Here is a 133,007-nt window from a genome sequence, read left to right on the forward strand (position 1 = left end):
CAGAATCAGTCTTCCTATTAAATGTTTTCTCCCTCAGGTCTTGACAAGGTGATGGCTTTTGGAGAATGGAGGTTCTCAATATCATGTGTGCACTGTACCAGATGCCATGGCTTCTGTCAGTCAATTGTGAGTTTGCCTTGCTTTCTGCAAACTGTAATAGATTATTATTGTCTACTTCAGAGAAACGCACTGAATGGACCTTTCTGTTCCTAAGCGTATGTCATCTTCCCGAGATAATTAGATGGTACATATCCTTTCTGACCTTTGGCTTCTGCTAGCCACCATTCTTTATTGCCACTCAGGTCAGAAAAACGAAGTATCCTAACCTTCTGGTACTCCTCAAGACTGAGTTCCTGATCATTTCTTGCTTGAAATGCATAAACAGCGTAGAAGGTCTGAAAAAGGAAAGCCACAAAAAAAAGAAAACAAAACTTGAATTCAGAAATGTAGCCACATTTTATCCTGTCATCGTGTGTTAGCATGAATTCTGGATATATAAATGTGTGAGAACGTATCTGAGCCACTACGTAACTGCATGGTCTGTAATTGCTGCACAGAGTACAAAGAACAGGGCCAAAACAAAAAGTAAAACTGAAGGATCTGAGGAATTCTGCATGGGAAGGAACAGAACAAGCTCTGAGGTATCAACAAAAGAGAGCGCTACGTCAGTAAGGTTTTCAGCTCATACCAAGTGTTTGTTGCTGTCACACCAAGCAGCCTTGGACAAGCCCAAGAATTTCCAGCAAGGTTTCCATGTAGAGAATCACCTCTCCTAAAGCTCCCGCACTTAAATGTGGCAGCTGCTAGGACGGATCCCTCAAGCCATCTTCTCAGCTGCCAGAGATCCTATCTGCAGCGATCTGATCTGGAGAGGGTAAAAACGGGGTACTTCTGTGCCTTGCTGATCAGCTTTCCCCAGCTGTCTTGTCAAAGTTAAGTGGGAAAATCCCCAAACTGATTGCAAAGGGAGAACTCTGGGACATTGTACGTGTGGTGAAGTGATGCAAAGGTGTGTCTTCTGTGAGACAGGACTGTGATTCACAGTTTATCTGTGTATCTTTTCCTACCTTGTAGCTATTGAAGAAAGCCAGAGAAGACAGGATATCAAATTCCTACATACTGAGAGATTAGTGCAAGGCTTTTCCAGTGCAAAAGGAAATTATTTAAATTATTTAAATAATTATTTAAATTATAATCAGTATAATTCTGTATTTGAAATAAGAAAAACAAGAAGACAGGCACAACAGGTATTATACTTACTTGCTGATCATCCATATCCGGAAAAGCACCAGTCCCTCTGCCATTAGTTGTCGGATTTTCACAGAAGTGAAGAGATGAGCTGCTGTCACTTTTCTTGTGCCCTGGACTTGTGCTGCTGTCAGAGGAGGGCCGTGAAGAGACAAAGAGGCTGATATTATCAAAATCATCATCCCAGAAGTTGTTCTCTGTTACATCCTTCTGCACTTTGGCTGGATTGTAAGGCCTCAGGAAGGAGGAATACACGTACCCCTTAAGGTCTACATATCAGAATAGAAAGAGAAAAAATAAGCAGCAAAATACAGTTAAATGATTTCAAAACCAACTGTTTTATGCAGCTGTCAGTATGACAGAGGCAAACAGATGGGGCCGAAAATGAAAAGAAATCAATAGCCTAAAGGGAAGCTGTTATTGGGATGTTTGTGCAAAGAACTTACTTCCTGTGTCAACAAGCCATCTGCTCGTACTTCCGAAGGGGTCCTTTTGCTCCACGACAGCCACCAATTCTCCTTCATGCAAATCAATATCGAATTCCTGCGTGGCATTGCACTTGCGCTTAGCTTGATACAGCAGTTCCGTGCTGTACGTAGACAGCAGCTTGGACCTGTCGGCTTCTGTTTGGCGTGGGGATTCGAGCTGAAAAGAAAAAAAAATTATTCACTAGGAATAATGCTGAAGCCATTTCTAGAACAGCACAGATGCATAAAAGGAACTAGTGTACACTGCATGTGGCAGCTGACTACTTTCTTACACACAGATCAAGGAGTTAGTTACACAGCTATAGGTCGCCAAATCTCCTTTGCATATGCAGCCAGGGCCTGCCCAACTGTTGTATTAATAGCTGACCAATAAAGGGCAGATTTCAAAGAAAAAAATACAGGAATATAATGAATTCTCTCTTAGCCAGTACTCCACAAGAGCCTGTGTTCTGCATGTGAACTGTAACAGCTTTAATTGTTTTTACTAACGATGATCTTTGATTTCCTATGTAAAATTACAAAAAGCATAATAAAATTAGCAGAGGTATGCTAGGGTCATATAACAACTTGCACGACAAGGCACTAGGCAAAAACTCCGTAGAAACCGAATGGTACAAAATTATTTTGCTATATAAGGGCAAGGTGCTATTAACTGCTGGAAGCATATTCGGTCGGTTTGGTTAGAGGGCAGAGATGGAAGTGCTGCACATCAATGTGACTCCAACGTACCACAGTCACAAGAGTATGTGTGCCTTACTGATGCTAAAGTGAATCCTCCCACTTCCTTGGCTTCTCCTGTAAATCTGCAGCTGACTTTATATTGTACTGTATATATATATGGCTTTATATTGTACTGTAAACTAGATGCCTGAAAGCTCTGTAAATGTCTGAGAAGGTTGAGAACCACAGGCATGCAGATTTCCTGCTGGACTTTATGTGTCTTCTGCTGTGGGGGTGTATGTGTGGGCATACATGTGTAAACACAAATATAAACAGAACTGCAGCTAAGAATCAGGAAAAGTTCTGCATTCAAAGAATAAGATTCACTGCAAAAGTGTTTAACAAGAGAAATGATCCAATTTTGCATATGCAGCCTTGGACTTACCGTGTGCTTAAAGACCTAAGGATAATCAAAGGTGATTTCAAGCAGATTTTCAAAATAACATGAAGACAGCATCAAAAATCTTGTGAAGCTACTGGTCAATAGAACAGCTCCGTTCCAATAACCCAATTCAGATTCCCAATGAAGGGAGCAAGCCCTCTAAGTGGCATAAATATGGATTTGTCTCTAAAGTGATCAAAAGCGGATGATTCATATACAATTCAGATGTATGATACTCACTGGAGAAGGGACAGGTTTCTTTTTTTCAAAGCTCAGTTTTCTTTCAATAAAGGTTGCGCTGCTGTTTTCTTTTACAAAATTCAGCTTGTGAACCTCCTCCATCAACTGATTCTGCACTTCACAGATGCTTGAGGAAGACAGCTGCAAACACAAAGGTGGGTTAGATCTCATGAACAAAATGGTAAGGAGATTTGAGACAGCAGATTTGGTTTAATGGGCTGAACACTAGGAATCACAAAACCTGACAAGTTACTGCAATTTCCTGCAGATCCTATAGTGTACTAGGCAGAAAGAAAAGAAAGATCTGTGCTTAAAAAAGTTTCAAATGATTACTATTAGAGTTACAGGACATAGAGATTTAAGTTAACCATTAAAAAATATTCTAAACAGCAACAAAAATGTAAATGAACAGCCTTGCATTTACAGTACTGAGCCACCTGCTTTCAGATGCAAATGCTCATCTCAGCAGTTATCACAGAGTGGCCAATGTGCTGTAAGGCTTGGAGTAGCTTACCCCACAGCTGTGCATTTGTGCAACTGTGTGCTGCTACCAGATTAAAGATAGAGGGGTAAACTGAAGCTCTGTGGCACTGGGTAAGTGCTTTTGGTCTATGCCTAACCCCAAATGTATTTGCTGATGTAAACAGAAAAGAAAAAAAGGTAATTTTGTAGGAAAGGCATCATAGAAAGCAACACTTGATGCAATAGTGTGTATTCCAAAGCATGAAATGGCCAAATTATAGGAATCCAATTTTTTTCCTGCAGGAAAAGCCTTCATTTTCCAATTAAACAGTGCAGCTCTATCTTTTGATCCTGACCTCGCTTTCTCAATTTTTCAGCTGCCCCTGACTATAAAGTGCTTTGTTCATCCCTGGGTGGAAAGGGATACTCCAGAAGGGCCTCAGGACAACGTGTTTCACATGTAGAGGCTTATCCAGATACAGTTACTAGGCTGCAGTTCAGGTGAGTGGGTTTGGAGGTGGGGAGGCATTGTCACAGGTGTGTTTATAAGAGGGCTCAAGTCTTCCAGTGAAAAATACAACAAAACAAACGTTGTGTAATTTTCACACAAATTAAGAATAATTTCACAATCTTAAGGTAATGCTCACACTGCACAGAAAGAGTCACGTGGGCTGGAGGAACTAACGCACTTCTGTGTAGCTCAGATAGGCATTCTTGCCTTGCTGTGGCTTTGACTCCATGAGTGAAATGATTGTAACTTTCTAAAAATGTCAGCATAGACGAAGCTATTCCTTTCTGCCTATTCCTACTGTGCAGGAGCTTCTGCAGCATATTTGGATTTAAAAGCAATTTGCTTTCATAGAAATGATTTCATCAGATCTCCTAAGCCACTTCTCTGCAGTCACCAGTGTGAGTCTGCAGATCCAATACTACCAGAAGTGTTCATGAACTTCCTTAGAATTTCTCTTGCCCTGTTTTCTGGGCTGTTCAGGGCAGAGCCCCCTAAAAAAAGCAAGGTGAAATGCTAGAGACCGCCTCCATTTTGCCTTACTGTCATGTTCTCGCCATTACCTTTGCTGCAATAGCTGGAACAGCTGCATTAGGATCATTCTCAGCAAAAAGTCCAGGCTGACAAAACGTAAGCTGCAAACTTAAAACTTTGCTGGGCTTGCAAAAAAAAAAAAAATCCCAACGCCTGACTGCTTAGCAGACCAAGTAAAATTGGTGTAGCATGTAGGTACATGTCCTACATATCTCTACCCAAATCACGCAGAAAGAGGCATATCCGCAGAGCTATGCCTATTTCTAATGTACTTACTGGAACAGGCACCACCACAGAAGAATTTGATTGAAGTGCTGCAGCCATAATATTCCTGAGGAGGGTGATGAAGCAATACAGGCAATTCAACACAATCTTTTTGGCTGCTTGGTTGAATACCTGAAGTTCCTCCACTAGCTGTGCATTTAAAGCCTCATAGTCTTTCTTTGCCAGGTCCAGCTCTTCTCCTGTTGACCTCTGAAGGTAGCTGTTGTAGTCCAACAACTTGTCGTAGCGCTTCTGGATGAGCTTCTGTGGGCCTGCAAACAAGGCTTGTAGTGCTGAGAGAGGAATCAAAACAAGCTTGTCCAGTTGAGCCATCTGGAAAGGTAATAAAACAAAACTACAGATTGTTTCATTCAAACAGTTCTTCAGACCCAGTAACAGGTTAAGCCTGACTGCAGCCTAACAAGCAATCTGTTACTGGCTCTTCACAAAGTGTTGCTGTCAGGGGCAGCTTCACACAGGGTCTAGCATGAGTTAGAAGTTCCTTCATAACATTGCAAAGGAGGGGTAACAGGTTTGCCTCTTAAAGTCTCTGATAATGGAAATGGTCCCTTGGGGCATGCAGCTGGTGATACTGCCCTTTGTGTTACCATGGAGGAAAAAATGAGGCAAGGGTCAGTGTAGGATAACCATGAATACTGAAGTTGGAGAACAGGTGAGTGTGCTTTTTAGTGCCTAGTAGTGTTACACTCCAATAAAACTGAGATTTCCAGCCCATGTAGTCTAGAGACATTGACATCTTGTTAAATGGCAGTCTTTGTTTTGAATGGTATCAAAGGTTTATTTTTTTTATTTTTTTTTATTTATTTTTTTTTTCCTAGAAATAGCCGTAACTCTATTCCTTTTTAAGCAAACACAATCACTTGATTAAGTTGTGCTATGCTTGTTGGTTTTATCTCTAGTAATCAGCAAAACTAGATAACTGGTAAAAAAATCCTTCTTAGATCTTTCCATTAGCCTCTAATTGTCTCAAAGGATTAATATCGCACTAAATAACATTTATTTTTGATAGCCATGTGTTCAAATATAGAACAGGCTTTTCTTGAGTAAACCTCATCATCATGTTAAAACCCTTGGATGTTTTTTGTGAAATAACTTGTCAGGTTGATTGTGAGAATAAAAGAGCAACCATCCCTCTTCCCCTCTGTAGCACCCCACGGTTGAGGGCACATCCATTTTAGCACCAGAAATGCTCTCCCAAGGCCAAGTTGATGTGCACTGGCTAGGTAGTTTCCATTTCATTTCCACTTGAAAAACTAGGCTGTGTATAGTGAAGCAATTTTTGTTGTGTTAAGAAAACAATTTTTCCAAACTGCTGGTCCTGATTTCTGGAAATGCAGAGGCTATTGTGGATTTCTGCCCTAAAGTTTTCCCTAAAACATGAGAGGAATATACTCATTATTGACAAATGCACAAAAGGATAGAAATGTCATACTCTGAGCCCAGTGCTGATTCAGGAAAACATGCAAATAGCTATTCATTTTTCAACATCAGTACAACAGCTTTTTGTTTGTTTGTTAGTTTGTTTTAACTATATAGAAGATAAAATATGTCTGTTTTAAATCCAAGACAGACAAACAAATAGAAAATAAATAGAAATAAACATGGTTTAAAACAATGTCCACAGTTAAATAATATTAAAATGTTGGTTTCTTTTTGTAAAGTACAAAAACCTTCAGGGCAGTTGGGTTATGAGTCAATAGGAGTTACGAAGTTTAGTTTTGAGAAAAGTTTTCTGTTCTACCTCTTGTGGAATTTCTTCTGCTTTTCTTTGATGGTTCTGTAAAGGGAGGGGTGGGGCAGAGAGGGGGAAGGAACATTTTCCGTTCTGGACACACTCATCTTTGCAATGATAGAGGTGTTCCTCTTCTTTACTTCATGCACTCATCCATTTTAAAGATATTGAAAAAAAAATCTAATTATCGCAACTAATTTTTGAGTTTCTTTTTAAATTCTGGAACTTCAAAGGAATGGAAATACACCATCTCACTTCCCTGTCATTATCTGGGAGGATGTGGTCTGTCAAAAATCCTTTTGGTTTTTGGCAGATGCTGTTTTCATTTTTTTGGAAAGGATTGAATAGCTGCATTTTAGTCAGCACAGACCTAGGAAGGCATAAGAAAACCTCCACCTCTGAATTTTTCCAGCCTGAGCTGTTTGAAGAGACATTTTAGTGGATCTTAGTACAGACAGGCATTAGAGTTCCTTTGGACCCTGAAAGCTAGAGAATATGTGAAAAATCTTACAGTTTATTAGGTGATTTGTTTTCTTTTTTAATGTTTATGGTCTATATCCAGATTGTTCAACTTTTCTCTATATGAAGCATGGTAACTTACTTGAAAAAGTAATAAAACTGAGATTTTCACGGCTCTGTGATTCTAGGAGCTAATAATAATTCATGACTATAACAAAGATTGCAAAAGTCACTGTGAAACTCTGAATATTGGTAACAAAACTGGTAAAAGCAGAGATCTGCTGCTCTTGTCTGAAGCTCAGAAGAAAGATGCAAATTTAGCACAAAGACTTTAGCTTCAACACAGGAATTTAGCTTAAGAAGTTTTCTTTAGCTCTTTCAGGGAAACACAATGTACTTGAACTGAATTTTATCTGATTTCCTACAGAAACTCAAACAAACAAACAAACAAACAAACAAACACTCATCTATCTTTCCTAACGTATTCCTGAAGGTGTTTTTTTGCTCTTTTCTGTCTTGTCTGTCTTGCATACATTTGTTCACTCACAGGCAGTTATCTGTGTGACATTGGGTGTTGCACAAACTTACAAGGTCTTCACAGAGATTTGCAGTATTGTTTAGTTTTTTCGAGTGGTTCTTGACTTCATCTTCTTTGTCTTGCAAGACTTCCTGAAGCCCAGTTATGTTCTGTGCAGCCAGGTGTATGGAATCCTAAATGAGAAGATGGTAGGAAGATGAAAAAACATTACAATTTGTTTTAATGTGCTGCATTCACTCATTCACTGCAATATTATTGATGGAATCAGAAATATTTTCCATCTTGCATACCTATTTGCTTTTTTTCTGTGCAGTTTCCCCCCATTGTGGGATTGTTTACTGTAAAAATACGTTTCTGTGTTTTGCCTATTTTCAATGCAAACTATTGAAGAATAAAGTTGTTAATATTCAACTGGAAAAAAACTGTGCTCCAATCTAATGTAAGTCCCACTGGAAGTTAACTACTTCTCGGCAAGACACCAGCTCAAGCACCATGCACCCTGAAAGGCCTATTTTGGAGGACCAAGTAGGACTACAGTGTGTTTCACTTACAGTGAATTTTAATCTTAATGAAGTGTGCATCCGTTTGGATAAGGAACTGTCAACACCATTACAGGCAACAACTTTTGTCGGCTGAGCTCACAGCCCTTCCCCTGTTTGCTGAGCCAAACAAGGTGTGTTTGCGATAAGCTCTGGCCAGCTGGCTATTGATCTTGCCTACCTCTCAAATAAACTCCAGGTCCAGCTTGGGCACACGTACACCTTGTGGCTTCTACAAAGTTGACAAGTTGCCCACGAGAGGGAAAAAGCTGGTAAGTTACCAGCAAACCCACATCTTCTGAGGGGTAGATTAAAGCAAAAACATTTACAGCACTTGAGAACTGTGTCCATCTAATGCTAGCCCTCAACACCACCTAGCAAGAGAATTAAGGAAGGAGTCCTTATGTCCAAAACACATATTTTAGGACATTTTAATTCATGTGGCTGCAACTCATTTCTGCCACTGTTTATGACAACTAGTTGGTGCTCTACTGCAGGGTTTGTATGTGGTATATATGACAGCTTTGCACAGTGATTGAAAGTAGTAACTGTGCTACCAGACAGCACTTTCTTTACTGCACTGTATCCATGGGTCTCCACAGAGCCTGGTTCCTGATTATGTGAGGAAAAAAAAGCAGAAGAATGGGCTTCATAACTTCTTTGCCCAGTAATGCAGCAGAATCAGAGCTGATTTATTTAATAGTGTAATGTAGAAAAGCCTGCTTATAAATAATTTGGTGTTGCCTAACCAGGGGCAGAAATGTCTGCTAAACTGGTTATGGACGTGGTTTGTGGCCACGGATTTCATAAAGGCATGTACCCACCTGTAGATGTTGCGAGGAGGATGAAATGTTCTTCACACACAATTTCACAGTCTTCTCTAAGCTTCGAAACAGCTTTTCTTCCCTATTAAAGGTTTGATCTTTCACCTAAAATAGATGTTTCCACTGTTATTTTGGAGTCTGGCTAATTAAAGAAGTGCCTAGGGCTCCGCTGGAAAAATCCCAAACCTTCCCTGAACTCCTCCCTTTGAAAGCAGAACAGATTGGTCCCTAATTCTCCCAAACTCCAATTTTAATCCAAGAAGAGTCAAAGACACTGGGCAATATGACAGATTTTAATTTTTGCCAAACCGAATGGAAGCAAACAGTTGCACATCTACATGCATCAGTAAAACTCTCAATTCTTTGTATATTGTTGCTCCATTTGGGGGAAGAGTGGCGATAATATAATATAGTTTTATGTCATAGCATTATTTCCCTGCATGCTCATTCGGGTGGGTAATGGAGAGATTTCTCCCAGGCAGGCTGTAGGTGGAGCTGTTAGCTCTAGAGCCACGCCAGCTCTTCAGCTTGTAACCTCTGCAGCTGGAAACGAGCTTCTCTACTTTTCTTGTGCAGCCTGAAAATACATTTATTTCTGCCTACCTTTTAGTTAAGGAAATTGAGAAATCTCCGGTCTGTTTTTCAGGAGGGTTGCTGTACGGGTCACAGCATTTTTCAGAGATGTGAATTGAAGACTTTCTTTACTTAAGCAGAAGAGAGGGCTGAATCTTTAACACGTATCTCCTTATTCTAAATTCTCCAATATTTTAAGGTTAATTAAAAAAAAAAAAAAAAAGGCATCTAAAAAAATCACACCTTCTCTTAATCAAGTTTAATTCCATAGTTTTCTTTGATTATATAGCCTTGTCAGTGTTCTACTCTGCCATGGGATTTGGTGGGAAAACCAGTGAAAATACAAAAATTTCCATTGTGCAAATAAAAAAAGCAGAAAAAATAAATGTGGGTAATTTGCGTCAGAGAAAGGGGGAAACCACTGATAAAAAACAAAACAGGAAAAAAACGGCACAAATCTTGTAAAGTCACATCTAGAAAGGCAAGTGACCTTGCCACGATCAGCTATCTCCTGTAGGGAGGTGCACCAGATACCATTTTCAAGGTCAGTTATAATTGATTTTCTTTGAGATTCAGACTGGAGCTCTTCTGAATGTGTTTATCCTGGTAGGTTTTGAAGCACAACCTTGAAATTATGAAAGAGCATTTTGGTTTTGGCCACCCAACCCCCATTGGATTTATCCCAAGGTTCTTTGCCTCTGGTAATTTTGATGGTTACAGATCCTTATGCATGTGGAGGCAAAAGCCGTGGCCTTTACTAATCAGGAGTATTGCTCATCTTCCTTGCAGGGCTCAGGACCTGAATGTTAGGTGCAGAGTAAAACGGCCAGAACTTGTTCACAAAACCAACAATAAGGATTGCCAGTTTATCCACAAAGAGCTGATCAGAGGCTGATTTTCACAAAACTACCGGTCGCTTCCTCTCTGCTAAAGATCAGAAGTTTGAGAAACTTAGATAAAAGAGGAAAAGGTAGAGAATACATTATGCTATTTTCTGTTTCAATCACAAAGAGCTTTCCTGTCTTACGTGACACTCAGAAAAGGACTTTATAAATGATGCAGGAAAAAAGCAACACCACAAACTGTATTTCCAAAATGTCTTTAAAAATGCCCAGTGCAAAAGCAGAACTGAAGCTGTCAATGCAAATCTGCAGTTGGATGAGTAAGTACCTGAGGTTCTCCCCCCGTCAGTATTTTCAGATGGCTGGTGACCCTCTTGGATTTCTTGCTAATGGAGTGAATATTCAGTCGGGAAAACTTTTCCTTAAGGGTTTCATCATCATCATTCCTCTTATACTTCAGCACTGCAGAGAGAGAATTTCATGACACTAATAGTCTGTATTCACAGGGCTTTTCACAGGGATAGGGATACAAATATGAAACCATTTGAGACCAGACACTTTGATGTCACTTGCTGTAATCTTGTGTGAAAATGATGAAAACCCTGTTATCAATGCTAGCCTTGAGAAGAGTGAAGTTAAGGCTTCAGCATGGCAAGTCTATAAGAAATAGTGCTATCACAGCGTCTTAATTATTATCAGTGCTTGCAACTGCATAACTGACGATGAACATGGATATGACATGAATTCTTTCATCATTTTCATGTTTCTGGAGTCTGCATCCTTTGTCAGATAGCATAGCTGCTGAGGACAAGTGACATTAAGGCATCTGTTACTTTCTTGAAGCCCAGTGTACTATACAAGTTAATACAAGCTTCCAAAACTGTTGTGGCAATGTAACTGGAGCTGAAACCTCTCTTGTAACTGCCAGCCCAAACCTACAGACAGAAGAATTTACTGTGCCTTTTTCTTACCTAAATCTTTCCTCCTTTTAAGTTCATTGATGTTCACATTAATGCTTTTCATAGCAAAAAGGGCCTCTTGTAGAGCCTTGTGGTCAGGGTGAGAAGCAGGAGTTGAATTCAAGAGTTCACAGAGTAACAAGGGATACTTCATCACCCGTTGTACTGGTTTGATCATCAGGGATCCCATATCCATTAGATTTGGCTTCCCTCTATAATTTATACCAAGAAAAAGTCACATAAGGAGAAACTCCTTGAAGACAAAAAAAAAAATCTTATTATTTCTGTCTAGTCATTGAAGCTGCTGCCTTTTATATCCTTCAGTTGAGCTTTCAACTACAGAAAATATCAAAACCAGAGCAATGCTTTGCACTGAGTCACAGAAGTGCAATCACCACTTAAGTCAAAAAATAAGATACATCTGTCAGGGAACATGGGCCGTTGTAAACGAAACCATCCTCTCGCCCCCTCAGTGAGAAATACACACCAGGTCTGAGTTTTCTGTATTTTCAGCAACTTGCCAGACTATTGCTTAGACATTACCTCTGAAACTGGCCCACTCAGTCTGAGGGGCGTGTATGGTACAAGTTGCACACCACAACACCCAAGAAGGGAGACGTAGGTGGAAGAGCAAATAACAGGAAGTTTGAGAAATGCATGTGACTGAAGCCATTACATCCTGCTCTGGGCCTTCGGCCTTAAAATTGCAACATCTCCATGTTGTGAGTAAAAGGGATGCCCTTTCACTGCTGCATCCCTTCTCACAACACCTCTCAACCTGCCAGTGCAAGCTCTGCCATCCTTTACCTGCTATTTTTCTGAGCTGGCTTCCAGTAGGTGACATCGCATGATGCCTGAGCCTCCACGGGGCTGGCACAGGGCACTACCAGTGCTGCCATGAAATGCCCCTGCCTCACAGACCCCCACCTTGAAACCATGAGTGAGCAGTAGGTGACAGAGTGAAGGACAGTAAAGCAGAGCAGGCTTTCCATCTGCATGCCCCAAAAAGGCTGTCTTGGAAGGAAAAAAGTTGTCTGACAGTAACTGTGCAAGAGGTAATGCCAGGGGAAGAAGGATTTCCGAATATGGGAAGAGGGAATATTACAGCATAGAAGTATAAAAAACAGGGAACATCCACTTGGTTTTGCAGGCTGACGTCTATTGTTTTGTTCAGCAGAAAGAGTAAAAGAGAAAAAAAAGCTTTCTTTCCCACTTTTATATGTATAAAAAGTAAAACAGCCAGTCCTTACTGCTGACTAATTAACGAACAATTTGAATGCCTTTGAGAAGAGACATCTGCATATTTAAACCATCTCTCTTGCACAGGCATTATCTGTGAAAAGTTCTGCATGAAAAAAATTAACAGTAGATGCCTTTTAGAGCTTCTTGATGTCCCCAAACCTTCTCATCATTTCAATCCCCCTCATTTCCCCTCTATCCTACATTAAATATATAGAGCTATTTTGCCTTCTTTCAGCTTCTGGCAGCAATAAGGAGAAAAAAAATCTTAAATTGTTATTGTTTTCTCTGAAAAGCCCCATGAATGCAATTCTATAAAAGCTGCCTCATGAATGGAAAAATCTTCAAGTGTCTTCTTTTTATACAGTTGCACTTTGGACAGCTGCCCAAGTGATAAACAGCCCTCTGTTTGCGTATCTGCATGACACAGTCTAGCAATATGGTTTGAGAGATAGTAGGTTTGTTATAAGATAATGACTCCCTGGGGCACGAACTGCCACAAAGTTCGACTCGTCTAATTCTCCCCAGCAAGATTATCTGATGATCACCTCTCTCCCTGGATGAGCCCCGTTTCCAGTGTCCCTGTTAGTATGCACCCAGCAGCCAGGCAGGACATGGCCTTGCCACACGGCTGAAACAGGCTTGTGACATCCATTGTGCAGAAAATTAAGTTGATAATTCATTTGCAATGCTGCTTCAGCCTCTCCCCCGTCTTATCGTGAATTTAGCAAGAACTCTGGGTTGTAAGTAGCTGCTCTAATCTCATCGCAAATTATCACCATAGCTCTGCAGTAAATGCAGCTGGCTTCACTGCGGCGAGCTTCGCAGCGTGCCCTGCCTCCCTCCTCACAACAAAGCAAGCACAAACACAGAAAGACTGCCACCGCTTTAAAAAATACATGGTGGCGAGCTACGCAAAGAGAGGTGATTCAGGATTTCGTTTCACGTGCTCTCAGTGTCTCGCAGGTAGGTCCAGTGGTGAACGTGATAACCAGTATGGTCACAGGGCTGAGGACAGTGTCGTGTTTGGCTTGGCAGTTCTGAATTTGTGTGCGTGCATCACGGGCCGCAGCGTGTCTTAAAGACTTGGGCTTTATGATTTACTGTGTGGGAGCTTAGCACAAAACGTGCAGGGCAAATAATGCTCTCTGCTGTAGGGCTTTCATGCAAACCCAGGGAATTCACTGAGGCTGCACAGTTGTTAATCCAAGCAGAATTCAGCCCATCTAGTTGATAGCAAAGGGCAGCATTGTCTGTTATGTATGTAATTGTTTTCTTGACCATGCTTGAATGAAAAGCAATCTGGGAGATGGTTTGGGGTGAGTTACACCGTGCTTTCCAGTTCACCATTAAGCAGATTTTCAGGTGCAGTCCTGCCCCAGGGCTGCTGTGACTCCACAACTTCTACGCTGAATCGCAGGAAGTGGCATTTCTGAGTGCCCTGCCCTTCAGAGGCAAACAGAAATGCCACCACGCCATGCGAGGTAGCCAGCATTGCTCCTCGTGAGGCTTTACAAGAGCCAGTTTCAGCTCAGCCAGTGGGTTGTAAGCTATGGTCCACTAGAAACTGTTCAAAGTAGAAAACTGGACGTTACTTTCTGATAAAGTTATTAGAGCAACCAGTCTTGTGTTATTTCGATATGCGTTGCTCTCTCACGTGAGCTTATTGTTACTCTCTGGGTATGTTGTGTTCCTCTTAAGAACCCCGCTCCTTTTGAGAAAGGATTACAGAACATCCTTCATCAAAACCAAATGGAGCAAAACTATTTCAAATCATAGAATAAATCTTGAAAACTCCAGTTTAGGATTTCAATACGCAAATCCTTCAAAGTCTATTTTACACTGACTTTACTTGTGATGTCTGACTGTCAAATTCTCTGATGTTACAGGTGTTCCTCTCCTACCTGTATAAAGCATGCCCACTCCTCTTTTCTCCCTTAACATTTTGGTCTAGGTTGCAATAATTTTCTTTAGTTTGGCTAACCCCTCCTCTGACCTCTCCCTGCAGGTAACTTCAGGAGTTGTTGCATTTCAATGATCCTGGCCTGCTGGATGTCCAAAACTGCAGAAGTGATAAATTCTACCTTAAGCTTTTCAAAGATGTCACATTAAGCATAGAAGTCCCTTAACCACGAGGTTTCAGAGGCTGGGTGAGTGTTCTGGCAAAGTGTTGCCATCGGCTTGTTCTTTTTTGATGACCCTCCAGCCACTGCCAGAGGGAAGCTCTGGAGAAAGACAGATTTCTTACATATTTAGGGCTACCAAAGGTGCCGTCACCTTAGGAATAGCTTTACCTGTGAGCCTAGTGTGTGTTGAGCAGGTCCACAGGGGCCTAATGCAGAATGATTTAAGGGTGTCTGGATTTTCATGTTTGACATTAAGTTGTTGACAAGCACTCTTGAGGACCTCGGAGCTCTCTAAGACATTTATTAGACAACAAGGTGGTAATAAAGAGCTCTGAATGAGTTGGCAACCAAATTAAGTAGCTTCATCAACCACAAGTTTTGAAAAATAGTACAAAGCTGGTGCAGTAGTAATTAGAAAACCAGACAGGCTTAGAGAAATTAAAACTGAGAGTCTTTATCACACATGTCCTGTAGAAATCTATACATTATACGGAAACAGGTTTGTTTTCTTAAAATTTCTACATGTACAGTTTTAAGCATAAGATAAATAAAAGGTATTTTCAAGATTATTTTACATAAAAAAAAAAAAGATACAGTACTTACTCTTCCTCGTACATCTTTCTGCAAAAGAAAAGAAACCAAAACATATTAGCTTCCTCTTAAAAGGATTTATACAGATCACGGGCCAGATTCTCAGATACACTCAGTGACACAGAGCAGCTGTAACTGGCCAGTTAACTTAGGTTTATGGCTGCTGTGTGTCAGCAGAACTGCACAAAACAGCCAGAGGGTACCAATGAATCTGGCCCTATATCTTTTTGAAAGGACAGCCCCAAATGAAAAAGGATTGTCAGAAACCTGACTTTAGCTGTAAAGCCTAGTCATCTTCTAAAACTGTTGGAGAAGGAAGTTTGGGTCACTGTGCTAGTAACAGTAACTATCATCAAGTCCTTAAGACAAAAAGCAAAATTAGGCATGTTATTCTTACACTTTAAATACATCCCTGTCTACTTTCTTTAAGTAAAAACATATTTCTAAATGCAAAAGAATACATTTCAGCCTTTTAGGATAGAGAATCAATGACATTATTCTATTTTTTGGGAGGCTACATATCAATCGAAACCTCTTGAGAGTAGAAAAATGTCAATATATATACTGAAAGCAGCAGGGATATATGACTGTAATTTGGAAATATGCGAATATGCACATAGAATACTTTCCTTCTGGTACGACTGAACTTCAAAAAGTTCACCCCAATGCAAGGGAACCAAAATGTCGCTTCATCTCTGCGTTAAGCTTTTCTGCTATTGAGCACTGCCATCACATCATCAGCCACTGCTTTCTGCCTGCCTGCACTCCTATCTCCTCGCCCACCGGTGGCTAACCGAGCATCTGGAAGCTGCCGCTTTCATCGCTTCTGCACCATCAGCTCTTTGAGTGCTCGTGACGTCCCTCTGCCCCTGTAATAGTTGACCAAACTACTTCAGACTGAAAGCAGAGCAGGTAGTTGCCAGCATCCTTTCATTTTTACCAGCTGCATGCATTTCTTTGGCTAAGCTAGCAAACAACATCCCCGTTTTGCATAATCGCTGCTTAAACACGGAATTCTACAGAATTTGGATTTGCACATGTCTCCAAGGCAGACACCTACATTTTGGGATGGAATTTCTCCTCTGCAGTCAACAGGAGGAGTAGGAATCTAAGCATGGCTAATTTAATCTGATTTGTCTGTACAGATGTGCACAGAGCCACTTTCAAATTACTCCTGATATAGAAGTCGTTTTTTGCATGGCAGATATTACTCAGCTGAGGCACAGAAGCCTCTAGTTTAACTTTTTAAATGTTTTAAAATGTAACAACATTCTCCCAAGGAAAAAAAATATTTAAGAAGTAAACATTTTTCAAAAATAGCAGTCACCGCCCCCCATGTATCTTATGTCTCACACCAGAAAACAGTCTGCAACTTATTTGGTAAAAATGCTGCGTAGTTTTCTTCCTAGGACAAGTGCTCTCTAATAAGAAGTAAGAAGGTTTAGGTGACCACAGCTCCACGTCCGAGCGTGTGCTTTCAGGTCTTCGTGTTTGAATTGGCAGCAGTCCCTAGCCACTGGGAGAAAAGCACAACGTAGTATACTTGCAGTTGTGTTTTTTTCATTGGTTCCTGTTTAAAGGCTACTCAGGAAAGAACAAGACAAAACAAGGCTTCATTGTGAGGAAGGTGGTGTCACTTCCTGCTACCAAAGGCTACAGTGGTTCAGCATAAAATATCCTTTCTCTTCACAAATCCCAGCTGTGATGATGGAACAGGAGCTTCTCTTACTGCCTCTGGAATTCAAGTGGCAACTTCCACCCCAGCATCTACATGGACACTATCTTTTATCTTTATTTCCTTCCATATCCTCTTGCCTCAGCAGTAGGGATGAGTGAATGACAGTAACAACTTCTCTTGATTAGCCGGAAAAGAATATTGTAGGAGTCAGCAACTAAAACACCCCCTTAGGGGATGTTACCTGGTGATCCGTTAGCCTGAAAGCCTGAGTTTATATGAAAATCTATTTCTTTCAGCTTCCAGGGTGGTTAAAGCCTCAGTACCCTGCACATACACTTTGCTATCTATTTAATAACAGGCCATGTTGCACAAAGTAAGCCTTATTTTCAGTATAAACTGTCTTCAAAGGAAACATTTCTCTTTTAATTTTGATAATGGTTTCTTCTGCCACTATTCCCAGATTTCACTCCAGCACACTTCCCATCTCCTAAGTCTTAAGGCATCTCTGCCAACTGATCATTAGCTGGGGTATAGCTGAAATATCTGTTGCTGATGTACACGCCATTAATTATTTGTGATAGCTTTACATCTCTCCTGGAAGCATGCAGCACGGGCCTTTTCTGGAGCTGGAGAGAGACCTGAGAGACCTATGATCTGAAGGACCATGGTATGCTCCCTCGTGACAGCTCTCTGCAAGATTTTTGAGAAAATGAGGGAGCAAGGGAGCTTGCGGGTGGGAAAAGCAGCGCTCCCCATGCAGAAAGTGAGCTGCTTCTCGTGACAGGGTGCAGGAGGAAGCCACACGGAAGGAAAGAGAGAGGTATTTATTGTGTTTCACCCCAAGGTCTCAAAACATTTCCCTGAGGGGCTGGTGCTGCACGAAGCAAATTCCACTGGTGGGATGACCTGACAACTTGCTTCAGCACTGACCACTATCAAATTTCCCCATCACGAGGCTCCAGATCCCTGGGGCCTTACAGCAGGGGCCCAGAAACACCTGAGTGTGTGAACAGCTCTAGCGCACGCTGCTTTAACTCGAGCAATAGAAGTGCTGAAAATGGGGGCAGTATGTTTCCTAGGAGCAGGGCAAGGTGTTCCCAGCAGCCCATTATATGATGCAGCATTTCTTCTGCCAGTATGGGGCACTGAAGCTAAGGGAAGAGAAACCTTTCTTGTGCTATTTTTGGCCATCCTAGAGAGAAAGAAATCTAATCATGGCCCCTGGCTTGTCATCTTTTCATGAAAGCAGCATAAGCCAGAGCTCCCAGCAAGCCTCATAAAACTCTGGATTTACAGGGGACCTTTCATCTACATCCATTTAAAATGTTCCCTGCCAGGCAACTGACTATGGACGGAAATCATCATTTGAAAAGATCTTACTTTAAGGACTGTACACAGTGTCTTAAATGCTGCTTTAGTTCTTCATCCTTTTCATAGGATTCCAGCATGGTGTGTGCATCATCGTGGCGATAGCAGTAGATTTTATATGTGTCTTCTAGTGGGCCTTTAATCTGCAAGAACACTTCCCCTGTTAAAGAGAAAAACAAAGCGTGTCAAGCCAGACAACGGCATCTCAGAAGGAGTTTTATTATTCCACCACATTAGCCGTGAGCTAAAAAGGCTGGCTTCCACTTTACTTCCCTTAGAAACGATCTTGCGTGTTTATGTGCATTATTTATTACATGTATTTCTCAGCTGCTCATCTTTGTCAGAGCCGGGCACCATTATATCAGTGTTAATGCACAAAAATTCCCCCTGGAAAAGGGATGAAACCTCTACACCTGCACCCTTTCATACACAACCCCCTGATTCACTGCCCCACCTCAACACCCCTTCAGTGAAAACCAAACAGGAGAGCTTCGCTGTTCAGGGGAGAGCACTGTGGTGGTGTGGGCCAGCAGGAGGAGTGCATGTAACCATGTTAATTTTCCCTTTGACTTTTTTTTTTCAACTGAATATGAACTTAAATGGGTTATAACGGGAATAATGACTCCATCTCCCATTAGCCATTTCACGTTTATCTGTTTTGCAGCATCCTGAAATGGCAGTTGTTATGGCCTAGAGTAGAGATTTTTCTTTACATGACACAGGAACAACCTCCACCCCTCCCCTAATGAAATAAAACCACTGTGGATTGCAGCCATTTCTATATAGCCCTTAGGTTTATATACAACTGAAAGGGGAAAACATTTACATTTCCAGTCCTCTACGACACCATTTTGCCCCCCAAACAGTTGGGAATTTTAGAGGCACTGAAGTAGTCCTGCACTCATTTCCCATTTAATTCTGGTGCGTAATTCTCTCAGTCTAAAGCCCCCCCTGCCCGTTTCCGTGTACCTAAGAAATATTATCCGAATGGAGAAGGCACACTTCATCTTTTCTGCTGAGATATTCATTTGGCTCCTACACTTCTGTAGCAGCACCCTGATCAGCATCCTTGGCAATACACATTATAAACAACAGTGATGGTGAACACTACTGTCTGGGGCATTTATGGAGAAATAGCATCTACATGGCAACCAGTCCGATGTTTTATAAACATTCCTGTTGAGTTATAGCGATGATTATTAAAGTTAAAAGCCGAACACCGTGTTAATTGGGAGCTCTCCGTTCATTCACAGCGAGCACAAAGCTGTCAGGCATCCTGCATGTTTCATCCTGACCGGAGTGGGCTGTTTCATAATACATTGCATTGAACTGCTCTGTCGTAAAGTGAAAAATGATTCAGTTACCACAGTAACACAGCTCTGGGTTTTTTCCCCTAGCAGTGAAGGTTAACTGGGCTGTCTAATGCATGTTGGTTTCAAGGTGCGAACAAGGGAACAACAATGACTGAGTTAAGACCACAGAAGTTCATTTTAGTTACTGTAAGGCCACCGTCAGAAAAGCAGCAGCATCCTCTACTTGGATCTTCTTCAGGTGCTGTCATCCCTATTTTCTCTGTCTCGTGTTAAATGCTGATGCTGATGGCTGGCAAGACACGTTGCCTCCTGACATTCCCGTGAACTCTCTATAGCGGCCTTTACTAGCCGGCAGTGTGAGGGGAAACCTTAACAAGCTCTCTCCTGATTCTGCACCCTCGGTGCCTGCTTTACAGAGATGCTGAGCTCTCACACTTTTCACTAACTTTAAGCAGAGCCCCAAGTGCTTAGCACAGCCTGTAGTAATGCTAAGCTCTCAAGAGAGGCCATGTTTTCTGTAGCAAAAATGCAAACTAGAGACTTACAGTTCCCTTCAGCATATATTAGAGCCTGGAAATGATCATTCTGTCTTCCAAAACAGACATGACCAAGATCTGTTCATTGACGTACTGCGCCATAACGACAGGTATTTTCGTTGATGCTAAATGATGAGAAAAAATATGATGTGCTGATTTCATGGATGGGATCTTTTAAAAGCAGCTAAGGTTCCTAAGCTTAAAGCTCTTCTTGGTGTTGAGTTGTATGGATTGAATTAGTTGATCTTTGAGCGTATCACTGTGGAAGCTTGATTTAGGGGCCAGAAATACATATTTGGGCACAGGTTTGAAAATACTGAGTTTTTTGTGCATTCTGACAGATCCAAATCTGTCATCAAAAGACATAAATATAAGCAACTGCATTGTTTAGTTTCAAACCAGTGAAACAGCAGTTCTCTTCAACCTCACTGTGACTGGGTTGCCTTCCAAAGGAGGATGTTTTGATGGAGGATCTTTAAATACCATAAACACGATAGAACATAATGGGTGTGCTAAAGAGATTCTCATCCTGTTTTTTCCACAGACTGGCTTTAACAACTTTTACACTGATTATGAGGATCCTCAAGACACAATTATCATCTGTTCTGCTTCTAAAGGATGGCAAACTTACTGACTTATTGCTTATAGTGATGCAATTATCCTCCCTGCTTTTCTCTCAGCCTTTGGAAGAAGTGCTTTCACCTTACATTCCATCTTTTTCCCTGCCATAATTAAGTCAATCCTCTGATCCAAAATCCCATATATTTTCACGTTTCTTTGTCTGATTCTGGAGAAGTACACCCTAAGAGATAGATGAAATTGTTTGTCTTTACTTCTGGATATGGCAGAGAACTAAAAGGATGATTCTCCTTGCTGTGAGAAAGCCACTTCCTGCTAGAATAGAACATTGCTTATTAAGGCTATGACTCATCATGATGCACTTTTATTGAAATCCTGCCAAACAACACAGTCTCATCAAACTACGTTAAGCTGTTGCCTTGGCAAACCAGATTGAGACATACTAGGATTAATACTTTTCCCAAGCCTCGTATGCTTTAATACCACGTTTCCCAGTCAAATGTCAACCAATAAGTTTTTACCCCATTAGTTGTGAGAAGACGGGTTCTTTCTGTAACACGTTACCTGTGGTGTGTGGTCAGTTTAGGGAAAAGAGAACCTCTGAATCATAGCTGAAAGTTTTTTAAGCTAAACTGGCTGACTTTGCACTGAAACTAATTAAGATCTCTCACCTGATCCCGTAAGCTGGATCACCTACTGCCTCTGCACTGAATAAGCAGTTACAGAAGAGCTGATGAATGGAAACTTCTTATTTTTTTCCAGCTGTGCCAGAAGGTCAAGCGAATAGATCACAGCCATAACAGTCGTGACCTGAGCTGCAGGACACATGATTGCTGTGATATATCCAAGGACAATCCATTTGCTAAAAATACCTGTGATCCCTACAAGCATGCCTACACAGATTCCCACAAGCTCTGTATCAATTACAGCTTTCTTTCTTTCACTGACCATGTCCCTGTTAATTGCACTTAATCACCTCTTATGTGAATTATATTGCCAGTAAATATACTTACAATGTGTGGGGTTTTTTATGTTTTTATTATTCCAATCAATTTTAATGCTTTTCTCAAGTGGTACCAGTATGAGCATGCAATATAAGAGTCGGTCTGAGCATGAGCAGTTAGGTAGGTAACACTAAGCTAGATGAAAATTAGGTTATCAATATATAGCATAACTCAGTGTTGTGGTATTTACTCCTGCTAAACTCACTCTCTCCAGCCTTTCTTCCCGTCAACATCTGGAAGGATGGAATGAGGGCACCATGACCAGGCCTGTTACGAGCCCAGCAGAGCCTCTGGACAGACTTCACATTTCCTTTTGCCTGCATTACCGTGGACAGCTTGTAGCAAGTTAGCCTCTGGGAGCAGTACTAGTTAGGTCTGATGAGGGTAGAGGACAGGAGAGTGTTATGTTTATTCTTTCACGTGGCTTTGTAGAACTCAAGAGGACAGTAAACATACCGATTACTTGCATGGGTGGTTCCACATCTGTCGTGGCTTCTTCCAACAGTGACAGCAGTTTGGCTGATATTTGATGGACCGATTCAATGTTGCTAAACAAGCCATCCACGTCAAAGTGAACAATCTAATGGAATACAAATATTAAGCAGCTACTAAGGAAGGATAAAGAAGGACATTGTATTTTACAGACCTTCTCTTGCTAAGCCCTGTGTGTTCAACACTCCAGGAAGCATCGCTTCTGTAAAACCTCATATAAACATCCTCCTTGTGACTTCAAGGACACATATACAGTTTTCGGATTAGTATAATTGGGTTGACGCAGTTAACAAAGGGCATTTTATCAAGTGTTTTTAACCTTATTTTGAACTATTCGTTCCTAATCTGAAAGTGTTTACCTACGAAGGAAATAAACATTATCATCTGAATAGAGGAAAGATCTTTAGCAGCCTTTAAAATGTTTGTTTATTTTCCCATTGAGAAGAAGAATAGTTGACAGTGGTTTTGATTCCCTGATTTCTAGTTGCTCGCAGAGGCTGCTACATAAACTGGGACCTTGATGCTTTGGTGCTAGCTGTCAGGTACAAAGACTTCCAAGTGGTGGCACCATTTTCATTTAGTGGTCCTATATATCTGAAGAGTGAAATCAAGATCATATCGTTTCCACTAGAACAAACACATTTACAGTTCTGGGTATTCAAATAATCAAAAATTATTCAGATAACCAAAAATACTTTCTACAGCGTCTGGGAGCACACCACTGACTTCAGTGAACTGGTTCAGATTACATCAGCAAAATATTTGGCTCCATGTTCCTATTCCTTTTAAAATAACTACAGAATTTTAGATATATATATATATTTTTTAATGAAACATAAAGAATTTTCAGGGCACATACTTTCATATAGCAGTTATTTATGCCCTCACACACCAGGGCAAGAGTTAATATTCAGGAACAATTAGAGATAGAGAGTGGTAATATGCTAACACTGAGAACAAAGACAAGACTGACTTTGACATCCACATTGATGCTCTCTGAATGTCTCTCCATTAGAAATGGAATTGCTTACTTACACAGCAGCTCACCAGATGCTGGGAGGATCAAATTGAGTGCTATTGTAACAGAATCAGCAATATACTCTCAGTACTAACATAGTTAATTTTTTTTTTATAATTGTTAGGGGATAAAGCATTTTTTATCCATTTGGAAATACGAAACAGATTCATTGCTAGGTCAATTTTCTAAATGTTATCCTTCTCTAAATGCATTACAAACTTTCAAATATGGTAGTTTATCCGAGAAGTAGCCTTAAAACCATATAACATTCTTGAAAGCCTTTCAAAAATGCAGAGGTTATTAAATTAAGACAGTTATAATTTCTAAATTACTTTTCCTGTATACATCTATCACAGGACTTCTGACCTCTGCTGCAGCGCAATGCCTGCATTGCCTTTGGAACTATGCTGTGCCTGGACACGTGGTAACACGCTGACAAGGGACAGAATCGAAATGTATGTTTCCAGTTGGCTAGCAAGAGGAATACAGCATGCTTGTTAAAAATCTCGGTGAGTTTGAGCAGACAGTGCTCTTGCTGGGTGTTGGCCAGGCCGAGGAGGGAGCCGAGTGGAGACCACTTGTAAGCAGATCAATGATTGGGAGGAGGAAGTCAAGAACTCCAAGGAGTTACACCAGCTGATGGCAGCTCTTCCAAAAATGGGTTGGAACAAACTCTGACAGTTTTAGGAAACAAAGAGATGGTCCTGCAGGAGCTTAAGCAGCACAAGTTTCAGTTGGCCACACAGTTTCCCAAAGAAGCAGCGTCAGCACTGTTTAAAGACACTTTGGCCCCTGCACCCGTATGATGTGACCAGTTTTGTAAGGACCCATACATACAAAACACAGGGTTAAGGTCTGTTTAAAACTACTTCTATGATATATTAGCAGTGCATATCATTTGTGCAGCCTCTGTGAATGCTATGTTGCAGGCCCCACGAATTTAAATCTTTCTCTGGACAAGCTCTTTTATTCCCAGCTTGAGACTGCACAATTTTTCAAAAAATTGAAATATTGTTGAGGAAAAGGTGCTCTTTGAAGTCTCAGCTGAAAAGGAAAATGGGTACTAGTGGCCTAATAAGATCTTTTTGCCTGAAAGATAGTTTATGAGCCTTCCTGCTTAAATTTAGCTTTTCTGCGTAGAATGCAAATTTCTAAAGTGCTTGCTGGGCTGTCATGCATGGTGTTTCTCCACCACAGCTGTCAGAAAGGCTGGCTGAAGTCATTTTTAAGACAGAATTTAACCTTGATGGGAAGGTTCAAGCCATTCCAGGCTGTTACCATGGAAAATACTTGTTGTCTTTTACTGCTTTTAGAGGTGCCAGTAAAGGTCTGCCAGGGCATGTACCAGGGGTTATGTGCACAGCAGTACAGAGAGGTGGAAGCTGCCATCCCAGCCCAAGCCTGGGAGCAGGGATATAGCATCTAAGCTGCCCTCTGGGCAAGCACCCTGATTCAAGCTTTATGCACATGCAGTGCCAAGTGCCAAAAGTGTATCTGACTTCCCACTCTGCTCACTGGAGTCCTGGCACATCCCCTTTCCAGAAAGCCAGCTCTGGAGCTGCTCCTGGCACCGTGCCTCTCTTCAGGCTGACATTTGTGCTTGCCTTGAGATGATCTGCAAACAGACCGTGGGTGAATTTGGACCTTGACGTCACCCCCCCCCCCCCCCCCATCCTCCGCCCCCGGTGCTTACCTGCTTGTTTCTCAGAGGCTGAATCACTTCCTTGATGCAGAGATCCAGGTCGCTGATATAGTCCCTCTCTGTCTGCATGAGCTCGGCGATGATTTTTACTCTCTTGGCCATCATACGTCTGGTAGCTTCCTCATCCTCCTGGGGCAAAGCGGCCGGGGATGAGGACCCTGACTGCGGGGCCATTTTTTCTGTTTCAAAGAGCACAGGGGGAGATTAGTGAGGAGCATGGTCTTTTCATTGCCCTTGTCATGCTTCCTCTGCTGGCTGGCACACCAAGGCCCCAAATACCCCAGGTGCTTCTCCCACTGCTCTGCTTCCCCACTGACCACAGTCCCGTGTCATCCTGGGCACGCCAAAATCCAATGATGCCCTTCTACTCCTCTGAAAACACAGTCTCAGCCTGAAGTCTAATAAGATTTGGGGAAGGAAAAGGCTCTGGTTTTACCATACGTTTCACTGGAACAGCCTTTGTTCTGTACGATCTAAAGCTGTGCTCTGCTCATGGGAGGCTGAGGGCTGTAGGTGCTGGAAGATGGACTTTCAAATGAAGACAATGTTCCTAAGGATGATGATGAAACACAGAATTCTGTTTTTAAAAAGTTCTTTGAAGGAGGCAAAGGAATTATACAGGGGAATATGGGAAAACCTTTAATGATCAATAACAGACATTTCTTGGGCCAGCAGAAATCACTGGGATCAGGAGATTCTTTCCTATTTTTCCAAATTTAAGACCAGACCATCCAATTATTTCTAAATACACGGAAATCCAAGGGAATCTTCTACAGCCAGGTTTAGTTATGTATGCTACAGGATGTGCACACAACCTGCTCATATGTAGCAATGGTCTTCCTTCTGCTGGTTCATAAGGCAACCCGCAGACATTGGTGGCAGCTGTACAAAGGACACGGAATTTTAGCTGGGTCTGTATTTTTCATTAGGAAAAACACAAGTGGAGGATTTCAGAGGGTATTCTGATGTTTTTCTGCTAGCCACAAGATGGTGCAGAGTACCAGCAAAGGCAGACGTGTCATAACTGCACTCATCTCCGCATTACCCAGGTCGTGGCTTGACAGCATGGGATTTTCTCACTCAGCAGCAGAGGACAGGGATCTCTGCTGAGGATCAGGCTGTTACGCCTTGATGTCAGCTCCTCGTAGGAAGCGTACTGTCTAACAAGGCAACAGTGAGCTGCATCTGATGCTTTGCTGGCTGATAACCAGCACTGAATATATTGCAGTTGTTTGAACTGATTGTCAAGGGCGAGGTCATGAGCGCTCGAGTGAGCACCAGGGTCCAGCTCACCTGTACAACACAGCTCAAGGCTGTAGAAGATAACCTGGAGCCGGACTGGTGAGGAAACCAAGCAGCTTTCGGGGGAGAGGACTTTGAGCTGACTTCCACTTGGAGATGTAAAATCCTACAAATGCAATGTGCCATCATCCTCAAGCCCTTCTACAGCCACACTGACTGCTGATTATAGGGAAAAACAGTTTTATTATTAATCCTTCTCCTGTCAGACCTTCTAGTCAGACTGATGTGACCACAGTTATTGCTTCAAAAAGCTTCTTTTTGGGACTGCACCTCTGCCTCCATACTGATAGTCCTGCAAAAGGAAGACAAAGAACCAGAACAAAGCTGGGGTGGGCTGTTTCTCCAGATATTTTTTTTTCCTATCTAAATGTACTTCCTTTCTCTAAAGCAACTCCTCCATTTACCTTTGAGTTTTTAGATTTAAGTCTCTGTATAACACAGGCATAAACATTTTGTCCTCATGTTTGTACACAGATAATGAAATGGAAACAAGAGCAGGATGTCTCCCCTCTCTAAGGCTGAGGCTATCGGAAGAATTTTAAGCTGAATTCTGCCCCAGCAAACCCATGCACAGGAGTTCACCTCACTTCAGCGATGAGGAGAGTGGAAGAGGTCCTAGTACCTCTTCATGGCTCCCTCTGAGCAATTTTCTGCTATGTTTGTGGAATAAGACCTCTGTGGCTTCTGCTTATGTATGTGCCTAAAATGGCAGGTACCTTTTCCTCATTCAGGTATGTGACCACACATACACATTCACGAGGAGCCACACGAAAATCCATTTCAGTTCCAGTTCTGCACCAAGCCAACATTCCTCTCAAAACTGGGCAAAATAGTTTGTGTGTGTGTGACTGTACGGGAGAGTTCAGGAGCAGGCTTCCTGGAAGAGCTCACTTAGAGATGTCGTTTTGTCTCAGACACAGCACTATTACAGTAGCAGATGGAATTTGAAGGTAAACACGAGATGCTCTGCAGAAGAACTTCCTAATCTTTTATACTGGTGGCAGGGGAAGGCATTATATGAACAAAATAAAGCCACTGTATCCCACCTCAGGCTTGAAGTCACGATCCCTAGAGAGGCTGTTCTTTCAGTTTATGTCATTAGATTGCCCTGATCAAATTTGATTCTTGAATTATGTCAGGGCTCATCTATTATCCTTATTGCATGATAGATAATAATGCCAGGAAATAAAAACTATTCTCAACAGGAAGAAATAACCACGAGAAATATCAGGTAGATGCTGTTTCCTTATAGAAAACATGTTTTTTAATAAATGTATCCTTTTGTTAAAAGTAATATAATTTTCCATTTTCACTCAATATGTTCACTTTTTCATTTTAGACATGTCTGTCTCTGTAGAATGCAAGAGCAAGGTACTGAAGAGATGATTACAGCCCAAACCTGTGAATTTATGTTCAGCTGATTGCTTTTGACCAGTTTGAGAACATTAGAAGCCTGCTGGAATCCTTGTGGAGTAAGCAAAAGTTTAATGAATGCAGAAACAGAAAGTGCACATTTAAAATATAAGCAGACTTGTTTCTACCTGGTAATGTGTACCAGCCCTGGAACAGTTTGAGAGAGAGGATTAGCAAGAAGAGACATTGCTGAGGATTAATAATTACAGTAAGAATTTGGCTCATTTGTCTTTGGAGATGCCAGGTGTAGGAAAAAAAAAAAAAAAAAAAAAAAGAGGAAGAAAGAAAAGAAAAAAATGCCTCTCAAAGGGTTTATGAGACAGGTTATGTTTTAAGACCAGTTTAAGATCAGTTTACAACAATGTAATTGGTACTTTTAGTAGACATAAAAATGTAAAGCGGAATGTAGCATTTGCAACTGTTGCTTTGCAATGCCAGATATCTGCAGGAGTTGCCTTCCTGGAGGATTTTGCTGTGGTGAGGAAGGTGATGACTTTGGTTTTTCAGCTGAGTGACTGAAGTGCACAGCTCTAGTCATACCAGATGAGAAGCTCATTGTGTGATGCCGTGGACAAAGCAGCTCCGTGTGTACCAGAAGCAGTTTCCTGCAAGTGTGAAGTCTAAAAATATCCCCCAGATGGAGACATCCAGCAACGCTGCGAGAGCCTGCAACGGGCAAGTGCAGCAGCTCTCTTCGAGGCCCATGGAAGGTGACTGGAGGAGCAGGCAAGGCAGGCTGACAAGCTGCATGCACGCAAATTTCCTGGGCTTTTTCCCTCTGTAGAGTGAGCAGCTCCCAGAGGTCTGCTCCATCTCGTTCCCCCCAAGTGAGATGCTCAGGTCGGATATTACGTTTCCCCCTGGGGCCAGGACCCAGGTTTCTCCACATCTAATGTGAAGTGAAGGTAGAAGTGAGGCACAGAAAATACCAAGAGGTACACAAATGTCAATGCATGGAGTGGGAAAGAGGCCCTTCCATCGCTGAAGCAGCTTTTGGAGGACTCCAAAGTATGTTCTGCTCCCACACTGTGCAGTGAAGGCATAAGTTATCACGGTACAGCAAACAAATTACAGCATCACTGTACTTTCACGTGTGAAACCTGAACCTCACACCACCTTAGATAAAATTATTCTTCTGTGAAAGCGAGCCCTCCGATAGCTTGTGCCCTCAGATAACCCAGAGATTGCACACAGGAATCTGCGCCAGCTTCTGTCAGCTGGATTTGCGAGGCGGTTTAGGCACAGAAACACAGAAGGATTGGGAGAGGGTTATGGAGAATGCCTTTCTGTTTGCCTCACATGCACACACACAGCAGCATTGCTCTGGAGCAGGTCTGCTGCACACAGGCAAGAAGCCCCCGAGGTGACTGAAGACGGGGGGAGAACGCTGCAGGACCACAGTGACCCCACAACTGGCTTCCTGGGCAACAGGTTTGCTCCTAAACCAGCATCAGAGACCTAGGTGCAATTAGGTCATTCTGCCTTTGATCACTTCATGTTCCGTAAGGTATAGAAAATATTTACATTCCATATGCAAGTTCTTTCTTCCATTCCTTGACAGCAGACTGCTTTAATTATATGTGTGCTGACAGGACTACAGAGGGATCCCATGTGACCGCAGTGGAAGGGAAGAAAGCTTATAATCAGGTGACAGCAGAATGCCCTTATTGTTAGCACCAATACTTACAAATAAACCTTTCCAGTGTGTCATACGCCGATAGAAATACACCGCTCCCCTGGCATCGAGCTCGTATGTTAATAACATGAGAAGTAAGGAAGGGCTGCACCTGAACTGCTTCCCCTGGGGCACATGCACCTCGAGATGGGTCGTGGATTAGCTGTACGAATCGAGAGCCCTGTAACCCACAACACAAGGTATTCCTATTAATAAATGTCAGATAATACGCTCAGAAAGGGATTCATGAGACTCCTCTTGTCTTCCCTCCCTTATCCCAGTTCCTAGTTAGGCTGTAGCAGCACCTCGGAGTCCTGAGCCATGCAGCAGGACTTCATCGTGCTAAGTGCTGTGCAAACATAGCAGCACAAAATGGATTCTGCTCTGAGAAGATGAGATCACTTCCCAGCCTGGCTGTCACTGCAGTGAGGTCAAGAAATAACTCCAGATTTATTACGGTGCAAGTTAACAGAATTAGATCCTCCGAGCTCAAATTTGCACATGAGAAAATAACGTATTTGTTAGATTGTGATTTTTCCATCTCGTGGCACCAGGGGTACATTTCCATCAAGCCACCTCCTGCACATCAGGAAATAATCCAGACTTCTACTCTGTGCTGTACTTCAGCCGCCCAGCTGCTCCAAAGATCAATACATTTTGCAACGAAATAGGATATCATCTGCATTGTAGCACGCGGAAAGTTAATCAGTAAGTGCAGGGCAAAGCAAATAAGGAACTGGGGAGGATCTTTACCACGGCCAGGAGATGCAGAGGCTGGGCAAATGTGTAGCCTGGGCGGGAAGAAGCTGCAAGCCAAGCAGGGAGGGGAGATGGATGGGGCAGAGGAAGGTTGTGATGGGGTCCACGCTGCTCATGATGGAGCAGGGAGGGGATGAGTTTCCTCCTGCTGGGCTTCAGGGTACCAAGGGGGAGCAGCTTTCCAGGCTTGTGTGCAGTTTTGCGGGATCTGCGTCATTTGTGGTGGTGGTTATTTCTCAGAGCTACAGCAGACACAGGCAAAATGCAAGATCTGGGGTTCAGATAGGAGGTCTGAGGCAACACGCTGGGGATAGCTGAGTGATTTGCATCAGGGTGGCTAGTACAGGTATGGCACGGATATACCTGAAATTAAAGCATGTGCAAATCATTTGATAGCAGGGTTGAGCCGTTCCCATCCAGAGTTAGGAGGAAGTTAATGTGTAATAGATCTGTAACACAAGGAGCATTACCAAAGCACAGACTACCTCACTGAACACTGCAGACGTTGATCTCTGGCTCTTTCTGGAAAGCCACCGTTTTCCATAGCTCATTTTTCACACCAACCACAAGTTTGGCATCCACCAAATTAAAAAAAAAAATCCAAGTCTGTCCAAAACCTGACAGAGTTTTAAATCCGTTTTAAATCCCTTTTTGGTTGATAGGGTCTATCCTCCCGATTCACCACCTCTCAGCCTGCCCTGATCTTGCAAACATTTATGTGCCAATAAGTACATCAAGCAACCTCCTCTGCTGAGATCGGTGCTGTCAGGATGGCAGCTCCAGGTTAATTCACAGATTGATCCCGACACTAATGCCATACACAGATATTGATATCATTACTTTTCCAGCTGCTACTGATGGATTTTCAGCTGTAGGAGAGACCAGCACCTACCAGCTAAAAAGCTATGATAATACTTTTGAAAACAGAGCTGCTAAATAGCATTTTGTGCCACTTACGGATAGTAGCGAGTTCCTGAGTCTGCCTGAAAGAACATACTTGCAGGAGAAAATCCTGCACTATTGAAAATGGCACAGAAATACCACGGGAGCTGGGTCTGAGCCTAAAATGGGGCTGGTGGCACTTGGCTGTCTCACGGGATGAGCTGAAGTAGGCTCACGCAGGTTTGCCAAGCTCTTGGAGAATAAAATGGTTACTTTGCACCTCGCTTGCTTTTCAAAAGAAGGAAGGCCGGGAGGTGTTGCGTGTGACTTCACACCAGATAAGGCGTTGAATGGATGCGTCTCTGGGTAATAATCAACCACGAAAATGCTTGCTTGTGCTCTTAATGAATCCTTAATTGTAAAGTGACAAAGCCTCGCAAAAGGTTTGTGCCTTTGACAATGCTATGGTTGTTCTCAGGCTTGCAGACCTACAGGGCAAGCCAGCTTCATTGCCTTGGAGAACTGGGTGGTGGGCTCCCTTTCTCAGCCTTTTTAGAAAACAGTTGGGATTCTGTATAAAAGGGCAAAATTTAAGGGAAATCCAAAGGTGGGAAGTGAATTCTCAGGATGTTTACGTCAGACAGCTTGTTCACTTGTTATTTCTTTGCTTGTTTGTGTTTTTTGGGGGGCTCCATAGGCTTTTCTTTGGGGACCCATTTTTCTAGCTGCTGGAAATGGCTGGGGTGGGGGCAACTGCCTGCCTTCTGCGCAGGGATGCCCACAAACCACAGAGAGGGCTGAAAGGGGCCTCAGGAGACGATCGTGTGCTTCTCCTTGCACAGAGGTGCTGCAGCACTGACACACGCATCGTGTGTCACACACCTGGCTCCCGTGCTCGGCCCGGGTTGCCTGTCAGCAGCGGGGTGTGCTGTGTGCCTCTGGCTCATGGGGGAAGCAAGCACAAGTTATTACCATTTGAATCATTTTGCAAAACATTTACCATTTCAGGGCGATCGGAGGTGCCGGACCTGGCGATACACAGCAGACTGTTTGCATCACCAACAGAGCTGTTTGTGTTTTCACCGAGAAAGGAGAACTGGAAAGTTTTGTGCCAACAACAGCCCCTCCCTCACCTTGGAGCAAGCTGCTTCGCGTCCCAGCACTGGTAAGAACAATGAAGAATATAAAGGAGTATAATCGTAGCACATTGGTGTTGGTAACCCGTTAGGTCTGGGACCCATGATCCATCAGATCTGGGCACATCTAGACCACCAAAAATTCCATTCAGATCAGGTGTTGGTGTGCAGCTGCATCTCTATCGATACTGGAAACACACTTCATAGGAATTTCCACCCTCTCTCTATTTTTACTCTGAGGACAGGCGCCTTCTACCCAGCACGAAGCCTGCAGGTCCCTCGTTAACCCAGCCACATTTTTCTCCAGCGAACACGAGTATCTTACCCAGTACATTGCTGGGTATCGCTGTCACAACCCGACCTGGCCTGGCAGCACGCGTGCACACGTGCCTGGGGCTCACCAGCCCGGCCGCATCGATCCCTGCTCGTGCCCCGAAACACCCCTGGCGGAGCCGTGCCTGGCTTAACCGAACATTTTTCATCTTCCCATCGATTAGCTATCACTGGGAGGGAAGAGTGTAATCAATGGGCCTCTTTGTTGTTGTCAGCGTATGCAGCCCCCATATAAATCCTATTATTTTCTGGTTTATTATTTTATTTTCTGCTTTTATTGTCTCTCTGAAGGAATACTGCTTCCTAATTAAATGCATCAAAACCATAATACAGTAACCTAAAGTATTTTCCTATTTTATTTCCCCATAAAGGATTACTGCCACAAGAGTGATTGCCACAGGCAGTTATATCAGTATTAGTAATAAATGTTTATATTGGAATAAGACTCTAACCCCGCATTTGTGATGGGATCCTGTTGTTTGAGACCCTGAAAACCCACAGAAATGCATCCGTTTGTGCTCCCAAGCTCTCCCAGAAATAGCTATGCGCATTTTCCATGCTTTTCCTCCATTTGTGGTGGTGCATTTAATTTTTGATTGACAGGCCCAACACTGACATAATTTGCCAATTTCTGGCCCAGGCACAATTCGGCTCTTTGAAAAGAAACGCTCCTCATAATGGTATAATTTGAATCAGCATACCCATCCAAGCACCTATTTGGACGTATTTCGGTTCAGGCTCGCGCACTCCAAGCAGCAGACAAGCACATTAGAGACCCTGATAATCTCAACTGGAAGAAACAACTGCCCTTGGTGCTTGGAATTACTTAGTGCGTGCCCCGCTTCGTGCAAAAGGAAAAGGCAGAGAGGCATCATCTTTTCACACCACCACCTGCAGACGCGTTTTGCTGGAGAGCAGGAGAAGGATCCCATTTTGCAGAGCACGCCCAAACCCCGCTCGTGGCCTCGACCGCGTTTCATCTGCTGTGCCGCACGCACGGTGGGCTTTAAAAAATTTGGAGGGGAAAGGGGATGAGTGCTGGGTCCTGCTGCGGGCACAGAGGGCTGTGCCCTTGCCCAGGGCCAGGCTAGAGCCAGCCTGGAGCACGGCCAGCAGCACCCAGCTCGGCTCCCCGGGGGTACCTTGCAGTTTCTGGCTGTACTCGCTCCGGTCGGACTGACTCCTTCGCAGGGCGCCGTGCTCCCCGGCCGCGCTGCTCTCCACCACGGGCTCCGTCCTCCTCCTCTCCCCCATGTACAGCTTGTGCCGCAGCAGGGCCAGATTCCTCCTCCGGCCCCCTGCGCCCTCTGTGCTCGCCATGGCTTGGGGCAGGAGGGCGAGGGGGGGATTTGGGGGAGGCGGGCTGCCTGCCCAGGGCAAGGCAGGTGCTGTGGGGTCCTGAGCAGGGCTCCCCAAGCGCTGTGGGACCCGGGCTCGGCCCTGCCACCTGTGCCGGTGCGGCTCCACCTCCGGGAAGCTGACGCCCCGGGCGGTGTTTGCATTCAGCGGGTGTATGTGCGAGCCTTGTGGGGCCGGTTTGAGAGCCAGCCCCATGCCACAGGCACTGCCAGGCCCCTTTCCCCTGCTCCAGGGGACACTCCTCGGGTACCGGCACCCCAACACAGAGCTGTGCCTTTGGCACGGCATGGCCACATCTGGCCACAGAGAGGTCACAACCCCTGAGGCCACCTCTGCCCCAAGCCAAGCTGCGGAGCTCGTGGCTCTCTGTGGTGTGGGCACAGCAGGGATGCTGCTTCGGGCCCTGGGGCAGAGCGGGGACGTTCCTGCACACACTCGGGGGACACCGAAGCACGTGCAAGCCCCGCAGGGGCTGTCGTGGCAAATTGCTGCGCTCTGATGGCAGCGAAACAGCTGCTCGCACTCACTCCCCCTGGCTCAGCCCCCGGGAGAGCCCTTATTATCCTATTTGCTAGCAGTGGCCCCTGGCACTCAGGCGCTGCCTGGGGATGCCGCGTCGTGCCGGTCTAATCAAGCTCGTGTCAAAACAGCAGGAGCTGCTGGCATCTCAGCTCGGGCTGCCTTTATCCTGGCAAGAGCCCCAGCAGCCGTCAGCAGCCATCGCGGTGATGCCAGGCCCCGCAGCCCCCTCTGCTCTCAGCAGCGGGCTCCCCACGGCACAGCTGCCCTGCTGCGGGGCTGCCACGCGCTCGCCGCCACGCGATGATGCTCACGGACACCTGGCAGCCCCGGCCGAGCGTGTCACTGCCACACGGCATCCCCCCAAGGGCCACGTGGGAGAACGTGGAGCAAGGATGCAATGCGGCGCCGTGAACTCATCTCCAGGGTGTGTTTTTGGGGAAGGGGCTCGCTGGGATGCTGCCTCCTGATCAAAGCCCTTTGTTTCTATGAGATGAGGAAGCTGTTGTGCAATTTACTGTGTCCAGCTGCAGCGCCGTGCCAGTGCTGCACAAAGTGTCCGCTCCGAACACAACCTGGCAGAGGACTAAAGCAGCGACGGGGATACCAGGAAGAGCTCGTGCAGAAAAGTCACGAGCTGCGTAGGCGGTCCCCACGTTGCGTCCCCTCTCCTCTTTGCTACTCCCCGAGAAACCCTTCGGTTTTGCAAGACGCAGCACAAAAGCTCCCCGAGAGGCACAGCAGTGGTGGGGAGAGGAGCGCCCGGGGAGCACCCCGTGACAAGCGTCACGTCTCTGGCAGCGAGTAAACAGATGAAGGTGGGAGCTGAGGGGAATCAGCTGCCCCGTTTCCTTACAGGGGGACTTCCTGAGCTGGTTTGTTTTTCCTTCCCCAAGCCATGGGGGTGGTAAAACTGGTTTAAACAGTCACCACCCTGCCTGCCCCCCTCCCCGGGGGAATCTTGTTCCCATTATTCATGGCAGGGAGCATCTGAAGCTGGATGGAGGAGCTGGTCGGGCTGAAAGCCCCCTCCCTTCCCCCTGGGCTATTTTCCATCTGGATCCGCTCTCCTGCTTTAGTTCCTCACGCAGCAATGCCAGCAGCTGCGGCAGGGGTACATGTGAGCAGCGTGCCCGAAAAACCCTTTCCCCCTGCTAGGATCTTGTGTCTTTGGCACGGCATGGCCACATCATTTGGAGAAGCCCGTGTTGTGCTTCTCCGCAGACACAGATCCCAGCATTTCTATGAGACTTTATTATGTTTATTTAAATTAAGACTGCTTTGGGGGAAAAGTGGGGAACATGCTTTGGCTGGGTGAAGGTGGAAGAAGAAATTCTGTGAAATTCTGGGCTTTGCAGGCTCCGTGCCACGTATGCAGAGCTGCAGCCAAGTTAGGATAGGATAGTTTGCTCAGGTGTTTATTACAACAGCAACCTGCCCACGTGCAGAAAGCTGCCTTCCTCTAGCTCCACCACACACTACAGGGGCTGACACGGTTTGTGTTCACTCAGCAGGGATGTGGTTTGCTGTTCTCTTCGTGCCTGCAATGGTTTGCCCACCCTCAGGCGCCAGCAGTGTTCCGGGGGCAGCCAGGAGCCCAGAGCTAGCGTGCAACGCAGACTGGAAATGTGGAGTCCCTCCTGGAACCTCAAAATATCTCCTCTGTGCCCCTCAGCGTGGAGAAGGCTGAAAACAGCACGCCTGAAGTCATATTGCAGGTGAGTTTTAATGCGCATCTTGGTTTATCTGTTCTCACATTAACGCCAGGGAGAGCTTAGACAAGTGGACTGTGCCAGCGGAGTCTCGTCTGGGGCTGGCAACCCCCTCGCGATCCGCAGGCAGCTCCCGTTCCCTTCCAGCCATGGTGACAGCTTAGGGCCGAGCTCTATCGGCGTCACTAATCTGTAAAACAAGAGGGAATACCTGGCACCTGCGCGGGCCAAATGCTCTTTTACAACTACCGCAAACACCCCTTTGACCCCTGTGCGCTGGGCTGAGTTGGGTCTCCTAAGCAAATCGGAAGGCGGTGGATGTTAGCACTCACGTACGAGGTATTTACATGGAAGCCACTCCACTCGAGGGGCAGCACAGGTGCTGGTGTCAACATGGAAAACATCGGCGTTGCGTTCCCAAGCAACTGCGGTAGACACACAGAGGAGGTTATTGTTAAGTGCTCAGTGCTAACCTTTATCTCCATCCTGAGCTATAAACGAACCAGGAACGCCATCGAGACCGATGGCCATTAGGCAGGCAAACAGCTGTTTGTTTTGCTTGCTGCAGCTCCTCACAGCTGTTAGAAAACATTTCTTTGTAGCCGGGTATCCCGGAGCCCACGGGCACGGTGCTGGCGCGGGCTGACTGCCGTGCTCACCCCTGCTGCTGCAGTGACCCCCGGTGCCCCTTCAGGTTTGCTCCCAGCAAAAGGCTCTGTGTACAGAGCCTCCTTATGGGGCTGCACCGGGATGGCACCAGCCAGCAAGGATTTCCTGAGAACTGCCCGGGTCCAAAGCCTGCGTGTGCTGCAGGAGCACCAGTGGTCAAACCGCCCAGCAGAGCGCACGCTTTCCACGGCAGGGGGAAAATCAGGGAAAAGGGCAGAGGGAAAGTTTCACTGCGCCCCTTTTGGGGCTGGTAAGACAGAACTGCTGCCGAGGGAGAAGCAGAGGATGTGTTATTATCACAGGGCCAACACCAGAAACCTTCCAGGATGGAGCATGGTGTGGCCCCATTCCCTTCTGGGCCCGTCTGCTGCTGAAGAACCATCGCTGTCATTAACGGTAGATTAATCACTGTGTTTAATGACACGAGTCCACAGGTGCTCCTCGTCCCTGATTCCCTGCATCCTTGGAATCCGCTCTCCTCTTCCCAGAAGCAATTACAGCCAGCAGAGGATCAGCAGGGTGCAAGGGTACTGCTGCAGAAAGCCGTCACACCCCCTCCACAGGAGGAAGGTGACAGTGACAGGCGCGGATGTCTCCATTAGGCTCTCCCCACAAGCACACCTAGGTGCATACAAAAGCCAGCCCGCGCCTCTTGTCGCTCTGCCTGCACGCGTTGAGCCATAGCAAAGATATCTTTTGAGAGACAAAACGCGGAGGCTTAGATAGTGATAAGAGCAATCACGTGAAAGGCCCACCGAGGACTTTGAGCACTGGGAAGTTGCGAGTACGTTCACCCTATCTGTCTGTGGCTATAATTGTAAGATAAGAGCAGAATGACAGATGAGGATGAAAGCAATAAAAATGGAAGACTTCAGGCTAGGTAAAACTGGAGCCTACACATTGATTTTTCACAATGAATGATTCAAAATTACTTTGAAATATACATAGGGAAAAAAAACTTCAAACACCTTTCCACAGTATAGAGCGAGAAGAAAGCCTGTCTTGTAGGTGGAAAGTTATTTTGTGTGGCAGTGTCACCTTCCCTCCGCCTGCTGATCCTGCCAGACTGGTGATTCCAGTAGAGAAACAGGTCTTTGGAAGCTGGTGCGCAGCCACCGTTTCTTTTAGCCCTGCCTCTAGTGTTTTTTGTCTAAATATTTGGAGGAGAAATTAATAAAGTGTACGCCTCCACGGGTCAGCAGGGCTTGAATTGCTCTCGGCGTGCCATCGGATCCTTACAGCCACGCGGTGGTTTTCGAAGGGAAATAACCTGACTCCGTTGATCAAGTAGATGGCACTGTGATATCAAAGCTAATGAGGAAAGGCGAGAAAACGAGCAAGGAGGATAAAAGTACAGGAGGAGGAATCTTCATTATTATGTTTTAATGTAAAATAGGGGGTGTAGAAATTACCAAAGATGAAATAGTTTCTGAGGAATCCTTTGAGAATCTTACGTCTGACAATTCAAAAATTGAGAGGGGAAAGGAGCCTTAAGAAGACATAATTTTCATTGTACGTCCCTATTTTGAACGCTGATAGACTTGCAGCCTTGCACTGGAACTTCACGTTTCCTGGCAATGCTTTTTGAGCTTAATTAGAACCTTTTTTTCCCCTGTCTGTTTCTCCCTTTTTGTGTACATCCACCTATGTGGAAGAACGAATTAAAAGGAAGGAAGACCATTTGGTGATTTCTCATTTGCAACAGGCAAGTTGCTCTGCAGTAAACAAAGATAAATTTTTAAAATCTTAAATCAAGTTTCAGTCAATAGTTGCGAACACGTTTGGGTGGAAGTTACAGTAGCTGAAAATCCCTGCTTCACAGGGCGTAACACGAACACAGTACAGATGTCTAGGAAGGGAGAAACGGGCGCATCCAGCAAAGCTTGACACGGGCACCATGTCCTCGCCTCTCGAGGACTTGGCTTTCTAGGCACAAGTCCAGGCAGAGCGGTGGCGTGCCTGCCCAGCTGGCCTTGGCCATCAGCACCCGCTGCAATTAGACACTGCTGGCCAGACGAGCGCTGCCTGGCTGGCAACCCTGCCCACTCACACCGACTGTGATCTGCCACGGGAATCCTACGCTCCGTTATAAGCAGCCTAATGAAAAGCATGGTTAAACAAACAAACAAACAAACAAACAAAAAAGAACTAGCAGCTCGGAGAAACAATTTATTCAGAAAAAAATAGGCTGAAAACTTGTCATCTTCCTATACCTCATAGTGAATATTATGACTAAAAAATAACTTTGCATAAATGTTGATGATCAGCAATAGGGTAGCTGAGGTGAGTTCACAATCTGTCCCAGTTTCTTTGGGTCTTTCTTCACAGCGAGATGGAAAGTGATGTAACCTGATAAGGCTCACTCTATTTACTGAAATACACAATTTCTTCCTCTTATTTACACAATGTAGTCTTTTGCTGCCATCAGGTATTTGTCAGCACGTACAAGTTACCTGCTGCACCAGGGTGGCTGGAGCACAAGGACAGCGGTCCACGAGCGCAGGCCTTTTGCACGTAGGTAGCAGTAAAGCAGAAGGCTGGCAGGAATCAATTCCTTCAGATTAATGGTTTTATAAGCAATGGAGATAGAAGTTACATTGCAGCAAAGTTAACGAGAGTGATGTAATCTCCAGTCAAGAGCAAACACACTGAAATAGCACATAGTGGTACTAACGACATTCTTCAAAGCCTTATTAGCTGGAAGGATGAAAATGATTTTCATTCAGGAGGAAGGGAAATTGTTCTTTTTATGATTATTTATAACATAATAAACTGTTTTCTGCATTTAATTTGCACGGCATTTTCACTGGCAAAACATACGCACAGTTTCATAATACATACATGAAAGAAAGGAACGTAAATGTACACTGCAGAGTACAAACTTAAAGTAAGGGTGTCCTTCAGGCTTAGGTGATTATACTGCTGCTGAGTCTTTGCTATACTCCACTGGTATTCTGGTGGAATGAGATTCACCCCTGTGCAGAGGGCAAGCATAAAACCTAAGTACCATGTAAGCCCTACTTAAGTCTGATGGACCTGATTCTAATTCCATTGAAATAAATAGCAATATTTTCATCATCTTTCAGTGGAAGCTGTTTCAAGGTCAATAAACGGGATCGGCCCTATATACACCTTTTGCTGGCCCAATTGGAACGATACTTGAAGTGTTTGGACATAAAATGTTTGGGAATACAAAGAAGTGAAAAACGACCTTGGTAGTAAAAACCATAGTGATTTAAGAGAATTTGAGTCATGTAGATACCAGAACCAAAACATGTATTTGTTCAATAGATTTAAGAGTATGAAGTGAATCTGTTTTAACAAGGAAGCTGCAATATCACCTAAATCTGACTTCAGGAGTACTGCGTGTACTTCTGCCATGTTCTGTGTACCATCATGCATAATACTGAGAAACACAGTTAAATCTGTTCAGGGCTTTATTGTTATTATTTCTGTAGGGAAATTTAATTAAGAGAATTTTAGAGTACTAAAACATCAAGTTCTCTGCTTTCACAACGTTAACAGGGTTTGTACATGTTTTTCCACCATATCATCCACCCTTGCTAGGTAACAGGATGGCATCTGTTTATGCACCTAGAAAGCGCTTGCACTGGAGCTCATTTATATTTCATAAATTCCAAGTGTTTCACAGATGATTTCCCATTACAGATGAGAAAGCTTTAGATAAGACCACACTAGGCAAAGGAGAGCTCTGCACTCAGACTTTGGGCATCTTACACTGACTCTTGACCACAGCTGCATATTTCACTTCCTAACTTGTACGAGTAAATAAATATATGTTGGGTTTCTCCTAGAATAACACTACAACCAACTGCCAACTTTGCAAGAATAAAAATACTGTGAATACTGCATGTGCACTCAGTAAATGATTTTCAAAAGCTCTGAACTTCCATAAATGAAACCCGCATTCCTCAGACCCAAGCAGAGGTGGAAGGCTAGGCCCATGACACATTTGTTTTTATCCTTGCATGTTTCAGCAGCAGGCCAACTCAAAGAAAATGCTGAATAGGGTTTTTAAAATAGAGAAAGTTTCTCTCTCTCTCTCTCTTTTTTTTTTTTTTTTTTTTTTTTTTCCCACGTGAAAAACTGATGATTTGCCCTCTTACAAACCCAAAACATTAAGAACTTCAAACGGACACATGAAGAATTTCAACCCCCAAGTGTCCCATTCAGGAAAACCTTGCATTCAGGGTGAACTCAGGGATGAAAGATGCCAACACCTCTGGCAAAACACCAACAACTATTTAGCAGCTTCTGTGGAGGTGGATAATTGGCCTGCCATTCTGTTCTCCTGGAGATAAGCCTGTTGTGACAAATTTAGCAAACAATGGCTCAGAAAAAGAGAAGGAAGGAGACCATAACTTTTTATCCAGAGCCCTTACAGTAGGGAAAAACCCACCCACTAGCAAACAACTCTGAAGTCTGGAGTAGCTACTAACAGGTTTAAGGAGTACAGGCAGGAGCAGTGATGGAAGCTGTCGGGGAAGTCTCCCACTCCATTGTAAAATAAAGCTGGATCCTTAGGACGCACGCAGAACAATCCTGATGCTTGTAAAACCTTACCTACCCAACAGTAAAGGGGACAAAGAAAGACCAAAAGAAGTTATATACCTTTTAAATTGGATGGAAGAGATTGTCTGAGCCTTAATGCTGCAAATGAAAAATTCCCAATAAAGTTTTAAATACCATATAAAATAAATCTTCCACGCAAATATTCCACAATAATTCAAATCGGAGTTGAAATTCAAAATTAGTATCAATCACCAAAGACATTGGCTTGGGATGTATGCGCGACAACAGTAACAAAAATTGGCCTGCCTCAGTTTCTCCATCAGTAAAACGAATGCAGTGATTTCTGCCCCTTTTCGGGGATTTTTGAAAAATCCATGAAGAGAAGCAACGCTCCAAGAACCCATACTGGTAGGCGAAACACATATGAAACCCTCCTCAAGGATCAACAGAAAGAGACCGGTGTCCAAAGCCACCAGTATTGCAGGAATCGGACTGCACATAATGGGGCAAGCTTCAGAACCACTACAACCTGAATACAGACGAGAGTCTATTTTGTGTGATTGTGAGGTTCAATATAAAAATATTATCTACCTGTCGGAGCTCATCTGTGGACGGCCCGGTGAGAGTTGTTTGTGCTGAGAAGAAAGGTTGGATTTTAGGTTGGATATTAGGAAGAGCTTCTTTACTGAGAGGATTGTGAGGCATTGGAACAGGCTGCCCAGGGAAGTGGTGGAGTCACCATCCCCGGAGGTCTTCAAAAGACGTTTAGATGTTGAACTTATCGATACGGTTTAGTGGAGGACTTGTTAGTGTTAGGTCAGAGGTTGGACTCGATGATCTTGAGGTCTCTTCCACCCTAGATAATTCTGTGATTCTGTGAAATGAACGCTTCTTCCCCAAAGGAGCGGGCAGGGGGTGGTCCTCACACCTCAGGTGAGGGTGGCACCCCTGCCAGGGTCACCCCTCATTTCGTGTCCCTGCCTTCCCCCGTGTCCCCCTCTTCCCTGAGGCTGGGAACAAGCAGCCCCACAGCGAAACGTGACAAATTCCCAAGGTAAATCCCAAAGTAAACGGGGGGGGAGCGTCTGGACTCGGCAACCCCCCTTGGGGACAAGCCGCCTCCGCCCGCCTTCACCACAGGGCTGGTGCGGGGCCGCGCCGCCATTTTGGGGCTCGGGGCCATGGCTCCCCTCAGACGGCGGCGCGGCTGGGGGCGGCTCCCCCCGCTCGCCCGCAGCTCTCCCCGCTCGCCGGCGGGGCAGGAGGGCACCGCTCCCGGCCCCGGAGGCTCCCTGCCCCGCCGTGCCAGGGCTTCCAGGCGGGGCGAGGGGGCAGGCGCAGCCCCGGCGGCCGCAGGAAGGGGAGGGAGGCGGCCGCCGCCATCATGCGTGTGCTGCCGGGGCTGGGGCGGCTGCTGCGGGCGGCGCGGGGGTGGGGGCGGCCGCCGCGCCGCTGCCTCAGCGCCATGGCCCGCTACGGCACGGAGCAGCGGGGGCGGCCCAACTCGCCCGATTACCGCCTCTACTTTAGTAAGTAGCAGCGCCCCGGGGCTCCGTAAAACCCCCTCTCCTTCCTTCCTTCCTTCCATCCTAGCCCGCCTCGGGAGGGGGGCGCGGTGGGGGAGAGGCGGCGGCGGTTCCCCGCAGAGACCCCTCAGGCTGGAGGAGGCATCGCCCCGTGCGTGAGGGGGGAGATTTTGTGTGGAAAAGAAGGGCTTTTCCCGTCATGGTTTCCTTCTAGAGGGGCTGCTGGGCCTTGAGGGCCGCTGTGTGCTGCGTGGCCGGGCCCCTGAAGCTCCACAGAAGGTGGAGAGGTGCTGGGGGTGCCTGTGGCAGCCTGGCTGGCGGGGGCCATGGCAGCCTCAGCTCAGCAAGCAGCGTGGTAGCATTCCCTGCACCCTGTGACAAAGCCAGTCCTCTCTCAGAAATGTCAAAAAAACAAAAAACAAAAACAAAAAAATCTCAGGGCTCAAGTCGTGAGGGACCTCCTAGGCCAACATCACTAAGGGGCTCTGGGAGAGCAGCCCCCTGGGGGCTGCTCAAAGCCCAGGGAAATCTGGTGGCGTGCGGCCTCGGCGTTACGCATTTGGGTCATAAAGCTGGCTGTTGGAATGCCCCTGGTTTCGCAAGCACCCTCTCGGTACATCTTTGGGCCATTAGCTTCTCGGGAGTTACATCTGACGTCCGCTGGCGTCACGCACCCTGCCTGTGCTGCCCCGCTGGCGTGCGAGGCGCGGAGCTTTCGTGTGCTGCAGAAAGTCACGTTCCCCAGTAAAAGCAAGCAGCCCACCACTAAACTTTGTTTTATTTAGGAGGAACATCTGGGAGGCTGCCAAGGGCTGTGAGAAGCAGCCTCGCGTGTTCCTCCGTGTTGAGGTGGTCCAAGGCTAAAAGAAGTCCTTTGTTTTTCCATTTACTGGGACAAGGGGTGCTAACAAGGGGGAACTCCTTGAGATTAGTGTTAGTACTTTGTGTTGCTGCTGCTGCTTCTGTTTATGCATCGATTTGTTGCAGTACTTCGGCTTTTGGTACATTGAAAAGTTTCTGAGTAATTTGAAATGTTTAAGCGTGCGTTTTGTTCCTCCCTACAGTGAGAACAAGGCTAAGGTGTAGACCAGATCCCCATTAAGCACTAAGTTATTGTCAGCTTTTTCATTTTTTTAAGGTATCGTTTCATTTCTAGGGCCTCTGCAATTATCCTATCTGTCACGTATTCTCTTGGATAGACTTGGGCCTAAAATGTTGGACAATTGTCTCTTTGTGAAATTTAGCTTAATAGAAACGCAGTGAAGTTTCTGGGGCTGCACTGCCAGGAAGCCCAGGTAAATTCACTGATTGCTTATGGAACTCCACACCTTTTTTTTTTTTTTTTTATCTTTTTTTTTTTTTTTTTTTCTCCACCTGTTAATGGTTCTGTATTGCCAGGGAGGAGGAGAAAAGAGAATGAAAGGATCTTCTCAACTTTTTCATAGCTTGTATTGCCAGGTAGGAAGGACAGAAAAGTATGGCATTGTATACCGAAGCAATAATTCTCATTCTAATCAGTCATTGTCAAGCAGTCAAATACATTGTCCTGCACGGAGCTTATTTTTTGGTCTTTGGAACTACAATTCAGGAAAAAAGAAGTTTAATTGATGTATTGTGTCACTCCTTATCCTTGTATAATGCATAACAGTTCTTAGCAATGCAGGTGTCTTACGGCATGCATTTAGATTTGTAATGCTACTTTTTCGTTGTGTTTTTCAGAGAATGGAGATGGTAAATATATTTCCCCATTTCATGACATTCCCCTTTTTGCTGGAGCTAAAGAGGTATGTATATTTGTATATTTGCCTTGCGACAAAAGTCATTTCTGAAATGATAACTGCTTTGTTGGTACTCACTAGGTAAAAACGCACTTTTAAAAAAGAATATTTAGAGCATTTGAGACACAAAATCTGTAGCATCAGAAGGGGCCATTTTAATCCAGGCTGATTTCCTGTGTAACACAAGCAATATAACTCCAGCCAACTTTCTCAGCTGAGTTCAGTAACTTGTAATAAAATGTAGTAATAATAATAAGGGTGTGAATGACCCTAGGTGTCTTCTTAAGACTCCAGGTTATTGAGGGTGGGGTAAACCCTCATGGTATTTTGTGATAATTCTTCTCTATGTTTAAGGCTTGTGTTTGTGCTCTAGAACACTTTTTATTGTTACTTTTTAAAAATGGTATTTTCCTACAACTGCAATTAAATGTATGCGTTTCCCCGCTGTAGGACATCTACAGCACATACTTTTGTGGCTTGTGGTGTATTTTTTTTTTTAATTCCCAAAAGGGGGAGCGTAATTGGAAGCCAACAACAATGCCCAAGAGAGAAGTGGTAATCGCACCTTTGGAGAATTACAAGGCGTGAGGTGCAGCTGAGCACTTTCACGTCTTGTTAGCCACACTCCCTGGAGTTTCATTATAGCAATAATGAAACGCCTGCTTTATATGTCACCGGTGGGAACTGCCAGTCTTTGGGTTAGCCTTGGGTTTGCTTATTATGGTTTGCTCGTTACACAAACATTTTGGGAGGGTTTGGGCCCTTTCCTTCACTTGTTGCTGGGACGCTATGGGTGACATGACTGGTGTGAAAGGTCAGCAGCTGTACTGCGGTTAGATTTAGAGTTCTGAAGTAATGAACCAATCTCTTCAGTTATTTAAACTGAGAGCTTAAAAGTATGGATGAAACCTTTTTGAGCAGCCGATCTAAGCATGGTAGTTGGCGGAAGATGTGAGCCTCGTTCAGAGTCATTACCGAGATGCTCTGATCAGTTGGTGCTGTTGATGGAAGAGCAATGGGCGTCTTCACCCATGTGTTACGTGGTGGCTGACCCCAAGCCCAGAGTTTAAGGTTTGGAGGGACGGATTATGGTCTGTGGCTTCTCTGTGGATTAAATTACAGCACAGCGATGTCTGATGAAGGCATAGAGCCTTTGATTTTGGCTGTGTGAGCAAGGAAAGAGCTTTCTGTGGGACGTAAGGGGGGAGCATGAATGGGAGTCATCATGAAGGTGTGTATAAATTTTGCTTTCTTTGCAGGAGGAGGAGGTAAGGCCTTGTGTGTTACATTCTTTCCCTCCTCTGATCTAAGCATTGTGGACTTTAATTTTATAGTGGGTAACTCCAAGCCCATTTTCCATTCTCTGTTCCGTTTTTTATCTTTTTCAAGTGAACAAAAGGGTGACTGATGTGTTTTTAACCAGCTGATGCCTAAACTGCTGCTTGCAATTAAGTAGCTGGGAGAAAGTGGATGTGTCCATGTGCGTTTTTATCTTCCTCTGCCAACACTGGGAAGGTTATAATTCACAGTCAAACAGGACCAACTACCTGTTTTTAAAAGTTATAGTTCAGGCCTTTATACTTGAAAGAGGATGTTCAATTTGCATTTAAAACTAGTAATGTCTGTATTTACGTGAATACAATATTGTTCTCTAATGCTCCTTATTCGTACTTTCCCTACAGGATAAAGAGATTCCTGCAAAGAGGTCAAAGACTACAGCGAGCGAGGTACAGCTAAGTTCTCCTTTTCTCTCCCTCTTTTCTCTCCTTCACATCATTTTGCTGTTCTGCAAAGTGATCTTTCACTGAATTTAGTTGACATATCTTCAAATGCAAGTCTTTTAGGCTTAAAGGGATTTAATATTCTCCCTTTGAATGGGCCTCAAATGTCAGAATTCTTTTATTCATCAAGATGTTCTCAAAGACAAACACTTTTATACCACTCTCTGAAAGGTTCATTATGACTATTGCTGCATAGATATGTAATCTTTTTTTTGCAAAAACATTTGCAATGAAAAACGTCCATTAATGAAATATTCATTATGCTCTGGCTGGGGTTTAATTTTGGTATGTATACAAAACTTCAGAGATGGCAAGTATGTTAGGGCAGAAATGAGAATTGGTATCTGCTTTTCACACCTGGGGGTGTGTCACTTTCAGTGCTCGTTTGGAAAGCCCAAAGAGAGAAAATCACATCTGCTGATGGTTCAGCATTAACCAAGTGCTAAAGCTGAGCCTAGAAGCCCAGAGAACATGGCAGGTCTGTTCGAGCTTTCTCTGTGAAACAAGAATTGTTTATGCAAACGCCCTTTCCAAAATGTAGCAATTTTTTTTTGCAGTGTTTGCCTTGCCCCCCCCCACCCCCCATCTTCTCAGTATCTGTTTGCCAGTCATGTTGCAAAACTGTAACTGCCCCTCTAATGTGAAAGAAGTGTCCCAACTGTCTGCATTCCCACAGTTTTGCAACTACTGTGTGGCATACTGCTTCTCGTACCGTACGCCAGTCCCCAACACAATCTTGCTCTGTGCATTTCCTCTGCCTCATGATTCTTTCAATCTGTGGTGCTTCCGTAACACTTCAGTTTTCCTGCTGTTTGGTGCCCATTTAAGTGCTGTGTGAGATGTAGGATCATGCCTGATAGATGAGTTGTTGAGGAGAAAGAGTATGTCCCAAGAGCCTTTCTTAACAGCCTGGCATCATGAATTCCCAACTACTGGCCTTAAATGCTGTGTCAGTATCAGCTGGTTGCAAAGATGCAGAGCCTGTTCTCTGCAGCGTCTCAAAGTGCTTCTCTCTGTGTGGTGGGAAGTATGATGGCTTGTGTAAAACTGTTTCTAGTTCCCTTTTTCAGATGTCTCGATCAGTCTGTAAACAACAACAACAACAAAAGCCTGTGAAGCTGAGCAGCTCTTCTTTCCCGGGCTAGTGTAGACACACCATAGTTGCTTCACATAACTCCTGATAGGAGAGAACTCTGGACTGTGGTTTAACAGAACTGTGGAAAAGGAGCAAAGGCAAATCATAGAATCATAGCATCACTTGGGTTGGAAAAGACTTTTTAAAATCATCGAGTCCAACCATTAACCTAGCACCACCGAGTCTACCACTCAGCCATGTCCCTAAGCACCACATCTGCATCTTTTGAATTACCTGCAGGGATGGTGACTCAGCAACATCCCTAGGGTAGCCCGTTCCAAAGCTTTGCAACCCTTTCAGTGAAGAATTTTTTCTAATATCCAACCTAAACCTCCCCTGGCACAAGTTGAGGCCGTTTCTCCAGAAGAATGCTGTAAGGAACAGCATCAGAAGCCTTACCAACATTTAGGTAGACCATATGCACAGCCTTTCCCTCATTAACTAATTGGGTTTACTTCTACTTAAATACATCGCCAAAAAATTTAACACACAGCATTATTTAGTATGATTTGGCTGTGTTCTTACGCTTAAGTGGATGAAAGTTAATACTTTATTTTGTTAGAAAGAGTCATGGTATTGTATTATTACTTCAGTTTCGGTCTTCAGGCATCTCATGTGAGTATGCAAGCGAATGTGCAGTTTATAGGCTTTCCAAACACGCTTGGTCTTAGATGGTAAAATAAAGGAAAGCAAAACATGTAGAAAACCCCATTTCATCATTATCGTCGGGAGGTGGGGAGAAAAGAGAGGGGTATTTGTGTTCAGGGAGGTGTTGTGTCTTACACCAGGTTCTTGAGCAGCTGGGGTCACCTTGGCCTGGTGAGAAATGTATCAATGCGTGCTTGTATTCAGGGAGAATGTGGCTTAGTCAGGGCATAAAGGGAAACGAGGAATTTAGTGCCATGTACTGATGGCTAAAGATCTTTGAAGCACTGTAATCAGTACTCTGGTCTAGGGATGCAAAAGCTACTGCTGCTCCTGGACGTTCAGTTGATCCTTGCTGAGTTTGGACAGAATTCAAAGGTGATGGTTCCTCTTGCCCTAGAAACCAAGTGGCATCTTTAAGACTTGTGACCTTCCAAACTCAAATAAATTTAGCTTTGCAGCCACTGTTGACAACTGAACTTCTGTGTTTCATGGATTTTTTTGGGTTAAGACTCGAGAGAAGTTACTTTCGGGGAGAAACTGTAGTTGGAAGAAATCATATTCAGCTTCAAAATTGTTCAAGGTCAGTCTCAAACTTGCTGTCAGCTTGCAGTCTGAATCTCTGCTTTGTCTTCAGCACAGCAAGCACTTGGGATCCGCTCTGTCCAAGCAAATCTCTCTGAAAGGCATCAAAAGTTTCCCCTCTGTGTCTGAGGGGCTGGATGTTTCTGCTGTGGTTACACTCAGACCTGTCAGAGGCAGATTGTTGACCGTGGTCTTCCATGTCTGGCAGCAAGAAGGTCTGAAGAGGTCATGGTTTTCTTTTCAAGACAAATGTGAAGTGTTGCTTCCCTGCTGTAATGAAAGAGGTGCTAATCCGCTTGTCATGTATATGTCTTGGGTAAAGTATTCACGTTATCTCATTCAGCGGGCTCAGGTGTTCTTAATACAAAGGTTTATTTAAAATATTGGCCTTAGAAAAAGAAATCTGTCCAAGCTTGTAGAGATTATACTCCAAACTTGCAGACACCCACCAGAGCAGTCGATAAAGAATAGGAGGAAGTAAGACAGCGTTGGTTGTTGTGTCCTGTGGATTGCACAGTGCTGGAATGCCCCTGTGGACTTGAACTTTTCCTGTTAGGCAGGAGCTTTTGATAAATTAGGCAGTCAGGTGAGGTACAAGTGGTCATCGCAGTGGTCATGCACGCTGAAGAAGTGATCAGGTGAAGGGCCGCATGCTGGGAACGCAGTTCAGAGTTGTGGTGGCAGAGTGGTCTTATGATAAAGTCAGCTTGTTCCGTAAGGAGGGAAGAGCTGGCATCGTTCCCACATGGTGCAGGTGCAAACTCTGTGTTCTCTCCGAACTACAGCTTCTGTAGCCTTCAGTCATTAGACACTTTTTGGGTACGTGTAAGCTGGGCTGTAGCGTGTCTGTTGTGCGTGTTCAGTACTGCAGATCAGTGAAGGTTTCATCCTGATGCATGAAGCCACCCAGCCTTTTTCTGTGGATCTGTCCAGTAGCTGCAAATTTTGCTTTGTGTTCTTGTAGATTACTTCTCAGTGTTTGTTAATCTTCACTCAGCTCTCCACTTAAAATCTACCGGAGTAGTGTTGGTTTACTGTGAAGGCTGCATCAGCGATTTGATCGAGCTGAACATGAAAGAAATGGTTCCTTAAAACTAGAGAAAGTCTGTGTTTAGTTTTCGTCCTTGCCAAGGCTCTCCCCTGAGTAGCTGTGCAGGTAGATAGATGTGTCCACTAATCAGCGTGTGCCTGACATCAAGCCTTATACCAGGAATGCTTATGAGACAGGCACTCATTTTATAAGCAAGCCCCTCAAGATGTATTTCTCGTATTTCGTGTCAGTCCTTCTTTTTCTCCTTTTTTTCCCCTCTTTTTTTTCCCTTCTTTTAAACTTCTGTTCATGAAAACATCGCCCTTTGTTCAGACTGCTGCTGGACTGCAGCTTGTCCTTTCAGTTCTCGTTAGTCCTCAGGGGCCCTATGTAGTGAATGGCTGGTGAGACTCCCTCTAACATTGCAAATGAGCAGGCAAAAAATAAAAAATATATTTTTTTTTGTTTCTTTTCTCTGTCTTTTGAGTTCAGTTTCTCCAAGAGGAGGGTCAACAGCCCCCAAATGCAGCCTTAATACTTCCAGATTTTTTTTAAAGCACTCTGCTATAAAAATGGCTGAAGGAAATGTGAGCTTCAGCTTACTGCTTCTCCCTGTTGCGCAAGGCTGATGGTGAATGGCAATCGGGCCTTAAAACGTGACTTTTAACAATGAGATTATGCTGACTTTCTGTTCCTCTCTTCTTGTTTTGTCACTCTCCTCACTCTCCATACCTTGCTCCACTTCTGCTTAAAATTAGCTGAAAGTTCAGAGTTGAGCTTTACCTATTGCAGTCCTGTTTAAACCCCTCCCCTCAAATATACCACCTGGGGAACTTGGGAAGATTCAGGAAGGAAATAGTTGAATAAGAAAAGCGTAAGTCAGGTAAGAAAGAACTGTTCCTGAGATGGATGCATGGGAATCCAGAAGGGCAAAAATTCAGTGTCAGAAATGTGCTTCATCGCTTTTTTAGTGACACGTGATGCTCAAGTTGGTAATAAGCAGCTGCCATCAAAATGAGCTGTCTTCTATAAGAATCTGTACAGCCAGAGCCAGCAGTTATTTTTGGCCACTGGTCACAGCGGAGAGAAGTGTGACTCACAGTTTACCTGGGTACAACAGGCTGTATTTTCCTTGCTTTTCTCAACACTTGCTGCATGAGCATGCTGAAGTGTATTTCTAGATCTTTTTTATCTTCCTGTGGTTTTCTTTTTAAAAAAAGAAAAGGAAAAAAAAAAAACAACAAACCTTGTTCCTGTTGTCTGTGTGAAATATCAGCCAAAATAATTATGTTAAAAATTGTTTAATTCAAATGGAATGCAGTAAGTTGCCAAAACTTGTTTAAAAAAAAAATAAAATTGCTAAAGCAAACATTTTATTTATGTTCTGCGTGATTTGCCATGTGGTGCAGTTAGGCTGTCTTTCCTAGGAGATAAAGGATACCATTTGGAGTGAGTTCCTTTTTTCTGATGTCGTTCCCTGTTCATATTCAGTTTTAGGAATTGGGAAGTATACTTTTGACCTCTCTGTGTTGACCAAATGGATTTTTTCCCCCCCCTACCTCCTCCAGCTATAATAGGGCAAAAGTACAAATGTCTGTCTTCTGCTCGCATTAACCCCAAACCAAACCAGCTATGTAATACCCTGGGTGAGGCATCCCTCCAGGCTCTCTCAGGGCACTTTTCCTAGCTCCTGAGTTCTGTCCCTTCTTCTGAATCTACATGAAGTTTGGACTTTGGCAAGCAGTTAAATGGTAAATTTCCTAAAGTAACAGTTTTCTTACTGAAAAATTAACTTTGGGGACTTCTCTTTCTGTCACTGGAAGGTGTGTCAAGTGGGTTGTTGGAACAGTTTCACCATGGCTTGAGGGAGTAGAAGCACTCACTTGGCTTTTTGGTGAGGTGAAGTTCTTTTTCCTTTTGCTGATTGAAGATAAGATCAATTTCCAGGTGCACTGACCAGCCAAAACTCACCGCTGGATTGTGTAAGCAGTTGATGTGTGGGGATGTGATGGGCGACACCTTTCTGTTTGCAGCGGGGGCGAGGAGTTTTGCAGCAAGGACTTGAGGGAAACTGTGTGAGTGGGCAGCAGGAAGAGGTGCCTGGCCTGGGGAAGTCAGCGTGCTGGAAGAAAATGCTGGATGACATTTAGGCAAGGAGGGAAACAAGATAGGAAAGCAGAGGAAAGAAAACCTGGAGAAATACACTCCTCTCTTTCCATCTGTCAAAACTGTCTAATACGTGCTCTCCTTTCCACCCCAGTGAATCCTGCCTCATCACCGTGAAAATGTGATTACCCTATAAATAAAACTTTTTATTTTTTAATGTAAGCACTGCATGAAGTTACTTAATCTCTTGTAAATGCCTGTGGCAGCTTAGCATTAGAAAGAGTACTTCCTTTTTTTTTTTTTTTTTTTTGCATACGAATTAATCTGTCAGGCTGTCACATTTAAGACTCTTGACAATTCCCATTTGACTGATAACACAAATTATGGAGGCCTGGTCTTAAAGCTGGGTTAAATCCAAGAGATTCGTTTTGGAAGAGCATTGTGTGCACTTCAGTCCAGCTGTTGTCCAGTCCCATGGTATTGCTCTGGTGAGGACTTGGCGTAGCTCTTGGCCAATTAAAGTTCAAAACAACATTTACAGGTCGTTGTGTTTGACGCGGTGAGGAAAATGTGCAGTCACATCTTCCCAGCAAAAACCTCAGTCAGTGAAGGAGGGAGCTGTTGTGTTTAATTCCCGGAGCAGTCTGTAAGTTTCTGCCTGTAGCTGCCAGTCAGAACAATTCTTTGACCCGCTGGCAGTTCTCTGAGAGCTTCTTGTCAGCACTGGCTTCTGTGCCGTGCATTTCTTTTTCCAAATGCTTCTGAGATGGATGTGCAAACTTTATTTGGCTCTTTTCCAGCCTTGCCCTTACCTGCTGCTGCACGCACGGTACTTTGTTCTGGGTCTGCTGCCTTAGTGTTGACGTCTTTGAGCTCTCTTTTTGAGCATTTGTCTGCTTCAGCTGTGCTTATGTACACAAGGTGTGCCTCGTGCAAGCGATCCGAAGCACCTTTCTCCTTTTTGTTCTTTCCTCTTGTTTAATGCAGTTGGTTATGACCAAATAGGGAAAAGTGATTCCATCTTATGTGCTTAGACACCACAAATTGCAATATGGGTGCAGTACTTAGGGATGGCAAGTTGCATTCAAATTTCCTGGAGTTTGCCATCAAGATTGTGCGTAGCGTGGGATCTCTTGGGGAGAACCGTGAGGGACAGCTGGGATTTTCCTCTGCTTTCTCGCTTGCCCCATTCCTGTTGGGAGAGGAGATCACAGAACCATTGGATTGACATTAATCAATTGACTGTGGCATTGACCCTCCTAATTGTGTGTGTTGGTTGCAGCTGTAGGATACAAAGAGGAAAATCCGAGTATTTAAGTGTCTGCTACAGCCTTCATTGCAGTGTAGTTCCAGTCAGCGCCATTCTTCAGTTGGTTTGATTTTATTTTTCCTACTTACATCTTCAAAAATATATTTAGTATTTCCTGAGCTGGTGCCATCTTTAATACCAACACAAGTTTTCTTTCTGTATGGAGAGATGTCCCAGGCAGTGGGATATTTGGGGTTATTTCAATAATTGTGAAGAAAATAGGTCATAGGCATTGCTGGGTGGTTTGGCCTAGTTACCCATTTTGATTAATACTCTGTCCTCCTTAGTAGTGCTTGGCCCTGACAGCTTCAGAAGAGAGCTTGCAGTGGTTACACATTGCTTTTCTCGTGTCTTTTTAAAAATTCTTAAACAATTTTCATTCTGTTTCTGCTGGGAAGAAGGCTTATGCGAACACAAAGTGCCTGTGTCCATGTCCTTTCTCTGCCATCACTTCTGGATTCATTTGGCCTCACGTCAACCAGATTGGACTGAGAGTTGTCAGCGGTTATGTTTTTTGTACGGTGACAAAAGGAAGACCTGAAGAAATAAATCCCCGTGGTGGGGGCAGACACTGCCCTTACCAGTGCCTGAGGGGAGCTGACTCTTTCCTATAGAAATGTCCAATCCTTTTTGCCAGTTGCTCTGAGCACTGCCTCCTCATGAACCAAACCATTCCACAGGCTTATTGAACACTGTGTGAAGGGTAATACTGATACTGGAATAAAAAGCATCACGTGTGTCTCCATTGCTCCTTGTTTGCATTCTCAGAGGTGAACGGGGGTGGAGGATGAACTGGGGAGGTTGAATGGTACTGTGAGGAACTCAGTGAAGTGTACTTTATGTAAAAGCAGCTGGAATAGGTGAGATTTGCTGCAGATGAATGCAGGAGAGAGAATTTCTTACTGCAAAACGCTATTTACCATGTGGGTTTTATTTTCAGTTCTTTCCCTGTTTCTGTTTTAGGTCCTGTTTAATATGGTCGTGGAAGTGCCTCGCTGGACGAACGCAAAAATGGAGGTAAATAAGAAAAATGCTTTGAATATATGGGCACTGACGGAAGTTACAGCAGCGCAGTGGGGTTCAGTATTCAGAGTTTAATCGCTGTGGATTGCTCTTTACACATAAAATTTTCAGTTAAAATACTAAGTTTGCATACAGATGTTTCCATCACCATTAAAGAAGGTGCTGAGGTTGTAATTGTTTCCCCTTTGCAGGTGAGCACTGCTTCCTGCCAGCCCCAGACAGCAGAGCACAGCCCACCTTAAGCCCATCACTCTAGGGCTCTGCCGCTTAGTTGTCCTGCTGCTCACTTGTAAAACATACGGTTCAGAGGCTCTAAATTCTCTCACTTCCAGCATATAAATGGTAGTGTGATAGGCTACGTCCTGACAAATGGAGTGGCAAATGAAAAAAGGTTTCCTTGTGACAAAAACTACGTCAGTAGTTTGAAAAACAGTAGTAGTTTGAAAACAACCTTGCTTGTTTGAAGTATCTACTCCTGCTGGAAGATGTTTTGAAAGGAGAGCCCAGTGGTTGTTCCTCTGCTCTTGTAATGTAGAAGCTGAGTAATGCTTCATTTGTAGAGTTGGTGAAACAACAGACCTCACCAGGATGTTTCTTATCTTCCTGAACATTTGTAATAGTTTTAGGAATGCTTTCCAGATGCTTTCAAGGAATTTTGTGGTTGAGCTGTTAAGCTACTTCGACTACTAAAAATAATACCAAGGAGCCTCCTGGCCTCTTGGTTCAGAACTTTTTCTCCTTTCCCTGATGCTGGAGTAGCATTTGAACTGCATTTATTGCCTGAGTTTTAATTCCAGAAGTAGGGCTACTTTGGGTAATCAGCTTGTATTTTAGGATGGTTTATTGCAGAAGCTGAGCTCTATTTTTCAGAGTTTCCCTTTGCCATTGAAGCCATTGCTTAAAGCACATGTTGCTCTCCTTCTTTTCTTGGCATGTTTCATTGAGGGTAGGAAGGTTTGCTGTCCTGTGAGGTTCAGAAATCAGAGGGCTTGGACATTTTCTGGCTTGGTAGGAGCCCAGGTGCAATACATAAGGTTCCTGTGTTAAGTAAGGCAGAGTTGCCTTGCCTTGTCATCGTGGCCTGACAGCCCTTCAGTGCAGACTCGTGGTGCCAGCACCAGCTCTTATCTGTGTCTTTGTGCTGAGATTCCCTCGCTTGGAGTGGAGACTGTAGGAAATGAAACCTTGAATGTGTTGCATTTCTCTTGTCCTTCTGTAGATTTTATTCAAGGTGCTCTTTATGAAATTGTGTTGGTCCCTGCCCACCGTTGTCAGTTAATCTTTGCACCAGTTCTTGTCAAGAGAAAACAGTGCTGAGCTCCACTTCTGCCAAAACCCCAGGTGGCATATTCAGAGTCTTTACCATTAACGTAGGAAGCATGCAGAATCAGGTGTGAAAACAGAAATGTGGGGGGGTTACTTACAGAGTAACTGCCTGCTGTTGACAGGACAGTGTGGTCTGAAAAAGAATTCATTTGGGATGACTTTGCTGCTATTATTCTAGCTGAATGACAAGGGTGTTTTAAAATGGATGCGAGCACAAGCTGGTATGGCCTGAGCCAGGGTGTGCTCAAAATCTGTAACAAATGTGAGCTGTTCAGATGAGTCAAGCCAACAGGGGTTTTGTTGTGGTGAGGAGTGGCAAAAGCACAGTTCAGGTGAAGTAGGTAATGTGTGGTGGGTAACTCATGGCAGCGGGTTGGTATTTGAGGTTTTGGGGGGATGATGACAGTAATAAGCTGCTTTGCAATAATTAGCTCAGTCCTTCTGGAAGCACTACTGCAGGAGTCAAAGCACCTTCTAATGCTAATTGAACTTGGTCCAAGCCAGCACGCATTGGCCTGTGGTAACTCAGAGCTTGGCCCTACTAAAAAAGCGTTTGTTTGCTGAGAGGTGATGGAGAGAAGGGGTGTATGCAGTAGGAGAGCAATGAATGGGGGGTGGGTGAGATGACGCTGAAACAATTCCCCTGCTGCTGTCAAAGTCCCTGTTGTCTGAAGAACTTTCACCATTTGTATCTTTGTTGAATTTGTACCAAAGTTCAGGCGCAGGAGCCTCTGACTTAAGTTTCTTTCAGCATTTCTGTTTGACTGGGACAGTCTCCTCAGAAATTTATGACTTTCCCTTCTGGATTCATTTTTCTTGCATACTTCACAGCATTATTTAAAACCTTAATAAGCAGCTTTTTGAACATGGCTCTCGAGACTTAGAGCGAGGCCATCATGCTTTTAATACTCCTCGAACAACAAGCACGTGCTCCCAGATGGAGCTAACTGGTTGGGTACGGGATGAATTGCTTTCCATCTGACACTTCTTCCTTTCTCTCTGTCTTTCACGATCTGTTTAGATTGCCACCGAGGAGCCGTTGAATCCCATTAAGCAAGATACAAAGAAAGACAAGCTCCGATATGTGGCAAATATCTTTCCTCACAAGGGTTATATATGGAATTACGGTGCCCTCCCTCAGGTAACATTTTTGTTATAATGGTGAAAGTTTTCTGTCTTCTGTGGAAATTGCCTTGTAAATCTTGAGTACTGCCAGAATGCAAATCAGTTGCAAGAGAGATGGTTCTCTTTGATAATTTGTAAATTAGGATTTTTTTATCTGAAGCTTTATTTTGTCTGTAAATTTTGATCAGAATTTGGGTGTGGGTATAAATACAAGCTCAGTTTCAGGAAGGAGTTAAATGATCAAGAAATCTTGAGTCTTTAGCCTGCATCCATATACCATAGTGAAAAATAAACTGTTGTGGTCTGGCATTCAGAATATTTGTTCAAGTAGCCCCTTCCTGTTTAAGCAAGACATTTTTAAACTCAGTTAGAATCTTCGTGTATTGCAGCACGAATGTTAATTGATATTATTTCTTAATATCTTTAAGAAAGAGGAACACAAGGACTTTTTCTTTAGATTAAACCTCAACTGCCTTAGTTAACTTTGCTCTGAATTTGGAGACTTTACTGATCATGGCACTTTCAAAACTTTGAGTCTTGGAGAAAAAACAATTAATGTCTGAAATTTTTAACATAATTAAAGTTTTAAAACTTTTTTTTCATTACTCTGAATAACACATTGGATTGAAAGTAGTATTTATGATCAAGGTGAAACTAAAAAAAATATTTCTTTACACTTAAATGCATGAGCACTGAAAGTTTACTCCTGAAAATCTGCTTCCATATTTCCTCCCTGAAGAGGAGATACCAGGTAGGTGGTGGAGGAGGACAGTGAAGTCTTTATCCAGTCAGCAGTCTGAGTAGTCCGAGTTTCCAAGTAGGCATTGTTGGGAACCAAGAGTTCCATTTAATATTTTGAAATTTGTTTGTGCCTTCGTACAAAGCCAAATTGAACACTTAAATATCTTCCTGCACAAAGGGCGTTATTTTGGACTGATGACACATTCCCCAAGAGATACATTCAGCTCCCTTTACTACCTTGTCAGTCATGCAGCTGGAGATAATTGTCTTTCCTTTTTTTTTTTTTTTCCTGTAATGACTTTAAAAGGTCACTTGGATCATTATACTTGTCCAAGTCTAAACAATACTCCAGATTCTTACTAGCTACTATCACAAACCCTGGGCCTGATCCAGTTCTGGGTCTCCACTATCTCAACAGGACTTTTCATCAGGGTCAGCAGTTGCCAGAAATTCTTTTAGCTATATGCTAGGGCTGATACATATTTGTGGCGGCTGTTCTATGTTCTGGAACAGAGAAGAAAAATTACTCTAGGAGTGTAATTGTTGCAGGAATTGCTGTGCTGTCTAGATAACACTACCATTCCTAGCTAGCTTCCCTTCCATTCTTACAGAAACTACAGGTGGAGAGGTGCAGCTGGGCTAGAGAATGGCACTGATAGAATGAAGCCTTAAATGAGTGCTTTGGAAGAATATTGGAAAAATAAGTTTTAGGCTGAAATTCTCTCTTGACTCCACTTCTGTCATTTTTTTCTGGTAATGATGCTGCTATCTAAATACCTGACCATTTGCTTTTCACAGTTGTAGCATCAGTCAAGTTCTCAAGAACAAGAGTATGAGTTGGAGGCTTGACCGTGGACAGCTGGAGCTAGCAGTATAGCTCCTTGTAGATGGTTTTCTAACATCTTTTCCACAAAACCTCAATGGTCATAAAATTCTTACCAGAAAAACTTCTCAACTGTAGAATGATGTCTTTCGTTCCAAGCAAGTAAGAGACAAAACACGTACTGGCCTTTTTATAAAGTTATACTAAGCTGGCTGTGATTCCTTGCTCATATGAAGCTTAGAGCAGGGATTTGAACTTATATCTCAGGGAACCTTGTTTGGTCTCAAGCTGCTGGCAGTTCTTGGGCTTGTGCGCATCTTTGTATGCAAAAACACTCAGAAAAGTTTCAGACCTAAATTCAGAACTTCATAAAGTCAGTTGGATACTGACAATTCCATACCCAGGAGCTTGGTAAGCTCAAAGTCTAGATGATTTCGAAAGCAACTTAAGTTAGTGTGGGTGTATCTAAAGAGTATAGTAAAAATGTCGTTGTAGAATATCCTAATTTAATCCCACAAGTGTTGGTAATTAGAAAAATACATGTTCTGGCTCCTCTGACTTGATCACTGCAATATCATAAAGTGTCTTCTGTGTCTTTGATGCAGTTGATCCATTTGTTACAGTCCATAGTTTGTTTGGAGTCTTTTTTTTTTTTTTTTTTTTTGAGCAAGTCCATTCTCAGCAAGTTGACATTTTTGTTGGTGTTTGTATTAATCTCAGTAATTTAGTGGTTAGGTGAATTGTAACTGCAGACCAGTTGGTAACTCGTAGTTCTCTTTCCTTTGACAGACCTGGGAAGATCCAAACCATAAAGATGACATTACAGGATGTTGTGGGGATAATGATCCTATTGATGTTTGTGAGATCGGTTCAAAGGTTGGTTTTTATCAAGATTAATTCAATGATTTGGTAATAGCTTTTGAAAGAGAACGGCAGGTGGGAAACAAGAAAAGGTGGCAGTAGTCAGTCTTGGGGTGACTACAATATGAGCAGAGGGTCTAAGAACAGATAAGAAAATGGTGATTTAAAAACAACAGTAAAAAAAAAAAAAAAGGATCTTGTAAAGTCTGGGTGCTGGATAAAAGAGAAAGCTGGAGATGAATACACTGAAGTTGTATAGCTGTTTTGGATGGAGGATGAGAGGGTTAAGATTTGCAGGAAGGAAAAAAAAAGACTTCTTTTTCCCCTACTAGCAGTACTAGAGATAAGACTGGCATTCTGAAAGATGAAGAAATATGTCAGTGTCATGCACGTAAGATTGTAAGGTCAAATCCGCATAGGGGGTAGGTTTGAGTTCTCCCATGGGTGCAAAAAGAAACAGATCCCTCTTTAGAGAAGAGGAACCTGTTGCAGTTAAGAGATAAGGAGTGGGTGGATGAAAAAGAGGCACAGCAAACACCAATAATAGGTGTAAAGGAAAGGTTTAGCTCACTGAAAGAAACTTGCATGTATCTGGAGGCAGCAAAGAATCCTCTGCAGTACCAAAGATAGGGTAAATGAAATTAATGAGTTTGGATGAGGCATCTCTTGAACTATGTAAGGAATTTAACTGGTGACCTTAGCAAAGGTGGCTTCACTTGAGTGAAGGAACCTAAAGCTGAATTTGAGGGGAGACAGAAAGAGTTGAAAGGAAATATTACCTGGTGTGAAAAAGGTCCCCAGGAGAATGCAAAAAAGAGTTGTGCTCATGTTTTGGGGGTGGGTGGGTGCCTCTGTGTGTGTGTGTGTCCAAGAGACAGATGACGACCAAGAGTTGAGAAAGCAGAGAATCAACAGGCATGAAAGAGCTAGAAAATGAATAAGAGGTGTTTCTGACTTGCAGAGTGGGGCGATGATCAAGAAAGTGTGTGGGGACGTAGGGTAGAAGAGAAGGACAAATATTGTAGCTTGCGTTGTCTCCTTAACTAAATGCTGATGGGAGAAGAGAAGGTTTAAGAATAGAAAAGGTAGGAGAAAGGCTGCTAACATGAAGGTGATGTGTATCACGTTTACAGATTGATCTTGTAATTCTGGTAGCTGCTGGCTGAACAGGTAGCAAGCCATGTTGTCTGCAACATAAAAGACGAATTTCGTGTAGCATTTTCCAAACCTTTTTGAAATTATGTTCTTTTTGCAGGTTCGTTCTTCTGGTGAGATTGTTAAAGTGAAGGTGTTGGGTGTTTTAGGTATGGTTGATGAAGGAGAGACAGATTGGAAGATAATTGCCATCGGTGTGGATGACCCGGAAGCCCAGAATATCCACAGTAAGTGTAGTTCCACCTATCTTAGAGCAAGTTGTGTAAGCAACTGCAACAGTTGTACCTGAATTTGGGCCACGGAGGAAAAGAAAAGGTAGATAGGCAAGAAGCAAAAACTTTTATTTTTTTTCATTGTTTAAATTCAGATATTTCCTTCGCAAAGGGCATGTGTGTTTTCATTCTAACGGTTCACTGGGATTTTCAAGAGGGCGTGTCAGGCAGAAAGTCTTTTGACTTCATAAACACAATTCCCTTAGAAAGTGACCTCTTAAAATTAGCCTTACTTCCTTTGTAGTAGTACATATTTACTCACTCAGATGACGTACTACACTGTTTTCCTTGCTGAAAGTGTTTTTTTCCTTTTGTATTTGTGGGCGTTGTATTGCATTCTGAGAAGGGCTGTACATTTGCAACATTTTGTCATTTGTAACTGGGTTACTTCCAGGGATTGTTGCCTAATAAGAGTGATTAGGTTTCACCTTTTAGCTTGGAAATTTGCAGCGTAAGCTGCTGAAGCAGATCACCCTAGTATCGGCCCTGATGATGACCAGCTTTGCAGGGTGAAATATCCTGTGCAGTCCTCCCTGTGACCTTGCTTCTGATATCCAAATGGAATTCAAGAAGTAAAATGCTTATGTGTGAATAGAGTGGGAGGTATATTCCTTTTTTTTTTTTCTTTTTTTTTTTTTTTTCAGAAAAAGATACAATTATGGTAAACCTGGAGGGAGTTAGGTTTTTACAGCACAGGTAAAACGCAACTCTTTTCTGGATAAACAGAGGTTCACTTTCTCAAATACAGTCATACTGGGAATCACGATAATGAAGTGAGCTTTGTCTGAGAGTTAATGATTGTTACGAGACCAAAAATCTCATATATAGCATTAGGTGTGTATGGTCAGAGCCTGTTCTTTGTTGGCAGGTGTCTCCAAGGCACAGAACGGCCTTTCCCTAGCAGGAGGGGTATCCTGTAGTTTTTTGAGGAATTATGTTTCTCAGCCAGTGGAACTTTTTCCTGGTTTCTGAACATAAAGCATATCACTGGGCTGGTGGCCCTTCATGCAGTTTTCTTGCAGGTGGCTTTGACACGAGAAATACTTGAGTTGTGGGGAGGGAAGGGGAGAAGAAGCAGTGAGGAAAAAGAAACTCTTGGGTTGATGATGATTAAAATATAATGTTTATGATTCTTTAATTTGGCAGAAATTAATAAGTTCAGCTTAAGGAAATAGTAATAGTTTGCTGTTAATGTTAGTTTCAATTTAAATCTCTATAATGTGGTATAAGCATTAGTGGTTTAAAGATAAGCAGTTAGCATCCTATTTCTGCGTGGTGTTCTGCTTACTCTTAACCTATTTTTCTTTAATAATTTGTGAGAGTTTTATCAGAAAACTGGATTAGAGAATTTAAAAGGAAAAGGAGTCCAGTAAGTAGAGGTAAAACTGAGACAGTTTCTATCACTGGGTTAAGTAACTTCATTTGAAAGCCCTGGTTTGTGTATGCTTTTTCTTTTTTTTTTTTTTCTTAAGGTAACGACTGATGTGTTAGCTATGATACAGCTTTGGTTTGTTTGGGAAGGGAGTAAGAGTCTCGCTATTATTATTATTTTTAATGAAACCCTTTCCTGTGGTTGTTGTGTGCATCCTTTCTTATCAAAGAATAGGCGCAAAACCTGAAGAAAAGAGCTGCCCTCACGAGCTTCAGAACATGGGAGAAATATTTATCCAGTTTAAAACGATTTCCCTGAAGGGTTGGAGTTGTTTAAAAAAAAAAAAAAAAAAAATAGCCCCCCTCATCTGCTCTCCCAAAACATGACTAGCTTAGTGTTTAACAGCAGTTAAACAAACAAATCTGTTGAAGTAGGCAGTACAATATGTCCCTTTATACTTGTTTTTCCCCCCTTCCCAAAGATGTTAATTATTTCAGCAAGAAGGGACAGACAGCAGCGACGGAAGAAACCGCTCTCTCCATCAATAATTGATGTGCTGCTATGTTACGGTAGTGGCCTCCTAGGGAAAGATGAGGCTAAGTGTCACCTACTGTCTGTCCACTCGTTTTTATATCATTTGCTAAACATTTTGAATCAGACTGAGAATCCTCACATTTGCTTTCAGCGCAGTATGTGCACAGCCCCCAGTGAACATTTGGAAAAGATAATTCCGAGGCAGCAGAGTGGTGATTACTTGCAAACCCCATCCTGAGCCCGCGCAGTGTGTTAACTCCTCTTGCTGCTTTAAGCACACCCCAGGTACTCTGTATATTCTCCTTCTGGGATTGTGATCGTTCTCGTAAGTGCAATTGATTTTTCTGAGACTTCACAGAACTTAAAACTGAGCGGTCCCAACTTCTGAGCAGCCCTCATTGTTTATTCATCGCACTCCGCTGCACTGTGTCCTGCAGGCATTTATTGATAAATACTGTTTTAAATTGGAAACCCTGCCTAGAACTCCCTCTTTCACGCAGAGCAATGAAAAACTCTGGTTTATAGTGACAACCCGGAGGAATGATAAGCAGTGCTCAGCACCTCCTCGAGTGGGAACGGTGTCGTCGGTGGGAATAGCAGAGACTTGGTGTCTTTGGGCTGACTTTTGGAAGGTAACCTGCTTTTTGTTAGAGCACTTAATGTGGCTGGGTGCAGGGACAATCTCCAGATACAAGCTGTGCATGAGGTGCAGGTGTCTGGATGAGAAACCTCCTTTTAAACCAATACCTGGACATGTTCAGATTTATCTGTTTCAATAAGATCTGCCTTTGTATCTGCCTGAAAACCACTGCGCTGTCTTTCTACTCAGGCAGTTGCTAGCCAGATGGCCAGCAAAGTAACTTCAGACCAGGGTCTGGGAGAGGGCCTAAAAGCTCCCAGCACACTGAAACACTAAATCTTGGCAGTGTAATAGGCCTGTTTTTTTTTTTTTTTTTTTTAATGTAGCATACTGGCCAAGAGAAAAAACAGATTCTTGGACTGGAAAGGCTGCCTGTCTGCTTATCTCATAATTTAGATTTAATTTAAGGCATTGAAATTCGCATACATATCTGATGCGCTTCGCAAGATTGGGCTCAGGAAGGGCGAGCAATATTTTGGTGCTGTAATTTGGTCTAAATGAGTGCAGCATCTTTGTGTCGGACAAGAGGTTTTGCAGGTGACCTGCAGTTGAAGCAGAAAGACTGGAGACTGGAAGGTCTGACTCTCAAAAGGTCGTTTTACCTGCCTGAGGTGAATCAGACAAATCCCGAATGCTGGATGGCATTTCCGAGGTGATTTACCTGCCTGGGATTTTAGCAACCATTTTACACCACTGCTCACTGGGAAGAACCCTGAATATGTTCAGCAGCAGTTGGCGATTTCTGCCAGCTCTGCTATAGTTAACTGTGCTTCTTTGCCAGTGTCCAACTCCAGATTGGCTTTTTGAGTTTACGTGATCAAACCCTCAATGGGGGAAGAAGTCTCTTGCACGCTTTGTCCCGTATATTGTTATATAGCCTTGCATATTAGTGTATTTATATGCAGAGCAGCAGCAGAGGCCCTGAAAACCTTTGTTGTGGATTTGTGTAAGCATTAAATATAAAGGAATTAATTATCTGTGCTGGGGCTCCCCTCCTACTCCCTCACACCACGCTGCACAAAATACACCAAATGCCTTTATATGGAATGTAGCTGCTGCTTCCTGTAAATGTTTATAAGATGTTATTAAAAACATATGTCCTCCCTTCCCACAGACCTTGTTTAGAAAGCTTGCTGCAAGCATGTTGTTTTAGCTTTGCTTGCAAGAAGCAGCATCTGTTGTACTAAAAATGGTAGTTCTGTACAAATGCTTTTGTCGCTCCCTTTTGTAAAGCCTGATAGAATTGGGAGCCGCGTTTGCATTGGCTCGCTCCCTTGACGGAGAGCTAGCAGCAGTTGTTCGTGCCAGCCTCTTGAGATTTTCCTTATTGAGCCTCAACTGCAACCCTTCAAGTGATTAGCCAATTCTTTTTAACCCTTGTTGCTTAACTTTGGTGCCCGGACAAATGGGATCTGTGGTTGTATGTAGGCAATTGAAAGGAATCGCCACACAGAGCTGGCGGATACACGTTGAAAATGGACCTGCAGGAGCCTGACCTTGCTGGTCTCTGCCACTCTGAGGGCTTGCCTGCAGAGATGAAACCGTACTACACTAGCTACGTGCTTGCTGCTTCCGTGCACGCTTAGCCTCCTTTGCATCAGTGGGAGCACAAGCTCTGAGGAAGGGCGAGCAGTCAGGGTCAGTGTGTGCTGTGGAGAGGACATCTAACTCCGACTCGTTTCTTCCTCCTCATAATGCACAACTGCTTCTATAGGTAGGAGTGCGGTATATTACTATACTGCTTATCATTATATTTTCTTCTACCTTTCTTTGCTTGTTCTGTTATCTTCAGATATTTTTCTCTTCTTCCACTTGATGCCCCTAAGATGCTTTTTGGCTTTCAAAGAAAGTGTCTTTCAAGCTGTCTTCTAAGCTTTTCTATGGTGCCTTTTAATAAACTGAAGAGCTAGCTGTTGAGTGATGGCAGAGCTGCTGTTTTCCGTGTATTTTGTGCTGTGTGCTGACTCCACAGCAACAGGATTGATTTTTTTTTTTTTTTGGTTGTGCTTTTTCCTGCTGCTTGCCCACCAGCTCCCATTATAATGCAGTTTCTTTTTTTTTTTGTTTTGTCAGCAGCTTAAGCTTCATTTGGTGTCCTGTAGCTGGCCATCATAATAAGGAAAAGCAAAGTAAAGCATGGCGGGTGAAGGAGAACAGCTTGCAAGGAGCCAGGGAAACATAAGCAACCACTGTCCTTCTTCTTAAGCCCTCAGAATATATAGCAGTCAGTATTTCAGGGGCCATATAATGCTACAGCACTATTCCTGACTTAGGTAAACTGAATCAGACCTATATTTTCAGTAGTAAGAACGTGAAATCAGAGATCATTCTGACCCTGGAGGTGATTGTCCCTGTCTGAAGGAGGTAATGAAAGCCTGTCCTGAAGCCTTATTCTGTTAGTTGGGTCCTTTTAACAATGATAAACAAAGCCTGTAAATAAGGAATGCCAGATGGGGAGGGGCTCAAATGTCACTTAGAAGACAGTCAAGCACTTTTGATGAACAATTTTTTATGGGAATGGGAGGCAAATAGCCAAGCCAAAGGAATGGAGAAGCACAGTTAGGTGAGAGGTTTATTGGAACAGGAACCAGAAAAAAAGAGCAGCAGTCTGAGAAAGTATGCTTGAATTTAAGCAGTGACCGGAGACAGAAACCTGGAGTTCATCCACCACTGGGAGTCAAGGAAATTGCTGCGGCAGCCTGCTTTGCTTTGCAGACTTGAGGAGATACTGTCTCTTCAGCAAGTACTTGAAATCGTGAGTTCAAACCTCACAAGAGAAGGAGATCACGAGGGCTCGATGGGAGGAGGGCAGTTCCCTTGCTTGGAGAGAACTGGATGATGCACTGGAGCCCTGCAACTGATGGGAATTGGAGCTGTAGTTTTACTAGGGTCCAAAAGAAGCATCTTGGCTCTGACCAAGACCACCCTTTTCGAAGTCATTCCTTCTTTGTTGGTCTCCTCTACCGACCTCTGTGAAAGGCTTCTTGTACTCTTAAATCTGCATTCCAGCTAAAAGACCTGCCTCCAGCACAGCCTTATGTGCCCTTGCTTTTTTTTTTTCTTCTGGGATTCTGCCAGTGCAACTCCCTAATCTTCTACAGGCAGATGGCCAGCAGCCAAGTTCAAACTGTGTTTTACTCCGAGTCCATAAACACGTAGCTCTATTAAGTGTGTGCAGAAGCAAAAATTTACGTAGGGTTCTTCAAGGTTTTCTGCTTTATTCTGTGGGTAATGTATGATCCAGTGGAATTCGGGAGTGGCATCTACAAGATGTGTGAGTGTGCTCAGCCTGTCTTCTTGTGGATGTTTGGTCTCACAGTTCAGTCCACAAGTCATCTCCCTCAGCAGCCTCTACAGAGTTGAGCGGTGTGTAGTAAGGGAAGGTAAAAAGTCTTGTGCTGGTCTCTAGAAATACTTGAATGTCTTTGTTTGGGCTCAGACTAGATTTTAAGGAGGCATTTAGGCACCTGAAGATGGAAAGGGCACAGCTGGGTGTTAATCCCATGGACTGAGCGCCTTTGGAAAACCTCTAGCAGTGAAGGGAGCTGGGTAGACAGAAGACCATCCATCAGCAGTCACGCTGGCAACCAGGAGCTGTCAGTGAGCAAGGCTTGTCTACTGGAGAATAGCATGAAACAGGCGAGCAGTGTGGCAAGAGATGGTGAGATGCTAAGAAAACAGGAAGGGAGAAATGAGCAAGTAACTTGCAGAACACTAGAGAAGGAGAAGAGCACTGTAGAAGGTGGCCTGAGCAGAGTGAGGTTATAAAATAAACGGAGGACCGCATACAAAGCACAGCAATAAAAAGCTCCCATTTCTGTCAGAAATGACTGTTAGAGGGAAATAAATGCAGAGAGAAGGGTTACACCAGCTGCAGAAAGTACTTGGCTTCTAGACAGGGCAAAATGCTTTATTGTAGCAGAATCAGGTAAGATTGCACTCATGGTTACATGGAAAAGCCCAGTGCCAGAGGATTCATTTGCCAGGGGGCTGATACTCAGACAGTCGAGGACCACCTTACTGCAGGTGCTGGGAGTGGTGGTAGCCTCCTCACAGGACGACCAAGTAACATGGGATATGTGCAGCAGCAGGAGATGTTTGAGATCACAGAGTGAACCTTTGCCTCAAAAATACAGCCCTTGAGCAGTGTTACCCTGAGCTTTTAATCTTGCACCCCCAGGGGTGCCCCCGACATGGCCTGAGTTCCTCTTGGTCTCCTCTTCCATCTTTGCACAGGAGGACTGTGGAGGCAAAGGCAGAGCTCGCTTATCACTGTGCACGGATGCAGATACCACGGGGTTATCAGCAAACTTAGTGCTTAACGCTCTTGGCACTTAACTTCCGTGTATCTAATGGGCTGAATTTGGAATTAAAGAGCAGAGGTATGCCTTTAATACAACTTTGAGAAGTCGAGCCTGTATTTAGTTTTGAGATACTGGTTTAAAACCCGTGTGTTGAAATTGTTTTTCTCTGCTGTTCTTCCATTATCAAAAAATGCCTGTAGACCCTACAGTAGCTGGGGAAAAAAAAAATCTTATGAAATAATCTTAAGTATTGCAAGAGGTAGCTATTGAGATGAAAGTCTATAAATATGGAACTTTCTTCCTTAAATATGGAACTTTCTTCCTTTTCCTGCCATAACTATGGCCCTTTTATTCATTGTCCCTTTGGGTTTTAATTAATGAAGAGCAGGAGGCAACTGGTTTACCTGGTTAGTGCGGTGGTAAAATCATAAAATATCAGCTATGGGCAGCTAATGTAATAAAGTGGAGTTCCCCAATGACTTTGAAAGTACTCAGTGAAACCAAATTGCTTGCAAACCCTTTATGAGACTTTGAAAAATTAATGTCACAGAAACTGAGAGTAAAAATGACCTTTTTGTTGTTGTTTTGTTTTTTCAAACCTGCAGATATTGATGATGTCAGGAAGCACAAGCCGGGTTACCTTGAGGCTACGATCGAGTGGTTCCGGTTATATAAAGTTCCTGATGGTAAACCAGAAAATGGGTTTGCTTTCAATGGAGAATTTAAAGGCAAGGTGAAGATAATTCAAAATTAAAGACGCGTCTTTCTGTCCTATGGCCCCTTTGATACATTGTAGGGTTCTTGGATCTGGAAAGGAGGAGAACCTTGAACAAAAAGAATTTTTAAATGAAGCATCTTTTAATACAATGTGTTGGGATAGGAATAAATAATGTGTACTGTCTTGCACTTTACCAGGGAAAATACATACGGTATTCAAGTCAGTAAAAAACCAGACAAACATGCAGCCCCAGTCCTGACAGGACTTCCATGTGCATCTGTAGGTTTGTAGTGCTTGTCACAGCATTTTCATTCTTCCTGTCAGAGGAATCAACAGACAGTCTTTTCAGATACTTTTTTTGAGTCTTGATTGATAAATTCTCTGGACGTTTTTCAAGGCTATGCAGTTCAAGGTAGACAATAGGCTGCAGATCTTTTCATATTTGGTATTTGTTCAAGGTATAGTTTTTCCTGGTAATTCTGTTTAAGACCACTTGAGCTGCTTTTGGCTTGAAGGCTAAAACATATTTTAACCTTTTTTTTTTTTAGAAAAAATGAATGGCTTTTTAAACATCCTACAGGAAAAATGGCCAGTGTTCGAAAGTGGGCCTGGGGATAGACCTTGCTGAGGAAAATGTCAGGATTTTTCCAGAGGAAATTGTGTGTGATCTGTGTCAAAATGCTTTGCAAATCATGCATTGTACACTGTAGGCTTTTTTTTTTTTTTTTTTTGGCGAAGAATCACAGGTTCCTAATGACTGATGTTCATGTGTCAGCTAGTTCAGCTTGCAGCGTGCTATCAAAGTTGTAAAATGCCTTCTAACCAGCACAGACAACTTTGCATGTTTTGTCTGGTTAAAGAGATGCCCCGACTCCCCTCTGCACTAAAGCTGTCTTTTAAATCAATCAAACACAAAGCTCTAAGGATGGCTAACCTGATCTCTCCCTTGTTCTCCCAGGAACTACTCTTTCAAATTTTCCTGCTCTGTAATTCTGCTGTAGTGACAGCTTTAACAGGGTATATCCCATTCAGGCTCGAGGCACTAAATGCCCTGACATAGCTGGTTGGGAGCACTTGAATAATTCCCAAGTGTTTCTGGAGACCCAGGATGTGGTGAGGCGGCTGTGGCTGTGCTCCAGCAGCTCTGGTGAAGTTCACAATGTTCCAGGGGCGCTTTGCCAAGTCACTCCTTGTTAGGAAATGTGAGTGTTCTGCTGGCAGCTTTTTGCAAGCCAGTCTAGATATCATCATCTGGACACTGAGGGCTCTTTTTTATTTTTATTTTTTAAAGCTTTTCTGTTGTTGTCCCCCCATTACTTTTGTTTTTAAGGAAGCGAAAGCTATTAAGCAGCTGATATGTTATGTTGTTGCAAATGCTTAAGTATATGATTGGGCAATTAATGAAGTAAATGCAGATCTTGCCACTAGAGGGGAAACCTTAACTCTGACCCTGATGTGCACATGTAACAGAAGAGCACAGCTCACACTTTGTCCCATTTCAGACGTGGTACAGTTTTCTACAGCTGTAGGTGTCTGTTTAGCGTCGAGTGCTGGCTTCATTTTTTCATGCAGGCTTCCTGTTTTCTGGCTGCACACTGAGGAAAAGTCCTGAATGTGTTGCCAGTGTATTTGACAGATAGTGAAGTTCGTTTCTTTTCATAAAAAAAAAAAAAATGGTGTTAGATTTTCCAGAAATTTAATGAGGCCTCGAAGGAGGCACCTTAAAGTAACACATGAAACAGCATGTGTTAATAAACTAGGTATGTCTTTTTTTTCTGTTTAATAACCTTTTAAATCATATTTTTTTTCCTTGATGTAAACTAGGATTTTGCTGTTGAAATTATTAAATCCACTCATGAATACTGGAAAGCTTTGCTTCATAAAAAAGCTGATGGAGGCACCATTAAATGGTAAGTATCCAGGCACATCTTTCCTCTTTGTGTTGTGCTAGACTGTTGGTATTCAACACGTGGCAGCTGTGCATGAGCTGCTTTGGTTTTACTTTGAGGTAACAGGAATACCCATGTGTTTAATTGATAATTAATTAATAATTGAATGTCGTTGACTAATTACACCTTGTATGATGATGGTATACCGGTAAGCAGTTCAGAAAATATATTGGTTATATAAAAGTGACACAGATTACTTAAACTTCCCAGTTTGTTTGGTACCATTTGGGGGGGTATCTCAGTATCCCATGCAAACCTTGTCACTGTGATTTAATTGTTTTCGGGAATGCCACATCGGTGCTCATTACCAGTTTTTGGCCTCATCTACATGAAAGTGGGCTTCATGAAGCTCTCTGGAGGGGCTTGCATCAGCATTTCTGGCACCAGAGGCCCTGAAGAGTGGGCAGGTGTCTGCGTGATGCTTTCCAAGGGATGTGGATTACCATCGGCTAAACCAGAGGGCGAAGGCTGTGGGGAAGGCTGTGTTCAGATAGTCACTTTCCTCTTCTACTGTGCTGGAAAAATGTGACTTGCAAGTGTTGGAACACCTGAACAGTTGCAGAGGTTGGTAGTTCTGCTGCAGCACTGCAAGAACACTGCAGGATAGTACTCAAACTTGGGTCCTGATTGTTTCAGGGGTACTTGGAGCTTTATGTTGATGCAATTTAAAAATAATTAAAAACTTGCTTTGAGAAACTAAACTTCATGCCATTTACTGTGTAGAACCCTAAAAGCTCATGACCAAACTCACTTTTGGTGTGAAAGGATGCATACCCATAGTCTGTAGGGAAACTTACCTGTGAAGTGTTTAGTCCTGGAGTTCCCTCTGTGTTTTTTTTAGCTTGTTTGTTTATTTTTCTCGCTAAATGCTGCAGGCGGGTTACTGTAACACAAGTTACGGGCTTGCTGTAGAATCTAGCCATCCTTTAAAGCACAAGAGACAAGGGGATATTCATACCATTCCTGCTAGCCATCTAGGTGGTGTTCAACTCCTACAAATGTTAATTTTGCTGTTGACTTTTTGAGGGGATTTAGTTTATTAACTGTGGTCCTCTGAACTGTACCCAAGTGAGCTGCCAGAAGTAACTGTGAGTACTGCTTACATTAGCACAGAATTTATAGCCTAAAATCCCCCCAAACCCAAAGAAACAAAGAACAGCACTCCAAACACTCATTCCCTTCCAGCATTACTTGTTACTTTGCGTCTTTTACTTCCTTGTTTCATGACAGAGATCCATATCTGAGCTCTGTATGTGAAGGTGTTTTTTTTTTTCCATAGGTACTAATTGTGTGCTGCTGCTTTCCACTGATGGATAAAATGTTTTTTAATTTTATTTTTCAGCACGAATGTTCTGGTGAGTGGCAGCCCGTTTTGTTGCAGTGAGGAGGATGCCCGATCAATCGTGCAGTCGGTAAGGATAATACTTAGGTTTTTTTCCACCCTTTTTCAAAAGTGATAAAAAGGAAAGAAGACTCAGAGCTCCACAACTGAAATGCTCTTTAATTAAGTAAAAATGTAAGCTATAAAGTAAAAGGAAAAGCACAAAGGTTGTGAGGGAAGTGTAAGCATTATAATATAAACCTTCTATTGCAGTGGTCCAATTGTATTTTCTGGCAGGTTCATTACCGTTCTGGTGTGTTTTTTTTTTTCTCTGCAGCACTGTTTCTTCTGATCCTGAATAGCAAGATGGACTGCTATTTGTATCTAGCCTGCTGTCTTCTCTGTCTCCCCTGTTGCCATGAGTTACCACCCAGTGTTAGAACTCATTGACTAGCTGACTGTAGTCCCTAATCACTAAAGGGATCCTTTGTTTGTCTACTTGCATAATTAAATGCATTGCTGTAAAAGAGGGGGGGTGCTTTTTTTGAATGCTTCTTAAAGAATGCCTGTCATATTTTGCAAATTAACATAAAATTAAAACATGCAGGTTTTCTGTTCAGGCGAGAAAAATGTCCTGCAGATCTGATGCTTTCATGTGCAAATGTTGTGGGGAAGAATTTCTTCCACTTCAGAATTTGCTGTTTTGGATGATGGAATTTAAACAAAGTTACCAGAAATTACATGGAGAGAAGTACCCCCAAGTACTACTTTTCTTCTATTTTTCTTTTCTTTTTTAACATATGCTGTGATTCTGTCTTTGCTCATGACCCCGTCAGCATGGCAAATACTGTGCACATGTGCTTATCTGCCTGGGTAGCTAACTGATGAGGGCTGTACACGGTCAGTATTTTGCCTTGGTAATCACACTGATAGGGCAAGTTCAGATATTAAAGGAGACGGCATCTTTCTGTGCAGGTAACGTTCCAACAAAAAACTTCTAGTAAGGATGTTGTCTCGAGTGGGATTCTGCCACAAATAAGACTGCAAAAAAAAAAAAAATCAGCTGCAGAAAAGTCAGTTTGAGTCATAAAGAAGTGTCAGACCTAACTTCTGCTCAGCTTACTTGCTTTCAGCATTTCTTTAAAAGTACATTTATGCACTTGTACTTGTAAATGTGTTTGGACCCATGTTGAATAATGGGACTGTAAGCTTTCAATGAAAGAAAAATTGATTTTGGAATTGAAACCTGTTTTTAGACATGTCTGTCACAGCTGTAAGCAAAGACTTGCCTCTTATATCAAAATTTACCACAATGTTTCATGCATGTTTGAAATGCAGCTGAAATTTCAAGTGCAAATGTACTTTTAGTTTGGATGGTGACAAACTTTCAAAGGAATATTTTTGTTTGATTTCTGTGCTGTTTGTACTTTTGAGGCATGTAGGTAAATAATTATCTGTTCAAATTAGCAGTATCCATTATTCTGTCTCTTAATTAAAAATAAATCTTCTTCCTGTTTGGGAGGATGGGGATAGTAAAACCAGTTTATAAAATAAGTACTCTGCATCAAACTTTAATGTCTTATTTATTTCGAACGCTTGGCTTTTTATCAAATGTTATCACTTCCTGCCTTTTTGTGCCTCAGCATTGTTTTTCTTGAAGTGATACTGGTTTTTGAAGTCACCACATACTCCTTTCCATCATTCCATTTCAGTTTCTTCTAAGTATTTTTTTTTCTTTTTAGGCTACTGTCTCTTGGTACTTCTCAGACAGGGAAAAAAGCTGCAATGCTGGTTTAAATACTGGTGTTACTACACGCAGCTTCCAGTCTCTGGTAACTAAGAAAAGTAAAATGCTCTTGAAACATGAATGGTGGACAGTCAAGCTCTAAATACAAGCGGGGAAGTTGACTTGCACATTTTAAGCAGATACCCTTTTGTCTGGTACACTACTCTGCCCACTTTGGTTGTCAGGCACTCATGTCTTTCAAACACAAGTGAAAGTACGTGAGCGTTGGCTGCAGAATTTTAATGGCTGTGGTAATTTTAAATGAAAGCTGCTTGTGTCTGGGTTTTTTTTTTTTGGTTGTGGGTTTTTTGTTTGTTGTTGTTTGTTTTGTTTTGAAACTAAAAGCAGATACATTTTCCTTCTAATTTGAGTCCATTTATTAACTTCTAGATGAAAGCAGAGGTAGAGATTTTGTATGCAATTACAGTGAGAAAGATACTTTGCCTACTGCAAAATTTCTGAGTTACTTGTGCAGCGAGGGCAGGTTCCCTACACTTCTGTTTCCTGGGTCACGCTATTACGACATTTTTTGTGTGGGTGATAATTGCCCCAAATCAGGTATATTGAATTTTAAAACAACAACAAAAAGCAGAAAGTATTGTTGTAAACCACTTTTTATGGTGAGCAAGGGAACTCGAACTCAGAACCAAATAGAAAACAAATCCGTACCAAGTGCTTACCGTGGGAAGGATCAGTGCTCTATGCAGAATATCAGATATTTTTGATGGGGCAGTTTCCGAGGTAGCCCTGTTCAAACCAATAGGGTTTATTTTGCTGTTATTTGACCTTTCATTATTTTTACAGGTGTGGGACTAGAATGGTTTGGCTTTGGGGAATTTCCACTCCACCGACTCAGTTTGCAGACAGGGGGCATGTGTGCTGTCATCTGCATTGGTGGCAAACTAGGAATAATTCTGCGGCTGCTGAAGTTGCTGTGTCTAGTCAATCCCAGAGAGATCAGAAGATGATCCGTGCATGTGGGAACACATTCAGAACGTTTGAGCCAGCCAGAATTATACCAGCCCCCTGTAACTACAAACCCATCGAGTAGTAACACTTTAGGTGATGAAAATTTCTGGTGTTCCCTTGCATCTGAAAATTGTTTCATCTTTTCTCAGCTTCGCTGTTAGTACGTGTTGAAAACTAAACCCAGGAGGAACAGAGCTTTGTAGCTGCATGTGTTAGTGCTAAGATGGACTGTTTATTTCAGGCTTTTAAGTGTTGCCATCTGTAAAACTGACCAGGACAGCCAAACCTTTGTTTAACATTAATCCCGAGAACTGCTTGCTCCCTTGCTCTGTGAAGAAGCCGCTGAGGACTCTTTAAATTGGAAAACCTCCAAGACAATCTATATATAGTTAGTAGCGCACTGTTTCTCAGACTTATCACATAATTCTTCCCTTATAATACTGGAAAGAAAACGAACTAGGAAAGCTTTGCTCGATGAGATCTCTCTTGATAAAATGCAGAAAAATGTCTTGCAAGGGAAAATATTTGGCTTTTCCTGGTAATTTAAAAAATCTCCAGCAGAATTTGAACATGTGTGCTTACTAGTGTGTTTAGAATAATTCAGATCTAAGCAGGGAAGTCTGTTAACTGCCTTTCTCTTTTTGTCCTTTGAGGGCTTTTCCATTTGGGATTTAGTAGAAGCAGAATTTTCTGTTCAGTGCCAAGTTGTGAAACAGATGAACGGGGCGGGGGGGGATCCTCCAGCAGTGTCCCAGATGGAAGCATTCTGTCATGAAGAGGCTCCCGGTTCAGTCGGGTGAAGCTTTGAGCTGTTCTTGGTGGGAAGGTGCTGAGTCCTTATCTCAAGCTTTCTGAGCAGTTCTCCCAGAAGTGGCAAGCTCCTGCTGGTTCTCCTGAGATAAAGCTTTGGTTTTTGCTGGGAAGAGGTGGGGTGGTCTGCTGGTACGGCCTGGAAGTCCTGGGTTAATTTGTCATATGGACACATCCTGTCACACCAGGCCCTGTAACCCGTCTGTGCACACAGTTGCCCTGGGTAAAGGCAGAAAAAGAACGCTGTAGGTTCCCTTTTCTCCTCAGAGGGTTTGACTTGCTGCTCGGCAGAGCGGGCCCTGCGCCTGCTTGGAGGCAGCCAGGCCTGCGAGACTTCACCTCAGCGTGGTGTGAGTGCGAAACCGTGCCCAGCTTGTGGGTCCTCTGAAATCCTGCAAAGTGCTCCCCAACTCTTTCTTGTGCTCTTAGTCAAGGCAGGAATTTCTGCTTTTCAGCAGAGAAGGTGTGTTGGCTTTGCAGCTTTGTTCTCCGGAAGCTTTGCACACACTGCTGTGGCACTCCGTGTTGCGTGGCTCGCCCGAGTGTCTAGTCCAGGGGTTGTGTGCTTGGGTGAGCCGAATTTGGGTGGGTTTCTGTCATGGAAAAAGCCAATGTCCTCCCGGTTTTTCATTTCATTTGTGTGGGTGAGTGTTGTGGTGTTCCTGGTGCCCAGATGCTCTTTCTTCTCCATCAGTTAGTTGGAGAATTTGCCTGTTTGTGAGGAGCTGAGGGATGGGCAGTGGAGGATGGTTACTGTAAGAGCAGCTACAGCCTTGTTGTGTGGAACATGCCTCCAGCTGGTGTTAAAGCTGCCTTTAATCTTGTCCTATAGGTAGTATGACAGGCTGTGCTGTGTAGTACTGTTACTGAGTAGTGGTGTGTCCTGCTTTAAAATGGACCTGGAGTGAGAATGACAGACTTATGTTTTAAAACAGTTTGTTGCTCTCCACAGAACTGACTCTTCCTCTGTTAAAATGTCGTTGTAAAAGAGTGTAACTATTGATTTAAAATGTTTGCAGGCATGTAATGTAAATTGTGTGTGTATTCTCTTACGTGTACCTTATAATGAAACATAGAGTAACATAATTGGAAAGGCATTTTCTTTACTCTTCAGTATGTAAACAGAAAATCCTGTTATCCTCAAAAACAATGCGGTAGGAATGCCCCCTTTATGTTACATAAGGTGTTAATCTGCCACTCATTATTATTCTGTCAGTTATGAGCAACAAATACATTTGTACAGTACCTATAAAAAAATAAAATAAAAGAAGCTTGTAAAGTAGAAAGTTCTCCTGTGAGGGCAACAGAAAGATCTGTTTTTATTGGTACCTCTTAGCTTCAGCAGTAAAATACCTTTGGGTTTGGGTGCTACCAGTGAAACAAAACACTGATGATGTTTCTTGTTTGTTTTGTAGGCACCAGTGCCTGTGAATGGAGATTCTGTTTCCCCAGAAGGTATATTCTTTTTTCCCCAAATGCCATTTGATTCCTCTAATCATTTGTTATAGAAATTAACATAGAAACCGTACTGTTGAAAAGGGTGTTTTTATGCACGTAAGCATGGTGATAGTGGTTTGTCACTGTGATGCCTGTCCTCTGTTAAATATTACACGGACAGAAATTCCTCCCACAAACAACCTTGTGGGAGGAGGTTGATTTTAAGGATAAGTGAAAGTGTAGTTCACATAAAGAGATGAGAAGACTAAATATTTCTTTCATCACTTTGATCATGGAAGGTAGATGTGTGACATTTATTCTCTCTAAAGGAGAAAGGTTGCTTTGTCTTACTTTTGTTGCTTTTCACACTAGCCAGCTAATCAGGTAATCAGCCCCTTTTCCTACAAGTGACATAACCACAGCTCTCAAGTGTGATTTTTAAAGACAAGATTCTTTTTACTTTTATGACCAGTTTTCATTTTAATAGAACATGTGTTTTCACTCAAGAAATAAGAATGCATCCTAGAATTCCATTTTTGTTAACTACTTTAAAAAAAAAAAAAAAAAAAGAAAGAAAGAGAAGAGATTTCTCCACTGGCAGGAACTATAGAGAAGACATATGCACTTTTTGAGATGGAAGGAGTTATGGAAACACTAAGAGAAACTTAGTCGTGAGTCGAGTTCCAAATTGTTTGCAAAGTAACATCTGTGTAGTCCATGTCATGGGAAAGCAAGTTGCATTCCATTTGCCCTTATATGGCTTGTCAATAAATAGCATTTATTTACTGAAGTATTGCATCTCAGACCTTTGACAAACAACTGAACAAATCTTTGATCTTTTTCCAGGGATGGTTCAGTCAGCGTTGAAACTTGTTGCAAAGTTGTTTCAGCAGACTCTTAAAGTTACTGTGAGGACATGCTTTCCATAGGCTGGGGAGAGAGCTCACTCAGAAGTATTGTTAGGAGGGGAGATGGTTGAAAGGGCAGCATGTTGCTTGTTGAAGAGTTTGTGACTGGCTGCTTGTACAGAATTAATGTCATCTCAATGTGTATTTTTTGTTTTAGTTGATTCCTGGTACTTTTTCCCCAAGTGATCATTGAAGCGTTCTGAAGCCACGTCTCCAAATCTTAAGTCATCCTGTTTTTGAAGACAGGCAAATGCATTAATTGTTGGCTGAGACAACTTTTCAAATTGTGTAAACCTTTTCTCATGTAAATAAACATTGGCATTATAAATTAATGTTTCCTTTCTTTCTATGTCTGTCTTTGTGTAGGGTGGAGCAAGGGGAAGAGGAGGGTTTGCTTGCTTGTTTGTTTCTGAATCTCAGACCTCCAGGATTGCTCTGAGCCACTCACGGAGCGTAGTATCGAAGGAGATGGGAGATAAGGTGTCTTCAACCTTGCTCTCCAGGTTTTGGAATAATCCAGTCATCAGGTGCATAAAAGACTGTGTTAAATGGTATCTCAGGGCTTGTCTGGCCACCCTGACTGTAATCCTTTTCAAGTAGACAATAATCTTTATGTAATAGGCTTAGCGGTTTACCGTGTTCTTTAACATGCAACCATGCACGATTTCCTGAGTTGTATTCGTTTCTGTGACCAGTTGTCTCTGCGTGCTTCACACAGATATGGACAAAGCATATTTGCTTTGAGAAAAAAACACCAAAACAAATACAACTGCACTCCAAATAGTAATTCAACTAGGCAGGGCTAATGCTGTAACAATTGAAGTAAGGATGCACATGTGCTCTGTGTACTGCATCCTGTTTTGATAAGTTGTGTGTTTCATCACACAGGAAGGACTTTCCTTATGGAAAACTGCCATTTTTAGAATTGTGTATGCCTGAAGGCTTTTGATAATTCCTCATTCAGTGGGACAAGATTAATAAATTGTATAGAACTGAGCTTTGTGTTTTCATGTTAAAAATATCTGCCATGTTTTTTACTGCAGGGTTAAATCTGACCAGTCTGTATCCACGGTGTTCTTTAAAAAATACAACAACAACCACAAAAACAAAAAGCCAACTGTTAAGTAGAAAGAAAGGAAATGATAATATAGACAGACAGCTTTATCCAGCTTGTTACTGAGACCAAAGGTGAGCATTGTCTGACTTGAACAATGACTGAAACAAAACGTTAATGTTGCTGACGTGATGAAACTGCAAGATAGAGAACTGAAAAACATAGTCTGTGGCTTACCATAGAGGGCTAACTTTTTTATTTACAAAGAATAAGTTACTAGTAAGGAAACCTTCACTTTTGGGAATATCTCTTTGATTTTTAGGAGATCATTTTCTTGGATTAGAGAACTTGCTGTAGAATGTTGTCCAGTGTGTAAACGCCATTCACTTGGGAAATCTCAGAATCTCAGTTTGTGCCTCAGCATTTGTGCATAGGTGGATTTCTCCCATCTGCATAGAGGTTGGCACTGTTTTATACACATGGCTTAGGTACAAGCTGTGGTATCAAGAAATGCAGCATAAACCTCAGATACTTAGAACTTTTCCTTTTTTTACAGTTACATTTACAGTACTATTTGTGTACTTTAGAATTCTAAGGTACCGTGCTACATTATACCTACAGATACAGTGTCCTTTTTTTTTTTTTTTTTTTTTTTTAATAAAGTAAACATTTCCCTGTCTTGGGTTCATGTGCAGCCTCTCAGTGTGAAATGAATCTGGTTACAGGTAAGCTCTTCTCAGAATGCAGAGCAGCTGCGGTGTTTGTCTATGGTGGTACATCTAGAAGGCTTGTTGTTCTGTGAAGTGCTTAGGGACAGCTGGGCAAAGAAGGGCACTGTGTAATATCAAATTAAATTCCCTATACATTGGTCTCTGCTGTACTACTTGTTGATTTTTGAGATGTAGAATGAAAAGCTGTACGTGTGAAAAATGGGTATTGATTACAAACACACCCATGCTGAACTATAAAAGTAGATCAGAAGTTACTTCACGTTTTAATTCAAATAATCTTAGCAGTGTTTTTAATGTCTAATTGTACTGATGGCATGTGGTTAGGAATTAAGCAGAAATAAGTGTCCAGATCAGATTAGACTTTGTGCAAGAAAATAGCAATACAGAGCACTTGGGAAAGTTAACTGAAATGTTCAGTACTACGATAAATTGGAAAACTTCAAAAATATTTCTTTTCACAGAGTATATAAACAGATGACCATCTTGTCTTCACACTGCTTTCAACATCTGCTTATGTACATTTTCTAAAGATTTTTCCCAAGTGGAATAAAAGTTGTACGCTTACGTGTAACCTTGCTGCTAAAATGTACTGAATGTTACTGACTTGGGTTTCAGAAATGAAGCGTAATTAAGTAGAGAAAATGTCTGCTAATAAGATGATTTGGGGCTGGGACAGAGAAACACAAGTATATTTTTCAGATCTCTTTAGGAAAAAAGACTGTGCAATAACTCTTGTACTGGCTTTTTAACAGGCTAGGTCTTCTGTTCATATTTATATGCCAATATATTGTATTTAAAAGTAGTTTCATTGTAGTGGGAAGCTTAGCATAGCAGTGTCCACTTCTTACTAGTTTTATGAAAAGAACTTGTTCATATCTGATACTAGCATCTCCTGGAAGGATGCCTTGAAGAGAAACCTTTTCCCCAGGAAATAAATACAGCCTGCCTGGATTTTCTGTTCTGAATGTGTAATACACATGTATATAACCATTTCAAGGACAACTGTGCATCTCAATTTCCTCTTCTTTCAGATTTGGAGAGAAATAAAAGGTCACTTTTTTTTTTTTTCCTCTTTTTTTCTCACTGCCATGAAGGTTCTTCTTACATAGGTAAATCATTAGCTGCCGCTCGAAGTAGTGTCTTTTACTGACATGGAGCCCCCAGTCAAGAGTGGAGCTTGAGTTTTACCTATGTGGTAGTAGTGGACATTACTCTTTAAAGTGGGAAAATAATAGGATTGTGAAAACGGGATGCTGTTGTCACTGCTGCTGTTATTTTCATGCTGTTAGGAACAACAGCCAGCTTCTGAAAATCCACAAAAGAGCAGAAAGTAATTGCGAGGTGCGTTTAGGAGACCTGCTCATAGAGGCTGTGTGAGGGCAGTGCCTTACCATAACGTGTCTGTGGTTGCTATTTGTATTAACGCCTGAGAGTTAGGCATGAAGCTTTCCTAAACTGATCAAAGCACTATTTCATGCTTCCCTTCCCTTTTGCTGAGAATGAATCTTTTTAGCGGGTTGTATTTCCAATTTTATTTGAGTTCCAAGGCAAAAGCAATATCGAGTCAGTAGAAGCTAGATTTTTTTTTCTGCCTTTGCCGTAAAGTTTAAGGTGATTTCTTACCGGATTTGATAACTTGGGTCCTACCCCCTGAGGATAAGAGGTCAGGGATTTAGAGAACAAAGGGGAAAAATTAGCTGGAGGAGAACAGAAGTGAAAGCCGGACCTAGAAAGCTCAGGCAAATGCAAGTAGTGACTAAAGCACTGAAGATGAGTGACTGAAATGAAATGCTCTAAAACAATTATGCCTAAATACTGCAGCAGTACGTAACAGGGCTGATTTCATGTGGCTGGAGGGGTCGGTAGGATGTGTATGCCAAGGAAGAAGGACATCGACCTCCAGCACAGCAGTTGGAATTGCTTCCCTGAAGCGCCTGGAAGTTGGCATTTAATCTTTGGTTCCCTGGGTGGGGAAAAACAATAGAAGGCAACAATTGCAATTATTGTTGAATTGACTTTCTCTTGGGTCATGCAGAGATGACCTAGGTGCTTAGTAAAGGTTGACTGACTAATGCACACACCGTCTCCAGTTCCTCACAGCTGACGTTTCTGTGCAGCAGGGTGCTGGGTGTATGCAGTGCTCTTCCTGAATCTGCAGGTGGCATCTAGAGGGTAGACCATGAAAAGCCACCTTCACTGCAGTGGATTGCCACTTCATCATCGCCTGTTTTCTTTTCTGCTTTAGTAATCCGCAGGTAATTCTTGTGGCAAAAGCTTTTAGGTGTTGTAGAGCTGGAGGCTGAACTGAGATGGTGCTGCATGTTTTCCCTCATTCTTGATATGATACATTATAACTGGATCAATCTTAGCAGCAATTCATTATGCCAAGTCAGAAGGAAGATGTTTGGTAATTTTGGCTATTTCATGGGTCAAAAGGGGGGTTCTTTTTGTAAGGGGAGCATGTAGAAGCCAAAAAGGATTGTGCTACTTTGTGCATGAAGAATACGCCTTGTGTGCCAGAATACAGCCTGAATAAAGCCTCTTAGCTTTTCCCCCCAGAACATCCTCATAAGACTTGTAGATTCTTTACAGATGTCACCAAGTTTAATAGTAACTTTTTTGTTTATTGTCTTTGGAAGAATATGTACTTGTGCACTACCCAGCTATTGCAGCGCATACACAAATTTGCATGTTCAGTTGCATTCCTTCTGGTCGTTTGCTCCTGTATTTTTAGTATGTTTGCCTGGAAATAATTCTTTTTTTCTGTCCAGAGATGAAAATATGTTCACACCTGAGAACCTTAGGTTAGCGTGCAATGTTCAGTGCTGATAGATTACTGGGTGCTCTCTCCAGCTTCTGTTTCAGGGTGAAGAGAGTAAGTACAGTCATTGCAATGGCTGCATTCTGTAACTTAGCAGCTTTATGCTCATTTTTGGTGCATATATTAGAACCAGGGATGCTGAAACATTAAGAAACTGATTTGTCTGCTCTGTGCATCTGACTGCTACCTGCTGCTGCTGTCTGCAGTTTGTGTGTGTGTTCTTTTCAAAGCATTTTTTATTTCACATTTTAAATATGCTGGAGAGTAAACATCTATCTGTTGTCAGAAGCCTGGGTTGGCATACTGCTTTTCTTCAGTGTCTCTTGTGGGCTTGCACACAAGTTCTGCTTTTCTTCCGTGTGTCTTGTGGGTTCAGGCAGACCGCATAATCTTTATGCTGTCCATGAAACAGAAAAGTTTCTGGTCTTGTTTTTTTTTTTTTTAACCAAACACAGACCTGACACGTCTCCAATATTGAGAAGAATTCTTATCAGTGTCTAGGAAACTGTAGGGCACGTTCAGCTTTGTTTACTGCAGAAAGATTAGCTAAGCTGACGTGCTTTCTGAAGAACCTGGCTGAAGATGTGTTTTTTGCTAGTCAGGCTGATCTGCCCGAGGGCTGGCTGATGGCGTAATTATCTTAAGAGCGAGGGGAGCATCGATGGTGGTGAAAGTTCAAGGTGTAAATTGGCATCTTGGTCCTGCAAATTCTGTAGGAGACGAGATGCAATTCTTAAGCTGGTCTTTAAGTCCCCTAATGGCCTGCGCGCCGTGTGTCTGGAGTGCAGGAAAACCAATTTGGAAGTGTAACGCATGACCACCTGGGAGTTCTGGGCGTTTTAACTCTAAATCGTAGGAGGCCTGGGAGCAAAGCTGGTTTAGGAGTCAAAGTGAAAATATCCTGCTGGTGTGCGCTGTGTGTAAGTCACGTCTAGCAGAGTGGCATTTGGCAGCCTGCAGTCCCTGGAGAGCTGAGGTGAGAGGGAAGGCACGGCCAGGTTAGGACAGAGTTCCCCTGGCAGAGCTGTCCAATGAAACTTAACTTCTTGCCTCTCGTTAGTGCTTTCCTTTATCTGGATTTGTTCCTTGTATGTGATAATTTGGGAACCAAGAATTTAGGAATTGCTAGCTCTTGGACAGTTTTGTGGCTCAGACAAATCACATAAACCTCTCTCTCTCCTGTGTTTACAAATGGGACAGTGTCCATTTATGTTACAGTAATGTTGTGGGCATTAATTGCGTGAAAACTTCAAACATCAAGGAAGGCTTATTACTAACAGATGTCTCTCTGACCCCATAGGTTGGCGGCGTAAAGCCTCTAAGCTTGCAGATGAGGAGTCTTGGAATCGCGTCAAAGCAAGTTTCTGTAGCTGAGTGTGTGTGGAAGGGAAGTCCTGCAGGAGAAAAGGAGTCAGGGTAAGAGCAGGGCAGCTGAGCAAGGTTCCTTGTGAAGTGCACGTGAAAAGAAAGCAGTAGCTGGTAGGGAAGCTGGGGGAAGGAAATGTCACCTCCTGTCATAATACTAGAAAAGCTTGGGGCTTCGTGTTTCTGTGGAACCCAAGTGTCATCTGAACGTCGTGGTCGGTTACCTACAAATTGTTTTGGTTACCTACAGTTGTTTCTCCTCAGTTTTGATACTCTGCTTTCTAAAAGTAGCATTCTGATTCACTGAGCTCTCTATCTCGAGCTGGAATAGTTTGTGGGACCTCTAACTGAAATGCAAATGAGCCTTAGATGTCTCTCTTCGATTCGCACTTCTTGGAAGAGGTGACACAATTCTTGAAAATACCATAATGATGTTTCTGTGACATGCGAGCTCCTCATTCTGGGTGTCGTGTAGCTAATCTGAATCATACCAATATGCGCATGGGCTGCCTGAAAGTGTAATGCCTGCAAGTCGCATCGCATGGGGTGTTTGTCACCGAATGATCTTGTGATCTCATGTAAAAACTAAAGTGGGGTTTTGAGAGAAGGGAGAAAAATGAAGGGGAGGGGAAGGGGGGAAGTGCTCTTTACCAGGAAGGAACCAAGCTAAACGCAGCAGTTAATGGATATGTGCATACCGGTGCTTAAAGCTTACGTGTTTTTTTCTTTTAACTTAAAAGCCTAATTCCTTTCTAAATATAGATTTATTAAAAACAAGTTCAGCAAAATTGTTTCTGATGGTTAGTTGTGAAGTGAATAGAAGTAGCTGACTCATTTTCAGTTGTCTTCAATAGAATTGGTTATTGTTCTCTGAATTTTCCATGTAATTTTCAAATTGTAACTTTTCCTATTTAAAAATTCACATTTTAAAAATTTTCATTCTGAGTCAACGTTGCACTGCAGTCTTCTCATCCACCAAAAGATAGAGAGTACCCAGAAAAATTCCCTATAACAATGAGGAAGCTATTTTTCCTGATTTTTAAAGACACCATTTTTCAGAATACGAATAACAACAACAAAAAAATATTTTTGCAGCTGTATCTTCTGTATCTATTGGGACTTGTCATCGCGATCAGAGACCATTGGAGTAGGTACTTCATATATACATAGCCCCTCAAAGAGAAAATGCTCTGAGTGGAGGCTACAGATGAAAGGTGGGAGAAGAGCTAAATGCTGTTCCTGCTCTGCTCTTGAGGGAATTTGAGTGGGTTACCCCGGGACAGCGAGGGCGGTGAAGCTTACTGGGACACCCTGACTCCTCAACCTGTGCTGCGTAATAGCGTGGTGTTACTGTTTGACAGAGTTGTGTGGAGCACTGGTGGCTGTCTGCAACACGAGACAGCTATTTAAGAAGGACTAAAGCTGATGAATTTAGCATGCCTTAAATAGTACAGATGTAGGATATTGGGACTTTACATCCACGCTGCTGTATGTTAACCTCTCACTTGTTTTTACACCACGTGTTGCTGAGGCCCAGAAAGCAAAGCCTTGTATTCACAAGGGAGATAAAAGTACCCGGAGTGTGACTCACCTTGGGGAAGGACTTTTCCCCGGGCTGAAAATTACCCATTGTGTCCTTCTGCCAGCTGAATCCTAGAGCTCCCATGAATGAGAGCAGCCAAGATACATTTCTCTGATGTGCAGCCAAGCTGGGAAGAGTTACTGCCCTCTGTGAGTTCAGCTAGTATCCCTTGATTGTTTTTGCAAATAGTTTGAGCTGGCATTTGGAGATGACTGACTGACCCCACGTTGCTGTAAAACACTTTCACACTTTCACGCTGTTGGCAGAGAGCTGTCACCTTACACCTGGCGCCGTGAGTAGGAGGTGAAAGACCGTAGCCATTTCAGTCGAGCTCCTCGTACGGTCACAACAACCAGCCACGTTTCTTAGCAGCTTCCCATTTATTAGGGATTCTGGTGTGTATGCTGCTGTCTCTGCGTTTGGCTCTTCATTGAAGCTGACGATGTTTCAGTAAAAGTGTGGCGTTTGGACCATATGCCGGAATGTTAACACGTTTAACGCCGGCAGCAGCAGAATATTTACACTGACAGATGTGGAGCCAAGTTAGACTTGATTGCAGCTTTATTAACTGGATTATAGTATTATCAGCAAAAAGCAGCTGCGATAATCGATTGAATGATCTCTTGCTTTTTTTTTTTTTTCCTCTTTTTTTTCCAAACAAACTCAGGCAGGTCTGCCCTTGTTGGAAGTTGTGCTCTAATTCCTGTCTTAGGTCCTCGTGCAGCAGGGTAGGGGGTTCCAAGAGGCGTTCCAGCTGGACCCGAAACCCTGGAAAGGGAGGGACAGGAAGATAAGCATATCCAGGGTTTCATTCCATACTCCCTGCCTTGTGTCAGGGGAGTGAGGAAATGTTCCATGCTTTCTTTCAACGGGGCACTATTTAGCTGTGTTACATTAAGCAGCAGTCCTGGAAGAGAGATTTTACAGGTGAGGCTGAAGCATGAAGCACTTGAGTGGACTGTCCCCAAAAGGGCTATGGGTGCCGTGCCTGCCTATAGCCAACGCCTCGTGAGGTTTCTGCCTCTCAGGTCAGGCTTGTGAAGATTTGATATTTTGATTGCATAAGTGGGCCGAGGACGTTCGGATGGAAATGGCTGCTGGACAGATAAGCAGGCGTTTCGGGTCAGTAAGTTTGAGGAAGTGGTCACAGCGAGGGGGGGTGCGAGCGGGTAGGGGTGGACATCTCTGCAGTGCTGCAGCCAGGGGAAATGGCCTGTTTGTAGGCAGCGCCAGAACCGGGGCTGTAAAGCGGGGCTAAAATCTCTCTGCTTTGTGTTAAACACCAGCGAGCAGGTGGTTGCCTCTCCAGTGAGTCACAGCTAACTGCTGCCAGGCTCTGGCCACGAAGCTCAGACTTTGCGTAAGCGTTCAGCCTTCAAAACCAGAAATGCCCTCACAGCAATCTCAAACCCTGGATCTCCATCTAAAAAAGCTTTGATGCCAGTTTGGAAAGAGGATGAGAAGAGTCTGTCTTTTTATAGTTCCCCTTTCCATCTGAAAAAGAGAACCATCTGAGGAGCACAGAAAGGAGAAGTTCAACCAACTCTTTTATGGTTTGCTGGCAACCACTTGGCCATTTTTCTTCCTCCCCGCCCTGTCTCCCTTCCAAACTTGTTATTTCTAGTTAGGCCCACTCTAGATGATCTTGGAAAGGAATGACAGAGAGTTAACGTCGTGCTATGATCCAAACACAAGTGATTTCTACAGAAGATGGAGCTTCTGCATCCCATATGCATGTTTTACTCAGTATGGCCTGCCCTCGGGGGAGTTCTGCCTCTGTTGAGACAAGAAGGCGATGGATGGGGCACGTAATGAGGAGTGAAAAGCTGAGGAACTTGCAGAGAGGGAAGATGAATCTGCCACGTGGCATGAGGCAGAAATAGAGACCGCAGGCAGCTTTGTCTTTGAGGCTGGGGACGGTGACCATTCAGACAACGCGAGGACTCGCACGCTCATTTCTGGAGCGCACAGATTTGTTGGAGGGGGCGTTGGGGCTGGGCTTGTCTGGGCACACAGAGCGAGGGGAGGGGGAACACGCTGCGGTTCCTTGGCAGATCCTGTAGGCACCAGCCGCTCCTGAAGAGAGGACAAGGTGAGGGGGAGCAGTTGATTGATTTACTTCTCAGGCCATGAAGCCCTCAAGTCATCTTGTCTTATTTTCCTCGTTAGCGTCTTCTCAGGAGAAGATCCTGTCTGATGCAGGCGCTGACCCAAGGAGGAAAGCAGTAGTTGGAAGCGTCAGGAGGAGCGGAAGGAGGACTTCCATATTTGCAGGAGTTGTAACGTTTGGTAATGCAGTTACCACGGTTTTCCGATTTTTCTTTCTTCCTTTTGGCCTGTAGTTAGTGACTTGGTCCAATTTCTTGTAATGAGTGAGAACAGACAATGTTTTCTTCATTAAGGTGATTACATCTGAAAGTCTTCTGGAAAGCATGGCTCAGTGATGCAGGCACGTGGAAATAAGTTTAAACCTTGAAATATGTCTCCCCCCTCCCCCAAAACATAAAGATTAAGTTGAAATGAAAGTGTTATCCAAAGCAAACAGTGGGCTTAAGTCTAAGTTGATTTTTTTTCCTCTTGAAGTAGTTGGAAACTTGTCTCTTGCATCGCAAATTCCAAGCTGGAAGTGCGGCCCTGCTTTATGAAACCCGATTCCCGAGACTTATTACGGATGTTGATTTCTATACGTGATTCAGGGGTTATGGCAAGTGACAGATTTACAGCATGAGGGCTTTCAGCTTTTATTGCAGACTGAGTCATTTGGTGACCTTTGGGTGACTCTGGGCTGAACACCTACATCAGAAGCTCGATCTGCAGTGAGAAACTGCCACGGCTTCCCGGCGCTGCGCTTCGGCGGGGCCGAGACCCACGCAGAGGGGCCGAGACGGCCGCCCCACGCTGTTGTCTGCCATCAGCAGGGGCAGCTCAGCAGCTGCCTTCTCTGGCAGTCCTCCTCCTTCCCTTTCCTCGCTTCTTGCCTTGCAGAAGAGCAACCACAGAGCTTCTCCCTGCGTGCACGGAGACAGGGACGGGAAAGGGGAAGTGGGGCAGCGCGGCAGCTCAGAGGGCTGCCTTCCTGGAAGCGTGCTGCTTCCTAGGGATGCGGGCGTGCACGTGGCAGTTGCGGCATTGCCTTTCTTGCCCTGCTGCAGCACGCTTGGTTGAATGTTGTAACATTCAGAAGACACTGGAAACAGTGAAATCCCTTCATGTGCCACAAAGCACCCTCCCTGAAAACCCAGGCTTGCAGGGCAAAGCACGAAGAAGCCTTGTGCAAACGAGTAAGGGCTCAAGGGTTGCTTGTTTCCACCTTCAGCATTCTCTTTCTTACACGAAAGGACGTGGTGGCAGGTGTAGGGCTGCTGGCAGTCACAGGAAGAGACGTTCAGCTGCATGGGCAGTATTTACTTGTCTCCATTTCCTCCGGAGAAACGACTGTAGGCGGGCCTGGTTTTATCACCTATCACTTTGAACTCGCTTTGCACCTCACGTAAGGCGTGCACACCACAGTTTGGGAAGTCCTGACCTAGATGTAGGGACTGCTCTCAAGCCTGTTCGAAACTACTGTGCCCAAAGTGGATGCTGCTTCTAAAAGGAGCCATTGCTGGGAGCCTGCAGCAAATCGGTGGTGGTACTTATCTGATAACCAGCAGCACTTCTGAAGCAGACCCAGTATGTTGCTTTCTCAAAACTTAATCCAACACAATGGAAAAAAACAGGCAGAGGAGGGAGAAGCAGGCAGGGGGGTGACTGATGGAGTTCTGCTGCTGCTTTGGCTCCTCTGAACACATGGGAGAGGGACGGGAGAGGTGCTCGTGGCTGGATGTGGTGAAGCAACTCCTGGAGAAAGTGTGAATCTCAAAGCCTTGGAGCCATTGGGACGTGAGCCTTGTTTCACTTGATGACAGAGAAGGAGGAAACGAGTGTAGGAAGTCAAACCCCAGCTACAGTTGAGTGTCTTCTGTGAGGCAAAGGCTATCCTAAAGGGCTGGCAGGGCTGGGCTGGCAGTCGGGCAGGGAGCTGCTGCCCCACCACTTCAGGGTGGCCTTGGCTGCTTCTGTGGCAGGGCAGAAGGAGAAGCTCTTCTTCACTACCAGCTACAATATTTCTCTGCTGCTCTGGAAATGCTCCAAGGCGTCAGTACCTTGTGTTGAATATACTTAAAACAGCTTTGATTATGTCTGGGGGCTGTTACAACATGCCTACTCGACTATTTTCACAGAACCCTATGTTTTAGTGGAAGAGGAGTGGGATTATGTGCATTGGAGAGATCCTGGACAAGTCAGTTGTGAGCCTTGCAGCTTTTTCTTCTTAAAACAAGCAAAAACTTTTCCATGGGGGAATTCTGAAATGTTCATACTGAGCAGCTGGGTTTTCAGCTGTTGCAGGTATTAGACAACAGCAGGAAAATCCTCCGTCGTGACCTGTCACAGCCTTTCTTGGATGTGTTGAACAGCTGGGCTCATTGCTTGTCCTGCAACTGTAATCCTCAACTTTTCAACTTGTTAGCTGCACAGTGGCTCGTCAGGGTTGTAAGCTAAGAATATCAAAAACTGAAATAATGAAATTGCAGAAGTCTAAGTGCATCCTTGGCATTCACAGATTGTGGGAGCTACAGTAAGTTGCTGTCGGGAAAGAATGGGTGTTCGGAAGTGACCGATTTGGAAGATATTTTTCCTTTTTAAAAAATGCTACATCTTTTTTTCCCCATTTCAATGCAAGTGACTGCTTAATAACACCACCTTAAATTGTAGTGTTTTCCTTTTTTTTTTTTTTTTTGTGACTAATAACACTGAAAAATATTTATTGAAGTATGCAAATAAAATTCTTACCCGCTGACCTTCTCCCCTCTGCCCCGTGACCTTTTTCCCCGTGTTATCTGACCTTCTCTGACCTATGATGATGTCTTTTGTCTTTTCTGGTGGCTTCTTTTTTTAATCTCACCTTCTCTTACACCCTCTTCTGACCAGCTGTGACCATCTCTTCTCTGACCTTGTCGGGCTTTCTCTTGTCTGACCTTTGTTGAGGTTAGAAAAAATGTCTGGGAAGACAAAGGAAGAGAAGTTCAGAGTGTGCCAGAGAACGTCGGAGAGGATCAGAGCTGCTCGCAGGAGGCCAGAGAGTGTCAAAGAAGCTCAGACAGGGACAAAGAAGATTGCAACTTAAATAAACAGGGCAGGGGAAATGCAGTGATGCAATGGGGGAAGTGGGTGCGGATACTTTTTTGTGTCCTCTGCTTAACTGTCACTCTAAGAAGCCAAAAACCATGGCCTGTGTAAGTGTTAGGACTTCTTCAGAAACCCTGGTTATAATTGCTATGGTTTAATTTGTTTTTTTTTGCCGTGGTCAGTAAAGGGGCTGTTTGCAGGATCAGTGGAACCAATCCTGAAACATTTGACTCTGAGAATATCCTGTAGGCTTCCTTTACTTGGAGGCTCATATGTCTATTTCTGGCGTGAATCTGCGTGTTGTTCAGATTAAAATCTGCTTTGCATGGTCAGCATCATTGAAAGCCCTCTGACTCCAACATTATCAACACAAAAATAATTCTAATCACAAATAAAAAGGCAGGAAATAACATGCATTACTTGAAAGAACACTCGGCTTTCGTGTTCAGGTTTTTAAGGCTAATAATCACTTTCCCTGCTCCTCTTGCTTTCAAATCAAAACCCTAGCTCTGCCTGTACCTTGGTTTTCGGTGCCTTTCAAACCTCCCCAAAAGCTGAGCAGCAGGCAGCTGTGCTCTGTAACTGCTCGGATAAATAAAAGTGGACTTCTGCTGCGTCTAGGCAAGAATCCTGTTTGAGATTGGAACCGTGGGTGAATTGTTGCTGCGTTACAGAAATACAAGCACGGGGCCGGGGCGAAGTGGAAGTGCCAGATCTAGCCGGACCAGGTGCACTGCAAACCTGTTCAAATTCTGTGTGCAACAGCAGCAAGTCATTCCCGGGTGGGGTCTCTACTCTCACGTGCAGCAGCCAAGGCCATTTCAGCATGCGATGGGCGTCTGGAAGATGACAGAAGTGGAGGCAGCAGAGTCAGGAGGAAGGGACTCGGGAGGAGAGTGCTGCCTTGCACCAGCTTCTACACATTGAGAGGAGTACGATAGCCATAGCCTAAAAAGATGCATTTAAAAAGAGATGGGATTCTCTGTCATGCTTGTCCCTTACCCTCCTTCTGGCGTTGGAAGTTTTTATAAAGAAAACTGTGCTGTAAGGGTGAGACACCTTGAAGAATCAGTCGGCGACTCCCAGCTCCCTGAAGACAAGCACGGTCTGTCCCGGAGGGCTGCTCGATTACCCACCAGCAATTTGATCTCACGCTCTGCTGGCTCAGTGCTCTGACACACAGTGTTGGCATTGTTGTTGCGGGTGTTTCATGTAAGCCAGCACGAGCTGGTTTATCCTGTTTGGGGTGTAAGCTGCTTCTCCCTCTTCCCGCAGCTCAACCTACCGATTTCATTAGGGTGAATGCTTTCCTTCTTTGTCTCCCAGCTCTTAACTGTGGTGGTGAACAAAACAGCCGTGACCTCTGTCTTTGCCGTGAGGTTGTCAGGCTTTCTTTCATATAAGACAAGGGCCACTGCCTTGTCTTGCTTTGGGATAGCTGCTCCCCATTAGCTTTGGAAATGAAATCTTTCATAAAGGGTGGCTTTAGGTAAAAATCCAGCATGTACAAAGCCCACACTGATGTTTCCTTGGGCCTAACATTTGATTTCTCAGTGTCCACTCGCACGTAAAGCAATTCAAAGAAATATTGGTGCAGGAAAAAACAGGCCAGTTCATCTGGAGTGCTCTGAGGTGCCGGGGGTGGTCTGACACCTGCAGTCCTGGTGCCCTACGCCTTGCTGTCCTTCCAGAACCGATGGCACCTTTCTCTCGAACAAGCAGCATGCTGAGCAAGAGAAATAAGGAGAGAGCAGCTCTCCCAGTGGCTGGGATAACGCCTTGGCATCTTCTGAGGTAGCTCTGGGCTTGCAGCACCTGCTCAACAGCTGGCAGCCCCTAATCTGGGAAGTTTCTGGGTATATTTCACATTCCCTGCTCTGGATGGGTGCCTACTTCCTTTCTAAGCTAAGACCAAGCACTGAGGTGATTTAGTTTCAAGATAATAATGCCTTTAGTTAAATAAACCCAAGACCCTACCATTTTTTCAATGTATCTCTAACCCATTTACCACAAATTATGGCTTTCCATGTTTGTGCTGCTGTGGCTGTGCTGGTTCCTGATGTGGGCTCATTAATAGATTATTTCCTCGTTAGCTGCAGGTAGAGCTTTGACCTAGAGCTGATTAGGGAAAAGAACTTCTGTATCTATTATCTTTTCTCTCTCATAATTAGTATAATTATGCTTCTGTGTCCCAGACAGAAGGCTCAGCCAGCCTGCCGTGGAGCCGCAGCAGCAGTCTGGACTGCAGGAACGGGAGATGGCTGCTGGGCAGGGGGTGGCCGGGTTGGATAGTGCCAGAGAAAATGGGAATTACAGCCTCGCAAAGCAGGCAGCCAAACCAGCGGTGAGAGCTCCCTTCCTCCCCGCCCAGCTAAATCCAATTAACCAGGAGGAACGCAAAAGCAGCTTCTGGCATTTCCACTTTTTCAAGACAAATTGGCGTGCCTATGAGACAGAATTTTTTTTCAGGGAGCAGGGTTTCGAGTTCGGAGGTGGAAAACCCAGGCAGTGCCGGGGAGGAGAGCACCCCGGTGAAGCTGCTGAGGGTTTGGCGGGGCGGTGCAGCTCTGCAGCAACGTGCTCACACCAGGGCCTGCTCTCTGCTCCCTGTGCTGGCTGGGAGCTCCCAGCTGAGCCCAGTGGGCGGCTCTGGCAGCGGGGCTGGCTTCGGGGGCTGGTTGCTTCCCTGCTCTCCACAGCTGTGGGGCATTCCCTTCCCAGGGTGCCGCAGCAGAGGCCAGCTGCCTCTGATGGCAGGTTCCAAAACAGAGACAAAGAGGGGAGAGGACGCTTTTGAAGGTAGATCTTAGCGGCCTGTAGGGAGGAACCAGTTAATGAGGTGAGTTGGGTTTTGCATCAGGCTTTGATGAAGCTTCAGCGTGTTTGAATGTAACACTGGGTTCCTACAGATCTCAGCTGAGGCAAGCTTAAAGCTTGCTTTAAAAAGGGGGAGGCTGAACTATGAGCGTGCCTGGAAAGCGTTAAGAGGCTTAACTGGCCAGAAATCCCAACGTGCAGGAGTTGAAGTGTGCATTTGGGGAGGCTAACAGCTGTCTGTGTTGCCTCCTGCCCTTCCCACGTGTTTGCAACTCAGAGTGGGTGCTGCATCGGCTTGTAGAGCAGCTGGGCACGTGGGATTTAGCAGGGCTGTAGTTCCTCGTGGCCTGCTCGCAGATCGGTGCTGTGGTGCTCTGGCAGTGTGATTCCTCTCCTGAAAGGCCAGCTGTACCTAGGCAGTTCCCAGCAGGACCAACATGCAAAATTTAATAGGAGAAAGGGGATTGTGGTACAAGGTAAGGGTGAGGGTGCAGCAACTCCAAGCTCTTCCTTGGGTTGGGGGCTTGGATTCCCCACCTCACGCCTTGCAAAGGACTCTCCCAGGGAGGTGGAAGCAGTTTCAATCCATCCCGCTGGGTTAATCTTGCAGCCTGGGAGAGCCGGAGTTGTAGTCCCAGTATTTGAAGCAGAAAGCAGAGCTTTAGGGTTTCGTGCTCCTGCCCACCTCGTGATAAATGCATGAGCGGCCCTTGGAAGAGGAGAAAGCCCAGGCTCGGGGATGCTGTTAGCTCAAGCCTGAGGATGCTTTCTTGGGGACTAAGAATGGTACATTTTGGATTGACTCCAGAAAGGAAGGAGATTTCAGGCCTAATCTACCACCTTTCAGCTAAATGCCTCCCTATTTGTGGGCTGAAGGAAGCGACTCCTGCTCTGAGAGTAGGACTGGGGGTGCTTGTTCTTAGCCTGAGGATGTGCTTCATTAACCAGGGCTTAATAAGCTCCTGAAGGCGTGGGGCAAGCTGTAGGAGCTCTCTGCCAGGAGGCCTGGGCTGTGTCTCGTGTCCCTGCACCTCTCCTTGAGGTACCTGGTTGTCTTGTTTGTTTGCACTGTGTGACTTCAAAATAAATCCTGAAATGAAAAAATAACCCAGTTAAAAATGGAAAAAGCACTCGGGGTGGTGCTGCTGCATCCCACGGTGTGAATACCCATTTTCTGTGCCCCACGAGTGGGAAAATAACCACGGTGCCTGTAACCCCACGTCCCTGCCTCCCAGCCTGAAGGTGCTCCACAAGCAGAACCAGAGATGAGATGAGGTGAGATGTGATGCGGGGCGTGCAGTGCTTTTATGTGGCAGGGGAATGAGCGTAAGGCTGCGAGCAGGGCTCTTGGGACGTGCTGGGAGAAAGAAAAAGGCTCCTGTGGTGTCAGGGGAACCACAAGAGAAGCACCCTGATGCTTGGAGGAGTCCATTCCTGCTCTGCCTGCTTTTTGGGCTATGAGTAAATGTTCTCGCAGCTAGTGATTGAGTTTTTAATATGCCATTGATGGGACTGTAGCATTAGCGTAGTAATTAACACGTTTTGGAGGTAATTAAGCACAAGAGCTTGTATGGCTAAACTAGGATAGTGGCTCGAGGCCCGAGGAAATGGGTAAAATTTCTCGTCAAGTGGAATGATCCTGCCCGATCCTGGGTTACCAAAGAGAAATTTGAGATTTTAAGCAGAGGAGAAACTGCCTGCATCTGGAAACACTTCAGGCTTCAGCTAGGTTTTACGAATTTTAAGAGACCGAGCTCCAGCTAGGAAGTGTGAATTGGTTCATTAGCTGGCTGTTGGTGACCTTTCTCTCTGTTTATTTATGTTGCTAATGCTTTCTGTGCATTAAAGCAAGAAATCACAGCTCTCGTTTTCCTCCTGTGGAGCTTGCCAGCCTTACTTTGCCGCGTGAAACCTCCCCCTGCAGCTGATAAGGAGCGAGCTGTGTCAGGGGGTAGCCATCCCGAGTAAATCAGGGCTCCCAAGGTGAGCTGGGCTGGGTGGAGGCTCGGGACTGCCCACCTTCCTCTCCTTCAAGTGTAGGTTTTTGGTTTTTTTTCCTAGACTTTCTGACTGTAATTTGTTTTTCTTAGTGATCCAGTCATCGTGCCACCTTCCAGCCCCAGGGAATTAGTCATCCCCAGCTCCTTTCTTCCTCTCTAATTTCCAAGGTGCCTTAAAATCAGATGTGAAGCCCTGCGGCTGGGGTGTGGCTCCCCTGGGTGAGTACTTGCAGGTGGTGGGGCTGATTGTTGCTCACCAACTTTCCTTTGCAAGTACCAAAAGCGAAGGTCCTTGATGTTCCTTTTTTGAGGCTTCTTTTAAAATCAAGCAGACAAAAGGGGCGTTCCGATTCCCAGCCGCTTTGTGCAAAATCCTTTCTATTAGTGCCTTTACGGGTTAGAAATAATTTTAAAATAACTGAATGACATTTTCTTTGAACAGAAATACCAGTGATAAGCAGAGGTCTCCTAAAAATTCTGGCGATACCTTTCCCTTTTTCCCCAAAGATTCCTTTGCCAGCTGATGGCTTTGAGTCAGTTGGGGTGGCGAGCCTGTTAGGAGAGTGGAGAGCTCAAAGGGGGCACGATGGCTACTGGAAAGCTGCAGTCAGCACTTGGTGAGGTTTAAAGCGCTCGGATTGCTGAGGGATGATTTCACAGCAGAAAGAAGAGTCTGGGCATCCCCAGCAGGTAACAACCTGGGTGGTGGTACTCGCTGAAGACCCCAGTTACCTTCTCTGTTAGGGCGATTCTGTTTCTGACACGTTGTTACATCCCTTCCGCACCTGAAAATGGACGTGGAGATGCAAATCTCCAGATCCCTGCAGGAATTTGGAAACTGCAGCAACTGGCGTGGCCCCAAAGAGGCCCCTCATGGTTGTCATTGTGGTCTCTTTGTGGTGCCAGCTCTGAAAGCTGCATTTGGGCTGCCCCAGCTTGATTTCTCTGCTGTTCCTGGGGGTTCACTTTGCCCCCAGCTCCTTGTGCTCTGTTCCTGGGCACGTTCTGTCGTAGCATTTAAATCCAGGTCCCTGCTTGTGGAGCCTTGCAGATGGAGGCCTCTGGTACAATCGAGAAGCCTGGCACTTAGCACCTTACCTTCACTTCATAAACGATCCCCTCTGGCTTGGCCTGGCTTCCTGCAGCATTGCAACAGGCGGCTGTAAAATCGCATCCACAGCAAGGAAGTGTTGCAATCTCTCTCCTCACTGTCCTTCCCCTCTTTCCCCCTTCTCTATCATGCCAGGATTGTGCTGATTTTCACTATTTCTGTTTTTTTTTTCTTTTAAGGAGGAAGCTGAACGAGATAAAGCTTGCTCCTCTCTCACTCTCAAGCCAGTTCTCCATTACATGTGACACGTCCAGAACTTCCCAGTCCATGTCTGCCTTTAACTGGTAGCAGCTACAAGCTGGTGCCTCCTGTTCGATGTCACTTGTGTGCATCTTGGAGTAAAAAGTGTGTTTGGCCTGGTGAGAGCTCAGCAAAAACTGCTTGATGGCTGCATTGCTCCTAACAAATAGGTGAGAGTGAAAGCAGTTCAGTCAGTTTGGGGTCATTTCTTGTACCTTCACAGCTACTCTGTGCTCTACAGAACACCCGTGTGGTCTCGAGTTTTCCCACAAGCCAGCGTCCTGTATCCATTGTAATCTTAGTGCTCTGAAACTTTACACATTGCCTTTTGGGAAGGACCTTTGAAGAAGCAAGCTGCTGTGAGGGTTTCTGGCATCTCCAAAGGGTGAGAGGCTCGGCACAGCACTGTTCTCAGTAGCTCTTGCAGGCTGAGCTCAGCCCTGTAAGCAAGGCCCTGTTTATAGGGGAAACCATGCGTTTCCTAAACTGTCTGCCTGCATCTCTGCTGCTCATATCCCAGGTTGTGCCATGTAGCAGAGACTATTTCAGGAGCATTCAAAAACTGTGTAAACAAGATCTGCCTTCTGTAAATCTGTAATTACAGGAGGGGAAAAAAAAAAAAGAAAGGTATTTTAATAAGTATTGAAATAGGTGTTTATGTAGGGTGATCTACAGTTGGTCTGCGCTCATGCTTTTCAAAGTGGCTAGCTGAGCGTTGGATGGGTAATGTGAGACATTAAAAAGAAGCTGAAGTGCCTGCCTATATTCTCATCATCAGGTGGCTTTAAAAGGTTTCAAGCTGTGCACTCTGAAAAACTCAGAAGGCTCCAAGAGCTTGTAGCGTATTTGGCCACGTCCTTTCTATAGGCTTCAAGATGTTGCTTCATTCCTTCCCTCAGACCCTAGTGATAAGGGAAAGTGATAAGTGTGTGTGTGTTTGCTTTCCACGTATATAGAGTTAAACCAAAGGAAGGGAAATTGAGTGTCTTTGTTTCAAATTACTTCACCCCTAGAGAGTGCATTGGAGTAGCAAATACTCCTTGCCCTAGTGCCATTTGCGGTTCCCAGCAGCCCTGCAGAGCTCAGCGCTGGTTAGGCAGGGGGCTGCCCTTCTGTAACACAGCACGCAGATGTGCCTGAAGCTTTACAGTCGGGCAGTTTGCTGAAGAAGGCTCGGACAGGGTTTGTCCAGCGAGCTGTTTTGTTCAGCACTGTGTGGTTATCTCCGACCACGGCAATACAGCGTGCCCGTGGTCCTTTTACATCACTCGGAGGCATCCAGAAGCATCCTTGTTGAGCCATGCATCTGTAGCTAAGAGTTGATTCTGTCCTCTGTTTTTCTTTTTTTTCCTCTTTTCTCACCTAGCCAGTTCTTGATGCGGTATGATTAGAATCAGGAAAGAAATCATTTTGTATGGATTTCTACCGGTAAAATAAAGTAGTCAGCAGATCTGCATCTCGGGGGATTTTATTTTTTAGAAATTTTTTTCCAGACATGACAGCATCTTTCCCATCTCTTGATGATGCAAATAGGATTTTATGGGTCGTAATGAAATATTTTATCGATCATATTATGAAAAATCAATGGGAAAAGTTGCCCTGGCTGTCAGTTCTGTGCTGCCTACGATATCCGTAGTGACAGGTTTGACTGCTCACCATTGTGGCTGAGAAGAGAATACCTTGGGGTGCCCAATTATAGCAGCAGCGAGAGGAAATTCAGAAGAGTAATTTTGGCTTCCTTCATTGCCTTTATGTTGGCCTGTGGATGAGTGGCCGTTCCACTCCTTTCAGATTTCACAGCGGCAAGAGCACTAATGGCAACTCGGTGCAATTTTGACTTCTCGTGTCCATGAGATTGAATCAATGCTTTTCCTTCCACATTTAGTAAAACAATTTTCCACGCACGCTGAGCAGCTATTCTTGTCTGTACCTGCTTTGAGATGGGCTAGATGAACTGGAAGATTTTATAGAAAGCTCTCTTCTTTCTTTCACTTCTGCTCCTGCCACCTCCCCCCCCTTTTCTTATTTTTATTTTTTTTATAAGCTGCAGATTGACAATGGAGCAATTCTCTAAAGGAGGTAGTTTTTAAGGGAAAGAAGTGGAAAAGCCAAGTGTTTTAACAGGGCTCATCTCTTAGAGGGTGGAAGCTTAAAGCAGGAAAGAAGAATGTTAACAGAAGCAGAAAACAGCAGCTGGGCGCTCGCAGCTCAAGGAAGGATATGCACGTCAGGCCCTGTGACCGTGGCATCTGAACACCTGAATTGTTGATGTGTTTCTTGCTGTAACCTTGCTGCGTGGCTTGGAGCAGAATCTCTTGCAAGGGAACTGTGACCTAGAAACCCAGTAATGACATCAGGTGCCTCAAGGTGGTTCTGAGCGCAGTTGAGGTGCTGAAATCCATTCCTGCAGTCGGTGAGTTCCCTCTTCAGCTACCTCTGGAGGTGCTGCATCTGCAGACAGCTGGATTTTGCCTTCGTATCGCCCGGGACTGCTCAGATTTGGAGTCCCACTGTGTAGCTCCTAAAGAAGCGTGCCCTGACCCCAAAACAAAGCGTTCCTCTGCCCAAGTTCTGACCAAAACGTGCTGGTTTTTCAGGGGAGCCGAGCTTCTGATGAGCATCATTTCTCTGTTTTGGCCAATTTTAAAGCGTAGCTGGAAAAGGAAGGAGGGGGCCTAGTGGGGAAGGCGCTTCTTGGTGAAGTCAAGCTGGGGTCACGCGCTGTCGCTGAGCACTGTCCCTCAGTGTGCCGGTTAGCATGAAGATCACATCCACGTGCAGAAATGAGAACAGGCAGCAGAGCTCTCCGTTCCCACACCACAAAGTCATGCTTCCCCTTAGGCGTAGTTCTCTCCCTCTGGCCCAGCAACTCCCCGATTATAACTTAGGCTGAGCGTCAGGAGCAACTCATTCCTCGAGGACAGGGACACGTTGGACCCTCTTGCTCCCTCCGTACCCCCTGTACCAAAGGCCTCAATCTCTTAGGGCAGTAGTTTAAACGTGGTGACCGTGCTTCTTAAGAGGAACCCGGCTGCATTTTTGGAAAACATCTTCCTGTTTGGTGGGCGAGAGATGGCTTTCCAGCTTCTGTGGCAAGAGGTCATGTGTAACTTAAAATCTCTCTTCTTAACTGTAATTGATTGATCAGAGTTACCTGAACAAGCAGGGACTTTGTCTGCCCTTCAGCAGGGGCCCTTTGGGAACAGCCACGAGCAGGAAGCCCCTCCACGCATCAGACAGTGTCTGGGCACTGCTTAGCCCGTGCTCCAGCAGCAAGGAGGCAGGCAGCAAAAGGCAGCAAAGCTCTTTGGTTTGTTTTTACCAACACGAGGTGTAATGCATAAGCCCTTCTAAAAGAGGGCGGTGGCTTTCCTAGCCTGATATTGTGCTGCGTAATAGCATAATCGTGTGATAGTGTGAATTTTTTCCAAAATTATGTTGCAGAGGTCTACCTCCAGGGAAATCTAACAGCAACACGCCGCTGGGGACTATCACCTGGCAGTGAACTCCTCTCTGGAAGAAAACAGCTCCGATGTCCCCAGCTACTAAGACCGGCTGTACCTGGCTATGTGGGTACTTAGTTATCTATTTATGTAGCTCTACAGTGTGGTACTATAAATGCACGGATAGAGAGCACATACAAATATCTGTTGGGCATGCAAACTTCTCAGGTCTCCTTTAGACCTTTCTAACACAATTCTCCAGCAAGGTTCTGTAAAATTTTCTTCTTTTTTTTGGGAGGGGGTCTAAGTACAGCTCTCTCTGCTCGCCTGTGTTCCCCAGGGAAGCAGCTGCTGGCGTGCGGGACGTGGTGGAGGAGGCACTGCTTTCTCCATGCAGCAGCTGCAGCAGCTCTGAAACCTTGTGGCTACACTTGACCTGCTTTCCTCGACAAAAGCACATCTGGTTTTCAGTTCGATTTAACTTGGAAACCACGTCTCGGGGCTGGGATTCCTGAACTGTACATGCTTCTTCACAGCTCCGGTGTGTTGCTGCTGGGCAAATGACCAAGATGGCAAATCCACAGTGTTTCTCCACACAGAGGCTGTGTGGGTGTCACAAAGGTTCAAACACAGCCGTAATACGGAGCCTGGAGGCTTTCAGCGAGGGCCCGGACCTCCAAAACAGGTGTGGTGGAGGGCACAGCTAACAGATGTCTTCCCTTTGCTGGGCATCTCTCACCTGCCCCCACGGCAGCCCTCCCTCTGCTCCCAGCAAAGCATTTGCTGCCATGAGTGAGGGCCGAATTTCGGACCAGCTTCACGCCCGCCCAGATGTCAGCAGAGCTCGGGCTGTGCAGGTGGGAAGAAGGGCTGGTCGCAGGAAATCTGGTGCTTCTTTTGGGGGATAGAGGTGGGAAAATGCCACCCCCCCGTCTAAAACAGGCACGTTCGCTGTGACAGTAATTGGAATGCAGGCTGGGAGCCCCAGGATGCCACTTTCCCCAGCCCTTTTCAGAGCAGGCTGCACTTTAAGCCATCCCCTCCAGTTAAATCTCTTTACCAAAGTGGTCTCCGTGAAGGCTTACATACAGGAAGATAATGGTGCTGTCATTTCTACAAATAATCACAACGGGAGCAGAAAAATAAAGAGGAAGATGATTATGCCTGAAAATCCAGCGAGGTTCCTCTCGCTAATGCGGTGCAAGCGAAGAGAAAGCTGAACCACCACCGCCAGCTGCTCCTGCCAGCCCCCAGCCCAGCTCTTGTCTGGTGGCTGGGACCAGCGGGAAGTGTGTGACCCCTCTCCTGACAGCTGGCATCTGGGCACCCCTCCTGTGCTCACAGGGATTGGGGCTGCTGGCACCCCGCTGATAATGGGGTGACCTGAGCATGTTGTTTGGGGCTCGAGTGCTTTGGGGCTCAGTATGCGAGTACACAGCATCAAGGCCCGGTTTCATCTGCTGATCAGAAAGGATGGCAGGATAGTAGGTTGTTAATAGCTGTCTCCCTGTTTGTTACTTATTCCAGTGCAAATTTCTTCCCCTCCCTCTAAACAGGAGGATTTGTAATCAGCAGCACGGTCTGTGCTAACTTCATACATACCAGGTACTCCCTTTGCAGGTCAGAGGTGAGGCAAGGAAAACACGGAGCTGATTGACTTCTTTGCAAGTTCTGCAAGAATTGCTCCTAGTACAATATTTGCCCTAATTAAACCGATTCAGGGAATCATTTACAGGTTGAAGTAAAGGGACCCGCTTAATACATCAGCTCAGCTGGAAAACAGAGTGGCTGGTGCGGTGCTGGAGGGAGAGCAGTTGCTGTAGCTCAGGGGAGGAGCAGGGGCTAAAGCTGCCAGTCCTCAGGCGAAATGGTCAGTTGCTGAGTGCCCTGAAATTGTTGGTTACATCCACACTAGGTACGTGTAGCTGGGTGTAAGAGAAATGTCACAGAGGCATGTTCTTCAGGAAAAAGGTTGGTGAGGTTGGCGTGGCACTTGTCACACGAGCGTGCAAGTCACCAAGATCCCTGCCTGGCAGCTCTGTAGGTAGGTGTGTTGCTGTACTCTCCGAGCAGAGATACAACAAACCAATCGTGTGTTCCTAAAAGCTCTGCTGTGAGGCTGCGTCAAGCACAGGCTTCGCCTTTAAATCCAAGGTCTTGTTTCTGTGCTTTGAGACCTACCTGAATGAAAGATCTGGCTTTTTAAAACGTCATAATTAGTATTTTAAAGTACTGGTGAAAAAGTGCAGGCAGAGAAACCACCACTTCTTAATCCGTGCCTTCTCTTGTAAGATAATTTATTTTGCAGAGGTAAAACCTTTCGCTTATCTGTTTCTTCCCCACTCCTCCATGCTGGCTACCTTCCTGTGTCTTTGAGCAAACCAGGCGTTGCTCTTAAATTTGCCTGGGGTTTGTTCCTGCCTGGCTTAGCTTGTCATAGCCATTTTGGTCATGCCCATTAAAAAAAAAAAATTAAAAATACATCATCTTCTGCGTCTCTGAGGTGTTAAGGCAGGAAACAGCCAAACAGAAGACGAAGAGGAGGAAGAGCAAGGCAGGAGCTACCTGTGGGAGCTGGCTGCTCAGCTGCGTGCCCCCGGGTGCAGCTCCTTTCTGAGGGCTGGTCCCTGCGGCCTGGGGGCTGACGGAGGTGGTGCCTTGGTGACAGGCAGCTGAGACAGGAGCAGACTGCTGCGTGGTTGTGGGAGCAGCGCGGTTAAGCAGGTACCATTTGACTTTGGCCTCGAACCAGGGAGGGTTGCACATTGTTAGCGGCGCCTCTGAAGCGAGATCTGTCAAGAAGTGTGCTGAAGAGAGCTGCTTATGTGAAAAGGCAGCCGGTGGGAACGTTCATTAGCGGCAGGACTTTTTCCTGGGAAGGCTAAAGGGGTGCCAGACCCTTTGTTAAAGCTAGTGCCTCTGTCAGTTCCAGCTGTCTAATGCATTAAAGTGCACCTGCGCACGGCAAAGAGCAACACTTGGCTGCCGTGGAGGGTTCGCCTGCCTCGAGACGTTCCCGTCTGGGAATATGCCGAGAGCCAGGGGTGAACATCACAGCTTTCCTGAGTTTTAAATCACTGATTCCCCAAGACGCTTAGCCATATAAATGTAGGGAGCGCGGGGGCTTTCCCGAGGTGCACAGCACTGATGGATGGGGTAACCGGGGTTGGCAGCAGACCTGGGGTCTTCAAAAAAAGCGAGCCTGAAAAGCATGAAAGTGCTGATTGTCGCAGCGCCGTTTTGCAGCCACAGAGAGAGCAATTTCTGCCTCTTCTCACAGGGGAGAATATTGCAGGTTTCAGTCCTGACATCCCTTGAAGTTAAAAGAAGGGACTGTGAAAATATGCTTTTGTCTAGTGCCTGCAACACGTGTCCTGGTATTCATTTAGGCATCGTTTCTTACTGCCCTTTTTTTTTTTTTTTTTTTCCCTAGATGGTTTGATTTAAATTATACATGAGATTTTATTTTATCGTTTTATTGTTTCTTAGTACTATCCGCCGGAGCATCCTGACACTTGGAGTAATTAGAAACCAACTAAAAAATGCCTAAACATGAGATAAACACCCAAAAAACCATCCGAACCCCAGACTCCCCCTTGTCCTGCCTCTGCCAGGTGTGTATCTGTGGCTGTTAGCTGAGCAGCAAGCAGATTCCAGCAGTGAGTGTGCCACATTCATGTGTCCACAGACACCAGGAAGAAGCCAGCGATGATGCTCCACAGCCTCCTGTCCCTAAAAACACCTCCCTCCATCACTTTAGCCACGGATTTTATTTAGCAGTAGCCTGTGCTGAAATAGTAGTGCCTGAAATCTTTAAAGGCTGGAGTCAGAGCGGACCTAGCAATAAGCCTGGTGTCTGGGTCTCCTGGTGTGGAGCCTCTGATGATGTGTTTCATTTAAGCTTTGCAGCTGAGGAAGACAGAGGGGGGCTGTGTCAGTGTGGTGTGCGTGGATGCCTTGCTGAGAAGTTTGGGCCCGCTTCTTTCCTGCTGCTTCTGAAGCTCAGGAAAGGCTGTATCCCCGTGCAGCACTCAATGCGCTCGATTTCGAGGCTGCTGAAGTATGCAGCTTCCTCTGTTTCTCACACCAGCTTTAATTTCTCCTGCTAGCAGCTTCCCCAGCCCTGTTCATTGTCATCCGGTCCCTGCGGGGCTCCTGGCCTGTGGTTGGCACTAGGGCTCCGGTTTCGGCACGCTGCTGTTGTTGCTGACTGATAAAAGTGACAGGGAAAGACAAGGTTCTCCAAGACAGACTTAGAGTGCATTAAATAAATATAAATTTTATTAAAAACACCCACATCTCAGCGTTATCAGGAATGATATAATAATAAACAGCTTTCAAATAACCTGCATTACATTACAATACTTACAGTATTTATAACCATCCTCAGATTCTTTTTATAGACATACCAAACATTTCATGAAAATGAATGAAACTAAAGTAAAAAAAAAAAAAAAAAAAAAGTAGAACATAAGCATAGAAAATGCACACAGAAGTTCATTACCTTAGTGTCAAACTGCTAAAGTTTCCTACACAAGTTAACCACTAGCTTTAGAAGTGAACTTTATACCACTGTGCGTCAATCAAGATGAAAAATTCATTCAAGTAAAGTTGACACCACTCAGAAGCATCTTCAAGTATGGCTATAGTCAACCTGATAATCCTATACAAGCAATTTTATGTCTGCTTTGTCATTCGATCCAACTGAGGCAGGGTTCTGTACACCAAAAATTACAGTTCGGGTATTTACAATACATAACTGCTTCACCAACTAAGCTTCCTGCTCTTGCTGCCAGCAGTTTGGCAAATGACAGTGCACGGCATGTTAACCAAACGTCTACTGGGGATCAGATGAATCATATAGGACTTAAAACATAATCACCAAAAGATGAAGATTAGGAAGGATTTAATTAATCTGACACATAACCATCATTAAATTTTTTCTTTAAAAAGGCGAAACTTTTGTTTCAATGCAGTGGGTAAAAGTCACAGACTGAGAATTAAAAAAAAAAAATAAAAAATTGCCATAATAAATATTTGACCATTAAACCCAAAGGCCTCCTTTGATTTACTCGAGTTAGGTTGTGATTCTGTTAGATAAAATTTCTTTTGACCAAACTTAATCTTACAGTATATTGCACAAGATATATCTGGGACATGGAGGTTTGCATGTTTAGGGAAGCCCTTGTACAGACTGTACCTTTTTTATACTTTATTTTATTTTATTTATTACAGTATCCAAGAAGCCTTGTTTAGAGAGTGACTTGAAAAACTCTAGCAAACAGTCACTTGCCAAACCCCTGCCTTACATTTTTCCCTTTAATCAGCTCAGTGCATTCTACTTTCTTTTGTTTATTCGTTTGAAACAGGCAAAACATTCTAAATCTCTTAAACACTTTCATTACAATAAAAAGAGCTAACGAATTTACAAAATTAGTTTTAGTTACATCAATACATGTACAAGGAAAATTAGAGAAGGGATTCAAAAGAAAAGCATTAAATCCCTGAAGGAGAAAAAAAAAAAAAAAGAAAAGAAAAAAAAAAAAAAGAATAATATATTTAACCTACAACAGCTTTACATACACACAGGTGACACGTTGGCATAGGAGAACATGAGCTGAAATATCCCTGAATTTTTAGAACCAAAAAAAAAAAAAGTTGAAGTTCAAGTTATACTTGCTAAAATGTCAAGTATTGAGAGATTTTTTTTTTTTTTTTTTTTTTCAAAGGCTATTGGGGGAAAAAAGATGGTATACAATATATAAACTTTCACACTCAGTTCAATATCCTATTGCCAAACTAGTGTTGAGGTATATGACAAGTAGGAACATCACTCAAACCTTTTAATGTATTTTTAGCTCACATTATGATATATTTGTAGCAGGCTGAGTAGCACCATGATGTGAATTCAGCTCAAAACCCAAATATATATAGATTTAATATTTTTACAGTACTAAAATACTAAAGCATTGCGTTAAAAAAAGTTTTGTTTACAATTTAATTTACTATACAACTCTCCTGCTTTTTTTAATAGAAATTAATGTTTTAAAACCACCACAGCAAGCCAGCTGCCTATTTTTTTTTTTTCTATTTAATCAACGGAATCACACAGAACTAACCCTGTTTCATTCATCTTGTGTAGGCATCGGTCTGCTCAATCTTCCTGGAAAAGAGGACACTTGCACCGAGAAATGACTTACACCACAATGTACATAATTATCAACACAAAAGCAGTCTGCCATTCAATAGTTGAAGAGCATACAGATCTTTAAAAACAGCAGAAGCCCAAGCTAACTAGTTGTAGTCTGTCGCATGCTGCTAATTATTACCTGTGGTTAATATAAAATTCTTTCCTTAAAACTGTACATATTTGAGCAATGAACTTGTCATAATTGTAGAAAACAGTTTACAGTATAGCTGTGTGAGATGAGCACCAGAAAAACATGTGTTTTGTGTACTAAAGTATTCCCTTATATCCAGTAAGCCCCATTTTTACCATAACTGACTGTATTAAAAATGGATATGTAGCCCACTAGCAGATGCACGGCTAAAACAAAAGTATTTAAAAGCTTTTTTTTTTTTTTTATTTTAAAAAAATTATCTTTGCATTTTTAAAATCAAAGTAAACTCTTTTTTTTTTTTTTTTTAATGTCTTAGTACCTTAGCATTGTTCAAGTTGCCAAGCTTAGGTAGACAAAGTGCTTTTGAAACACTATTTTAAAAAAAAATATCTCTCTCTATATTTTATTGTCCTTTTCTAGGACTTGACTGGATGAGCAAAATCCAGAGGTCTTTGTAATTCCCATATGTTAAAAAGTAAGCTTATTTTAACACCAGGTAAATTCAATACATACATGAATGAAAAGGTCCTCCCTGTTGTCGAAGAACATTTGAATACATCATTGACATTTTAATCGTTATAAAGGCAATAACTGCTTGACTGTTAAAATAAAGACACCGTTCTCTTAGATAGCACCATGTTTTTAGAATATCCAAACAAATTCAGTGTTTTGCTGTCTATTCATTACGTTTTATACGTATCTACTTTGTTAAATAAAATCAAGAGACTAATAAGATTACAGTAAAAACTGCATGTTAAAAAGCCATAATTCCAGTATTTCAGTACATCGTAGATTCAGCACCAGATGTTATTTTAAGATTCCTGCAGTTGGAATACTACAGTATTATTTTTTAGGATTTTTTTTTTTTTGCTCCTGTTCCATGACTATACAAACTCAATGACATTAAAAGTGGTCACAGATGTGCAAAACTGTAAGAAAAAAAAAATCCATTTGCAGATTCTCTCTTTCAGTAATGGAGCCAGTGTTTTCAAATGTAAATCGTGAAACACTTTTTGTTTTGTTTTTGTTTTTGTTGTTTTTGCATAGGATGCTTTGGTCTTGTTTCCTACATGCCATCTGTGACCACTTAAAAACCAGTGGAAAAGAAGTGCGCTAGTGAGATTACCTCTTTATGCTGGTGTGCCGAGGCTTTTTCCACCGATGAGTTTAATAGAAACACTGCTTTTTCCTCCACCCTTGCCTTCCCCAAAACCTAAACGAGAACTACCCTACTGATGAGTTGTTGTTTCTTTTTCTTTTTCAGATGAGGTAACCAACGAAGGTGTGAAGTTAGATATATCTGTTGTAAGGCCCTGTAACCCGTGTAAAGGCATATGGAGATGTCGTTACTGTGGAGTCTGTGGTGACCGACAGCGTCCGTTGTGCAAGAGACTTGATGAAGCGCACGTACGTCGGCTCCGAGGCTTCGTGTGGCTCAGCAGGCTCCCGCTTCGCTTTTTTGCCGTAGGATTTCTGAGGCACGTAGTCTGGACCGTATTTCTCACACTCCTCTTCCTTCTCTCTTGCCTTCTCAGCCATCTTGGCCTCCCACAGAGCCAGGCCGTGTTTCGGCTCGTTCATGCTCTTGTGCTGGTAAAAGACGAGGGATATTCTGGTGGGATGGTTCCTGTTGGGGTTTTTGAGGGGGGTCGTTGCATGGAGCTCGCGCTTTGCACACTCTATGAGAATTGACCCATGAGATGGAGCAACTGCCACTCCTCCAATTTCTGGATCCAGGAAGCTCTGTTCACTATCGGACCAGACTTCATCGGGATCCTCTGCTTTTTCAGGATTCAGCACATCGGTTTTCTCTAAACCGCCTTGGGGAGTAGTCCTATCGTGGTTTTGACCTGGAAGCATGCTAGACAAACCATTGACTGCATGGGAGATCATTTCGCTCTCCTTGTTTTGGAGGTGCAACGAATTAGGAGGACCACTGAACATATTTGGAGCGGGATGGTAGTCGTGTGCTAAATGTGGCGGGGGTTGCACGTGGTGATGTTCAGTGTTTTTATTCATGGAGGCATAGTCCATGCTTGGATTACTCAGATTGGATTTTAGCCTCGAGGCTACCTCCATAAAATGGCCATCAGCCTCGTGGGTGGAGTAAGAGGAAAAAGACCCTACGTGGTGTACATTTGGTCTAATGGTGCAATTACTGAAAGAGTCGACCTGCATATTTTGGTTTCCGTAATTCAAGTATTTGGGACCAAAACTCTGGTTATTCCCAAACCTGTGCTGGTATAATGTTTGAATGGGTGGCAGGCTTAGTTTAGACATAGGGTCTTGGCTCTGACAGCTATACAAGTCCACGTGCTGATGCTGGGAGGGGTAGGAGCCCAAGTAAGAGGGGCAGTTGTCCATCGGCATGTTTCCATTGCATGGGTAGGGTGGATACTGGTTATTTTGACTTAACGATCCTGAATAAGGGTTCATGGGACTGGAAGAATTCAAATAAGACCCCGCAGGCTGTGATGAGGTGGTGTAAAGATTCATGGGAGCCGACCCTCCGTAGGGATCTGAAGTGTATGAAGAGCTGGGATAACCACCGGCTGGATTAGGCAACCTTACATACAGATTTGCAGAACCTGAACCCGAGTAAGAATTAATGGGATTTGACTGGGAGCTGTTAGGGAGAGTGCGCTGGGGATGTTGCTGCTGCTGTTGTGAGGCTGGTCCTGAAAGGCGTAACAGATCTGTAGACGTGAAAAGAAAAGAACAAGCAAGCTTTTTTCTTCTTTTTTCTTTTTTTAAACGCATACTTTATAGATTCCTCATGATAAATATCTGTGAGTTTTCTAAGAAAAGTCTATCATATGATACGTTAACAGAGGTTCCCTTTCTCATATCTCAAATGCCATGCTTTAAGAAGCTGAATAAATACTAAGGCTACTCTTCCTTTTTGGCCTGCATCCAGCGAGATCAGATGCTAGCAGCAACGGGGAAGAGAGGACAGTGCAATCTGTTCAGAGTCACATGCACAAAGTCCAAAGAGTTGAATCATCATTTAAGTAGCCCATGAAATGGAGCATCAAAGTGCTCCCAAAAAGCCATGCACAAGGTGACCTTCTTTGACCCGAGAATAAATAAATAAATTCTGCTACATCTATATTTATAGAACTGCCTCAGAAAGAAATGGCCCTAGCTTAATGTTAAACAAGTAAATAAAATAAAATAACAAAGGTGACATTCACTGAGAGAGGGAACATTTCAGTACCAAGTGAGATTAATTGAAGACACGAGGGAAAAGCCATCATTCATTAAAGTGGCATAGTTTGATGGTTAGAGCCCCAGCCTGGGTCACAGGACAGCTGACTTCTATTCATAGGCATCTCGGTGACCTTTTGGGCAGCCTTGGAGGTATCGCTTTATTCCTCTCTGTGGAAGCTGCTGTAACAATCAAATAGTCACGAGGGAGGAACTCCTTTGCCCAGGACTCTAAATCTACTGATGGGAACTGCCAGGGGTTGTTAAATGGATTTTTAAACTCTTACTCCACTATGGAAAAACCTCTGCTCTGCTTTTGGTCTTGAAGCAGAGTATTTGTATATACAGTGGTAAAGAGGCTAGGCTAGAATCCACTCGGATTATGATGTTCTCTGCAACAGTGGCAGACAGCGAGTGATGTGCAAGTCGCATTTTCTTTAGCAGCAACATCACACACTTCTCTTCACAGCTCCTAGCACCAATAGTCTTTTAAAGGTACTTTGCAATATGTTGAGTTTGTAGAAGCACCTGACTTCTACAGGCGTCAGCTATCCAGTCATGGCTTTCTCATGTCTGTTTTTTTTCTTTTATTTTGCTTCTCTGAGTTGACCACAATTTGGCATTCTAGTATTTATAAACATGCAATATTGATATTTACATTCAAGAATTTCTCTTTTGTTTGAAACGGTCTTGTGCTGTGAAAAATGGTTTTCTAGAGACTCGTTGTAAATGGCCTCAGTTTCTAGGAAGCTTACCACTTGATAAAGATCCTGATCAGATTCATGTGTTTACCTGCTAGCTGCTTCGCGTGACTTGCCGCTTCAGCGTTGCCTTGCTTGTTGCGTGCTGCAGCAGACTTGTCTCTTTCAGCTTTGCTAGACCCATTCTCCAAGGAGGAAAGCTTTTCTGCAGCTGCCTTCTTTGCTTCTAGCTTCCTTTGCCGGCACGTCTTAACGGGCTCCGCTAGCATCCTTACTTTCCGCCGAAAGGAGGTAAGGACCTGGATGCTGCCATTCCTCTTCTTCTCCTCCTGGCCTTCAGCGCTTCCAAACTCATCCACATCAGAGACTTTGTACAACGGGAGCACGTGGAGCTGCTCATCTTCAGGTGTTTGGCCAATTTCACGATTGTCTTCTCTAGTTAGTGTGCAAACCTGTCAGAAAGGGGGTGTTAAGAGTAACTCTCTCCAACCAGTCTGAGAAGAAGTTGCCTGAAATACTAGCTTGTGTGTTTTACCTTGCCCTGACACTGTCAGCATCTGGAAAGTTGCTTGGAAACTTTAAGTTTCTGCTCAATTTAAGCATTATCACAAGAAGTCTGCAATTTCACTTCTTCCATTGCTCTGTTGGACAGTGTAAATAGAAACACAAAGTACATACATCTCTGTTTCTGGTACTGAAATGAGCAGTATAGTTGGGTGTCACCTAACATGAAATAAACTGTGTGGTCTACAGCACCACGTGGGCAGGGAGCTAAAACAGTGAGAACTGGGACTTTGTACCCAACTGAAGAGTTTGCTGTGACAGATTATTAGCCAGGTAGCTATTTGAAGTAGTGAGGAATGTAACGTACTGCCACTGTATTTCACACCCCCTTACAATGGCAGCTTCCAGCACTTTGCAAAGGAGTAAGTCACATTAACGTGCACAAAGATTTCAGGAGGGTCCTGTTGTGTCTTGCAGCATGCTCACTGTGTTAGCTCCAGCTAAAACAGGCATTGGGAGTATCTCAGTGGAGAAAAGATGCTGATACAGACATACTCTGCGGCAGAATCATTGAATCAGCCAGTCTTAGGAAGAAAGCTCAGCTAGGAATTTGTGTTTGATTGGTGGTGGTTGACTTTTCAACTAAGTCAGACCCTGGAAACGGGGCAAATTTGAGTTGTTACTGGATTATCACAGAGAGAGAATAAGCAGGAAACAGAAATAATCTAATAACCATCGAAAAAAAAAAAGGCTAGTTTTTCTGATATCTTGTACAGAAGTGTTGCTGCAGATGCAGTGTTCAGAAGAGTTCAAAATGGAAAAGTGTCAAGTGAGCACGTACATTACTAAGGGTGGCAAGGCTTGCAGGCTGTATTCTCATCCCAAGCAGGAATGAAATCCACAGCTTTCTAAACTCTCCTCGGAAGAAAGTTATGAAAAGCAGTCATCTGCTTCTGTTTTTATTTTATTAGAAGATATATAATCCAAAGTAGTTATAAAAAAATATTTCAAGATGACAAACATAAATCATTTTGTTCCGGGAACGCTGAAACAGGCATTTCAGCCCTGCTGGAACCTTCCTGCCATTGTCTCCACGGTTTCTCCTTTACCAGTTCTATATTAAACCTTCCTTTCATACATCATAAGTCTCATTCAGTTGAATGAAAAATTGTGGAGGGGGGTAATAAGTTAGCTCAATTACTGCTTAACGTTTCTTTTTTTAGCAATCTACATTACGCAATTATAAATTTAAACAGACTGAAGTTAATGAATTAACTGTATGCAATTAGCGCTGGAACAAGGAGGCTCTGTGCATCGCCGACTTACCAGTGTGCTCCCGTTCTGCATATTGTGTAAGTCTCTGTGAGCATGAGCACAGAAATCCAGGCAGGCAGTGACCCCGGAGAATGGGCGACCTTCTTTTAACCCCAGGCGACACTCGGGTGCTCTGTGTTCGTACTCGATCTGCAATCAGACAACAGGTATCGCTGCAACACCCGGGCTTAGCACCGAACAGCAGGCAGCTCTCCTAACATCTTTGGGGTGGTAACATACGGCTCTTACAGGCAAATAAAATCAAGCAATTCTGTGGCAGTTTTATATGCCTCTTTCACTCCTTGCTGCTTTCTTCCCTGTTACCTTCTGTCTCTGCTGGGATTGTGAAACCGGCCAGTAATACTTTTCTGTGCATATTGCTCCTGATTCCCTGCCAGCGGTTTGTGTTTTTACATGACAAATACAGTGCATGGTTTCGGTGTCTGGCACTGCAAGAGCGATGTGTTTGTGTAGTCTGGAAATACACCAAGCTATTAAGGGAAAATGACTTTAGAAAACTGACTTCAGAATGACTTCATGAAAAATAATAATTTGCTTTTTGATTTGTAATATTTTGGCACACTAAAAGCCTATTTTCATTAGCTTTAGTGCAGCACTAACCCCTGACCAAAATGATAATTCAGTCAAAGCCGTATTTTCTATACGTGTACTCATTATTAAGGAGCTTTGCAAAGAGTTTATAGTGCAACAATAAACCTTACACAAAAAGAAGGGATTTTGTAATGGAAGATCAAACCTCACCCAAATGGCGGTTTCATATTATATTTAGAAAATATCTTTATTAAAATATATATTTAAATTTAGAAATGAAACCCCATTCGTAAAATGCTTTGCTGAAATTCCTGTTCTAAGTTAATGGGAAATTAGAAATTTTGCCAAGTCTTGATCCAGGATCACTAAAAAGATGTCTAGTTTGCTCACAGTAATTTTGCTTTACATATTTGGAATATTTACTTCACTGGAATCTAAAAACAAAAAATCAGAAGAAAACTTGAAACATGGAGACTCCTTTGGGATCCAGTGAGGGTGGTTCGAAATGGTATCCACGTTATAATTTGGTTAGATTTAAAGGGTGTGTTTAAAACGTATCGCTGCAGAGGTTGTATGAAATGTGCTGCTGGGTCCAGTGGAATAAACAGACGCTTTCCAATTCCAGATGTTAATGCTGCTGCAGTCCCGACATGGATTAGAACAGATTTTGGAATTTGGAATCTCTTCTCAGGATTCGCAGCTTGGGATATTCTGTGATTCAGAGGGGGACTGGCTTTGGTTAGAGCTTTGGCTTTTTATAACCTGCTACTGCAGCCACACAAATCAGGTCTTGCTCATCTCCCTTTGAAGACACTTGACAATAGCTTGATCTCTGTTTCCCCACAAATTCAAGGTTTGCGTGGAACTCCCGAAATAGGCCAGGCTATACACATTGCTTATTATCTAAGGTAGAAGTTGGAACTTGCAAAAGCATGTATTTTCAGCTAGTGTCAGGCTTACGGTTTGTATGAAGAACTTTTATGAGAAAAGAAAGCAACCCAAGCAAAGAACCATTTTATTTTTCACCACCCCCTCATTTCTAATTCTTCCTCTTCCTTTCTTCTCTTGCAGAATGTCTCTACGATATTTGGAGAGATAACCACAGCTAGTGGGCACGTAGCCACAGTTTCCTCCAGAATGAGTCTCCAAGCGTTATCTGATCAGGTAAGTGAAATCGGATCAGTCTGTACTAAACCTGCTTACCCTGCCTAGTTGCTAGTAAATACACAGCAAAGGAGTGAATTTAACTGCGAATATAAATGGACAGTTTCACGTTAGCTTACTGCTTGCATTACAGTGGAAAATGTGTTCTGTGCTGATTGCTACAGCAAGGGAGTGTTTTGACTGGGCTTAATGTTGTCAACAGGAAAGAAAGAAGATGTCACAGTTTGCAGTGGTGCTGGTAGCCAGGAGGCTGTAACTTCTGTGAGTGTTTGTAATGGTAGCAAGCCTGAACAACAAAAATGAAGGCCAATAGTTAACACATTTCAAAGGGTACAGCGTCAAATTTTGATGCAAGTATATGAAGCTTTGTTCTAAAAGCACTTCTGTAATGGCCACTTTGGTGAAAACTGTCACTTGAGAGAGCAGAACTGAAACTGTAGTTTCAAGACTCAAGTGCAATATAATTCTCTGCCTAATGACACTGTCACCAGTCTTGAACCGTCTCTGTGGCTGTTTTGCTTGTTTGGCTGGTGAATCGCTCTAAATCCAGAAGCCTTGTGTTGTCAAGCTGGATTTCTGCTCAAGTGTGAAGTAATGTTGTTGTGTTTATGCAGGTGAAAAGATTAGCTTTATTGAGTGGGTAACATTCTGCTAGTTTTACTTTTGAAAGCATTTTAAGTGGCATTGAGGATTTCCATTTGTCTTTAGCCTGATGTCAAAGGAAGGCTGGTACAAAATGTACATGAATGGTATGGCTCAAAGATAAAATGCTGGGGAAAGTGTGGTAAAAATCAGATGGTGTGACTCTTCCAGTTCCCTTTCCCCCCACCATACCTGGTTGTTGTATGCATCAGGTGCAAGCTTCTTGTAGGTGGGCGCCATCAGGGTTGACAGATTCTGCAAATTGGATTCTAGTTTTTCTTCCTGTTAGCAGACGAAATAGAGTTCAGTGACATTTCCATACCCTATGTATGGACCTAAAAAGTTAGGGTCTGCTAAAACGGAGTGATAGATATGTAAAGGCCTAGATCGTGGTCGTTCTGGTTTAGACAATAACTATTATGAATCTCCTTTTAATTGTATTGTTTCACAGCCTTGAAAGAGACACAATAGTAGGGTAGTGTGATCCTTGTGAGAGGATATCACAGACTATAATTTTAATTTGGTTTGTCTTAAAAAGAATTTATAATTTTTCAATATGAAGGTGTTTTAGGTCCAAGCATGATGACCCTTGTTATTTTCTCTACTGGAGTTTTGGGGAAATAATATTCTTTAGAAAGCTTGAGAGAAATAATATCTGAATGCTCCATCAAGTTAATCCGGCCAATTTAAGGGTTTTACACACTGTGATAACAGCACTTCAACACATTTAAATTGTCTTTTCATGCAGCAACTTAAAATTATTGTAATGCATTAGACTTCAAAAAGTTCCCAGTCCTCATGCAATCAAGAATTGTGGACACACCTAGGAGTTGGTGCTATGCAGGTAGGAGCAACCACATTTCACCTTTCTGTAAGGAGATGGACATGCTCTCAAAATGAAGGGCTCTTTAAAAATGAAGTACTCCAGTAACACACTCCAGAGTTGCTCCCTATCCTCTCAGGAAGAGAATTCCAAACTCAAGACCTTGCTTACACGCGGCCCTTATTTTTCATTTCAAATACACAGAGAACAGCGGCATAATGGAGCGGTGTACTGGCTTGTAGGAGTATTTCATGAAGGTGTGAAGAACCTATGGGTTTGACAGAGTTTGGTACATTAAAGTTTTGTATCTCCTCCTAAAATTTGGGACTCCAAAATGACACTGTGAAATTGTCAGAGAACATCTTGCTGTGACCTTTTGTATGGTTACCATTTGTAAGCATAACTTCGAGCATTTATTGGTGAGGATCCTATTTGTGCTGTCTGTATCACCCATAAACCGAGTCTATGCTATGAGACCCTTGTCTGGATGTGTGCCCCTGCCTTCGGGAACAGGACTGGAGGGTAAAAGCATCCTCTCTGCCCAGCTCTGGCTTGCATGGAATCAAATCCAGGAATGCAAGTTGGAAGAATGCCCTAGTGAGCTCTGGCCAGGTATCCAGCTTAGAAAATGTGGGGGGTTTAGGATTGCAGCTATGATAAGGCTTTGTGCCACAATATGATTGAAGGAGAGCTGTTTTGTAATGCTGGGGGACACAGAGGAGCAGCAGGGAGGAAAACCTATATGGTAATTATGATGATATTCTAAATAAAGTGTGCTATTTTCAGCACAGGCCATAGCATGCAGGCATGCCTGACTCTCTGATAACATACAAGAAATGTTTGGGTTTGTGTAAGATCCCAGAATATAGTGAAAGCTCTGGACCTATGCATCCGTATATGAGCAGCAGGCTAGGGATTAAATTTGCACGTGCATGCCAAAAACCAAGCTAGGCCATTAGAGCCTCCCAGACACACGAATAACTGGAGGTGTCCAGGGTTTGCTGCAATCATACCTTCAGAGACATCCCGTGTCCAAGCTAAGGTTGGTGCTGTTTTACTCTGACTTGTTTTAAATGATCGCCAGCTTGCTGTAACACAGAGCCCGGCCTGGAAACTATCAGTGGGGCACGACTGTATGTAGCACGAGGCTTCCTAGCCTCTTATTCCTATTGTACTCTCAGAGTTTCACCACATTAAGTCTCCGTGCAGTCTGCTCTGGTTCCCAGTTGCAAGGTTACACGCCTTCAGCTGGTAAACCTTCCACTCTGCCACTGGGGAATGCCCGATTGCAGGCCTAATGCGGGCACAATCATTCAGGCCGTGCCCTTTCTTCTAATTGTGAAAGCCTGCAAACATGGTTTCAAGTCTCAGGGCTTTTACCAGCTGTCAGAATTTGGACAGTCAGTTCAGCTGGCTCGGTGACTGGAGTCAATCAGCTCTGACTGGCAGTCATTTAATGGCCCTACGTGCGCGCAGGGCTCTGCCCCCCTGCTCTCTTGCACTGGATCTCTTATTTGCGGAGTGACAGAAAACATTTCCTTGCAAATGAGGCACGTTTTCATTTTAGAAATGGCCACCAACCTCTTTTGGATCATCCCCCATCAGCTTGAACTTTCTCGGAATCTTGCTTCTGGCAAACTTACAACCATTGTAGTACATGCTCCAGGAGCAACCAAAGGAAAATGAAGCACCACAAGTTTCAGGGTCCAGCCCTTGACATGCACAGGTCCGTCTAAAGAGGAAGAGAAGACGGCTGTTAGCAGCAGGCGGGTCACCCCGGGGTGCTCCCACAGCGTTCTGCCAGGGAAGCACCAGTCCTGGATCTCCTTCCATCGGTAAATAACGAGGAAGTGGAAGAGGCAGTCAGAGGAACTGTAGCAGAGGAATTTATCGCAACGAGTAGGTGCGTGGTTGGAAAGCAAGTTTCCTATATTGATCTGAGAAACCCGGGCTAGCTCAAAAGGGTGGATGTCTGCAAGGAGCCTCCGCAGGTGGGTCACTAATGGTACCTGGAGGGGCGTATGCTGCTGGCACTGCAAGGCTGGGGCTCTCTGACAAGCATTTGGCAAAGATTTCCGAAACACGACTCTACCCACAAAGCCACAGCATGTAAAATGCAGCCATCGCTGTTATTTTGATCTAAATGTTCTTTGCTGTCAGAAAGACATGGAAAAAAGAGTGTAATTTCTTTAGATTCAGGCTAGCTTCTGTAGGCATACGGTGTGATTTAGTGCACCTCGTTTTCATTTCAAGGTGTCTGCTTTCCTGGGCCCAGCTGCGATTTTCTTTTAAATCATCTTCTTTTAAATACACAGCGAGGCTTCACAACTCTGGGAAGACGTTTTTTTTCCCTACTTTTAAAAAACATTTGCTTTGCTCTCCTCCAAAGCTTCGTGGGTTTTCCGACTGTCTGAAAGGGTTTGAAGGTGTGTGCATTTATGGGAAAAGAGCCGGCGGAGACGCCAGGTCCCCGGCTGAAGCCAAGCCCTTGTGTCACTTACTCTTCGTTCAGGGCACAGCGCCGGTTGGTGAGCGTGCCGTACTTTCTCAGGGTGTCGGTGAGCTCCGAATACAGCTTGTCGGCCAGGCTGGTCGGGATTCCCTCCCAGACCAGGATGAGAATCACGATCACCGCCGTCTCGCAGGTGTGTCCCGCTCGCTCGCGCACCAAGCAGAGTAGCTTTTCTTCCTGACTGCTTCTGCGGACTACCTGCATGCACAGCAACACACACCCCCGGAGCCCCAACACAAGCAAGGCATTTCTTAATGTGAAGAGGAAGAGGAGAGGAAACCTCAGCACTAGTGTGCGTGGGGGGAGGTCACTTCTGTCTCCCTCTTCCTCTTTGTTTCTGGCAACTCGCGCCGTTCTTCCCCTCTACTGATAGGGGCCGGGGCACGAAGCCCTTCCCTTTAACGAAGCTCTAAGCGTGCTGACTGATGGCATGGTGGTAGAAAACAGCTTTGCATGGTATCCCCCATGCTCTGATTTAGCAGAATTATTCTCCCGAGTCTGCACTATGGTATGAGTGCAGTGTCATTGTACGACATCCCTCCCTTTTCCTAGCATGCCTAAACAGCTGAACTTATCACCAGCCGCTCTGTTTTGTGGCCTTGCCTGCCCTGACTCACAGAAACGTTATGGCAGTGAGAGGAAAGCAGCACCCGGCTCAAGTAAGTGTCCCTGCTTCTCAGTGCTGTGGGTATTTCTGTAAAAGGTGCCGTCTGGCATGCAGAAACACTTATAATCATAGATCAGCTTTTCCTCAGCCCGGCTTTCCCCAGCCTACCCAAACCACTCAGCGCTTCGTGCCAGAGTAAGGCAGTGTTTGCTAAGAGGGTGTACTAATTCCTCGCTCCAACTGGGAGTGCGTTTTCAAAACATCACCGTGGTGTACTTACGGCGCTTCTTTGGAGGTAAAATTAAACAGCGGAGAGAACGGCTGGAGTCACGGGTCTTAAATCTAAGTTTAACTGCCTCCCTCCTCGGGTTTTCGTGCCTTTAGGCCAAATTTTATTCTCGCTGTTTTCCATGCAGCTCAAGTAAATGGAGTGTGAGAGACAGCGGTGGGAGCGGGCCGCGGGCGCCCTGCCGTGAGCTATTTTAAGCTCCCCAGCGTCAGCTAACAGAGGGACGTCACTGCTGGCTGATGCAGGAACCACCACACTGACCTAGATCAGCATTATTTTGTGGACATCACTTACCCATTTAGCAATAGGGCATCCTTGAGAACTTTTGCCTTCTTTCCCAGTGTAGACAACCCTCTCAATCCTTATAGCTTTACCCTTCTGTCCAAATCTTAAACAAACAAAAACACGTACAATAAGCAGGTTCATTTGGTTCTGCAGAAACACTTAAAAGATGGAGTACACTCACCAGGCTTATCTTAAAAAATAAATACTGTGAATTACAGGGAAGGGTGTGCAGTGCAGTTTATCTGGCTGATTTTACGGTGGTGGCGAATTAACACGTTAAAAGAGGCAAATGGCTTTAATACATCACAGCAGAGTGAGAATTATCCGTAACACATTAATAGCCCCAAACCTTTTAACCGTTTCTCTAGAGGAGTTGTTATAGATGGCATTTTGAAAAGTGGGCTTGAAGTCTCTCTGTTTTGGGAAGGAAACTTGCATTTGTCTTTAATTTCTGGGTTAAATTTTCAGTTATCACTCTGAAATTTGTATAATGAAGTTGTCATGGAACAGCTGGCATGCAGTAGTCACTCTATTAATTTTCTGTGCTTGTTTCTGGCTTAGATACAGTGTGAATCAGTTAAGCCATGATTAATTTGCTGCATATCTATTTCCTTTACTTTATCATCCGGTCATAAATTGTTACTTATTTACTTCTGCCAGCCTTCTATACTGAATTACAATCACGAGGTGCCCTCAAATGATGCCATTTGTGTGTGTCTTTTGGGGATAAAGGCAGGCAAGCTCCACGCCTGCTGTAGCACTCAGTCGAGGTGACGATGCACTCAGGGCAGAACTGAGCCCCAGAGCTGTTCAGAACAAAGGGGATCCACTTCCCATGTCCTCTGACGGACCAGGTGGAAATCTATGGCAAATGCTAAGTGAAGCAAGTCTTGAATTAACAGCAAGCATCAGACCTGTTGAGCTTTTCCTGAGCTTATTCTCACCCCAGGGCTGCTGCAGCTGGGGGTGCCCAGCTGCTGAGCCAAGAGCGTGCCGGGGCTGAGGGGAGGCTGCTGCTCAAAGCCTGCGTGCTAGAGACCTCTGTGGCTGCAAAGCTGCAGCTCCAGCTTCGCTGCTGACTTGGCTGCGTTTCAGGGACTGGGCAAATTCCACCTCCAGCTCCTTTTCTTGAATCTGCTGCTCTCATTGGTGCTTTTTTTTTTTTTTTTTTTTTAATATATATATATCCAAGCATGGGGACTAAGTCATGGTGTTCCTGCTTTTTGCCTGTTACCTATGGAGCAATCAAGATAGTTCCTTCGTTACACAGCCATTGAAAGCTGCTTTGAGAACTTTTGACCTTTCATCCCTCTTGTTTTTGCACTAAAATCTCGGTGACATATTTAAGAGCAAATTACTTGCATTTAAAACTTCTGTCGTGTAAAGGAAATGAAAAATACTTATTTTTAGATGTGATCTCATTGTGAAATTTCAGTGTCGCAGGAAATTATACAAATAAAATCAGGTCGCACTACACATGTTCTGCAGGCAGCTGTTAGATCACTTTTTCCTACTTAGTCTTGGATGTTAGCATACATTTGTTTCTTTAATTAGCCACATAAACATTTTTTGATTTTAACATTTTCTATCAGTCTGCTGATCTGGATTGCAGGACAGCTGTGTGGGTGCCACTATCGATCTATCTTGAGCACTGCAAGTGAAATGGACTTTGTCTCACATCTCTTCAACTGTCACAGAAGAATTTGTGCCTGATGTTTGTCATGCTTGCTTTCAGTCCAGAGCTCATCGGCTTCAAAATGGGAGCAAAACTCACTGAGCGTGAAGTAGGGACTGGGAGAAGGAAGAGGTAAAAAATGGGTATCCACCATGGATTCTGCAAGAAACTGGTGTAGCTAAAATATCAACTGTCAGTATCAATTCAGATCCTGGTTTGTTTGGCAGTGCTAATACCTTAAAAGTCAATTTCATGGTCATGGGAAGATAGTTTAAAAGTGCTTAAATTGTGATTAATGTCACCAACTGTACACACATGCTCGAGAATTTCTTTAGAGTGTTTTTTTTTTCCTTAGGGATACAAAATTAGCTAACAAGAAGGAGCTCTGGAGGTCTGTCCTGGGATCACACAGTTCAAGCAATATGTACAGTTGTAAGCTTGCCATTGTTCAAGAGGTTTCTGTTAGACTCTGCTGAACCTGGCTGCCTGTACGTATGTTATCTGTAATCTCTCAGGATTTCCTTCTGCCAGCATGAAATGAAATTAATGGGACGGGAAAAGGAAGAAAAGACAAGGTCGGTATTAAGGATGGAAAATCACATTCCTAAGTCCAGAAATGGAAAAAAGTTTCATCTCTAATACTTGATGTGATGCCGTGAATGACTTTCCTGTTTTATGTACTAGTTGTGAATATTAAAGAATTAAACAGTCAATTAGAGCCTTGGAGGTACATGGTAAGAAGCTTCTCAGGAGGGTCAGCGTTCACTCCCCCTTCCCAAGAAGCAGCTGATTGCAGCTTACATGCCTTTGAGCTGCTCACAAAGCTGAAAACAAGTAGTGGGGCAAGCCCTGCCCAGGAGCTACAGGGAAGGAGGTGCTAAGAGAAAGGACCTTAGGACTAATCACTTGGAGATAATCCTAAGGATTTAATATGCCATTAATGGTGCATGGCTGTGCAGTGATGAGCACAAGCTAGCAGACCCTGCTGAGAAACCGTTCTCCTTGGCTCAAGACAAGCGCTGCACAGACACCTATTTGCTTTTGGTGTTCAGAGTTTTAAGGTATTAACAAATCAAATTCCCATCTGGCTCCGACTTACTGGGGAGCTTTTGTTTGCTTGTTTGTTCAGAAGGGAACTGAATTCCCAGATAGCACTAAAAACCTGCCCTTTCCTGTCTGTGCTTTCCGAAACCTACAAGTAATGCAGAATGCACAGTGCCAGAGTCACTTTGGTGTGAAGAGGTTTGAATTTGTATCTTAGAAATGCTGGTGGATGTTGCACTTTTTCATTTTTCTAGATAGCGCAGGTCACATACCCATGCTGTACCATTCGGAATCCCTTGTTGGGTTTGCCTTTGGGTAGCAGATACATTATGGGATCCAACGCACTGCAGGAATACCCACAGCTGAGATGAGGCTGGTCTTGTGCAGTACTCCGAGGGAGAGGGATGTTTTGTCACAAACATACTTCTTGATTCTTGGGCTGAAATCCTATCTAGTAACCTTGTTCCACACCTCTGGAAGTGACTGAGTTAGGCTTAGTCCTTTTGGGTTGTACTATGCACTCAATAATTGGCGGGCGGGGAGGAGAGAGATAATTTTGGAGCCTGGTATTCTGCCCTCCGTCCCCCTCCCACCTTGGCGTCCTCATCTGCAGAGGGAACACCAGGTCGGTGCCTGCTCTGAGAGCCATTGCCAGCCGCCTTGCCTCGCTTGGCAGCCTGGTGGATTCTTGTTCCTGCTCGGGTTTGCTGGCGTCGGTCTCAAAGCACGCAGCCCGTGCCAGCCAGCCGCCCATTAGCCCTGTCAAATATTGTGACTCTCTGGTGAATAGCACAGCGCGTCATGTTGGCAACACGGGGGGAGCTAAGCCTACGAGTAATTACTTGATTTGCAATTGTTTATTTCTTTATGTGCAAAAGCTGGAAAAATTCTGACGTCCACAAAAGGATAAACGTTAATCTGCCCCGTGCCTTTGCACTAATTACCTTTCTTCCATGATTTCTCTAATAGCTGCCACGTTAGGACCGGCTCCTAGATGGGTATAGAACGGACCTTCATCTTTCTCGATAATTTGCTCTGTTTAAAACAAAACAAAAGTTAGTACTTCGAAGCTTAATTCTTTAGCGTAAAGAAGTCACATCGCAAAACTTACATCTAGCTGGTTACAGTACTGCTGTTGGGTCTCAGGTCAGTTTTCAAACACTTAAAGTACACCCATGAAATTTGTACAAAACACGCAAAGCACGTGGCTAACTCTGCAAATAGCCACGATATGGGCTGTGTGCTTTTTGCTAGCACAAACGGTTGTTTCACATCCCGGGCTTTACACTGAAATCCAAAAGGCATTTTCCCGTTATCACGGAATGAATGTTTCTCTTTCTCCCACTTCCTCCTCTCCCAGTATCTGGAAAGGAGGAGAAATGGGATACCAATGGTAAATATTGACATTAGTGAGCTGTACAGCACTTGTTTTGCAGCAGGCGTGTTATGTAGGAACCTACAGCTCGAGAAAGTGCCCGTTAAGGTTGCACAGAGAATTTCTGCCACCCACTTCTGCCAGTCTTCTTGCTTAGTTAGCGGCTGCAGTACTGGCTACAACATAAATAAATAAATCAACGAAATCGTTGCCTGAAAAAAGTTTTGCCAACTGCATTGGGGAATGGTCTTAAACCAAACCAAACCAATTGTAGGGTTAAAAACCAAACTCGACATGTTATAGGTTATTTCTTATAAAAGAAGAAGGAACAGCGAGGAGCTGGCTTCTAGTTTCCTTGCTGGGAGCTGTGAAAATCCATTACTTTCTCTTTTTGCTCCCATGGAGCATCTCTGAGACACAGCCCCAGGCATCTGAAAAGACAAAAAGGTCCATTTTGCAGTTCTGGAGGAGCACTGCTTCAACTTTCCCTTTTTAGTTGGTGTGAAATCCCAGGCCGTTAGGGCCAGTAAGTGAAACTTGGAACAAAGCTTTTCCTTTTCTCCTGGTTGGTGCTGAAGCACTTGCACCTTTTGCTTCAGTCTGAATAATTTATCCCGTGGCGGAGTCTGAAAATGCCTGGCCACGGGTGGTGCCAGGGTATGAAAGCTTGGGGTACAGGGCCTTGCTTTTCTTCCCTCTGCTCAATTCTGCTTCTGGGGACTGGGTGTGCTGGGAAGAAATACCAAGGGTATTTCTTGCTGCTTGTGTGGCTTCTCTAAGAAGCTGCTTAGCCTTGCAGTAGACAAATGAGTCAACAGGGTGATAAACTCTTGCAACAAGTGAGGAATAATCTGGCATTCCTTCTTTGCTTAGGTTTTACTGAGGCAAACTTCAACAATCTCACTGCCAGAGCAAAAACTGGAGGAAGGATCGCAAGTGTTGGACCCGAGACATGTTTTACAAACACTGTGTCTAGCCTTGACGTTCGATTATAAAGTTGGGACCTACTTTTTATCAGCGTGTTGTTATTACATGTCTGCTGCTTAAGGAGAATGGGAGAGAGGGAATGTGTTACCGTCCGCAGGCTTTCTGACTGTAAAAGCAAGTGGGTAACTTCAGGAAATACTGAGCAAGGGCCCACGCGTAGGGTTGGCTAAGCGGAGCAGGCCTAAGTGTAGAAAAATTGCTGTGAGCCTTTCCTAATCGCTCTTCTGACAAACAAAAAGCCCAACCTCCAGCAAAAACAGCCGAGTAACCCCTGCAAGCTGAGCTCGGAGGCTCGTTTCCCTGCTGCGAGCTGGCATGCTTTCGGCACACCTCCCAGCACTTACCGACACAGCTGCACGACGGGAAGTCATACTGGGTTTTGGCAGGTGTGTCCAGTAAGTTTTTTACAGGAGTATCCAGTAACTTGGAAGGTGAGTCTAAAAAATTATTGAGAACAGTTCCAGCTGTTCTTTTGGTCGGGGTTTTCTCAGCAGACGGGTTTGCTTGGTGTTCCGAGATGGGGGTCTGAGTGTCAAATTCTGCAGCACAGGTGTTCCTCGATAGGATGGTGATAGGGCCTGCTGTTTCAACCTTCACATGTTTAGGCGATTTGACAGTAAAAGTCTTGTGATCAAACAGTGATTTGACCTGTATCTGTTTTAGCTGCTGTTCCATTGTCTCGATGATGCTCTTTTGTTGCATGTTCTCGCAGCCGAAGTGCTGATTCTCTTGTTTAATTGTTTTTTTCCACATTTTGCTTTCTAGCTGTCCGGCAGACGGGCGCATGCAGACGTTAGCCTTTGTGCCAGCCTCGATTTTGATCGGCTTGCGTGCTGCGCTGGGGCCGAGCTCGGGTTTGGCTTGCTGGTACACCTGCTGCTCCTGTTTTTGTAGGAGATGCCACCTTAGGGCAGCGTGCTTCTGAAAATCCTTCTGGGTTTGGGTCTGCAGGTGGCAGCCTCTCTGCTCCGGGGCGTGCGGGGGAGCCTGTAAGTACCGCGGGGGGCAGCTGCGGGGCTTGGTGGCTGGGGAGCTCTGGGTTCAGGCTGCCCCCGTAGCCTTGCGGCTGCTGGAGCGGCAGCTGGATGACCGAAGCTTGTTGCGTCTGCTGCTCCGCTTCTTGAAAACAGTGGTTCACGTCTTGCTTGGGGGGCAGGCTGTTGGGAAAATACTGCGCGTGCTGCAAGTCCTGCATCTTCTTGGCCCCGAAGCGCTCGACATGCGCGGCGTTTTCCTTCTTCTCGGAGATCAGGTGCGCGTTGTTCGGGCAGGGATGCTGCGGGCCGGCGGTGGGTTTCTGCCCGTAGAGGGGAGCCTTGCTGTTCACGCCCTGCGCCTGCTCCAGCCCCAGCTGAGGGCCGTGCAGCGGGAAGGCGGCCGGCTTCAGGTACTTGTTCCCAGCCTGAAAACACTCATCTGCCTTGAGCTGGCCGAAGGATGCCCTGTCCAGCTGCTGCTCCAGGGCGCTTTGGGAATGGGAGATGGCTTGGGGCGGCTCTTTACTTCTCCTTTGCAGGGCCTGTTGCTGGCTGGGGGTCAGCTGCGGAGCGCACGGCAGCTGGGTCTGCTGCGCCTGCTTTTGGAGCATCTGTTGCAAGATGTGGGAATGCAAGAACTGCTCGCTTTCCCCTGGCGGGGGATTCAAGTGCTGCTGTTTCAGCGGGGCCCCGAGGGGCTGCTCGGCTGGCTGGTCAGCCCTCGGCTGGAAATGGAGCTGCTGAGCTTGGGGCTGGAGGGGGGGATCCACCTTGGCGAGCTGGGGCTGCGGCGAGTGTTTTGGGAACAGCAGCTGGGGGTCAGCTGCGGGAGGCGGCTGCAGCTGGGAGGCCTCGCTTTTGTAGAGCGGGGGAATTTGTTCCTGTTGCATTATCTTCTGGCTCTGGGGCTGTCCCGACGGCCCCTTTAATGCATCAGGGCTTCCAGCGTACTGCTTGCTGTAGGCTGTTTCGGGTGCGTTTGCCTGGAACTGAAGAATTGACCGGAGCAACGCTTCGCTGGGCTTGTGGGGAGGCTCTCCCTGGCGGAACTGCGTGGAGACCAACTCGATCCAGGCCGGCTTGGAGTAACGCTGAGGCTGTGGCACGGGCTCTTTCGCTTGGTCCTTCTCTTTGGCGGGAGGAATCTCGGCTTCCCTCTGTCCTGGGAGATGCTGGCAGCGTGGCAACTCACCGTCGCTTCCGCACGCCCGCAGGCTTGGGAGGGGAGGCTCCGGCGGCGGCGGCGGCGGCATTTCTTCTGGGTGCTGCTGAGGCAAGGCAGCCACAGCAGCTCGGGGATTGCTCTCGCTGACATCTTGCTGCGGCGTTGGCACCTGCTGCGGAAGCCTTTGCGGAGGGTGAAGTTGCTGCTGGCCGAGGCTGGGACTCTCTAGCACCAGTCCCTGCCTCTGCCCTTCGCCCGCGATCTCTCCAGGAGGAGTTTCCTCGCCGCTGTTGCCGTAGGAGCGGCGTCCTTCTCGCGCCACGCCGGGCAGCGCGCTGTTCATCTCTGGAGCAGGAGGAGTGGAGGAATCTTTGTGAAACATTGAGTTCTGTTTAAAGAAAGCACCATTATGTTCTGCTCGCTCAGAAAACCTTTCCAGCGCGGCGTTCTGAGCTTGCAGGTTACTGCTGGAACTTAGAGAGAGGTCTTGGTTGGGAACCTGCCCTACGCTTCCACGCACAGTACTGTTTCCTACAGGTAACTGGTGTGTATCATAGCCTGGGATCTGCTGCTGTAGCTGTAGTTCTGGTTTCTGAAGCGAACAGCTACCTGGCAATACAGGTGGTTTACTGGAGTCTTCTGCATCGTAGACCTCAGTAACCACTACAGCTGGCACTTGAGGCAGCTCAGAGTTTGAGGTCTGTGGGGAAGTGATCTGCCCTGAGGTATGGGATGAATGCGTTGTCTCGTAGGACAACTCATTAGTAGCCTGACTGGTAATGGCATTGATATGAGATGTGTTCTTCTGCATTGCTATGGAAACATGTTCTGGATAGTATTGAGACAGTGTTTTCTCCAGGAGTTCACCATGCATGCTTTCCATGGAAGAGGCAGAAACTGTAGCACCATTAGGCATTGGCACCGCCTTGTTCTTAAGTAGTAAGACAATGTCCCTGTTGTGGCAATGAAGGTTTTCCCGCTCCTGCTCATTCTGGATCAGGAGGTCGTGAGGGTTTTCAGAACCACCACTGCTGTATCTTGTAGACGGTATCAACTCTGAGGCTTCATTTCCTTGTCCTGTATAGCTCTCGGCTTTCTTCTCGCCGTAACAATTGGAGACGCTTGGTTTTTCATAGTTATCATCTGGCTCAGCTTTTTCTCCGTTCACCTCTTTGTCTTGTTTCGCCTTCTTGCTCTGATGAAGTCCATACAGAGAGGGCTCACTAAAAGTGCGTTTAATCCCACCGTTTTGCATATATTTGGAGCATACTTTCATTTCTTGTACAAGGTCGGGGCTAACGCGGTGGTTTGGGCTTCCCTTCGCGTGGGGCGCTCCGTAGTTGCTTTTGATGAGTAGCTGCTTGTGGTCTCCATTTACCTCGACTTCGGGCCTCTCTGTTGCCGGACTTCCATTCTGTAGCTTCACTGCCGAAGGCTCTGCCTGGCACACGGGAGAAGGTTGCGGTCTTAGGAATGGACTCAATCTATTGCCGTCAACATGCTTGGTTCTGTCCTGTTCCATCTGGCCTGCTCCGGGGCCATCCACAAGGCTACCCTCCGAACGTATCTGCGAGAGAGAAGCAAGGGGAGAGAGCTAAGTTAGGTCTCGTTTCCCTCAACAGACAGCAGATTGCTGGTTCCTGCACCCGCCGTCCCGACCCGTCCCTACACGCGGCAGCGGCTCGCGGGCGCACCTGAGGGGAGGCTCACGGCCCCGTTGGGTTTGGCAGCTCCGTGCGTCCCCCTTACTGCAGGTTTGTTCTTCAGGATGAAAAGAGTGTGAAAATACAGACCCGTTGCTCACCCCCACCGAACACACAAACAGCTGTTTTGCCAAAAAGAGCTCTCATAATGGTGGAAAAAACACCCTCTGCTTTTGAATGATCTGCACAGGCTCCCCTGTCGCCGCTTTTTCTCCTTAGTAAGGCAGAAAGTCATGCAGAAAGCCTGGTTCCCAGACTCGGTGCTAATCCTGTTATTTGATTAAGTGTGCCAAACCCCTTTTGTGTGACTTGAAGGATTATTGCCACCAAGCTTGCCAATTAGAGGGGAAAACCTCCTTTTTTCAGTCTTCAGCTGTCTGACAAGGTCTTTTAAAACTGGCATTCCAAAAGCCCACGCAAGTGGCACAATCCACACATGAGACAAAGCCTCGCCTGATTGCCATCCGTAGGAATTCTTACACTTCATCAACATCTTGATAATGTTGATAGAAACAAATTAAGAGATTTCAGAAAGGTTTGATGGAAATGGTATTTTTTCAGGTATTGATATTCTTTTAAATTTAGACTATAGACATCAGGCGTGGCTTAAACTCTGCATTAGGGTTTTGAACTGAGCTTCAAAGCTCCTTCTTTGTTTGGAGATGAAGTCCTACTTTCTTCTTTGACCTTTATATTTTATTTATAAAAGTAGTTTTTCCTTTAGCTAACAGTACTGACAACGCGCAGTGAACAAATCCCATATAGTGACAATCTAATTCTGTTCACATGGATCTTCCCAAGATCCCGGTTAACGGAGATAATTGATAGAAAATTCACAATTCACAGAAAATTCACAATCCCGGTTAACATAAAGCCATTGTTTGACTCTGCTTGTAATTTATTCTTTGTTGGCTTGATGGTTCTCAAACAGTTGCGAATGACAGAAGACAGACTGGCAGAGGGTCTTCCAGATGTGAGATCACACAGAAAATTTGGACTCATGCACGTCTTTGCCCTGCAGGCTTTAGTTTTAGTTTGTGTGAATGCGAATTCGAAGGCTTCCCCCTTTCCAGGCTGTGCCTGGCCGGACTGCAGAGTCAGCACCAGCACCACACGTGGCTTCCGTTGCCACTACACAGGAGTAACTGCTACGCTGGAAGACTTCTGTCATCACAGTTGCTCTGCTTATGTACGTATCCTACATTAATCTTATTAAAAAAATGAAAAAATATACTAAGGAACATCTAATTGATACAGTTTTCAGTGCAGTATTCCCTTACTCAACTAAGCAATATGATTCTAAAATGCTTTTTAAGGTAATATTAATGCCTGAGATTCATTACTTCCAGCAGAAGCACATCCACTTACACCTCTAATTTTGGTATCAGGACAGTTCAAACATAAATTTTGACTGGCAAGCACCTATCTGACAACTTGGATTCACTTCATCCTTATCCCAAACTAGGTCTTAGATTCACTTTTGACCTCCTGAAGTTCTTTACTTCCTGTACTGAATTTATCTTTTGTGTGATGGAAACAGAGAAGTTCTCTCTGCAAATATCAGGACTTAAAAAAAGAGCTTTTGAAGTGAAAGCTACGAATATGGCAACGGAAAAGAACGTTTGTCCATCTTCTCTATGTTCTTGACAAGGTAAGGCAAGCTTCTTCCCTTCTACATATATTTCAGTATATTTCCCAAGCTAGCTTTAAAGCACCCCGAGAGATGAGCCTTTGCAGCTTTCCCAGAGAGACTGTATTCCACGCCGGAGAGAAAGCAGTGTGAGAAGGATTCCTCTGATGTGTCATTCTCGGCTGGGCGGCAGAGTTACGCTCCCAGAGTGTCTCAAAAAATAAGATGTCAGCCTAATTTGAAAACCATTCTTTGCCTTCACACCTTTCATTCCTAGAAACTGCAGCTGAACCACAGCTCAGACATGAGTGTGTAGGCTGCTCTATTTCACAAGGCAGAAATGAAATAAAAGGAACCGTAGTAATTAACACTGTGCTGTCAGACTGCTTCTAAAATATTTATTTCTTCAAAAACAAACAATAAAAATTAGTCGGTGTGGTTGAGCCATGAGAAACTTCCTTCAGCCCTCAACGTCTGTCTTGTTTGTCGTGTTCTGATGGACCAGATGGGTTACAGCTTAATTCCACCTAAGAGTTCCCAGATGATCTTGCTTCCTGGCTTGTTACAAATAGGTAAAACCACCTCTTTTGTTTAGAAGGCTGACTTGCCTAACGTTACCGTACCCCTTGAAGGAATGCATCTGGGCTTCAGAAGGGAGTCTTAGGTTCACACTGCCCTTAAAAACCACAAGGTTATTTTCACTGCGTGGTGAGGATTGTTATTCACAGGATTCTCAAACACCTCACGGTGTGAGTCAACCAATTCCCCTGAGTTCTGATCAACTCCGGTGTAGAAGGCACTGGTCTTAGGCATTGCAAAGGACAGTCACTCAGTTCTTCAAAATACGAAGTTAATTCATTGATTAAAAGCGCCAGATCTACGTTCTTTAAAATGCAGCTGGGGTTGTGGTGACTTTACGTTACATGCGGTCTCTGTCGACGCTCTGTTATTTGCACTCCTCTTGAGCTGCATCTTAGCACAGATGTAGCTCAAGCAATCACAGTGCTTATTTGTAATTTAGAACTGGCAAAAGGCAAGTGGCAGCCGTGCCTTTATTACTGGTTTTAACTAGGGCACTGTGAAGATATTCTTGATGCTGCTACTCAGAGACCTGGCTGGGCCTTACAAAGTCTCTGCATTTGTACAAAGTCTTTGCACTTCGTTACTGTGGTGGGGTGATATGTCTGTCCCTCAAAGGAGGGCTGCCTTTCCCTAAGTTAGCGGTCAGGCATTTTTCTCTTTCCCATAACTGTATTTTATTCAGGCCATTTAGGAGCTCTACATATTCTTCCTCAGCTATAATTCATTAGAAATTCAAGTCACATCAGCAGCATCTGTGAAACAATTACTGCATCTAGGACTGACTCTGCAGTCTAATCCATCATAATTATGACTGGCCTCTTTGAAGATGCCACGATGCGTGACTTAAATATAGCACATTACTGTGGCAAATGGATCAGCATCTCATTCCCACCAATATGCATGCAGGTTATAATTCAGTCCACCGCTGTTTGACTTTCGCACATACGAGCCATGTACGTACATCTATTTCTCCCCACATATGGGGCACAAATTGGAAACCAAGCACTGAAAGAGACTTGGAGATTTTTTAGGTTTATGGGTGAGTTGGGCATATTTTCTGCCACCTCCAACAATACAGGAAAATGGAAAGGCTGTGGAGGGCACTGTTATGTGTGTAACAGCAGTCCTATGGCAACAGAAGTACTTTTAGCTATGGTTTGTTGTTTGTTTGTTTGTGTTCCCCATGGAAAATCTGTCTTTAATTTAAGCCAGGTTCTAGAGATTCATTCCTCATTCTGTACAGCAACCCATACCTCGGGACTTTGTGAGTGCAAAGCGGCTCAGATGGACTGGGCAAACACCTGCTGCAGGGGAGCACGATCTTTTCAAAGTTGGGCGAGAAACCCCACAGAAAAAGTAGGTAGGGGAATGCTGTGTTAGAGTACTCGTGGCCCCGAGAGGACTGAAAGGTGGGGTGTCAGACGGGTGGCTCCCCCTTCTTCTCGGGTCAGCTGGGGTTGGAAGTACACCTCCTCAGAGGCTTTGCTGCCCTGCAGAGCTGCACCTCTTCTCTCCTCAGAAGCTCGTGCCATCAGCAAAGAGGTGTAAAGCCTGAACTGCTGTCCTTCCTAAGTAAGGACGCTCGTGCAGGGCATTATCAGAAAGCTCCACTTGCAGACAAATATTACAAGTCTCAAGTTTTAACTCTGAGGTCTCCCTGAGGAGCAGGCTGTAACGCAGAGCTCTGTCCTGATGCCCACCGAGCAGTACCGAATCCCTCCGTAACAGACCAAGTGCAATTCGTCAGGGCACAGGCAATTCGCGGTAAGAACTTCAGCACTAAAAACTGAAATCTTCTGGACTTACTCACAGAGTGCACGTGATGCTGTTTCTGGTTAGGCTCAGAGTCAGTGTTCTCTTTTTATTCTGGAAGGAGATGTTTAAGCAGTTACGATGCTCAACACCAGGGTTACAGCTGTGTGGTTATCGTGGCGTGTCATTTTCTCTGGTCTATTTTAAATAAATTCTGTTTCAGCTGTGCCCTGGGTTAACACCTGTAGGCAAGAAGCTTTCTCCTTTAGTCACTGGGAGAAAAGAAAGTCACTACAGAGAAAAGATTGTGAACTCGGAGCACTAGCGGTGAAGTAATGCATCAAAGCTGCTTATTAGTGAAACATTTTCATTATGTTGGGGTGAAATGTTGCACACATGGAAACCGTTGCATAGTTTAAGCATTTGCATGTGTTTTGCACTGAAGGTGCTCCCTGCTTACCCGCTGAGGGAACAAAGCAAGCTTCCCCATGGAGACCAGCGGAGAGGCAAGGCCAGGAACATGCCTGCCCACGACGCTGGGTGGTTTGTCCTTCGAGGACAAGCTTCTTCCCAAGCCAGGATTGCTGGTAGGTTGTAATAGATTCAGTGCTAGCCAACCCCAAATCCCACACTGGCCTGAAAGGAGTTCCCTGAAGTGGAAGGGTACGGCAGCGAGGAGTGCAGACTGCTTCACGTGATTCCTTAGCTAGAGGTTCCTGTGGCAGCTGCTCTGTTTGAAGCAGAGCTATCCTACAAAATCGGGATTGCTTTCATGCTCAAGGTGAATTGAGGCTCCGAACCCCACAACATACCCTAAGGATTTGCCCTCTTCCCCACCAGCATCACTGCTGCCCCACTGCAAGTGCGGCGGCTGAGGAGAGTGCAGTGCAACTGCATTGCAGATTGCAGGAGGGCCCCAGAAAGACAAGGACACTCTGTTGTTAGCAGGGCTCTGTGGCTTACAATGGGGTCCTTCTGCACTGCATTCAGCTGTCTCTTCATTTGGATAGTATATTTATTCAGTGCATTAGAAATGGAAAAAAAAAAAAAAAAAGAAAAAGAAAGAAAAAGAAAAAAAACTGCATAAAGATGCAGTGCGTTCTCTGTCACTTGAAGTCCTTAAGTTAAGACGACATTTTTTTGGTAAAATGAATAAATATCCTGTTTTCTTACTGTGGCTTTAAATAGCAGTTATGGGGTTAATGCAGAAACTACTGGATGAGGCTCTGTGACTGTATTCTGCAGGAGGTCATATTACATGAATGTAATTGTCTTCTCTGGTATTTAGATCTATGAATAATCTGTGTCAAATAGGAGAGAAAATGTGGGATGGTTAAAATTTGTTACCTCATTTATCCTTAATTTACAGGGAAAATGGTGACTAGTGAATATAGATATAAGCAGACATCAGGGAATGAAGGGCATGGGATTTGTGAAATATGAGGATTAATAATTCATTAAACCTTATCCAAGCTAGAAGCCTCATAATTCATGCATTTTTAAACCAACTAGTGCTCGCCCCCCTTCAATTTATTGACAGCACTGCTTGCATTTCAGTGATGCAATGATCTAATCGCAAAAGCACTTGGATCAGTTGATTTTT

At 44.2% G+C, this 133,007-nt stretch overlaps 3 protein-coding genes across 3 annotated transcripts in view; 1 reads left to right on the forward strand and 2 right to left on the reverse strand.

The window, feature by feature from the left end:
* Positions 1-209: 209 nt before the first annotated feature.
* ARHGEF38 (Rho guanine nucleotide exchange factor 38) lies at positions 210-33,799 on the reverse strand. The gene is made up of 14 exons (XM_032187279.1): positions 33,622-33,799; positions 24,971-25,158; positions 22,224-22,347; positions 18,348-18,495; positions 15,302-15,319; positions 11,346-11,545; positions 10,703-10,836; positions 8,960-9,064; positions 7,647-7,769; positions 4,859-5,179; positions 3,079-3,219; positions 1,695-1,893; positions 1,261-1,517; positions 210-395 (listed from the first exon to the last, which is right to left on the reverse strand). Exons 1-14 carry the CDS (start codon positions 33,797-33,799, stop codon positions 210-212), a joined length of 2,322 nt encoding a protein of 773 aa, XP_032043170.1.
* A 7,973-nt stretch (positions 33,800-41,772) lies between these two features.
* Positions 41,773-77,572, forward strand: PPA2 (inorganic pyrophosphatase 2). Its single transcript, XM_032186192.1, has 13 exons — positions 41,773-41,890; positions 42,534-42,800; positions 44,517-44,581; positions 46,258-46,302; positions 54,130-54,183; positions 56,537-56,656; positions 58,994-59,080; positions 60,321-60,447; positions 67,948-68,075; positions 69,885-69,970; positions 71,352-71,421; positions 76,311-76,350; positions 77,398-77,572. The coding sequence occupies exons 1-13, from the start codon at positions 41,773-41,775 to the stop codon at positions 77,424-77,426; spliced, it is 1,236 nt and encodes a 411-aa protein (XP_032042083.1). The 3' UTR covers positions 77,427-77,572.
* A 28,608-nt stretch (positions 77,573-106,180) lies between these two features.
* The window catches only part of TET2 (tet methylcytosine dioxygenase 2), a 62,769-nt gene continuing 35,942 nt past the window's right edge, over positions 106,181-133,007 (reverse strand). The window contains 10 exon segments of the mRNA XM_032186183.1: positions 106,181-108,610; positions 109,914-110,274; positions 111,653-111,790; positions 114,191-114,280; positions 116,403-116,553; positions 117,323-117,531; positions 118,524-118,617; positions 122,178-122,268; positions 123,940-124,600; positions 124,602-127,304. Coding sequence (XP_032042074.1) covers positions 107,205-108,610; positions 109,914-110,274; positions 111,653-111,790; positions 114,191-114,280; positions 116,403-116,553; positions 117,323-117,531; positions 118,524-118,617; positions 122,178-122,268; positions 123,940-124,600; positions 124,602-127,259 — 5,859 coding nt within the window. The 5' untranslated portion in view covers positions 127,260-127,304 and the 3' untranslated portion in view covers positions 106,181-107,204.

Source organism: Aythya fuligula, chromosome 4 (genome assembly GCF_009819795.1).
Source record: "Aythya fuligula isolate bAytFul2 chromosome 4, bAytFul2.pri, whole genome shotgun sequence".
In the NCBI taxonomy this organism is placed as follows: domain Eukaryota; kingdom Metazoa; phylum Chordata; class Aves; order Anseriformes; family Anatidae; genus Aythya; species Aythya fuligula.

Coding starts and splice junctions, on each gene's coding strand:
- ARHGEF38 (XM_032187279.1), bottom strand. CDS start 33,799: ATGGCGAGCACAGAGGGCGCAGGGGGCCGGAGGAGGAATCTGGCCCTG. Junction 10,837..11,345: donor TAAAAGGAGGAAAGATTTAG/GTAAGAAAAAGG, acceptor CTCTCTCTGCAG/TGCTGAAGTATAAGAGGAAT. Junction 9,065..10,702: donor TGACGGGGGGAGAACCTCAG/GTACTTACTCAT, acceptor CATCTATTTTAG/GTGAAAGATCAAACCTTTAA.
- PPA2 (XM_032186192.1), top strand. CDS start 41,773: ATGGGGCAAGCTTCAGAACCACTACAACCTGAATACAGACGAGAGTCT. Junction 44,582..46,257: donor TTTTTGCTGGAGCTAAAGAG/GTATGTATATTT, acceptor CTTTCCCTACAG/GATAAAGAGATTCCTGCAAA. Junction 59,081..60,320: donor TTTGTGAGATCGGTTCAAAG/GTTGGTTTTTAT, acceptor TTCTTTTTGCAG/GTTCGTTCTTCTGGTGAGAT.